General features: G+C 49.1%; 1 protein-coding gene across 2 annotated transcripts; it reads right to left on the reverse strand.

Moving 5' to 3' along the window:
- Positions 1–24,061: 24,061 nt before the first annotated feature.
- On the reverse strand, positions 24,062–69,041 carry LOC141241395 (isovaleryl-CoA dehydrogenase, mitochondrial-like). 2 transcript variants are annotated; one of them, XM_073668760.1, is made up of 4 exons: positions 68,740–69,041; positions 66,043–66,129; positions 27,749–27,821; positions 24,062–24,551 (listed from the first exon to the last, which is right to left on the reverse strand). In XM_073668760.1, exons 2-4 carry the CDS (start codon positions 66,085–66,087, stop codon positions 24,418–24,420), a joined length of 252 nt encoding a protein of 83 aa, XP_073524861.1. In that variant the 5' UTR covers positions 66,088–66,129; positions 68,740–69,041; the 3' UTR covers positions 24,062–24,417. The 2 variants fall into 2 exon arrangements, 1 of the variants encoding a protein (XP_073524861.1); XR_012306138.1 differs by lacking the exons at positions 66,043–66,129; positions 68,740–69,041 and adding an exon at positions 31,868–31,944.
- Positions 69,042–144,179: the final 75,138 nt, after the last annotated feature.

Here is a 144,179-nt window from a genome sequence, read left to right on the forward strand (position 1 = left end):
ATGAGGGGAATATCAGGGGCGTCAGCGCAGCGGTGGCGGACCGGAGTAGCATTTCATTTCCAACTACTGAATTGGGGAGATGTGACAAAAAGATTCATCATCAGTCAAGTCTTAAAAGGGTGGAAAAGAGGTCAGACAAGTCAGGAGTGCAGACATCCCGTGTCACTAAATCTGCTCTCAAAAATCATATCCCTAACACCATTAACATGCCACTCACAATTTGAAGCAACACTACTGTCTACTGCATTTGTGATCGCCTTTTTCGGGGCACTACGCATAAGCGAATTAGTCCCTCGATCCAAAATCACCACCAGTGGAGGCTTATTACACCAGGACGTAGTCATAGCCAATAATGCAATACGCCTACGCATACGCAAATCCAAAACAGACCCAACGGGCAAGGGCACTTGGGTGCTTCTAAAACCCACAAACAGTACACTGTGTCCGGTAACAATAGAAAAAACATATGCAGCCATCAGGCCACAAAGTAATTTCTTCCTATCACACATTGATGGAACGCCATTATCAAGATACCAGTTCCAATTTATATTTAATAAATGCCTAACATCAGCAGGGAACCACCCCAAAGATTACGGGACACACTCATTCCGCATAGGCACGGCCACGGAAGCAGCTAGAGCAGGACTGTCTGGAAGTGCAGAGGATAGGCAGATGGCGATCCGTGTGTTTTGCGAGATACATAAGACCGGACTTGTTATCCTAACGTGGTTTGTTTCTTTTACAGGTGACGATAAGCCAACAGTGTGGGTGATAGGACACTCGTACATATACTGGGCAGAAAAAAGGGCGACAGTCCGCCCAGGCGGGAGGAATATGGGGTTTCATGACACATATTTCAACTGGAGAGGTATTAGAGGCCTGCGATGGCCACAGGTACTAATGGAGGTAATCAACATAGGGAGAGAAGCAACAGGTCCGGTTATCTTAGTTATACACGCCGGGGGGAACGACTTCGGTCATTACAAGAGCGCATAACTAATGGCAATAATGAAGCTAGACACTGAGCGCTTCAGAGCATTTTTTAGTAAACTAACTATAATATGGTTAGAGATTGTGCCGAGAACGGTATGGCGAGGTGCGCGAGACAGTGCAGCCATCGAACGGACAAGGCGGCTAATAAATATTCGGATGGCAAAATTTGTAAAGGAAAGAGGTGGTGTAGTGATAAGACACCGAGAACTGGAAGGAGATAAAGCTGGCCTCATACGGCCCGACGGTGTTCATTTTACGGATATTGGACTGGACATATTCCTGTCAGGACTCCAGGACGGAGTGGAGCAAGCGTTAATGATGATGGGTGGGGGTCGGAGTCCTGCATACGAGTACGCAGGATCCTCCTTGGCCTGAAATAGAAAGGACATGTTGGAAAGTTACTCTTGTTGGCCAACTTGCCGGTGTGGAGACACAGGGCATGCTGCAACAAGCGGAATTATTTTTGGAAATAAAATGCCTTTCTAATGGAATGAGTTAAAGAGTTAATAAAGCTGTGACCTATCCTCACCCATCCAGTTGTAAGAGTTACATTATTGTATTGTTAAGGAAGGGGTGGCGGTAGGGGGCCTGAGCGTCGGGGTTTGGTTGGGGGTCCCCACAGTCTAATTTATTCACCTCGTATCACATCAGGTACATGTCAGGCAGGTCTTACAGATACTCAAAGATAATACATTTCTCTGGTTTGACAAATAATTTATGTTCTCCATCAAGAGGTCCCTTTTTTGGGTTATTTCTTATCATTCACTGTTTTTGCATGGATCTGGCAAAAGTCCGGACGGTACTGGATTGTTATTATATTCAGGACTTAAAGGTGTTACAAAGTTTTTTGGGTTTTGCCAGCTGCTACTGTAAGTTCATCAAAAACTTTTTGGTAGTGGCCAAACCTCTGATGAACGATTTTGCCAAATAATAAACTCTTAATTTTTTTTTTCTATTTTTCTTTCCATTCTTGTACCTAAACACAATCCAGCTAAGTTTTAAAATTGAAATGAAGCCCCTGTACCCCCCTCTCTAGGTGCTTCTGTACCAACTCCTCCCTGGTCCAGGACAGTCTCTGTATCACGGCCTCCATCAATAACCTATTGACACATGATTGTGGCAGCCCTCACGTGCTGGTATATCACGCTGCCAATAGAAATGGGAAGCGGCACAGAAATCACAAAATAAAGGCAGTGTTTGTGGTAATGCAAGAATCCAACAAGCAGAGTAGTCCACACGTCGTACAACAGCCCAACATGGATGATGAAAAGCAGTGACCAGCCCAGGGGATGGGGATGACTCGGTACCCGGGCCTTTGCCTGGCCTTGGGGATGTCGCGGTGGTCGGCTCCCGGGCCCGTACCCTGGGGTCACTCTTTAAAAGGGTGGTTGTTTGTTAATTTTATGAACGTTAATGACGCCACCTGTGGTTTCTGATGATAATCACCAGCGCTGCGGCAGTCCACTGAGGCCGGTGATAAGGTTGCTCGATGGTATAGCTCCCCACAGGCGGAGCTAGGCCTCTGGGCAGCGTATGCAAGGGGAATGCAGGACAGGCGAGACCCAGCCGGGTCAGAGCAAGAACGGGGACGGACACGGTAGTCACTTCAGTACCTTTTACTGATGGAAAGTCAGGCACATCCCGGAGCACTGTAGGGTGAAGGGTGCATATCAGGATCCTCCCCAATGAGCGGGTGTAGGGCCTCCTGTTTCTTGCCTCTGCATAGTAAGTTTCTGACCTGCCTGGAGCTAGGCCTAACTTTGTCTCTGTCCTGCGCTGGCTGACCTTGTGGTAGGGCCGTTTCTTGGAGTACACGCTCCTCAGCTTGCGGGGCCTATGTGTCTCCCGGCTCTGTTACGTATCAGCACTCTAACGATCCTGGGACCTGTAGTTCTCCAGGGATTCCGGTTATGTCTTACTGGGTCGTAGAGATCCCGCTAAGCTTCAGACCTGGTGTCCGGTAAATTCTTCGGGGTGAGCTAATTAAGCTCCTCTGCCCCCTATGTATTCACTCTCCACTCACCTTTGGTCCCGCTCGGGCCCTCACTAGGCAACACACACTGCAGCCGGGACACTGCTCTTCTTCGCCGCTCTCAGAGCGTCGGCACACTCCTAGCTCTCTATCCTGAGCTGAGTTCTAGTCTGGAATCACTCTACAGACTGTACTGAACTCTTTCTGCAGGAACTGCTAGGCTCTGGCTCGACTGCACTGAGTCCTTCTGTGTCTGAGCAGGAAACTGCTGAATCACTTTCTGGGCTGCCTGGCTCCACCTTCCCTTTATATATCCCTAACGGGCTGCCTCTGGTGGTCTGAGGTGGAAGGTGGAGGTGTGTGAATGCTTATGAGGGCGTCTTGTGGAGGAATCCATCAATGCACACTTATAGGATCTGTGATACCAAGCGCAGCTGGGCGTCACAGCAGCGAACGTCGCGTCTTCAGGCGTCTGTGTAAGAACATCACATTTTTGTTTTCCTCCCTGAATAAGCACCAAATGGAATAGCTGAATGCCAGGATACAGAGACCGGCGGGGGGCAGGGAGGCGCTGTCCGCTGGATTTTGTGCTGGTTTCACAAGCGGTCACCCTGCAGTTTTCTCTGAATTTGCTGTGGAGACTTTTCACAACACATCTAATAATTGTGAACCTTCCACCTCACATGTTTATTATCTTGTCAGCTGGGCGGAATGAAAGCCGGACAAGAATGATCCTTATTACATATAATGGCTGCACTGAGCGATGGGGAAAAGCCGCAGAGGTCTGAGAGCAGAAGGGCAGAGGGGTTTCCTCTTCCTCATAGAAGAAAGTCTACAGGGACCAGTACAGAAGCCGGTGCAGAAGGGGAGACAAGGGCTGAGCCACTTACACAGACAGAAAGCTGAGGAGAGGAGGACATGTTATTACTCCAGGATCCGCTCCATTCCTTCCCTATGTGGCATTCAAGCCCTGAGCTCGGCTTTTCTGGAGCCCCATAGAGAATGAATGGAGCTGCAGTTGATCCCTGACTTTCCACTCCTTCCCGATCAGACAATGGTTCGCAGCGGTCAGACCCCACAATCAGTAAGTGATTACCGAGCCTGTGGATAAGTGATAACTTGTTTTCTTCAGACATCCCCTTTAAGCAATGGAGCATGGCAGCAGAGAAGGTGGGAGAAGGCGCTGGTTACAGGGGAGACTTTACCTCTGGAGGCCGCATATAGGACATGTGAGGGGCGGACACTTCCCGTATTCATCATTACTGAGCCCCCGCTCTGTATGGCTCTTACCTGAGCTGCAGGAGACGCAGCAGTTACTAATCAGCCGCTCTCCGTTCACTTGCAGCCGTCCGAGCTCTGCTGTGCCTGTTAGGGGTGAAGTTCGGGTCCTAGGAGGCATCGTCTATGCAGCCTGCACAGCAGATCACAGCCCGGGCACCACGTCTCTGGGTAAATCTCCACCTTTTGAGTTACTTCTTGTGCAGCAGCCCCATGCAAGTTGCTCCGCTCTCCTCGGCCAGCTCCTGCTGAAGACTGAGCTCCTCTGCCCAATCTAGGAGCTCAATAGCCCTGATCACGTCAGTGGTAGCCCAGCACTGCTGGATCAGATTTACAAATGGCAAACTAATCAGCTCTAGGCATTTCTAATATGTGCAGAGCAGGCGACAAAAGTCTCACCGGCGTCCTCATAGACCTTTGCTCAGCCGGGGTCTAATAGGAGCAGTTAGATGGCCGTCATGGGGTCCATTGTTAGATCTCGGCTGCCATAGAAACTCATCGGCACCATGATCGCGCCTCCCTCTCCTGTCTAAAGTGCCTAAATGCTGTGGAAGCCCCCTACTGTGTCATACAGTGGATTAAATTGCCAGGGTCAGGGTTGGCTCCACTGTCGGTGGCTGAGGCAGGAGCAGGAATGTGTTATACAGCCACACTTCTGCCGCAGATCTTGTAAGAGCCCTGACAGGACCTGCCTGATGATAATGTGTCCTATAGAGCGGGTCCTGGTACCGGACTGCCCTGTACATATTCACCACTAGCTGGGAACCAGTTACTAACAAGGTCTAGTTTCAGATGTGTTTCCAGGATCTGTAGTTGTCAGCATTTTATCCTTAAGGCCAAGTTATAATATCACTGTAACACTCTCACCCTGTACCTGTATACCTGCCCTGTGTGCTGCACAAAAGTATATAACAAAGTGTGTGTGTACACAGATATCTATCTCCTGAATGGAATTACTGCTAGATCTCCTGTACATAGAAATATGAGGTTCTTAGCGCACATTTTGAGCAAATTGTGCGAGCCCATCTGCCAACGTCAAGGCGACCTCTTCAGATGGGTCCCTACACTAACACTACACTAACTTAGTAACTGGGACTAGTTTTTTTATTATTACCACCATTTTTACTATTTATTATTATTGCATTAATCCAATTAATTGTAACTGTTATAAAACTAATTAAAAAAATTAAATTCTATTTTTTTTTATTAATCTTGTGATTCTAATAATGGTATTACTAAAATCCCTATGCCTAAAGCTGTTGATCCAGAAGAAGGCAAAAACCCCAGGACACCTAACGCCAATTTGTGTCACGGGAAAAATTCCTTCTTGACCCCGGGAAAAGGCGATCAGTCCTAGGACCCTGGATCAAACCTAATAATGTTATTACAAGTTAAATATTACACTAATTATTGTACTACTGGAGTTATTTTAATTTGTTTTTATAAATCTAACTATTTGATATGGTTATTATTAACATTGTGCTATCTTATTATAGTATTACTCTTCTTTCCTATCACTACTAATACTGCCCTATACCTACAGTGTTGATCCAGAAGAAGGCAAAAAACCCAGGACACCTTCAGCCAATTTGTGTCACAGGGAAAAAATTCCTTCTTGACCCCGAGAAAAGGCGATCAGTCCTAGAACCCTGGATCAAACCTAATTATGTTACTAGTTATGTAATTACTATTACTGTACTAAATGTACTACTATAGTTGTTTTTAATATATTTTTTTTTATATATTTTGTCTTATGTCCTGCTTTCTTATTAAAGTACTACTCTAACTTTTCTATAACTATTTAATATTACTGTATTGATTAAACTACGTCTATAATTATTTTTATTTACTCTTTGTTCTTTCTATAGATATAACTAGTTTATATTTATTATTAATAATAATAATAACCCGCTATCTTATTACGGTATTATTCTTCTTTCCTATTGCTACTAATACTACCCTATTCCTAGAGTGTTGATCCAAAAGAAGGCAAAAACCTCAGGACACCTTCAGCCAATTTGTGTCACAGCGGAAAAATTCCTTCTTGACCCCGAGAAAAGGCGATCAGTCCTAGAACCCTGGATCACACTGCTATTCTACCTACTACTATTACTACTGTTATTTTATTACTTTCTTACTATTATCACTAGTATTATTACTCAAATTACACTAATACTGATATACTGCCACTATATTACTACTATCCTGCTATTATTACTTTGGTGGATTTATACTTACCAGCCGGTATTGCCGTATGATGTTATCGGCAGAGAGGTCCCAGCAGGATGGTCCACATGATGTTCCTCTTTCCTCTCAAATACCGGTTGATGTAATGGCGGACTTTGTTCTGGTTCTGCTTCTTCCTTTTTGTTGTAGGATCGATTGTTGTCTTTTCTGGCCTTTGGCCATCCCTTTCCCCCTAGGGATCTTAAGGTGCAGTTCTGTCCTCTTCGGTCTCCTCTTCGGTTTCCTCTTCAGTGGGTCTCCCCTTCGGTCTCCTCTTCGGTGGGTCTCCTCTTCGGTGGGGCTCCTCTTCGGTGGGTCTCCTCTTGGGTCTCCTCTTCGGTGGGTCTCCTCTTCGGTGGGTCTCCTCTTCGGTAGGTCTCCTCTTGGGTCTCCTCTTCGGTGGGGTCTCCTCTTCGGTGGGGTCTCCTCTTCGGTGGGTCTCCTCTTCGGTGGGGCTCCTCTTCGGTGGGTCTCCTCTTCGGTGGGTCTCCTCTTGGGTCTCCTCTTCGGTGGGTCTCCTCTTCGGTGGGTCTCCTCTTCGGTGGGCCTCCTCTTCGGTGGGTCTCCTCTTCGGTGGGCCTCCTCTTCGGTCTCCTCTTCGGTGGGTCTCCTCTTGGGTCTCCTCTTCGGTGGGGTCTCCTCTTCGGTGGGTCTCCTCTTCGGTGGGTCTCCTCTTCGGTGGGGTCTCCTCTTCGGTGGGGTCTCCTCTTCGGTGGGTCTCCTCTTGGGTCTCCTCTTCGGTGGGTCTCCTCTTGGGTCTCCTCTTCGGTGGGGTCTCCTCTTCGGTGGGGTCTCCTCTTCGGTGGGTCTCCTCTTGGGTCTCCTCTTGCACTGAAGTCTAAAATATGGTGTTAAATTGTCCTGTTCTGCCGGACGCCGGGGGAGGAGTGCGGCGACAGAGCTCCGCGCTGTCCGGCGCCATTTTGCTGAAGACACACTGTAAATGTGTCTTCAGTAAAATGGCGCCGGATAGCGCTATGCGCACGCGCCGATCCGACGTCTCACTCCGCCCCCGGTCTCCGCTGAAGAGAGGCGCCGCGGCAACGCTCTTCCCGGTCAGGTAAGTAAGTATGGCGCCGGAGATCGCAGTGTGCGTTCAGTGCCTACGCATACAGCGATCTCCGACGCCATACACCTCCTCTTACCTGTAACGGCTGGATGCGGTCTTCTGCCTGGAGCCAGACTGCGCGTCACGCATGCGCAGTCTATCGAGGCTTCGGACAGAGACCCGCATCCCCGGTTATATTATAGATATATATATATATATACACTACCGTCCAAAAGTTTGGGGTCACCCAGACAATGTTGTGTTTTCCATGAAAACTCATACTTTAATTTATCAAATGAGTTGCAAAATGATTAGAAAATATAGTCCAGACATTGACAAGGTTAGAAATAATGATTTTTATTATAAAGAATAATTTTCTCCTTCAAACTTTGCTTTCGTCACAGAATGCTCCTTTGCAGCAATTACAGCATTGCTGACCTTTGGCATTCTAGCTGTTAATTTGCTGAGGTAATCTTGAGAAATTTCCCCCCATGCTTCCTGAAGCCCCTCCACAAGTTGGATTGGCTTGATGGGCACTTTTTGCATACCATACGGTCAAACTGCTCCCACAACAGCTCAATGGGGTTGAGATCTGGTGACTGCGCTGGCCACTCCATTACAGACAGAATACCAGCTGCCTGCTTCTTCCCTGCATGCATAATTTGGAGGTGTGCTTTGGGTCATTGTCCTGTTGTAGGATGAAATTGGCTCCAATCAAGCGCTGTCCACAGGGTATGGCATGGCGTTGCAAAATGAAGTGATAGCCTTCCTTTCTCAAAATCCCATTTACCTTGTACAAATCTCCCACTTTACCAGCAACCCCAGACCATCACATTACCTCCACCATGCTTGACAGATGGCGTCAGGCACTCTTCCAGCATCTTTTCAGTAGTTCTGCTTCTCACAAATGTTCTTCTGTGTGATCCAAACACCTCAAACTTTGATTCGTCTGTCCATAAAACTTTTTTCCAATCTTCCTCTGTCCAATGTCTGTGTTCTTTTGCCCATAAAAATATTTTCCTTTTATTAGCCAGTCTCAGATATGGCTTTTTCTTTGCCACTTTGCCCTGAAGGCCAGCATCCCGGAGTGGCCTCTTCACTGTAGACGTTGACACTGGCGTTTTGCGTGTACTATTTAATGAAGCTGCCAGTTGAGGAGCTGTGAGGCGTCGATTTCTCAAACTAGAGACTCTAATGTACTTGTCTTGTTGCTCAGTTGTGCAGCGGGGCCTCACATTACTCTTTCTACTCTGGTTAGAGCCTGTTTGTGCTCTCCTCTGAAGGGAGTAGTACACACTGTTGTAGGAAATCTTCAGTTTCTTGGCAAGTTCTCGCATGGAATAGCCTTCATTTCTAAGAACAAGAATAGACTGTTGAGTTTCACATGAAAGTTCTCTTTTTCTGGCCACTTTGAGAGTTTCATAGAACAAACAAATGTAATGCTCCAGATTCTCAACTAGCTCAAAGGAAGGTCAATTTTATAGCTTCTCAAATCAGCCAAACCATTTTCAGCTGGGCTAACATACTTCTGCAAGGGTTTTCTAGGGTTTTCTAAACATCCATTAGCCTTCTTACACAGTTAGCAAACACAATGTACCATTAAAACACTGGAGTGGTGGTTGTTGGAAATGGGCCTCAATACACCTATGTAGATCTTGCAATAAAAACAAGACGTTTGCAGCTAGAATAGTCATTTACCACATTAACAATGTATAGAGTGTATTTCTGATTCATTTAATGTTAGCTTCATTGAAAAAAATGTGCTTTTCTTTCAAAAATAATGAAATTTCTAAATGACCCCAAACTTTTGAACGGTAGTGTATATATATATTTATGAACCAGATAAACCTGACCAGCACCTCCTAGTGTGAACTGGTGCCAGCTCCTCTAACTATAAAATATATTAAAAAATAATGCAGCAGCGCTCCATATGGCCAAGATATGTCTTAACAATGAAAATATTGGATCTAGACTGTTTTTTTGCTCACTAACAAGTACTTACAAAAAATAAAGGTTTTTAGCTCATAAATTGGCCAATTCATGTGTGCCCATCAACCATGGCAAGGTAACCTCCCCCTGATGGGTAACTACTCTGCCTTACATGCCACTTTCGGGCTACAAGCCTACAACTAAACGGACAATCGTCTTTTTCTGGGCTAAATACATCTACATTTAGAGGGCAAGTAGAACTGTTTATACATCACCAGCTGGTTACTGGGAGGAGTGCAGAATCAGCAAGAGGCAGTTACACCCCCTTATAACAATATGAGCCAATTTATGCGCTAAAAACCTTTGTTTTTTTGTAAGTACTTGTTCCTGAGCAAAAAACAGTCTAGATCCAATATTTTCATTGTTAAGACGTATCTTGGCCATATGGAGCCATGCTGCATTATTTTTTAATATATATATATATATATATATATATATATATATATATATATATATATATATATATATATATAACATTTTTTTTCTCTGCCGTATCTGTGCATCCTGAATGGTGGTATGTGTTAAAAGGGCCACTGAGACTCTTTCTCCTGGGCCCCACGAAAACCTGGAGCCGGCCCTGGTTGGAAAGCAATGATGGAGCGTCATGTGACACTCCCTCTCCCATCATTCCTCCTCTGCGTCTGACGCAGCGGCATGATGACGCTCCACGCTCTGTCAGACAGTGGAGCTGGCAGCTGCGGAGGTGATGACAGACGCGCTGCAGAGACTGAAGCAGCGGGGAGCGAGGAGCGGTAAGTATGTATTTATTTATAAATCAGTGTGTACTGATAATACTGGAGGACTGGGGGCTGCATTTTACCCTATGGGGGGCTGCATTATACTGTGTACAGGACCATAACGAGTGTCTTATACTTTGTGGAGGACCATGGTGAGTGCATTATACTGTGTGGAGGACCATGGCGAGTGCATTATACTGTGTGGAGGACCATGGCGAGTGCATTATACTGTGTGGAGGACCATGGCGAGTGCGTTATACTGTGTGGAGGACCATGACAAGTGCATTATACTATGTGGAGTGTGGAGAGGTGTGGGGTCATTATAATGTATATAGGCCCATTATACAGCATGGGGGGCTGTGTGGTGGTCACAGTTGGGGGATCATGCTGTGTTGGGGGTCACCATACTTTGACTTGGGAGTTGGTGGGGTACGGTAGGGGTCCAGTAGGGATCATTATACTGTGTATGTGGAGGAATTCACCATGGGGGTATCATACTGTGTTTGGGGGGCACTTTTGTTGGCATCATACTTTAAGGGGGCATGGGGCAATGAAAGAGGAATCTAGTAAGGGCACTAAAGCCCCGATGGCAGCGCTGGTCCAAGGTGTTGTTTTCAGATGAAAGTAAATTTTGCATTTCATTTGGAAATCAAGATCCAGAGTCTGGAGGAAGAGAGGAAAGTCCACAATCTCAGCTCTAACACTGACTTGTATTGTAACGTAACAGCGTCTTCCCAGCAGCAAACTCCAGACAGCGCTCAGGTCGCTTCTTTTAGTCTCTTGGCGTTTTTAGGAATTTGAAGTGGTTAAAAGACGTTCAGAAGTCGGAACATGAGCAAAGCAAGTGGCTTTACATGGAGATGAAGATGTTCTTTCTTTTGGACATTGGTTGGGAGGTTTTCCAGGCAGTTTCTGCAGAGGAATCCGCCTGAGAAGATGTTGTGTGCACAGAGCCCTCAGTTACATTTTCTGCATTGTATGGATTCCCATAGGATTGTTTTTATTTGGTAACAATATGGCGGTATTATTCAGTCTTTGGTCTTGTTATTCAGTCACAGCATAGTGGTATTATTCAGTCTATGTATGATGGTTCTCCAATCCCAGCAAGGTGGCGGTGATATGATGGGACTATATACTCATTGTATGGGTGTGTGGTGCTGTTATTAGGAAGTGATATAGCGGTATTATTCTGTCTCTGTATAGGAATAATATTTAGTCTCAGCATTTATTACTATGTGCTCCAGAAGACCAGATGATTAGGACACAATCCCCACCACTGACCACCAGGACCAGGCTGCTCGCTGGGGGGATCAGACTTCTGGAAATTGTACAACTGGTGCCAATTATTATTACATTATTATAACTAGTGATCAGTTATAGACAATAGTTTTATTATTCAGGTTCTCCTTTGTTATTACTGACTGATTAGCATTGCGCCTGACTAGACATGACCTTCCCATACGGATAATTGTTATAAATGGCCTGTAATCAGGGGGCATTTATGACCAGTGCCTGGGGCAGCATGACCTGTGAATACGGCCCTGGGGATCACTGCATTCGGAGGAATTACATAACAATATATGGATCCATTTCATCCTATTATCCCTTGTGGAAATTGCAAACTTGGGCTAACACAGTATTTCAGTGGAAAATATTTATTTTTTGTTTTCACATCTAATTGTTATAAAGTTTTGTGAATCATCTGTGGGTTAAAAATACTCAGCGCACAGCTAGAAGAATTCCTTCCGGGGTCTAGTTTCCAAAATGGCGTCACTTGTGGGTTGTTTCTGCTGTTTTGGCATGTCAGGGGGTCTTCACATGTGAGACAGCATTCACAATCTATTCCAGTCCAAAATCCAATAGCGCTCTTTCCTCTCCCAGCCCGGCCGTCTGCTCCCACTGCAGTTTTTGACCGCACAGGGGTCATCATTACGTTCGGGAGAAATTGTGTAACAAATTATGGGGTCCGTGTTCTCCTATTATCCCCTGTGAAAATTACAAATTTGGTACTAAAACAACATTACAGCCATCACTCACATTGCTGAGAGTGGCGGTTGTGAGCACGGCCTGGCACTGACTGCACTGCATAGCCGGCTGTCAGTCAGTGCCGGGGCATGCTTACAGCTGCTGCTCTCAGTCCTGTGAGCGGTGACAATAATTGCTCTGGGCCATGTCTGAATGACTGAAAGATGGCGTCTCCTAGGATAAATAAAGTTAATTTTCTCTCGGGTGCCACACTTACTGTCCAGCGGTTGGGCACCTTCCTAAAGCTATTAACCTGCAGATTAACCCTATATGTTCAGGTTTATAGCGTTATCAGACATAAAAGTTTCCCTTTAAGGAAGCATTATTTTGAGGCTGCCCCTTAGGTCGGGGGTGCAGCTCCCATCTGGTGGCAGGGATGACCCATCAGGATAAAGAAGATTTTGTGTAGCCCCTGTTCCCACAGACCATCTTGCATGCAGCTTTCTCCTTTGAAAACAATGTGAGCTACAGGAATAGACAAGTAATCTGCTTTTTAATAATGTTGTAATACAATTCTTTATTCCAATGATGAGAGCACACGTTCAGGAGTTGTGCTGTAATGCTTGTCTCCTCTTCTCCATCATCATCATCAGAGCAGGGGCGACCCCCGGGGCATAATATGCTTACTACGTCCTGTGCGGCCGGCAGATGTCCAGCCGTATGTGATGGACCCCAACCCCCAAATAAAATGAATCAGACAGAAGCACACAAAATAAATACACAAAGCATTGCAATTAGGTGTCAAATAGTCAGAATTTTATTTAAATTTACATGACACCGAAAATGGCACAACCCCCGACTCACGAAGAGTCACCCTCCAGCACTCAGGAGAGGAAAACCCCCTGTGGAGGAAACCTCTAGGGAACCATGGCTGGAGGGCTGCCCTTCCCTTGGGCTTAGAGAGTTAGTGCCGATATATAACAGGTGGAACTGCAGAGTTTTACAATTTGTACATTTATCCAGATTTACAGAGAACGACATAACAAATGTAGATGATAAATGTGATAAAGTGGATGTTGGAGAGATCCAGCTGCGATATCTTCCACCATATTGATTGCTAGAACGAATTTGGTTGATCTGATTGCGCAGGTGGATCGACCATCTCTCTGACAGGAGAATTTCACCTACAAGTGAGATCGGACAACACCTGAATCCAGGAAGGAGATCTCTGCTTATTTACTGGATATTCTATGTGTTCCCACCTTTGTCCAATGAAGGCCTGTAAAGGAGGAATATGGCAGCACAGTGTAATTGACGAGGATAACAATACAAACACACAATTCACAACAACTTTCACAATCAGCGTTTGGACAACCACGCACATGAAGACATGTGACCCACAGAATTAAGACAAGAGAAACGATAAGACAATAGACAAAAGTTCCCTCGTATTCCTAGACCTGAAGTGCTGAGATAAAGTCTATCGACACCGTCTCTTTATATCCAGAGACGTTCCCGTTCTTAAAATCAGGTATTCAGAACACCACCGTCGCGGACTCTACTAACTCCACAGTGATCGTGACGAGGTCTCGCTCAACCGCCACAGGTTTAACCCTGCGTTCACTTTTGAAACGTGGAGGTTTCAGTCACTCTGTGTTATTATAAGAAGTATACATAGAACAATACAGATTGTATTCTGTAAGACGACAAGAAATATCATCCATGGGATCAGGTGCCGTGTACCTTGGTGTTTACACAGTTATAATAACCTATCAATTGTCTTCAGTCCACAAATGACCGTCAACCGCACCTAACTGGACTCCCTTATACACTCAGGATTTTATATCTAATCCTCATACATTCACTCTAGAGATCATTCAAGGAGCCTCATGTGTCTACAGAAAACATACATTTTATGTCTTTGATTTTACGATATTAAAAGACAAATGACAATGACACGATTGACAAAAGACAAAATTCAACAAAATACCGGCATATACATAAATATATAACAACAAAATACCGGCATATACATAAATATATAACAACAAAATACCGGCATATACATATATACATAAATATATAACAACAAAATACCGGCGTATACATATATACATAAATATATAACAACAAAATACCGGCGTATACATATATACATAAATATATAACAACAAAATACCAGCGTATACATATATACATAAATATATAACAACAAAATACCGGCGTATACATATATACATAAATATATAACAACAAAATACCGGCATATACATATGTACATAAATATATAACAACAAAATACCGGCATATACATATATACATAAATATATAACAACAAAATACCGGCGTATACATATATACATAAATATATAACAACAAAATACCGGCGTATACATATATACATAAATATATAACAACAAAATACCGGCGTATACATATATACATAAATATATAACAACAAAATACCGGCGTATACATATATACATAAATATATAACAACAAAATACCGGCGTATACATAAATACATAAATATATAACAACAAAATACCGGCGTATGCATATATACATAAATATATAACAACAAAATACCGGCGTATACATATATACATAAATATATAACAACAAAATACCGGCGTATACATAAATACATAAATATATAACAACAAAATACCGGCGTATGCATATATACATAAATATATAACAACAAAATACCGGCGTATACATATATACATAAATATATAACAACAAAATACCGGCGTATACATAAATACATAAATATATAACAACAAAATACCGGCGTATACATATATACATAAATATATAACAACAAAATACCAGCGTATACATATATACATAAATATATAACAACAAAATACCGGCGTATACATATATACATAAATATATAACAACAAAATACCGGCGTATACATATATACATAAATATATAACAACAAAATACCGGCGTATACATATATACATAAATATATAACAACAAAATACCAGCGTATACATATATACATAAATATATAACAACAAAATACCGGCGTATACATAAATACATAAATATATAACAACAAAATACCGGCGTATACATATATACATAAATATATAACAACAAAATACCGGCGTATACATATATACATAAATATATAACAACAAAATACCGGCGTATACATATATACATAAATATATAACAACAAAATACCGGCGTATACATATATACATAAATATATAACAACAAAATACCAGCGTATACATATATACATAAATATATAACAACAAAATACCAGCGTATACATATATACATAAATATATAACAACAAAATACCGGCGTATACATAAATACATAAATATATAACAACAAAATACCGGCATATATATATGTTTTTCTGGGCCCCGGGCGAAAGAGTCTCAGTGGCCCCTTTAACACATACCACGATTCATGATGCAGAGATACAGCAGAGAAATATATATATATAGTACAATGCAAAGATTTCACTTCTTACATTACATGAGCGATATCTATTGTAAATTCCACAATAGCTCAGAAACCGGCGAATCGCTCCACACAGAATACTGTCCCCCATATAAGGCCCCATACGGAATACTGTCCCCCATATAAGGCCCCATACAGGATACTGGCCCCCATATAACGCTCCATACAGAATACTGGCCCCCATATAAGGCCCCATACGGAATACTGTCCCCCATATAAGGCCCCATACAGGATACTGGCCCCCATATAACGCTCCATACAGAATACTGGCCCCCATATAAGGCCCCATACGGAATACTGGCCCCCATATAACGCTCCATACAGAATACTGGCCCCCATATAAGGCCCCATACGGAATACTGGCCCCCATATAACGCTCCACACAGAATACTGGCCCCCATATAAGGCCCCATACGGAATACTGGCCCCCATATAACGCTCCATACAGAATACTGGCCCCCATATAAGGCCCCATACGGAATACTGGCCCCCATATAAGGCCCCATACGGAATACTGGCCCCCATATAAGGCTCCATACGGAATACTGGCCCCCATATAAGGCTCCATACGGAATACTGGCCCCCATATAAGGCTCCATACGGAATACTGGCCCCCATATAACGCTTCATACGGAATACTGGCCCCCATATAAGGCTCCATATGGAATACTGGCCCCCATATAAGGCTCCATACGGAATACTGGCCCCCATATAAGGCCCCATATGGAATACTGGCCCCCATATAACGCTCCATACGGAATACTGGCCCCCATATAACGCTCCATACAGAATACTGGCCGCCATAAAATGCCCCATACAGGATACTGGCCCCCATATAACGCTCCATACAGAATACTGGCGCCCATATAACGCTCCATACGGGATACTGGCCCCCATATAAGGCTCCATACGGAATACTGACCCCCATATAAGGCTCCATACGGAATACTGGCCCCCATATAAGGCTCCATACAGAATACTGGCCCCCATATAAGGCTCCATACGGAATACTGGCCCCCATATAAGGCTCCATACGGAATACTGGCCCCCATATAAGGCTCCATACGGAATACTGGCCCCCATATAAGGCTCCATACGGAATACTGGCCCCCATATAAGGCTCCATACGGAATACTGGCCCCCATATAAGGCTCCATACGGAATACTGGCCCCCATATAAGGCTCCATACAGAATACTGGCCCCCATATAACGCTCCATACGGAATACTGGCCCCCATATAACGCTCCATACGGAATACTGGCCCCCATATAACGCTTCATACGGAATACTGGCCCCCATATAACGCTCCATACAGGATACTGGTCCCCTTATAACGCTCCATACAGGATACTGGTCCCCTTATAAAGCTCCATACAGGATACGGGCCCCCATATAACGCTCCATACAGGATACTGGCCCCCATAAAACGCTCCATACAGGATACTGGTCCCCTTATAACGCTCCATACAAGATACTGACCCCCAAATAATGCTCCATGCAGGCTGTCCCCCCCCTTATAATGCTCCATGCAGGCAGTTCCCCCCACATAATGCACTATGCAGGCTGTCCCCCCCCCCCTTATAATGCCCCATGCAGGCTGTTCCCCCCCCCCTTATAATGCCCCATGCAGGCTGTCACCCCTCCTCTTTATAATGCCCCATGCAGGATGTACCCCCCTCTTTATAAGGCCCCATGCAGGATGTCACCCCCCCTCTGTATAAGGCCCCATGCAGGATGTCACCCCCTCTCTTTATAATGCCCCATGCAGGATGTCACCCCCCCCCTCTGTATAATGCCCCATGCAGGCTGTCCCCCCCTCTCTTTATAATGCCCCATGCAGGATGTCACCCCCCTCTTTATAATGCCCCATGCAGGATGTCACCCCCTCTTTATAATGCCCCATGCAGGATGTCACCCCCCCCTCTGTATAATGCCCCATGCAGGATGTCACCCCCCCCTCTGTATAATGCCCCATGCAAGATGTCACCCCCCCTCTGTATAATGCCCCATACAAGATGTCACCCCCCTCTCTTTATAATGTTCCATGCCGGATGTCACCCCCCTCTCTTTATAATGCCCCATGCAGGATGTCACCCCCCTCTTTATAATGTCCCATGCAGTATGTCACTCCCCTCTTTATAATGCCCCATGCAGGATGTCACCCCCCCTCTGTATAATGCCCCATGCAGGATGTCACCCCCCCTCTGTATAATGCCCCATGCAGGATGTCACCCCCCCTCTGTATAATGCCCCATGCAAGATGTCACCCCCCACTCTTTATAATGCCCCATGCAGGATGTCACCCCCCCCCTCTCTTTATAATGCCCCATGCAGGATGTCACCCCCCCCCCATATAATGTCCCATGCCTCAGCTCCGGACTCCAGCGTCGCCGACTTGCCGGTATATTCCCGCTCTGCGCGGCCTGTGACGGCTCAGGGGAGGGCACGGTGTAAAGACGTCACCGCACCCTCTGACCTGAGACGTCACAGAGAGCATAGAGCAGGAAGACAGCAGATCTGCGGAGGCACGGGGAGAGGTAAGTATCCGGCTGCCGGGGCGCTGAGCAAGCGGCGGAGAAGGGCGGGCGCTGGCACAGCTCTCCTCCGCCCATAGCCCGGCGGGGTGCGCGACCGCCAGTGGGCCCCTCTACCTGCTCAGGGCCCCGGCATTTGCCCGGGTGCGTCGGGTGCTGACGCCGCCCTGATGGTGACTGTGGAGCTATTTTTTTTTTTTTATATGTAAGGAGGTTTGCTATTTACCTGGAGGATGGGCACCCACCCATTTACAAGTTGGTTGTTTGCTTGTGCTGCTCTTTTTCTTTTCTTTTTTTCTATATTATATATATATATATATGTATATGTGTGTATATATATATATGTGTATATGTATATATATATGTATATATGTGTATATATATATATATATATATATATATACATACATACATACATACACACACACACACAACCATCAGTATTATTGCAAGTTAGCCCAGCGGATTATTAACAATGCCCCCTGGTCCTAGACCCTCACCATGTAGATCGTTTAATGGGCACACAGAGTTATTTATTCCTGTAGTCTTCTCACATAGACTATGGACTATTTGCAACTTCCAGGGGGTCAAACAAACCCCAATTGCAGCAATTTACAGGGGTCACAGAAACCCCAATTGCAGCAACTTACAGGGGTCACAGAAACCCCAATTGCAGCAACTTACATGGGTCACACAAACCCCAATTGCAGCAACTTACAGGGGTCAAACTTCCAGGGGTCACACAAACCCCAATTGCAGCAACTTACAGGGGTCACACAACCCCAATAGCAACAATTACAGGGGTCAAACAAACCCCAATTGCAGCAATTTCCAGGGGTCACACGAACCCCAATTGCAGCAACTTATAAATACCATTAATACTGGACTAATAATATTACCTAATTAATAATAATAATACCATTTTTCTTACCCAAATTCAGATGTGGTCGACTCTCAATTCTCCTTGGCCTCTTTTGACGCCAATTCAGGCGGAGGACTTGTTCCACAGAGGGTATTTCCATCCCTCCTCGTGCGCGGTATCAGCACTTACCTCATGTTGGAGGAGATGATGAATTCCGGCTCGAAGGACCAAGATGACAGGAGAATTTCACCTTTTACCAAGAGGATAAGACGACACCTGAATTCTGAAGTAAAACTCTGTTTACCTGTTAACAAGGAGACAAACAAGCTGAGCGGCTGTCTGACCCTAATACATTGTGATCAAGGTTATACAGACAATGCAGAATCAGATAATAGTCAGTTACAATTAATTCTTGCTGCTGACTATAGAGAACATAACTAAGGATTCAAATCTCCACTAATGGACACAGTGAATATATATATACAACATGGATGACATGATATACTCATTACAGAAATTATTATAACTCTCCCTTACAGATCCAGGTCCAAGTCACAAGAAGTTGGACACTCGGTTACAGGGGTTGTTGGTTATGGATGACCCCTAATAGGATAAATCCCCCCTCCCCATCTCCCCACAGCACCCATGAAATTCATAGGTCTATCCATGTTCACCCTGAGGAGAGGGGCTGTATGTAGAGGGTCTCTCTATCCTCTGCTGCGGACCCCCATCTATTATCTTCATACACCCTGGGGGCGTCTAAAGCGGACAACCCCTCCCCCTGCTAGAACCTCCATATTACACCCAGGTGGGTACATTACGTGGGGGGCCGCGCTCCAGGTCCTCGGTCCATCAGTAATGGCGCTGATCGTGGCAGCGCGGCCTTCTCTCACGGAATCTTCTTTATGACATGTGTTTATGACCTCATAACAGTTGTCATGGTGACTACAGGGGCTATTACTGATGCAGGGCCCCAGTATTAACCCTTTCACCACAGGCCATTCTCTTCACTGTAGCGGCCATTAATCTGCACTTGTTACCAGGCAGGCGCCTTATCATTATGGCGTCCCTTACACGGCCTGAGAATACAGGTTACAGGCTCCATGTAGAGGTGTTTAGGTGACCTGTAACGCTGAGGTCCATAGACCGGGCTTATAACCAGCACCAGGGTCGCCGGCCCACCACAAACTCCAGCACAGAACAATACGGCACTTTATCGCCCGCTCTGGAGAAACAATTACATTTTCTGAAGCTGAAGAAACTTCTGCAGATTATTGTGAGTAATTCTCATCATGTTACAGATGACAGTGACTGCAGCTGACGTTACACATCAGGATTATGGGTTGTGGACATTTATCACTTATAATCACAAGCATTTATTATGGTTTTCCAATGTGTCCGTAATAAATATCGTCTGGCCGTGATTTTTTTCATAAATCGTCTAGAAATAGTAAAAGTGCAGTTTGTCATTTGCAAACAGGTAGTAAACTATTTTTTTAATTCAATTTCATTTTATTGCATAAAGTGTTTTAGGCTGCGTGCCCACGATGCGGATTTAATGCATTTCCACCACGAAAGTGCATTAAAAACGCTTGGTAATCTGCATGTGCTGTGCACATGCTGCAGAAATTTCCGCTGCGTATTATCATTGCGGAAAAATCGACAGCACGTCCATTTCTTGTGCGTAATTGCCGCCATTGACTTGCATTGAACTGCATAACATCCGCATGTATGCATGCGAATGTTATGCGGTTCAATGCGTGGATGGTACCCGGGTCTGGAGCAGAGGAGACTCTCATCCGACCCGGGTACCATTAGTAAAAAAAAAAAGAATTAAAACGTAAAAAAAAAAAAAAACATTATACTTACCTCTTCCGCGGTGTCCTCTGTAATTGGCGTCCTGCCGTGTTCTAAAAGGACCTGCGCTGACGTCATTTAGTCATGTGATGGTCACACGACCGCTGATGTCGGCGGTTGCATGACCCGTTTTTTACATGCGGAAATGCATGCAAAAATGCTTAAAAAACGCTTCTCCCTGGCAGAAAAAAACGCATGTAAAATCTGCATGTGTTTTTTTTTCTGCCAGGGAGAGGCAGAAACGCTCAGGAAAAATCTGCATCTATTCTGCATCGTGGGCACATAGCCTAAATCTGATTTTGATGTTACATACATCTACTGGAGTACGGAGGAGTTTCTGTACAATCAGTACCCATTGATAGGCAGAAGTGCTCACGGCAGCCTGCGTTGTAGGACGCAGATCACTCAGGATCCGGTTTATGGTGAATATATAATTATTTTACATTTTTGGGCCCTATTTTTTGTGGGCGACAGTGTCAATATAACTGTAAAAGGAATCCTCAGGGGGGCATTATTAGCAGTTCAGTGGACACCTAAAGGGCATTATTACACTATAGGGACACTCAGGGTATGATAACTTTCCAATGAATCCACAGGTAGCATTCATGTTTCTAGAAGGCAATTTTACCAACTATAGGGCACAACGGGGACATGAATACTATGTGACTCACGGAGAGGAGCACGTACAGTAATAGGGAAAAATAACTGGTATCTACCACTACATGGCCGCTATAGAAGAGACCTCGGTGCAGATACCTGCGAGCTAGTGAAGGCAACAGTGAAATGGACGTACAGACCCCCAAATTCGGCATATACTGCTGTGAGGGAGGCTCCAGATGAGAAATATTAAAACAGGCTGCAAATATTGTTCCTTTGTCAGTGGCCTTTAAAAGGGTTTTTCCTCATCTTCATGGATGGGCACTGTCAGATAGTGTTGGTAAAAACAAGCACTTTTGCATTTCATTGCTTATTAAACTTTTCAGTCGTTCTTGAGTTAACGCTTTTCTTTTGTTTACAGCTTGTTGCCTTGGAGACCGACCACCGCTGTGGTCTACCTTGTGCTGAAACTGGTTAGGAAGTTGTGGTGCGCTTCAGCGTTTCGGGACAGGTTCAATACAGCGCTTACAAGCTCAATGGAAAAGAGCATGTAAGCACTGCTTATGTTCTGCTGTCCAGCAGCAGTGGTCGGTCTCCAAAGCAATGAGCTGTAACTAAAAGAATAAAGTGTTAATATTTCAAGAACGACTGACAATTTTAATAAGCAGTAAATTGCAAAAATCACTTGTATTTACAAGAACTATCCAACAATACCCATTTGGGAATAACCCTTTTAAGGCCACGACCCCACTATCAGTATTCAGTCAGTATTTTTTCTCAGGAGTGGGAGACAAAACCAGGAGTGGGTGATAAATCCAGAATTGGTGACTTGTTTCTATTATACCTTTTCTCTGATTGTTCCTCATCTGGTTTTGGCTCCCACTCCAGAGGAAAGATACTAACCGAATACTGATAGTGGGGCCGTGGCCTAAGTGTGATTTCTGCCCCTGCCGCGGTCAGTCCGTCGGGTGTCTGGCAGGTTATTCATTTACTGCATATTAAACAATTCTGTGGTGATTATTTCCCATGTTAGGAGCATATGTGCTAATGGATAGAATAACTTTCTTTTAGATTTTAATAATATGCCCATAGGGGCGATCTATTAAATGTTTTATTTAGAAATCTGTCTTGTGCTAAAACTTGCAATTGTTTCTTTTTATAAAGTGTCTGTGATTAGGCCTGAGGGGCGGCCTATACATCTGATAGACTTTCTATAATATACCAGAATTCAGCACATAAAGCAGCTCTATGGCTGCTCACAGCAGATGGAGATTTCAATTTGCTTCAAGAACGGCTAAATCTTTACCTTATTTATTACATGGTGTTCCCCTCTTCATAAATCCAGCACAAATCAGACTGGACTGTGACTCGCCTGTCTTAGGAAATTTCCCTCCTTAGTATTTATTGTGAGATGCAGCAAGAATAGAATTAAAATACAATTGAAAACAAATCCCCACCACTACCAGCAGGGGTCACTAAAGTACATTGTGACACCTGCCTGCAATCTACTAAACCTCCACCGGGGGGATATATTTCTATTATTTTACTCCTCGTATCAACTCTTTCCCCATTTATTCCATGTGTATTTTATTTAGGACTACTGCTAAAGAGAACCTGTCGCTTGCTTAAAAACAAAAAATTGAGTTATATTCTTTGTAAAAATTCCAGATCTCCCCCTGATTCTGCCACAGAAGAATCAGTGATTTTTACAAGTAATTTAACTGAAATTTTCTATAATTTTTCTTAAGAGCTTATATTTTCTTAAAGCCCTTCACATAAATCCTGTAGAAAAGCAGAGTGAAGCCGACCACATACACCACAATAAGCTAAAACCGCCACTGGTGCTGATATAGTCTAATATGTCCAAAAACTCTCATACTCTGAATGTGCAGTATTTCATCAGCACTATAGGAGCTGGAACTGACTTCCTTTCACCTCCCAGCATGCATTTCTCCTGCCATTGCCTTCACTGGACTATGCAGGATGACAGACAGGACAGGAATGAAGAGATGAAGCATCCACTTTCTGTAATGCATCTCTGCTCTTACAGGGTGGGTTACACTTAGACAACCCCTTTAAGACTTACATTGGTGACAGGTCACTAATGTATGATTGGTGGGGGTGAGACACCCGGGACTCCCACCAGTCAGCTGTTCCTGATGTCGGCGGCGTCACAAAACTGCTCAGTTATGGATCTGCACAGCGCCTGTATAGTGGCCGCGGCCGGTACTGCACATCCGCCCCCTATTCAAATCAATAGCAGGTGGAGTGCAGTGCCCGGTGGAGTGCAGTGCCCGGTCGCACCCACTGTGCAGCTCTGTAACTGATCAGTCCTGGCCGCTGACACCAGGAACAGCAGATTGGCGGGGGTGCAGAGTGTCGCACCCCCACCGATCAGACATTGATGACCTATACTAAGGATAAGTCATCAATGTTAAATGTTTAAGTCCCAGACAACTCCTTTAACAGGCTGTAGATATCACTATAGACAGCACTGGGGAAAATAATGACAGATGATTGACGTATGCTTTATTTGTTCCTGGAGCAATACACAGACTCCATAAACAGTGATCAGTGGGGGTGATCAGAGCCCCCCATCTCTTGGATATAACTATACGGTTCATGGTTTCATGTCCCCGGTATAAGAATCTTCACATTCACTTGATAAAGAGTCGGTAGACAGAGCACTGGACCGGTCCGGTCTCCTAACAGTCCAGTCTGTGCGGCCACGAGGCTCTCAGCTACGAGGTAAGTGTTTTAGGCAGTGAGTGCCCATCGCTCCTCATCCACCCGGGTGCAGAGAGATTTTTGCGGATTGAGTTCGGAGTTAGAGCCATGATCGGTGATCTCCAAGGTCGGCAGGTTACTTGTACAGAGCATTGAAGGCTCTTCCTATGACCAGTCTCCGAACCTCGGTAGTACCAGCCCCTATTTCATAAAGCTTGGCATCACGAAGGAAGCGGCCCATCGGGTAGTCGTTTATATAGCCATTGCCCCCTGTGGAGAAATAAACATTTATAAAAGAACAGTGAACATGGGGTGGTCTCAGTCTTCATGGGTAAAATTGCAAAATACGGTAAAAACTTTTCAATTTACTTCTTATTAAAAATCCTCTCAGACCTAGAGAAGAGAGATATTTTTAGGTCACCAGCCACCTCTGCCAGTCTGTCAGAGGTGGTCGGTCTCCTAGGGAAGGAGTGCTGTCCGCTCTGGATCCGGCCGGCTTCATTATGCCTCTGTCCTCTGATTCTCCAGGAGGGAAGGCTGCTTCTGATTGCAGCACTGGAGAGCGCACAGGACGGGTGGCACCTCTGGTCCGAACTGTCAATCATCAGGAGCAAGCAGGAAGCCAGAGGATGGGGAGCAGAGGACGGGAAGAACCTTTTAATGGGAATCTGTCAGCAGGATTGTCTATGTAATCTGAGATCAGAATAATGTCCGGCCAGATTCCAGCAATGTGTTACTACAGGGCTGTGTGCTGCTGTATCAATAAAATCAGTCTTAAATCAGCAGGATATTATCATTACAGCACTAGGTGTCTGATCAGCAGCTTTCTATCAATATATAGTGTACACAGGAAGGTGCCAATCAGTAGTGTGGGTGGGGTTATACACAGCTGCCAATCAGTGCTGTGGGCGGGGGTTATACACAGCTGCCAATCAGTGCTGTGGGCGGGGGTTATACACAGCTGCCAATCAGTGGTGTGGGCGGGGGTTATACACAGGAAGGTGCCAATCAGTAGTGTGGGTGGGGTTATACACAGCTGCCAATCAGTGCTGTGGGCGGGGGTTATACACAGCTGCCAATCAGTAGTGTGGGTGGGGGTTATACACAGCTGCCAATCAGTAGTGTGGGTGGGGTTATACACAGCTGCCAATCAGTGCTGTGGGCGGGGGTTATACACAGCTGCCAATCAGTGGTGTGGGCGGGGGTTATACACAGCTGCCAATCAGTGCTGTGGGCGGGGGTTATACACAGCTGCCAATCAGTGCTGTGGGCGGGGGTTATACACAGCTGCCAATCAGTGCTGTGGGCGGGGGTTATACACAGCTGCCAATCAGTGGTGTGGGCGGGGGTTATACACAGCTGCCAATCAGTGGTGTGGGCGGGGGTTATACACAGCTGCCAATCAGTGTTGTGGGCGGGGGTTATACACAGCTGCCAATCAGTGGTGTGGGCGGGGGTTATACACAGCTGCCAATCAGTGGTGTGGGCGGGGGTTATACACAGCTGCCAATCAGTGGTGTGGGCGGGGGTTATACACAGCTGCCAATCAGTGGTGTGGGCGGGGGTTATACACAGCTGCCAATCAGTGTTGTGGGCGGGGGTTATACACAGCTGCCAATCAGTGGTGTGGGCGGGGGTTATACACAGCTGCCAATCAGTGGTGTGGGCGGGGGTTATACACAGCTGCCAATCAGTGGTGTGGGCGGGGGTTATACACAGCTGCCAATCAGTGGTGTGGGCGGGGGTTATACACAGCTGCCAATCAGTGGTGTGGGCGGGGGTTATACACAGCTGCCAATCAGTAGTGTGGGCGGGGGTTATACACAGCTGCCAATCAGTGGTGTGGGCGGGGGTTATACACAGCTGCCAATCAGTGGTGTGGGCAGGGGTTATACACAGCTGCCAATCAGTGGTGTGGGCGGGGGTTATACACAGCTGCCAATCAGTGGTGTGGGCGGGGGTTATACACAGCTGCCAATCAGTGGTGTGGGCGGGGGTTATACACAGCTGCCAATCAGTGGTGTGGGCAGGGGTTATACACAGCTGCCAATCAGTGGTGTGGGCAGGGGTTATACACAGCTGCCAATCAGTGGTGTGGGCGGGGGTTATACACAGCTGCCAATCAGTAGTGTGGGTGGGGTTATACACAGTTGCCAATCAGTGGTGTGGGCGGGGGTTATACACAGCTGCCAATCAGTGGTGTGGGCGGGGGTTATACACAGCTGCCAATCAGTGGTGTGGGCGGGGGTTATACACAGCTGCCAATCAGTGGTGTGGGCGGGGGTTATACACAGCTGCCAATCAGTGGTGTGGGCGGGGATTATACACAGCTGCCAATCAGTGGTGTGGGCGGGGGTTATACACAGCTGCCAATCAGTAGTGTGGGCGGGGGTTATACACAGCTGCCAATCAGTAGTGTGGGCGGGTGTTATACACAGCTGCCAATCAGTGGTGTGGGCGGGGGTTATACACAGCTGCCAATCAGTAGTGTGGGCGGGGGTTATACACAGCTGCCAATCAGTAGTGTGGGCGGGGGTTATACACAGCTGCCAATCAGTAGTGTGGGCGGGGGTTATACACAGCTGCCAATCAGTAGTGTGGGCGGGGGTTATACACAGCTGCCAATCAGTAGTGTGGGCGGGTGTTATACACAGCTGCCAATCAGTGGTGTGGGAGGGGTTATACAGGGCTAAGCATTTAGAGCTCTGCAGCAGAGAAAACTGTTTTTGTATCAAAAATGACACATCGCTGGAATCAGGGTCTCTGCCCCTCCACCATGCTGCTCTCCGATTATATAACAAAAACCTACTTAAAGATTCCCTTAAAGTGAATACAGGCAACAATCTAAACCTGACACCTTTACTTGCACAAATCGCAACGCTTGTCAACACTGAATTCCTAAACATTGGAGATGCCTATATATGAAAACACAGCGGTGGTGGTGCGCTTGCTCCCAGAGCCATCCCAGTCTTTTCATACAGGTGAAGACACATAGGGCAAGTTTCATTTGCAGTTAAAATTTAAAGTCATTTTCTCATTTTTTTTTTTTTTTTACATCTTGGATCATTACTTGATGGGGTTTTTTTTGCACCAAAATAATTCTTCAAAATGGCGCACACAGTACAATGAATTCTTTATTTTCGTCTTTAATCTTTTTTTTTTTGTGACTTTAATGAAAAAAAAATTGGATGCTCCTCTAACACAGCGCAAAATTTTGTGCGAGAAATGTATCATATAAAATCAATTATGGAGGTTATATTTTTCGGGCACAGAGTTTGCTCAATTGATGAATCGGCTGAAAACATTAGGCAAAAAAAAAACAAAAAAAACCCCCACAGCCGTAATGGTGATCGCTTTGTGTTGTGGACTGCTGGAAACATCGAGGGCAAAACTGAAGAATAAATATGTATCAGTAGTGCTGGTGGATTTAGGTGTTGGCCAAAAGGCACAGGTTAGACTCTCCTTACCTAGACACTGAATACCATCGAGGGCCACTTGGGTAGCAGATTCAGCAGAGTAAAGGATAACGCCAGCACAATCCTGTAAGTAAATGACATGTTCCCAATTTATCACATACAATAACCAGAATTGAAGAAGAACAAAAATTCTACTTTAAAGAGGACATGTCACCAAGTCAGAAGTGACCAGTGTTTGCCCTTACTTTATTCCCGCTGCTCCCCCGAGTATTACACTTTTTCATTTTTTTAAATCCACCATACGGTTGCAGAGATATGGGCCTTTTTATTTAGTGTTGATTGTGTGTAATCTTTATAAGGGGGCGTGGCCCACAGGATAATTATGCAGAGCAGCCTAAAGACACGCCCCTGAGGATCCTGTGAGCCACGCCCCCTTTGATATAGATCATAAAATTTAGCAGTAAGTAAAAAGGCCCATATCTCTGGAACAGTATGGCAGATTTAAAAAAAAATAAAAAATCATGTTCAGGGAAGAAGTAGGAATACAATAAAAGAAAGAAAGAAAAAAAAAAGCTCCCTTTTCATCTAAAGACAGGTCAATGTTTAATAAGACCCCTCTTCGGTGGGGTCTCCTCTTCGGTGGGGTCTCCTCTTCGGTGGGGTCTCCTCTTGGGTCTCCTCTTTGGTGGGCCTCCTCTTGGGTCTCCTCTTCGGTGGGGTCTCCTCTTTGGTGGGGTCTCCTCTTTGGTGGGTCTCCTCTTCGGTGGGTCTCCTCTTGGGTCTCCTCTTCGGTGGGTCTCCTCTTCGGTGGGGTCTCCTCTTCGGTGGGGTCTCCTCTTCGGTGGGGTCTCCTCTTGGGTCTCCTCTTCGGTGGGGTCTCCTCTTCGGTGGGGTCTCCTCTTTGGTGGGTCTCCTCTTGGGTCTCCTCTTCGGTGGGTCTCCTCTTCGGTGGGGTCTCCTCTTCGGTGGGGTCTCCTCTTGGGTCTCCTCTTCGGTGGGGTCTCCTCTTCGGTGGGGTCTCCTCTTTGGTGGGTCTCCTCTTGGGTCTCCTCTTCGGTGGGTCTCCTCTTCGGTGGGGTCTCCTCTTCGGTGCCAATTCTGGTGTTCTTAACAGAAGCATACAGTCTAGATCACGTGAAGTCATTATCGGTCTTTACTCCTCTTTGGTCAGACCTCATCTGGAATACTGTGTACAGTTTTGGGCACCACATTTTAAAAAAGACATAGACAAACTGGAGCAAGTTCAGAGAAGAGCGACCAGAATGGTGACTGGTCTGCAAACCATGTCCTATGAGGAACGGTTGCAGGATTTGGGAATGTTTAGCTTGCAAAAAAGAAGACTGAGAGGAGACTTAATAGCTGTCTACAAATATGTCAAGGGCTGTCACATTGTAGAAGGATCATCTTTATTCTCATTTGCACAAGGAAAGACTAGAAGCAATGGGATGAAACTAAATGGGAGGAGACACAGATTAGATATTAGAAAAAACTTTTTGACAGTGAGGATGATCAATGAGTGGAACAGGCTGCCACGAGAGGTGGTGAGTTCCCCTTCAATGGACGTCTTCAAACAGAGGCTGGACAGACATCTGTCTGAGATGATCTAGTGAATCCTGCTTTGAGCAGGGGGTTGGACCAGATGACCCAGGAGGTCCCTTCCAACTCTACTATTCTATGATTCTATGATTCACATGCTGTTGTGCAAATGGAATAGACAATAGATGGAAATTATTGGCAATTATCAAGACACCCTCAATAAAGGAGTGGTTCTGCAGGTGGGGACCACAGACCACATCTCAGTACCAGTGCTTTCTGGCTGATGTTTTGGTCACTTTTCAATGTTGGTTGTGCTTTCACACACGTGGTAGCATGAGACGGACTCTACAACCCACAGAAGTTGCTCAGGTAGTGCAGCTCATCCAGGATGGCACATCAGTGAGAGCTGTGGCAAGAAGGTTTGCTGCATCTGTCAGCGTAGTGTCCAGAGGCTGGAGACACTACCAGGAGACAGGCCAGTACACCAGGAGACGTGGAGGGGGCCGTAGGAGGGAAACAACCCAGCAGCAGGACCGCTACCTCCGCCTTTGTGCAAGAAGCAACAGGAGGAGCACTTCCAGAGCCCTGCAAAATGACCTCCAGCAGGCCACAAATGTGCATGTGTCTGCACAAACTGTTAGAACTGACTCCATGAGGGTGGTATGAGGGCCCGACGTCCACACATGGGGGTTGTGCTCACAGCCCAACACTGTGCAGGACGCTTGGCATTTGCCACAGAACACCAGGATTGGCAAACTCGCCACTGGCTCCCTGTGCTCTTCACAGATGAAAGCAGGTTCACACTGAGCACATGTGACAGACGTGACAGAGTCTGGAGACGCCGTGGAGAGCGATCTGCTGCCTGCAACATCCTTCAGCACGACCGGTTTGGCAGTGGGTCAGTAATGGTGTGGGGTGGCATTTCTTTGAAGGGCCGCACAGTCCTCCATGTGCTCGCCAGAGGTAGCCTGACTGCCATTAGGTACCGAGATGAGATCCTCAGGCCCCTTGTGAGACAATATGCTGGTGCAGTGGGCCCTGAGTTCCTCCTAATGCAGGACATTGCAGTGTGTATTTTCTTATGTCCATGTATTTACTACTAAAAGTAATTTTTTACATTTAGATTTCATTTTTCACTGGTTATTACAGACTTATTGCTTCCCTGCACATTCAAGTTTCATGTTTTCTTTGGGCATAGATCAGCTAAAAGGCACTCAGGAAAAAAAAACAGATGAAAGATCTACAAACTCTCCCTTAAGACTGTCAGAAGGAGCTCACTGATAGATTCTCAGTTAGCTAATTTTGCAGCCAGGAATAGACAGTGCAGCACAGATGCTACAGAACGCAACATTTTTAATGAAACTCAATAACGGAAATCAATTTTAGCCCCAAATACTTGCATTAAAGTAAAAAAAACAAATGGCCGCAAAGCAGGACAACCGCTTTAACTCCTTACCAACATCTGCCGTACATGTATGGTATAAGTCAGTAGCGGGTGCATGGAGCAGAGTCAGCTCGCCCCGTACATGGCAGATAATGGCTGTGACAAACAACCAGGACCTGCCTCTAAGAGCTGCGAGTGGAGCGAAGATCTGCCCACCACTGTTAACCTGTTCAGTGCTGCTGTCAATCTCTAACAGCAGCATTAACAGCGCGCCGGCATTGGGACGCATCGTTCCATGCGCCCACCGGCGCTCCTGTGACGCGATCACAGGGCACACACGGACTGCTATGACATCCGGGGGTCTGCTGAAGCCTCCATGCCTGTCATCATAAAGCTTCATTTGGGCTGTAAAGAAGAAAGTGATTTTGCTATATGGAGCATTACTGTGGTATCGCTGTATATAGCACAAGCAATCAGATAATGTATACAAATGCAGTGAAAATTTAAAAAAAAAAAAAAAGTGTAAAATATTAAAACCCCACACGTTCAGCTCACCTCCCACTAAAAATAAAGATAATAAAAATATACACATTTGTGGTATGGTCTCTTTCAGAGAAATACAATCTATCCAAATATAAAAAACAAACGATCAGAGAACACAGAAAAAAATTCAAAAAGACAAAATTGCATTTTTTTCGTTCGCCACAATACTGCAGAAAACCCTGTAAGAAGCGATGACCATGACATATGTGTCCCAAAATGTTATCAATAAAGTCCTCTTGCCCTTCAAAAAATAAGCCCCCACACAGCTCCATCAACCCGAAAAACGAAAATGTTACGGGTCTCAGAAAAACTCTTGGAGAAGTTTGGTCTTGCTGTAATCACACTGAGGAGTAGGATCCTATTACCAGGTCATTTTCACCACACTATGTACGCCGTTAAAACCCTTCCCAGAAAAACAGGGTCAGGCTTTTTTTTTCCTCGCACTTTTACTGCACTTGGACTTTTTTCCTGTTTTCTAGTACTATGTGGTAAATGAATGGTGGGATTTATAAGTACCGCTCATCCTACAAAATAACAAGACCTCACACTATGTGGACAGACATTAAAAGTTATAGCCCTTGGAAAAAGCCAAGGAAAAAACAGAAAAAACCATCAATTGGTTCTGTTGGGAAGAGGTAAAGCTGAAGAAACACATGTAACAGCAGAATATGGAGGAAGGTGAGATATCACAGGCTGGTGGATACTACCTGCTCCATCGCTGGCAGAGTAACCCATCCCCATGGTGGCCGCTGAGATCTTCTCTTGTAGAAACGGATCCAAAATCTATAAAACATGGGGAACAGTCAGCAGAGGGTTTGGTGATTGGCTCATATTGGCGATATACCCAGGGGCATTACTGGGCACAGGGAAGATTGGGAATGAATAGGATTGGCTGTTAGATATGTGATCTCTTCAATTAAAGGGGATGTCTAGTTGGAACAAGTTCTCACTGATCTCTGGATAGGTGATGACTCTTAGATCGGTGGGTTTGGCCGCTATGACCCAATCAGCAGAACAGCACTTATAGATAGAAGTGAGCGAAGTGCAAATGTTCAGCCGCCGGTCCGTTCATTCTCTATGGGGGGCGCTGTACTCAGCTTTCTCCTGCATAGAGAATGAATGGAGCGGTGGTCCGGGGAGGTACTAGCAGGGATTAGTTGGGTTCCCAGCAGATCTAGAAGTTGTCACTTATCATGTGTTGGGGAATAATGACTTCTCCTCTGATAAATGTGCTGATTCCTGTCAGTTGTGGTCGCTGAGTGCGTGTGATGGGATGTGGCTCCGTCCGTTATATTATATCACGTCTTATACCTATAATCTCGCTGATCGCAGGTGTCTGTCTTCACACTCAGATGAGATGGAACAAACTGACGATATAGGACTTTTTTTTTTTCTTCAAATTCAAACCGAGCAATCCTATTGGCTGAGTATGAATGCAGTTACCATGGTGACAGAAGTAGCTGCAGATTTAAAGGGACAAGATACTAATATTGTACTAAAGTGTATTTTATTATATACTTCACATAACTGACTGGGTACACCTTGGTGCTGGTGGGATGGCTTTTTTTTTAATCAAACAACATGTTTACTAAGTACCCTATATTATATATATTTCCTATTGCTTTTTACTTACTTATAGCAGGGTATATGTTCATATTGTTTCTATCCTAAGTTTGTCTATTTTCTAATAAAGACATGACCAGTCCTCTTTATAATTTTATAGTGACCCCATTGAGGTCATGGACTGATATTGGGGATTGCAGAGTTGGGGCAAGGTGTTGGTGCTAAGTAAGTGACATCAAATGAAGGCTATGGTGCATATGACTCGCCCCCTGGGCCGTGGGGCACTCGGATCCGGGCAGTAGGGGAACGATGGGAGTAGTAGTGGCAACTCGGTTCCGTGGCTCAGGGTGGTCAGGCCAGTGGTAGTCCGTTATGTGCTGATGTTTATGTCCGACTACGCCACCCGTGGATTTGCGGTTATTAGGAACCGCCGCTGCATGCAGACCGCTGGGGCTGATGAGGTGTGCAGCTAGGGTAGTGTGACTCCCCACGGGAAGAGTGCGGCCCCAGGGCAGTATAGTGGATGGTGGGAGTGATGGTAGTGAGGGTCCCAGTGCTGATAGTGCTGGAGAAGCAAGGAGCACACAGACAACAGGTTGCAGTCCAGGGTCTTTACTAGAACAGGTAAATTGACCCATAAACAGTCCCGGCTAGGAGGGGGACCTGGATGTCTGAGAGTAACGGGGAAATTGGCCCTGGTCAGGGTGAGGGTGTAGGCCTACCGTGCTTTCTGCGCTCCTTCTGGCTATCTCCTCCTGATAGGGTAACAGCCCACGTTTCCGAGCTTTCCGTGTATTCTCGCCTGTATGGCCTGCGACGTGGGTTCCTTTCTGCTCCCAGCCTTGTACGGCTTTACTGGTCCCTTCGGTTGTGGCAGGGCCTCCAGGCTTCTTAGGCCAAGGAATATACAGTCCCTTGCGGACTGGTTCTCTGCTGGGGGATGTGGAATCCTTCCAGCCTCAGACACCAAAGTCTGGTAAGGTCAGTCTCTGATTTGCCAAGACAGGCTCTCTTCGCCTCTCGTCTCTGGCTGGTGGCTCTCCTACTGCCACACTTCCTCTTAGGTGCAATCAACTTTCTGTCCCTGCTCCACTCTGGGACACGTCTCAGTGCTGAGACAGGCCATCCATTCTCTCTAACCCTGCCCCCAGTACCAGCTTTTATAGGGGCAGCCAGCTCCCCCTACTGGCCTGAGACAGGAGGCATTGCATGCTAATGTTCCCCTGACTAGAGAACCTCCCCCTTGCTCTCAGACACAGCTTTAATTACACTTGTGGCATCCAGGCCAGGGTGACACACATACATAGTAAATCAGTCTTGTTGTGCCACAGAAATCCTGTTCTATAACACAAAATATCTTCATATGATGAGGAGTTGTGTTGTGTTTTTCTCCATTTACATTCTAGCGTGGTGATCACATAAAATGTAAAATTCCTATTAAATAATTACTGAATGACAGTAGCCTGTATCCCTGGAGGACAAGTCATTTACCGCTTCACCAGGTTTGATGTTCTAATGCATTTAGATGTTTCAGTATTTGTATATATCTTTTTTTTCCCCCCTTAAGGGTATTCAAGCGCAGACTGTGGCAAACTTCTTCCTCGCCTTTGAAGCACAGCTTTCAATTATTCCTATCGTAAACCAGGTAAAAAGCTTCGAGCCGAGCGTGATCAGACTCCTTCAGTCCCGCAGCAGGTAAATCTGTGAACATCGCCGGCACTCCTGCTGTTCCTAGCACCGATCCCTCTATGAGCGGCTGTGCAGTAATGAAGGCAGGATTCACCCCAAACTTGCTCGTCTTTTTTTTCGATTTCCAGTTCTGGTAATTAGTGATACACATGTGTATATCCAGTGGTCAACTCAAAACCTATGTATGGAAAATCAATTGTTTGCTGTATGCATCTCATTTGTAGGATGCACACTATTCATTTCAATATGGAGCGGAGTAGGAGGAGACTTTCATTGCTGTCGCCCTTTACTTCCTCCCTGCTGATAGGAAATGCCATGCTGTTTGCTTGTGTCCTGTGATTACAGCAGCCTGCAACAGTTTTCAGTGTGCACTCCCCGGCTCAGGCATCAAGCAGTAAATGATAACATTAAAACGCTGCTACCCCTTTGTTAGTCACTTTTTTATCTTCTTCCCCTTCTACGAATGCTATAGTCCGTTATTCTAGAACTGCTCTGAAAATGGTTCTCTGGAGTGTTGGGATTTGGGTTTAGGGTGGGTTATGGGAATTGAAGTTCAGAATGATTTGATTAAAAAAAATATGAAATTAAAATTCCTCTGTTCTTGAGAAGGTCAGGAGAAAATGAAAGGATTCATCTAGTCTGTTCAGCGCTCCCAGGAGACAGGCACCAGGCGGAGGTATTAAAAGTCTTCAGAAATTTACTTAGATAAAAATCATCATAAAAAAACGATACATAGAACAACGCGTTTCGGCTATATATTGGTACAGAATAGCCTTCCTCAGGTAAGATATTGCTTTACAGTCTGTTAGAGTTATATAGTCTATATAGGTTCACTTGAATAAATTAATTAGGTTAAATGGTCAAGACCTGGTGGTTCTTCATTAGCTTAATTGCTGCTTGGTGGTTTTCAGTATGCTTGTTTCTTTTGTTGTTACAGGTATATTTGCAGTACATGATAAAATATATGGTGAAAAACACACACACATGAAAAACATTACAAACATTGATTTGCGTGTGTACAGTAGAGATGAGCGGTGTTCTACTCGAACTGTTCGCCAATCTCAAATTCGAGCTGTTTTGGGCGGTGTTCGAGCCGTTCGGCGAACACGAACAATTTGAGAAAAATTCGGCTGTTCGAGGTTATGTTCGATAACTGTTCGTGCACCAAAATCATAACTGGATTTTTTCTCAGTAATGATGAAAATTAATGTTAATACGCAGTTTGAGTGTACAGCGGGGTGGGGGGAGGGGCAGGGGATGGATCTCTGCAGGAATAATGAAGATCTCCATTTTTTTTTCTCTTTCCCGCATTTGCAGTGGGGAGGTGCAATCTGTCAGCCTATCAGCAGCGCACACACGGAGCGAAGTGCTTTTTTTCACACAAGCAAGGGCATGTGTGATTGGCAGTGTATGTCACATGTCCTTGCCCTATAAGACCAAGCCATTTTCCCCGTCGCCACCATTTTCTCACTGCTGCAGCTGCGTGTTAGACGGCACCGCTGTTGCTGTGTGCGCTATACCTTGTTAATTTCAAGCCAATTTTCGCACAAATCTACAGATAGCTTGGGAGTAGGGAATAGTTGTGATTGCAGTCCTTTTAAGGACTAGGTTACAGCATTTCCTACGACTTTTATCAGGCAGGTCTGTGCTCTTAAATAGATAGATTGTGGGAGTAAAGACTAATTGTAATTGCAGTCCTTTTCAGGACTAGGTTACATCAGTTCCTATCAGTTTTTGCCAGGCAGGTCTGTGCCAGTGCTGTGCAAGTTTTTTTCACAGCATTTGGCTGAATCTAGCAAAGCTAATCCTTTTTGGCCTATTGCAGAGTGTGTTAGTCAGTGGAGTAGCCTATCTGTGTTGCAAGATATACCACCTGTGTATAGAATACCAATTTTTTTACTGCACCTAGTGAAGTAAAATCTTTTGGGCATAGCATCATTCTATTAGTCCATCTATACTGACCTCCATCAGGTTGCAAATTAAAAATAATTTTTATCTGCATCTACCTCTGAAAAAATATTTGGGCTTCTAGCTGTGTGTGGGACTTGTTCTATTAGTCCATCTATACTGACCTCCATCAGGTTGCAAATTGAATATAATTTTTATCTGCATCTAGCTCTGAAAAAATATTTGGGCTTCTAGCTGTGTGTGGGACTTGTTCTATTAGTCCATCTATACTGACCTCCATCAGGTTGCAAATTGAATATAATTTTTATCTGCATCTAGCTCTGAAAAAATATTTGGCCTTCTAGCAGTGTGTGGGACTTGTTCTATTAGTCCATCTATACTGACCTCCATCAGGTTGCAAATTAAAAATAATTTTTATCTGCATCTACCTCTGAAAAAATATTTGGCCTTCTAGCAGTGTGTGGGTCTCATTGTATTAGGCCATCTATACCAAGCTCCACCAGCTTTGAAATTAATAATAATTTTTAGCTGCATCTAGCCCTGAAAATAATTTTTCCCAATAGTGGTAGCAATAGAAATATGGGGCGCGCGCCTGGCTAACAAAAATATACGCTTAATAACACAAAACACCAGCCTAGCGCACTGCATTAATAAGATGGCATCATCGTCTCTCCCAGTGCTAGGCCTACTACGCAGGCTAGTATTCCTGTGCCTAAAACACAATGTATGGGTCCGCGCTAGCCACTATGTTGAGGGGTATAAAGCTGCTGCTAACGCTTTATAACAATTCAATTGGCAGATTTTCACAGAGCTCTTCCACAACGCCCACCCATCGGGCAACAGTTGCCCACCCTCCCTATGGGATCTAGTGGCGAATAGTTGATGCCATTAATCAGAGCGTCAGTTGCCCCGTCAACGTGGCAAGCATACGGTAAGGCATGGGAAGAGTGGACACGACTAGTAGCAGGCAGACGGGTTGACCAATGTGAACAAGCCAGATCACAAGTCACCATAGAATTTCTCCACCAGCTAATGATGAGGGGCATATCAGGGGCGTCAGCGCAGCGGTGGCGGACCGGAGTAGCATTTCACTTCCAACTACTGAATTGGGGAGATGTGACAAAGATTCATCATCAGACAATCCATAAAAGGGTGGAAAAGGGGTCAGCCAAGTCAGGAATGTAGACGTCCCGTCCCGTGTCACTAAAACTGATTTCTCACATCTTATCCCTAACACCATTAACATGACACTCACAATTTGAAGCAACACTAATGTCTACTGCATTTGTGATCGCCTTCTTCGGGGCGCTATGTATAAGCGAATTAGTCCCTCAATCCAAAATTACCACCAGTGGACGCTTATTACACCAGGAAGTAGTCATAGCCAATAATGCAATACGTGTACGCATACACCAATCGAAAACGGTTCCAGCGGGCAGGGGTACTTGGGTACTTCTACAACCCACAAACGGTACACTGAGTCGGGTAACAATAGTAAAAACATATCTAACCATCAGATCACAAAGTAATTTCTTCGTATCACACATTGATGGAACGCCATTATCAAGATACCTGTTCCAAGCTATATTTAATAAATGCATAACATCGGCAGGGAACTACCCCAAAGATTACGGGACACACTCATTCCGCATAGGTGCGGCCACGGAAGCAGCAAGAGCAGGACTGTCAGAAACGGAAGTTCAGAGGATAGGGAGATGGCGATCCACGTGTTTGGCGAGATACATAAGACCGGACTTGTTATCCTAACGTGGTTTGTTTCTTTTACAGGTGACGATAAGCCAACAGTGTGAGTGATAGGCCACTCGTATATATATTGGGCACAAAAAAGGGCGAAAGTCCGCCCAGGCGGGAGGAAATTAGAGTTTCATAACACATATTTCAACTGGAGAGGTATTAGAGGCCTGCTATGGCCACAGGTACTAATGGAGGTAATCAAGGTAGGGAGAGAGGCAAGAGGTCCGGTCATCTTAGTTATACAGGCCGGGGGAAACAACCTAGGTCATCACAAGAGCGCATAACTAATGGCAATAATGAAACTAGACACTGAGCGCTTCAGAGAATTTTTCACAAAATTAGCTATAGTATGGTCAGAGATTGTGCCGATAGCGGTATGGCAAGGTGCGCGAGACATCACGGCCATCGAATGGACAAGGCGGGTAATAAATATTCGGATGGCAAAATTTAGAAGAGACAGAGGCGGTGTAGTGATACGACACCGACAACTGGAAGGAGATAAAGCAGGCCTCATACGGCCCGACGGTGTTCACTTAATAGATATTGGACTGGACATATTCCTGTCAGGACTCCAGGACAGAGTGGAACAAGCGTTAAGAGTGATGGGTGGGGGTCAGAGTCCTGCATACGAGTACGCTGGATCCTCCGTGGCCTGGAAATAGAAAGGACATGTTGGAGAGTTACACTTGTTGGCCAACTTGCCGGAGTGGGGACCCAGGGCATGCTGCAACAAGCTGAATTATTTTAGAAATAAAATGCCTTTCTAATGGAATGAGTATAAAGAGTTAATAAAGCTGTGACCGATCCTCACCTATCCAGTTGTAAGAGTTACATTATTGGGTTGTCCATAAAAGGGGGGCGGTAGGGGGGCTGAGCATCTGGGTTTGGTTGGGGGTCCCCACAGTCTGCCTAGGCTAGATTAATTTAAAAATTCTTATTAGATACACAGGCGGTGCAGCTTGCTTCGCAGCTGGGCTACTATGCCCAAAGTATTGCCTAGGCTAGATACAGTTAAAAATTCTACGCTGACTAGCAGACACTGAAGATTTGGAGCAGACCTCTGAGTAAACAGCTCTTCAGACTCAACCATCTGTGTTACCCCAAGCCATAGTGTATGTAGTTTCTTACAGTTAAAAGGGGGGGTGCGACCCAACCCACCTGGAATTGACGATGCCAACGTCACGTAAGACACAGCAAGGGGACTCCCAAAATTGTGGCACAGACACCACTTAACCCTAGAACGCATACCTGTGGCCTTGCAGGCCCGCCCAGTTAATTGTTTTCTATTTTCTGCAAGATTGCTTTAGTTAGAATTTTGAAACTCTAGGTATTCTTCATGTATATAGTTGTTTGTCATTTGAGTTTGAGTTATTCCATGTTATTTGCACACGGGCCTAAAGGGCCCCAGGTATGTGAAAGTGTAGATTTTTATGGTCATGCGTTCTAGGGTTAAGTGGCATCAATTGCCCCACTGTTGCTTAAAACGGTTGGTGAGGTGATTTTACCAAATCCCCAAGCTTTTAGTCTCCCAAGGATGACACAGGGGTAGAAATGTCCTTGCGAATCCATGATTTGATCATCTTTATGAACGTGAGTCTGTCTACATTCTCAGTGGACAGCCGCGTGCGCTTATCTGTCAGCACACCACCAGCAGCGCTGAACACACGTTCAGAGAGAACGCTGGCTGCATGGCATGACAAGATCTCCAAGGCGTGAGTGGCGAGCTCCGGCGATTTTTCAAGATTGGAATACCAAAATGAGCAAGGGTCCAGTGACACAGTCATGGCTTCGATGTTCACTTGGAGATTCTCCTGTACCATCCTCTCTAGGCATTGACTATGTGTCAGACTTCTTGTCTCCTGTGGCCTTGCAAAGGATGGTCTAAAAAAGTGGTGAAACGATTCCACAAAATTGCTGTTACCAGCAGATACTGTGTTACTGTTACTGTTTGAGTGATGAAGACTCGACAGTCCCACCGTTGGCAAGTTAGAACTGTGAGATTCACTACGTGCACCACTGGTGTTTTGTGGAAAAGCACATGTAAGATTCTGCAACAGATACTCCTGCATTCGTCAATACCTTTTTATGGCAGGAATTATTTCGGCAAATATACTTTTGTACCGGGGATCTAAGAGTGTGGCAACCCAGTAGTCGGGATTACTTCGAATTCTGACAATCCGGGGGTCATGTTGCAGGTAGTGCAGCAAGAAGGCACTCATGTGTCTTGCGCATCCAGAAGGACCAAGTCCTTGTTGTGTTGGTAGCGAGGTAAGAATCATGCTTCCTTCCTCTGCCCTCTCCCTCCAACCTCGCACAACAGAAATGTGATCAAGGTCTCCCTCATCTGATGAGTCTTCCATGCCCATTGCCAGTTCGTCCTCCACTTCTTCCTCGGCTCCTGCACCTTCCTCAACAGTTTGGCTGCTACCATGCGCCCTGGTTAATCCCTCTCCCCCACCCTCCCATGCCTGCCGCCTTGGTGCTGCCAACCGTCTGGACCTTGGAGATGTTATCCCTTCCGCATACGACTCCTCCTCTACTTCCTCCACCTCCTCTTGTCCCACCACCTGACTCCGAATTCTGTTTAACATGTGCTCCAGCATGTAAATCACCGTAATAGTCATGCTGATAATGGCATCGTCAGCACTAAACATCTTCGTCGCCATTTCAAGACTGTGCAGAAGGGTGCATAGGTCCCTGATCTGAGACCACTCCTCCAGCGTGATTTGCCCCACCTCTGGATCTCGTTGGCCCAGGCTATACGTCAGAACGTATTGCACCAGGGCTTGTCGGTGCTGCCACAGTCGCTGCAACATGTGCAGAGTTGAATTCCACCGTGTCGGCACATCGCATTTCAGCCGGTGAACTGGCAGGCCCAACGACTTCTGTAGAGATGTAAGTCGTTGAACTGCGGGATGCGAACGGCGGAAGTGAGCACACAGCGACCGTGCACTCTGCAGAAGGCCATCTAGTCCGGGATAATGGGCTAAAAATTGCTGGACAACCAGGTTCAACACGTGAGCCATACAAGGCACGTGTGTGACATTGCCCCTGCGAAGGGCCGCACCCAGGTTTGCAGCATTGTCGCACATGGCCTTCCCTGGTTGCAGGTCCAGTGGAGACAACCTTTCATGAAACTGGGTCTCCAGAGCTGACCAAAACTCCTCAGCTGTGTGACTCACATTTCCCAGACATTTCAAAGTAAACACTGATGCGTTGAGCCCAGCTGCCAGCATAGTAAGGAGGTGTGCAGGATTCCTTCTGCGCAGTTAGAAAGCAGGTGGCATTACCAGACAGGCTTTGGGTGCAGGTGGAGGACCGAGAGGAGGTTGAGGAGGCAGAAGCAGTGGAGGAAGTTCGAGATAAAGAGGATTAACACACAACTCGTGGGGACGGTAAGACTTGGACAGCAGCCCCTTGTCCTGCTGTCACCATAGTTACCCAGTGCCCAGTCAGCGACATGTAACGCCCCTGTCCATGCCTTCTCGTCCAAGTGTCTGTGGTGAAGTGCACCCTGTCACACACAGAGTTTCTCAAAGAAGCGGTGATGTTGTGTGCGACATGCTAGTGGAGTGCAGGCACACCTTTCTTTGAGAAGTAGTGCCGACTGGGCATCTGGTACTGGGGCACTGTGACGGACATAAGGTCTTGAAAATCCTCTGTGTCCTCCAGGTGGAAAGGCAGCATTTCTGTAGCTAACAGCTTGCAGATGGTGAAATTCAACCTCTTAGCTTTCTCATGGCTAGGAGGAAATGGTCTTTTACTTTTCCACATCTGAGGGACCGAGGGCTGGCTGTTGTGCTTAGACGGTGTTGAGTAGGGTGTCCCCGGCAACTGCCGATCTGTGAGGAAGATGCAGGCGGACATGTTAGGTTGCCTTGATCCAAAGGTGGTGCTCTCGATGTCGGAGAGCGCTCAACACTAGCAGGTGTTTCCACTTCCCAATGAACTGACGACCTGCCAATCACACTGGCTGTTGCGGGTAAAGAGGTGGCAGGTCTGCGTCCAAAAACATGTGTGACTGCTGTCCCCCCAGTCACAGAGGATGAAGAGGCTGCGGATGCACAAGATGGGGCAGACGGTGGTTGGCCCAGCCGGCTAGGCCGCATTGTAGCACAGTGAGCTTCCCACTGCAACTTATGCTTCATATCCATGTGACGGTACATGCATGAAGTACTCAAACTATGGATTTTTTGGCCTCTACTTAGCTTTTGCTGACAAATATTACAGATAACACGAGTTGGGTCATCCTTATCGATCTGAATAAATGCCCAGGCTATGCAAGGCTTAGAGCCCATGTGACCTGAAGAGCCACTACGACTTGTGGTCAGAGGCAGAGTTGTGGTTGAGGATGCAGTTGTTGACGTGCTTCCAGTACTCCGTCTCTGTTCAGGAAGGCGCAACCTAACCTCGTCGTCAATAGCATCTGTGATGCCCCGCTGCGCTTGGTATCACAGATCCTACAAGAGTGCATTGATGGAATCCTCCACATGAGGCCCCCATAAACATTTGTAGAGCCCCGAGGGCTCGGCCGCTACAGGGGTATTGCACCTCTGCCAGAGGTGTGGTATTCCACTCCCGGGTAAGGATGGAGTGTGGACCAGGGCTCAGTTAGCTGCATGCAGCACACACACCCCATTTCCGAGGGACAGCTCAACGGTGCTCCCACTAGACATAAGTGCAGGCACGACCGACCATGTCCCTGCTGGAGTGGGGAGGGAGGGGTGGAACACCCAGTGCTGTAGGGGCAGATAGTAGGCGGTTCCTGAGTGTAGGAAGGAGCCCATTGGTTGCTGGTCACCTGGGCTCATGGCTAGAGGGAGGTATAAAAGGTGGGCACCATCTTAGTTCTGGGTCAGTTCAGCCAGAGGAGAAGACAGGGAGTAGAGGCTCTGTAGGAGCTCTACTCCAGGAGGGCCTAGTGAGAGGCCGAGGAGGAGGTGAAGGGGAGCTGAGATTCTGGCTCATCTCAGCTCCAAGAGAAAGGAACAGAAAGGAACAGAACAGGAACTGCAAAGAAGGAGAGACAGAGAAACAGAAGGGCTCAGGAACAAGAAGGTGGAAGGGACTCTAAGAACCCACGAGAATCCAGGGTGCAGGGTCAGGCAGATTAAGGGTACCGGATCCCAAGTTGGTGGAGGAGAAACAACCCTCAGCCAAAGACCGGTCGTCGTGATCATCTATTGGTGCGACACCTCATCAAACCTGCTAGGAAGGCACCATATAGGACAGCGGAGGACGGGGCCCACGTTTAACCGCACAAGTCCGCGGCAGCTGGACAAAAGTGGGTCACTGGTGAGGCAGGCCAGAGAAAGGATTAAAGGGGGTCCTGTGCCATGCTCCTGAGCTGCCTGGGAGTTGACCAAGCCCCTCACCTGGTGGACGCAGCACGGCTCGGGCGGTCACTGCTGACAGAAGTGACCCGGAACAAACGAACTGTGAGTAAAGACCCTGGACTGTAACTTGTTGTCTGTGTGCTCCTTCGCGCCTCCAGCACTATCAGCACCGGGACTCGCACTACCATCACTCCCAGCATCCACTACACTGCCCTGGGGCTGCACTCTTCCCGTGGGGAGTCACATCACCTCAGCTGCACCCATCATCAGCCCCAGCGGACTGCCTTGCAGTGGCGGTTCCTAATAACCGCAATCCACGGGTGGCGTAGTCGGACATTATCTAAAGTACAGTAGCAGACTACCATTGGTCTGACCACCCTGAGCCGCGGGACCGGGCCGCCACTACTACTCCCAGCATCTCCCTATCGCCCGGATCCGCGTGCCCCACGGCCCAGGGGGCGAGTCAGCTTTGGCGTAGTCGGCAGGATTTCGTGCCCGCTAACCACGGGTACTGCGCGCCTGAAAAGAGACTGTTTCACGGTACTAAAGATGGCGCCCGCCCCAGAAGAACGAGCGCCATAATGTGCGCGCCAAAAGACCACAGGAGGCCGCCTCCCATCGTGGGCCGGGTCCCAGAATGGCGCCAAAGAGGAAGCCCGCCCCCAACAACCATGAGCACTGCTGTGGAAATGTCCGTCAACGTGGGGGGGCTGCCCCTGAGAGTGATTGTCAGCAGAATGCCCCAGGACCACCCCCCATGGGGGCGGATAGGAAAGAAAACTGCGGGGCAGGGAGTGGTCTGGATCAGTCCAGACAGACCGCACCCGGGAATGGACGCCCTGAGCAGCACCAGCCTCCTGGCCCGAAGCCTGCTGCAGGCCGAACCGTTCTGCAGCCTAGCAGAAGTCCTGGCGCAGCTCCCCAGAGATCCGGAGCGTGCGCAAGCTGCACTGGAGGACCTAGAGCGGAGGATGGTCCGGGCGCAGCGGAGTGCACTCACCGAGTGGAGAGAGGAACTGGCCCGGCAGGCCGAGACCCACCAGCGACAGGCTTCAGCCGCACCCCGCGGTTTGCCTGCCTCGGAGGACGGCGCAGGAGGAGAGAGGACCGGAGGCGACGCCGCAGAGGGAGCCACGAGGACTGAGGCAAGTGAAGGGGACGTCACCACCCCAAGCCCAGCACCCGCAAGCCTGCCCCAGCCTCCCGTCGCAGCACCAGAGGCCCCACTCACCGCACCTGTTGCCGCGCCGCCACTGCTCCCGGCTAGGCCTCAAGCGGCGAGCGCCGCGGCCACGCCCCGCCCAGCGCCATGCCCCTTGACCCCGGGTGCCGTAAAGCAGGAAGCATCATCGGCCCGGTCGCAAGGCCTGGATCATAGAATCATAGAATGTAGAGTTGGAAGGGACCTCCTGGGTCATCTGGTCCAACCCCCTGCTCAAAGCAGGATTCACTAAATCATCTCAAACAGATGTCTGTCCAGCCTCTGTTTGAAGACGTCCATTGAAGGGGAACTCACCACCTCTCGTGGCAGCCTGTTCCACTCATTGATCACCCTCACTGTCAAAAAGTTTTTTCTAATATCTAATCTGTGTCTCCTCCCATTTAGTTTCATCCCATTGCTTCTAGTCTTTCCTTGTGCAAATGAGAATAAAGATGATCCTTCTACAATGTGACAGCCCTTGACATATTTGTAGACAGCTATTAAGTCTCCTCTCAGTCTTCTTTTTTGCAAGCTAAACATTCCCAAATCCTGCAACCGTTCCTCATAGGACATGGTTTGCAGACCAGTCACCATTCTGGTCGCTCTTCTCTGAACTTGCTCCAGTTTGTCTATGTCTTTTTTAAAATGTGGTGCCCACATTTTATGACCCGGGCGCCATCGCCAAGCCTGCGCCCCTGTCCCGGATGGGACTGCCACCTAGCGCAGCCACAAGACCCCCGGCCTGGTCGCAAGGCCGAGTGCCCCCGGGCGCTGCTCCCAGATCAGGTCCCCCCACTATACCATCGCTGGGCGTGGACCTGTTTGCCCATCACACCGGTCCGGATGGACTGCCGCTGGAGTGGCCGGCTGAAGTGACCGGCAATCATCCATGGAAGGCCCAGCCCCCGCGCGAGCCTCTGATACCGGCTCCTGAACCCGTCGAGGTCACCCTACCCCCACTAGAAGACGTCCAATTTGCGTGGGACTCCACCGGCGAGAACTTGATGGGGTTCTCTCAAGAGACCCGGACAGACGCGGTCCGTCGTCTGGAGGCCTGTCACCAGCAACTGGCGACCTTTGAGCGGGAGCAACGAGAGAGGCGCGTCAGGGAGGAACGGCTCCAAGTCCAGAGTGCTGAACAAAAGCGCAAGGCCCGCCAAGACCCCCAAGCAGCCCGTGGTCCCCGAATCACCGGGACCGTAGTCAAGTTCCACATGGAGAACGGCTGGGGCTTCATCAGGGGCCCAGAAACCGCAGGCGATGGTCTTTGTGACCCGCAGGGACGTGGAGAGTCATCTACCTGAGGGGCATCGTGGCCGTGACCTGTACCCTGGTGATGTGGTCGCCTTTACCCGCCACGTGGGTGCAAAAGGACCATACGCCCTACATGTTCATCGGCTCACCGAGGAGGAGCTACAATACCGCGGCTATGAGGAGAGCCAAGAGGACCCGGACGGGTCTGAAGAACCATATGAGGAGGAAGAAGGAGCATATGGAGGACACCGCTACTAGTAAGTAGCAAAGTACCCGTGTACATAGTTACCCGTCAGGGTATCAGAACTGTTTTTGGGACTGTTCCCGTCTTGAAAGTGTGGTCCCCGTTGGGACAAATATTGAACTGCTACCTGTGTGCCCCTCATCCCCTATCAGGCTGAGGACTGTGAGCAGCCATTCCCTTCCCAAAACTGGCCGAGGACTGAGAGCGGTCAACCCTTTGTATATAGTTGCGCTTCCTAAAGCGCCCCCTACTGGTTTTATACAAAAACCGCAACGTCTACCTCAAGATTTACTGGACTGTTGCACCTTTACCTGGTTGCAAGTTGCACCGCAGCCAAGAATCCAAGAATGTGCTTTACTTAAAAATGTGTTACATGAGAAAGTTTTATATGCTGCTAGAAAATGTTTTACATAATTTTGAGACCGTTTTATATGATAAGTGACAAAAGAGTTCCAGAGGCATTAGCAAAGTGTTTTGTGGTAGTGGCAAGAGAAGAGGAGTGTTTCCCATAAAGGGAATTGAACCATGTTACCTGTTTTCTGATGTGAAAAGTTATTGAAAAAGTTTTTGCATGTCCTGTAATTATCTGTTTTTGCTCTTTTCCAGCCCGAGGACGTGCTGTGGTTTACCGGGGGGGAATGTAGCGCCCCGAGGGCTCGGCCGCTACAGGGGTATTGCACCTCTGCCAGAGGTGTGGTATTCCACTCCCGGGTAAGGATGGAGTGTGGACCAGGGCTCAGTTAGCTGCATGCAGCACACACACCCCATTTCCGAGGGACAGCTCAACGGTGCTCCCACTAGACATAAGTGCAGGCACGACCGACCATGTCCCTGCTGGAGTGGGGAGGGAGGGGTGGAACACCCAGTACTGTAGGGGCAGATAGGGGGCGGTTCCTGAGTGTAGGAAGGAGCCCATTGGTTGCTGGTCACCTGGGCTCATGGCTAGAGGGAGGTATAAAAGGTGGGCACCATCTTAGTTCTGGGTCAGTTCAGCCAGAGGAGAAGACAGGGAGTAGAGGCTCTGTAGGAGCTCTACTCCAGGAGGGCCTAGTGAGAGGCCGAGGAGGAGGTGAAGGGGAGCTGAGATTCTGGCTCATCTCAGCTCCAAGAGAAAGGAACAGAAAGGAACAGAACAGGAACTGCAAAGAAGGAGAGACAGAGAAACAGAAGGGCTCAGGAACAAGAAGGTGGAAGGGACCCTAAGAACCCACGAGAATCCAGGGTGCAGGGTCAGGCAGATTAAGGGTACCGGATCCCAAGTTGGTGGAGGAGAAACAACCCTCAGCCAAAGACCGGTCGTCGTGATCATCTATTGGTGCGACACCTCATCAAACCTGCTAGGAAGGCACCATATAGGACAGCGGAGGACGGGGCCCACGTTTAACCGCACAAGTCCGCGGCAGCTGGACAAAAGTGGGTCACTGGTAAGGCAGGCCAGAGAAAGGATTAAAGGGGGTCCTGTGCCATGCTCCTGAGCTGCCTGGGAGTTGACCGAGCCCCTCACCTGGTGGACGCAGCACGGCTCGGGCGGTCACTGCTGACAGAAGTGACCCGGAACAAACGAACTGTGAGTAAAGACCCTGGACTGTAACTTGTTGTCTGTGTGCTCCTTCGCTCCTCCAGCACTATCAGCACCGGGACTCGCACTACCATCACTCCCACCATCCACTACACTGCCCTGGGGCTGCACTCTTCCCGTGGGGAGTCACATCACCTCAGCTGCACCCATCATCAGCCCCAGCGGACTGCCTTGCAGCGGCGGTTCCTAATAACCGCAATCCACGGGTGGCGTAGTCGGACATTATCTAAAGTACAGTAGCAGACTACCATTGGTCTGACCACCCTGAGCCGCGGGACCGGGCCGCCACTACTACTCCCAGCATCTCCCTATCGCCCGGATCCGCGTGCCCCACGGCCCAGGGGGCGAGTCACATTCACACATCTCCACCTTCCACCTCAGTCCAGCAGAGGGAGCCCGTTAGGGATATAAATAGGGAAGGTGGAGCTAGGCAGTTCAGTTCCTCTGAAGAGTTCCTGCAGTAGAGAAGCCTAAGAGAGGTCAGTCTGCAGTGGAGCTCAGTCTAGTCTAGAGAACGCAGTTAATAGTTCAGCAGTGGAGCACGAAGCTCCTGCTTGCTAGATTCAGCGAGCCCAGATAGAGCTTAAGGTGTGCCGGTGCCGTAAGATCAATGAAGCGCGGCAAGCTGCCGTTAGTGTGTATAGCCTAGTGAGGGCCCGAGTAGGCCGAAGGCGAGTGGCGAGTTAGTACATAAGGGGCAGAGGAGCTTAACCCCTTAATAACATCTGACGTACTAATACGCGTCTGTGCCCTGGGACTTAAGAGCCAGACCCGTATTAGTACGTCATCGCGATCGCGCCCGCACACAGGCTGTGCGGGCGCGATCGCCGCCGGGTGTCAGCTGATTGTCACAGCTGACACCCGGTACTATGTGCAGGGAGCGGTCACGCACCGCTCCCAGCACATTAACCCCCGCGATGCTGCGATCGAAGTCGATCGAAGTCGATCGCGGCATTGCGGGGGCAAGGGGAGGTGATCGGCGATACTCACCTCCTCTTCCGGCTTCCAGCGCAGTCTGCAAAGGTTTCCCGGGTGTTGCCATGACGACCCGATGTCGTCATGACAACATCCGGGTCACCAGAGAGCAGGAAGATTGCTTGGACATGCGCAGTGCATCTCCAAGCAATCTTCACACTGTGCACTTCTGACAGCCTTCATGGCATAGGGATGGTGCTCCATTCCTGTGCCATGCAGGCGATCAGAAAAAAAAAAGTGAAAGTCCCAGAGTGGGACAAAGTAATAAAGTGTATAAACTGTGTGAAAGTGGAAAAAAAAAAAAAAAAAAAAATGTGCAAAAATATTATAAAAAAATAAAAAAAATAATACACCAAAAATAAAAATATAATGTACCCATCAATAAATATTATTATAAAAAAAATAAAAAAAAAACAATAAAAGTACACATATTTGGTATCGCCGCGTCCGGAACAACCTGACCTATAAAACTGTCCCACTAGTTAACCCCTTCAGTGAACACGGTAAAAAAAAAAAAAAAAAAACCAAGCAAAAAACAATGCTTTATCACCATACCGCCAAACAAAAAGTGGAATAACACGCGATCAAAAAGACGCATATAAATAAAAATGATACCGCTGAAAACGTCATCTCGTCCCGCAAAAAACAAGCCGCCATATAGCTCCATCAGCCGAAAAATAAAAAAGTTATAGCTCTCAGAATAAAGCGATACTAAAAAATATTTATTTCTATAAAATAGCTTTTATTGTGTATAAGCGCCAAAACATAGAAAAATGATACAAATGTGGTACCGCTGTAAACGTACTGACCCGAAGAGTAAAGCTGCCTCATCAATTTTACCACACACGGAACAGAATAAAAAAAAAAAAAAAAAAAACAATTCCTGAATTGTTGGTTTTTGTTTATTCTGCCTCCCAAAAATCGGAATAGAAAGCGATCAAAAAATGTCACGTGCCTGAAAATGGCACCAATAACAACGTCAAGTCATCCCGCAAAAAACGAGCCGTCACATGACTGTCTGCCAAAATCTGGAAAAATTATAGCTCTCAAAATATGGCGATGCAAAAACTAGATTTTACAAAAAATGCGTCTTTTAGTGTGTGACAGCTGTCAGTCATAAAAACCCCATATGATTCTGGCATTGCTGTAATCACACCGACCCGAAGAATAAAGTCGTCTAATCACTTATACCGCACAAGGAACGGCGTCAAAAATAAACTCTTGAGTTAGGATTGGGCTAGGGTTAGGGCTGGGTTTGGGGCTAGGGTTGTGCTGGGGCTAGGGTTGTGCTGGGGCTAGGGTTGTGCTAGGGTTAGGGCTGGGGTTGTGCTAGGGTTAGGGCTGGGGTTGGGATTTTTTTCAAAAGTAAGAAAAAAAGATGACGATATGGCGACTAGTGTTGAGAGCAAGTGCTCGCTACTTGAGTTTGCATCGGGTGCTCTGGTATGCATTTAGTATCGTGGGTATTTGAGTGACATGCTCGAGTCTCTGCCCCATATGCTTCGCGGCCAAAAAACTTTACGGGGATTGTCTGCCATGCACGAGCGATCCCCGCATGTTTTTTTTTGGGTGTCTAATAACCGTGAAACATGCGGAGCAGGGACTCGAGCATGTCACTCGAGCACACGCTGTACATGGTGCATACCTGAGTACCCGATGCAAACTCAAGTAGCGAGCACTTGCGCTCAAGAATAATGAAAACTTATTCAATATGATGACCTAATGTAAACAAATAATGTGCCGTACCTCTGGGTTCAAAATGTTCACTATACACCTTAATAAAATCTTTGAGGGGTATAGTTTCCAAAATGGGGACACTTGTGGGGGAGCTCCACTGTTTAGGCACATCACGGGCTCTCCAAACGCGACATGGTGTCCGCTAACAAATTGAATGGAAAATCGGCTCAAATTGTTAGCGGACGCCATGTTGCGTTTGGAGAGCCCCTGTGTGTCCAAACATTGGAGCTCCCCCACAAGTGACCCCATTTTGGAAACTAGACCCCCCAAGGCACCTATCCAGATGCATAGTGAGCACTTAGAACCCCCAGGTGCTTCACAAATTGATTCGTAAAAATGAAAAAGTGAAAATAAAACACTTTTTCATTTTTATGAATCAATTTGTGAAGCACCTGGGGTTCCAAGTGCTCACTATGAATCTAGATAGGTGCCTTGGGGGGTCTAGTTTCCAAAATGGGGTCACTTGTGGGGGAGCTCCAATGTTTGGGCACACAGGGACTCTCTAAATGCAACATGGTATCCGCTAACAAATTGAATGGAAAATCGGCTCAAATTGTTAGCGGACACCACATTGCGTTTGGAGAGCCCCTCTGTGCCCAAACTTTGGAGCTCCCCCACAAGTGACCCCATTTTGGAAACTAGACCCCCCAAGGCACCTTTCTAGATGCATAGTGAGCACTTGGAACCCCCAGGTGCTTCACAAATTGATTCGTAAAAATGAAAAAGTGAAAAAAAAAACACTTTTTCATTTTTATGAATCAATTTGTGAAGCACCTGGGGTTCCAAGTGCTCACTATGAATCTAGATAGGTGCCTTGGGGGGTCTAGTTTCCAAAATGGGGTCACTTGTGGGGGAGCTCCAATGTTTGGGCACACAGGGACTCTCCAAATGCAACATGATATCCGCTAACAAATTGTCGGCTCAAATTGTTAGCGGATATCATGTTGCATTTGGAGAGTCCCTGTGTGCCCAAACATTGGAGCTCCTCCACAAGTGACCCCATTTTGGAAACTAGACCCCCCAAGGCACCTATCTAGATGCATAGTGAGCACTTGGAACCCCTAGGTGCTTCACAAATTAATTCGTAAAAATGAAAAAGTGTTTTTTTTTTCACTTTTTCATTATTACGAATCAATTTGTGAAGCACCTGGGGGTTCCAAGTGCTCACTATGCATCTAGAAAGGTGCCTTGGGGGGTCTAGTTTCCAAAATGGGGTCACTTGTGGGGGAGCTCCAAAGTTTGGGCACAGAGGGGCTCTCCAAACGCAATGTGGCGTCCGCTAACAATTTGAGCCGATTTTCCATTCAATTTGTTAGCGGATACCATGTTGCATTTAGAGAGTCCCTGTGTGCCCAAACATTGGAGCTCCCCCACAAGTGACCCCATTTTGGAAACTAGACCCCCCAAGGCACCTATCTAGATGCATAGTGAGCACTTGGAACCCCTAGGTGCTTCACAAATTGATTCGTAAAAATGAAAAAGTGTTTTTTTTTTCACTTTTTCATTATTACGAATCAATTTGTGAAGCACCTGGGGGTTCCAAGTGCTCACTATGCATCTAGAAAGGTGCCTTGGGGGGTCTAGTTTCCAAAATGGGGTCACTTGTGGGGGAGCTCCAAAGTTTGGGCACAGAGAAGCTCTCCAAACGCAATGTGGTGTCCGCTAACAATTTGAGCCGATTTTCCATTCAATTTGTTAGCGGACACCATGTTGCATTTAGAGAGCCGCTGTGTGCCCAAATATTGGAGCTCCCCCACAAGTGACCCCATTTTGGAAACTAGACCACCCAAGGCACCTATCTAGATGCATAGTGAGCACTTGGAACCTTCAGGTGCTTCACAAATTGATTCATACAAATGAAAAAGTGTTTTTTTTTTCAGTTTTTCATTGTTACGAATCAATTTGTGAAGCACCTGGGGGTTCCAAGTGCTCACTATGCATCTAGATAGGTGCCTTGGGGGGTCTAGTTTCCAAAATGGGGTCACTTGTGGGGGAGCTCCAATGTTTGGGCACACAGGGACTCTCTAAATGCAACATGGTGTCCTCTAACAAATTTAACGGAAAATCGGCTCAAATTGTTAGCGACACCATGTTGCGTTTGGAGAGCCGCTGTGTGCCCAAACATTGGAGCTCCCCCACAAGTGACCCCATTTTGGAAACTAGACCCCCCAAGGCACCTATCTAGATGCATTGTGAGCACTTGGAACACTCAGGTGCTTCACAAATTGATTCATAAAAATGAAAAAGTGTTTTTTTTTTTCACTTTTTCATTGTTACGAATCAATTTGTGAAGCACCTGGGGGTTCCAAGTGCTCACTATGCATCTAGAAAGGTGCCTTGGGGGGTCTAGTTTCCAAAATGGGGTCACTTGTGGGGGAGCTCCAAAGTTTGGGCACACATGGGCTCTCCAAACACAACATGGCGTCCGCTAATTATTCAAGCAAATTTTACAATCAAAAAGTCAAATGGCGCTCCTTCCCTTCCGAGCCCTGCCGTGCGCCCAAACAGTATTTTTTCCCCAAATATTGGCTATCTGCGTGCCCAGGGGAAATTGCACAACAAATTTTGGGGTCCATTTTTTCTTGTTACCCCTGTGAAAATAAAAAAAATTGGGTCTAAATTAACATTTTTGTGAAAAAAGTTAAATGTTCATTTTTTTCTTCCACATTCAAAAAATTCCTGTGAAGCACCTGAAGGGTTAATAAAGTTCTTGAATGTGGTTTTGAGCACCTTGAGGGGTGCAGTTTTTAGAATGGTGTCACTTTTGGGTATTTTCTGTCATAAAGACCTCTCAAAGTGACTTCAAATGTGATGTGGTCCCTAAAAAAATGGTTTTGTAAATTTTGTTGGAAAAATGAGAAATCGCTGGTCAACTTTTAACCCTTATAGCTCCCTAACAAAAAAAAATTTTGGTTCCAAAATTGTGCTGATGTAAAGTAGACATGTGGGAAATGTTATTTATTAACTCTTTTGTGTGACATATCGCTCTGATTTCAGGGCTTAAAAATTCAAATTTTGAAAATTGCAAAATTTTCAAAATTTTCGCCAAATTTCCGTTTTTTTCACAAATAAACGCAAGTGATATCGAAGAAATTTTTCCACAATCATGAAGTACAATATGTCACGAAAAAACAATCTCAGAATCAGGGGGATCCGTTGAAGCGTTCGAGAGTAATTACCTCATAAAGTGACAGTGGTCAGAATTGTAAAAATTGGCCCGGTCATTAACGTGCAAACCACCCGCGGGGCTTAAGGGGTTAACCAGCTCACCCCGAAGCATTTACCGGACACAGGATCCGAGCTTACCGGTATCTCTATGACCCAGTAAGGCATAACCGGAATCCCTGGAGAACTACAAGTCCCAGGATCGCTAAGGTGCTGATATGTAACAGAGCCAGGAGACGCTTAGGCCCCGCATACTGGGAGCGTGAACTCCAAGAGAAGGCCCTACCACAAGGTCAGCCAGCGCAGGACAGAGACAAAGTTAGGCCTAGCTCCAGGCAGGTCAGAAACTTACTGCGCAGAGGCAAGAAACAGGAGGCCCTACACCCGCTCATTGGGGAGGATCCTGATATGCACCCTTCACCCTACAGTGCTCCGGGATGTGCCTGAATTTCCACCAGTAAAAGGTACTGAAGTGACTACCGTGTCCGTTCCCGTTCTTGCTCTGATCCAGCTGGGTCTCGCCTGTCCTGCATTCCCCCTGCATACGCTGCCCTGAGACCTAGCTCCACCTGTGGGGAGCTATACCATCGAGCTGCCTTATCACCGGCCTCAGTGGACTGCTGCAGCGCTGGTGCTTGTCACCAGATACCACAGGTGGCGTCATGAACTCTTATAAAATTAACAATTATCCACCCTTTTAAAGAGAGACCCCAGGGTACGGGCCAGGGAGCCGACCACCGCGACATCCCCAAGGCCAGGCAAATGTCCGGGTACCGAGTCATCCCCATCCCCAGGGCTAGTCACATCCTCCTCCACCTCCTCTGCTGACCTCATCGACTGTCTGACTGTGGGTTGACAGTAAGTGGGATCTCCAACCTCGTCATCATCACCCTGTGTGTTATCACACCCGTCGCCCTCAGAGCCAACCTCTTCCTGCCCTGACCGAAAAGTCAAGTTGTCGCTCCAATCAGGTATTTGAGTCTCATCATCGTCTTCATCATTGTCTCCACCAACAGGAGTTACAGTTTGGGAACAAGGGTCTACATTATGCTCAGAACCTTCTTCATCTGGTCCTGGATCCAACTTATAAAGATTCTGGGCATCGGATCAGATCATTTCCTCATCTGGATTAACAGAAGCTCTGGAGCAGACCTCCGTTTCCCAGGCTATAGTATGAGTAAACAGCTGGGCAGACTCAGCCATCTGTGTTATCCCATACTCAGACGGGCAGCTGGAGACTTGGGAGCTGTGAGGAAGCAAGTGCGATTGGGGTGACACCTCTGAGGACTGGAGTATTTGTGATGTTGAAATTGAGGTGATGGAGAGCCCACTTGAAGGAGCACTTGATATCCGTTGAAGCACCTGCTGTTTTTGTGCCTCATCTAGAATTTGTAGCGATGGGCGTGTCCGTAAGAATGGGATCGTATCACATTGTCCACGAAAAGAAGTCGACATCTTAGTTTGGCTGGAAGATGGTCTTTCTTCTGCAGATGTTACTCCCCCCCCACCGTGGGGGGCCTCGACCCACCGGCGGACAGGCACCAGTATTGGGATAGGGGGGCTGGCCGTCAGGGTCCACCGCGGCTCTGGCACAAACCCGGCGACACGGAGGTGGCACAGGCAGGAACGGACTGGCCGTGTCGGCTTCTCACTTTTTGGATTTTAGAAGGGCATGACATGCCTATATCTGTGTCTCCCCCTCCTTTTACTCCTCCACCTCTTTTCTTTTCACATGACTATATGTACTTGTCACTTTTCCATGTGTTAGTTGTGTCTTCTGAGCAGTTTGTCAGCTTTTGGACACCTTTGAAGGTGTTTTCTATGTGTTTCTATGTGTTTTTGTTTGCCTGCCATTGGTTTTAACGGTGTTCGAAGGTGTTCGACGAACAGTTCGACGAACACACGGGTGTTCGACGAACCGAACCGAACTCGAACACTACGGGGGTGGCTCAACACTAGTGTACAGCATGAGTGGATGTATAAAAAAATGTAAATCTATGGCATTATCCACACATACAGCATATATTCAATGATCATATTAGGACTATTATATTATACTTCTTTTACTAGAAAAACTTTTCTTATGAGAGAAAACACAACACAAAAAAAAAATAATTAAAAAATAAAAAGAATAATCATATTACATTAATCTAATCATATTGTGAGTTCTATATCTTTAATTGCTGTGGGAACTTTTTAGATAAGTTAGTTTTTTCTATTGGGATTGAACTCGTGTAGTCCACACTCCAGGGTCTATTGTGTTTCTCTCATTGGTATTTACTTCTATGCTGTGGATGTCCTCATGATGCTGGCTTCACTAGTCAGGGGTTTATGGGCAAACCCAAGAATATATCATAAAAAATATCTAGCCTGGGTTACCATATATTCCATTCTTTCTATATATTTCTATTGGTCAGCATCGCTGTCCTGATCTAATTCGATGTTCTATATGTTCTCCAGTCTATCATTGAGGCCGTCCGGATGTAGAGAGCGCAATCTGTACATCCAGAAAGCCTCTTTCTTGTTCAGTAGATGGATTCTGTTTGATATATTCTGCGGAATTTCTTCGACAGGAGTCAAACTTATCTCAAAGCTCTTATTATGATTTAGTAAGAGATGTCTCGATAGGCTATGTGATAGTAGCCCAATTTTTGCATTATGTCGGTGTGCGTTTAAACGTGATCTGACCATCTGTGTCGTCCGGCCACCATATTGCATTCCGCAACTACATGTAATTACATATATAACATAGCTGCTAGTGCAAGTCAGGTGATGTTTTATGGGAAAGGTTTCTCCTGTACTATTGGAGGTGATAGATTGATGGCCATGGGTTATTGTTTGGCAGCATTGGCACTTTTTCTGGTTGCATTTAAAAGTGCCATTGAGTGTATTGGTTGTCTTTTTTATTATAGGATTAGTAGTTTTAGATTGGAGAGACGTTTGTTTTTTTCCAGAGCTTTTCACTACAGATTTTTTCAAGCGACTAGGTGCTATAATGTTTCTGAGTGTTTTACCCCTTCTAAAGGTGATGCCTGGTCTCTCTGGTAGTACATCCCGTAGAAGGGGATCTTGTCTCAGTATGTACCAGTATTTTTGTAATATTTCTCTAATTTTTTGGTTACCTTTATTACAAAGGTGAGTGTAACTTTTTTTTTTTTGTTTTTTTTTGTGTACAGTGTGAAAGGGATGAGGGGGCCACACATAAAAGGATTGTGGGGTGAGGGGACCATGTATATATCAGGATTGGGGGGTGAGGGGTACCACGCATACCAGGATTGGGGGGTGAGGGGTACCACGCATACCAGGATTGGGGGGTGAGGGGTACCACGCATACCAGGATTGGGGGGTGAGGGGTACCACGCATACCAGGATTGGGGGGGGTGAGGGGTAACACGCATACCAGGATTGGGGGGTGAGGGGACCATGCATACCAGGATTGAGGGTGAGGGGTGCCACCCATACCGGGATTGAGGGGTGCCATGCATACCGGGATTGGGGATGAGGGGTGCCACGCATACCGGGATTGGGGATGAGGGTTGCCACGCATACAAGGATTGGGGATGAGGGGTGCCACGCATGCCGGTATTGGGGGTGAGGGGTGCCACGCATGCCGGGATTGGGGATGAGTGGTGCCACGCATACCGGGATTGGGGATGAGGGGTGCCACGCATACCGGGATTGGGGATGAGGGATGGAATGCCATGCATACCGGGATGAGGGATGGGGTACCATGCATACCAGGATGAGGGATACCATACACACCAGGATAGTGATGATGGGTGCCATACATACCAGGATAGGGATGAGGGGTGCCACACATACCGGGATGAGGGGTGCCAAGCATAACGGGATTGGGGGTGAGGGGTGCCACGCATACCGGGATTGGGGGTGAGGGGTGCCACGCATACCGGGATTGGGGGTGAGGAGTGTCACGCATACCGGGATTGGGGGTGAGGAGTGCCACGCATACCGGGATTGGGGGTGAGGGGTACCACGCATAACAGGATTGGGGGGTTAGGGGTAACACGCATACCAGGATTGGGGGGTTAGGGGTAACACGCATACCAGGATTGGGGGGTTAGGGGTAACACGCATACCAGGACTGATGGTGAGGGGTGCCAAGCATACCGGGATTGGGGGTGAGGAGTGCCACGCATACCGGGATTGGGGGTGAGGGGTGCCACGCATGCCGGGATTGGGGGTGAGGGGTACCACACATACCGGGATTGGGGATGAGGGGTGCCACGCATACCGGGATTGGGGATGAGGGATGGAGTGCCATGCATACCGGGATGAGGGATGGGGCACCATGCATACCAGGATGAGGGATACCATACACACCAGGATAGTGATGAGGGGTGCCAAACATACCAGGATAGGGATGAGGGGTGCCATGCATACCGGGATGAGGGGTGCCAAGCTTAATGGGATTGGGGATGAGGGGTGCCACGCATACCGGGACTGGGGGTGAGGAGTGCCACGCATACCGGGACTGGGGGTGAGGGGTGCCACGCATACCGGGACTGGGGGTGAGGGGTGCCAGGCATACCGGGACTGGGGGTGAGGGGTGCCAGGCATACCGGGATTGGGGATGAGGGGTGCCACGCATACCGGGATTGGGGATGAGGGATGGGGTGCCATGCATACCAGGATGAGGGATACCATACACACCGGGATAGGGATGAGGGATGGGGTACCATGCATACCAGGATGAGGGATACCACACACACCAGGATAAGGATGAGGGGTGCCACGCATACCGGGATTGGGGGTGAGGGTGCCACGCATACCGGGATTGGGGGTGAGGGGTGCCACGCATACCGGGATGAGGGGTGCCATGCATACCGGGATTGGGGGTGAGGGGTGCCACGCATACCGGGATTGGGAGTGAGGGATAGGGTGCCAGGCATACCAGGATGAGGGATATCATACACACCAGGATAGGGATGAGGGGTGCCACACATACCAGGATTGGGGGTGAGGGGTGCCACGCATACCAGGATTGGGGGTGAGGGGTGCCATGCATACCAGGATTGGGGGTGAGGGGTGCCACGCATACCGGGATTGGATGGTGGGTACAGGATGGGGGCAGCACATACCAGCATGGGAGACGATATACCAATAAAAATGCTCACCACCCGGGCGTAGAACGGGTTCAATAGCTAGTATGTATATATATATATATATATATATATATATATATATATATATATATATATATATATACACACACACACACAGAGTTGAAATCAGAAGTTTCCATACACTGTATAAATAGACACATCTGCATGTTTTTCTCAATATCTGACATGAAATCAGAATAAATCTTTCCCGTTTTAGGTCAATTAGGATTACCATAATTTTTAATATTTGCTAAATGCCAGAATAATGAGAGAATGTTTTAAGGCATCATTTTTATTAGTTATTGCAAAGTCTGTAACATCTGTCCCTGCTGAAAAGACACTATGATTATCATCTTTATATATAAGTACAAAGTCAATAGGCTATAACATAATTGTGTGACAGGAGCCATGCAGTAATCATCAGTAACTGTAATAGGAGTTTTTAACCCCCTCGGTGGAGAACTTCAGTGGCCCCATATGGTGCCCCACAGCGTAATGGACCTATATGGTGAGCCACAGCGTAATGGCCCCATATGGTGAGCCACAGCGTAATGGCCACATATGGTGAGCCAAAGGCGTAATGGCCACATATGGTGAGCCAAAGGCGTAATGGCCGCATATGGTGAGCCAAAGGCGTAATGGCCCCATATAGTGCTCTACAGCGTAATGGTCCCATATATGCCCCACAGTATATGCCCTCCCCATACTTGTATAAGGCCACATCTTCGTATATGGTGTATGGTCCCCATCCTGGTTAGGTGTATATGCCCCTCCATCCATCCATTCTGGGTAGGTATATATGCCCTTCCATCCATCCATCCTGGGTAGGTGTATATGCCCCTCCATCCATCCATCCATGCTGGGTAGGTTTATATGCCCACCCATCCAGGCTAGATGTATATGCCCCTCCATCGATCCATCCATTCTGGGTAGGCGTAGATGCCCCTCCATCCATCCATCCTGGGCAGGTGTAGATGCCCCTCCATTCATCCATCCTAGGTAGGTGTAGATGCCTCTCCATCCATTCTGGGTAGGTGTATATGCCCCTCCATTCATCCTGGGTAACTGTTAATGCCCCTCCATCCATCCAGGGCAGAAGTATATGCCCCTCCATCTATCCTGGGTAGGTGTATATGCCCCTCCATTCATCCTGGATAGGTGTATGTGCCCCGTCATCCATCATGGGTAGGTGTATATGCCCCTCCATCCATCCATCCTGGGTAGGAGTATCTGCCCCTCCATCTTTCCTGGGTAGGTGTGTATGCCCCTCCATCCATCCTGGGTAGGTGTATATGCCCCTCCATCCATCCATGCATGCTGGGTAGGTTTATATGCCCCCCAATCCATCCATCCTGGGTAGATGTATAAGCCCCTCCATCGATCCATCCATTCTAGGTAGGCGTAGATGCCCCTCCATCCATCCTGGGCAGGTGTAGATGCCCCTCCATCCATCCTGGGTAGGTGTAGATGCCTCTCCATCCATTGTGGGTAGGTGTATATGCCCCTCCATTTATCCTGGGTAGGTGTTGATGCCCCTCCATCCATGCCGGGCAGAAGTATATGCCCCTCCATCCATCCATCCTGGGTAGGTGTATATGCCCCTCCATTCATCCTGGGTAGGTGTATGTGCCCCGCCATCCATCCTGGGTAGGTGTATATGCCCCTCCATCCATCCATCCTGGGTAGGAGTATCTGCCCCTCCATCTTTCCTGGGTAGGTGTGTATGCACCTCCATCCATCCATCCTGGGTAGGTGTAAATGCCCCTCCATCCATCCATGCTGGGTAGGTTTATATGCCCCCCCATCCATCCATCCTGGGTAGATGTATATGCCCCTCCATCGATCCATCCATTCTGAGTAGGCGTAGATGCCCCTCCATCCATCCATCCTGGGCAGGTGTAGATGCCCCTCCATCAATCCTGGGTAGGTGTATATGCCCCTCCATCCATCCATCCTGGGTAAATGTATATGCCCCTTCATCCATCCATCCTGGCTAGGTGTAAATGCCCATCCATCCATCCTGGGTAGTTGTAAATGCCCCTCCATCCATCCATCCTGGGTAGGTGTAAATGCCCCTCCATCCATCCATCCTGGGTAGGTGTAAATGCCCCTCCATCCATCCATCCTGGGTAGGTGTAAATGCCCCTCCATCCATCCATCCTGGGTAGGTGTAAATGCCCCTCCATCCATCCATCCTGGGTAGATGTATATGCCCCTCCATCCATCCATCCTGTGTAGATGTATATGCCCCTACATCCATCCATCCATTCTGAGTAGGCGTAGATGCCTCTCCATCCATCCATCCTGGGCAGGTGTAGATGCCCCTCCATCAATCCTGGGTAGGTGTACAGTACAGACCAAAAGTTTGGACACACCTTCTCATTTAAAGATTTTTCTGTATTTTCATGACTATGAAAATTGTACATTCATACTGAAGGCATCAAAACTATGAATTAACACATGTGGAATTATATACTTTACAAAAAAGTGTGAAACAACTGAAAATATGTCTTATATTCTAGGTTCTTCAAAGTAGCCACCTTTTGCTTTGATGACTGCTTTGCACACTCTTGGCATTCTATTGATGAGCTTCAAGAGGTAGTCACCGGAAATGGTCTTCCAACAATCTTGAAGGAGTTCCCAGAGATGCTTAGCACTTGTTGGCCCTTTTGCCTTCACTCTGCGGTCCAGCTCACCCCAAACAATCTGGATTGGGTTCAGGTCTGATGACTGTGGAGGCCAGGTCATCTGGCGTAGCACCCCATCACTCTCCTTCTTGGTCAAATAGCCCTAACACAGCCTGTTGTCCTGTTGAAAAATAAATGATGGTCCAACTAAACGCAAACCGGATGGAATAGCATGCCACTGCCAGATGCTGTGGTAGCCATGCTGGTTCAGTATGCCTTCAATTTTGAATAAATGCCCAACAGTCTCACCAGCAAAGCACCCCCACACCATCACACCTCCTCTTCCATGCTTCACGGTGGGAACCAGGCATGTAGAGTCCATCCGTTCACCTTTTCTGCGACGCACAAAGACACGGTGGTTGGAACCAAAGATCTCAAATTTGGACTCATCAGACCAAAGCACAGATTTCCACTGGTCTAATGTCCATTCCTTGTGTTCTTTAGCCCAAACAAGTCTCTTCTGCTTGTTTCCTGTCCTTAGCAGTGGTTTCCTAGCAGCTATTTTACCATGAAGGCCTGCTGCACAAAGTATCCTTTTAACAGTTGTTGAAGAGATGTGTCTGCTGCTAGAACTCTGTGTGGCATTGACCTGGTCTCTAATCTGAGCTGCTGTTAAACTGCGATTTCTGAGGCTGGTGACTGGGATAAACTTATCCTCAGAAGCAGAGGTGACTCTTGGTCTTCCTTTCCTTGGGCGGTCCTCATGTGAGCCAGTTTCTTTGTAGCGCTTGATGGTTTTTGCAACTGCACTTGGGGACACTTTCAAAGTTTGCCCAATTTTTTGGACTGACTGACCTTCAGTTCTTAAAGTAATGATGGCCACTCGTTTTTCTTTACATAGCTGCTTTTTTCTTGCCATAATACAAATTCTAACAGTCTATTCAGTAGGACTGTCAGCTGTGTATCCACCTGACTTCTGCACAACACAACTGATGGTCCCAACCCCATTTATAAGGCAGGAAATCCCACTTATTAAACCTGACAGGGCACACCTGTGAAGTGAAGACCATTTCTGGTGACTACCTCTTGAAGTTCATCAAGAGAATGCCAAGAGTGTGCAAAGCAGTCATCAAAGCAAAAGGTGGCTACTTTGAAGAACCTAGAATATAAGACATATTTTCAGTTGTTTCACACTTTTTTGTAAAGTATATAATTCCACATGTGTTAATTCATAGTTTTGATGCCTTCAGTGTGAATGTACAATTTTCATAGTCATGAAAATACAGAAAAATCTTTAAATGAGAAGGTGTGTCCAAACTTTTGGTCTATACTGTATATGCCCCTCCATCCATCCATCCTGGCTAGGTGTAAATGCCCCTCCATCCATCCATCCCTCCTGGGTAGGTGTAAATGCCCCTCCATCCATCTATCCATCCTGGGTAGGTGTAAATGCCCCTCCATCCTTCCATCCATGGTAGGTGTAAATGCCCCTCCATCCATCCATCCTGGGTAGGTGTAAATGCCCCTCCTTCCATCCATCCTGGGTAGGTGTAAATGCCCCTCCATCCATCCATCCTGGATAGGTGTATATGCCCCTCCATCCATCCTGGGTAGGAGTATCTGCCCCTCCATCTTTCCTGGGTAAGTGTATATGCCCCTCCATCCATCCTGGGTAGGTGTAAATGCCCATCCATCCATCCTGGGTAGGTGTAAATGCCTTTCCATCCATCCATCCATCCTGGGTAGGTGTAAATGCCCCTCCATCCATCCATCCTGGGTAGGTGTATATACCCTTCCATCCATCCATCCTGGGTAGGTGTATATGCCCCTCCATCCATCCATCCTGGGTAGGTGTATATACCCCTCCATCCATCCATCCTGGGTAAGTGTATATGCCCCTCCATCCATCCCGGTCAGTATATGCCCCCCTCCATCCATCCATCCTGGTGGGTATATCCCCCCCTCCATACTGGTGGGTATATGCCCCCCCTCCATCCATCCTAGTGGGTATGTGCCCCCCCCCTACATCCATCATGGTGGGTATATGCCCCCCCTCCATCCATCCTGGTGGATATATGCCCCCCCTCCATCCTGGTGGGTATATGATTCCTCCTCCATCCTGGTGGGTTTATGACTCCTCCTCCATCCTGGTGGGTTTATGACTCCTCCTCCATCCTGGTGGGTTTATGCCCCCATATATTCAATGCAAAGGAGAAAAAAAAAAAACAATAAACGCTTCTACTCACCTTCCACGTTCCCACGCAGCGCTGTGTCTGTGTTGCCTGAAGATGTCGGCAGTGATAACAGCAGAGAAGCTGAGATCACCGCACGGCGCCGCCGCAGATACTCACTCGGGGCCTCCACTCCCAGGCATTTCCTCCCCGGCAGCTCCTGTCATGGCACGCTCTGACTGAGCAGTGCGTGCGACGACAGGGGGAATGTACAGCTTACACTGCAGGCTCCACAAAGATGGCTGCAATCTCCTCCCACGGCTGCGACCTGAACAGCCAAGGGGGCGTGCCCAGGTCACAGCTAGAGGCAGGAGGAGCGGCCTCTAATGTTAGAGATGGGGTCGGTGACAGACTACTGTCTCTTATGGCCAGGGCTGCTGTAAATGAGGTGTGTAAGAGCACTTTTTACACCCCCCCCCAAATAAAAATGGCAGCCCCCAGTGGCCAATGTCAGCATAAATAACTAAAAAACTAATAAAGTCGGACATTTAATTTTGTATTAAAAATAATTGATTACATAATCAATAATTATTAATACAAAACATAAAATGGTGGCCCCTTCCCTGTAAGAATAGCACATGGCTCTTTTCACGTCTGGTTATTTCTCTAACAGGTAGAATATGCTCCGTTATAGACCGGGGACAGGTTTACAGCTCTATTTATTGTGGACGATTGATCTGTAAATCAGAACTGAGACCGGTCCGATTTTCATCCGATTTGTAGATAAAGATCATCTATTGAAGTCAATGAGTCTGTCAGAAAAATGGCCAGAACCAACCATGTTGCCTGTACTGCTTGTTTTCCAGTGTCTATAGGCCGGGCAAGCGAGGCTAGGAAACCTTTAGCTTTTTACTTTACATATAAAAAAATATGCCCCACTGAGGAGAAAAACTGCCACACTGACCAAAATCAGATGAAAATGAGAAAAAAAACACTGATTAAAACCTGACATGTGAACGGGGCCTTAGGCCTTAATCAGATGTCAGCAGGGTCGGACTGGGGCGTCTGGGGCCACAGGGGACATTGACTCTAGGGGCCACCTACAGCAATATGCAGATGTCTTTTCTCTGCTCTCCCTGTTATAGTGGAGCAGTGACTGGCGGCTCCTCACATCTACTGTGCACAGACTAGAACAGGGACGGACAATTTCTGGAGTTTGCATGAAAGAGCTTCTGTGGTTAAAACAAGTGATCACAGATTCATGGGCTACACAGGATAGGTGATCACTTATTGATTGGAAGAATGGGGAAGTTTTATCCCTGACAGGACACTTATCCCCATTTTACAATGCAGCGACAGGTGGGACGTATGACCACAGCCTCATTCGTTCTCTTGGGGGCTTCCAAAAAAGGGCTTCTTTGGTGAAAACAAGTTATCACCGATCCATGGGCTCCTCAGGATTGGTGATAACTTAATGATCGTTTGGGTCCGACCATTGGAAACTGCACTGATCAGAATTGGGAAGTTTTATCCCTGACAGGACACTTTTATCCCCATTTTAAAATGCAGCGGCAGGTGGGATGTCTGACCGCAGATTCATTCATTCTCTTTGGGGCTTCCAGAAAAAAACAAGAGCAGCGCTCGCAGCCTCTGAGGGAATGAATGGATCAGTGGTCGAGTCGCACATGAGCTCCAGTCTAATGGGGAGAAAAGCTCCACATTCTGCCGATCGGTGCAGGTCCCAGTAGTCAGACCTCCACCAATCAATAAGTTATCACTTATCCTGTGGAGAGATGATGACTTGTTTTCACCGGAGAACCCCTGTAAGTGCATCTCTGACGCTCTGCTCCAAGTATTTCATCTCTAAGGCCACAGCCCCACTATCAGTATTCAGTCAGGATTATTCTCAGGAGTGGGAGCCAAAACCAGGTGAGGAACAATCAGAGAAAGAGAATAATAGAAACAAGTCACCAATTCTGGATTTATCACCCACTCCTGCTTTTGCCTCTCACTACTGAGAAACAATACTGACCAAATACTGATAGTGAAGCCGTGGCCTCATGGAAAAAAATCTTTTCCTAGTTAATCTCAGTGAGAACAAATGACCGCCATACACAACATAATCCACTATAATAACACCAATAATACCACATACAAAAGGGACAAATATCGCCACACCATGACCAGACCACATATTACCACCACATAGTGACCAAATACTACAATACTGATCAGGAATACAAACCACAATACTAACAACACTGTCACTATACATATGAGCTCTGTATATAGTGTCAGTGTACAGGTAATACAGTGATCACCGGTGACATTATACACAGGAGCTCTGTATATAGTGTACAGGTAATACAGTGATCACCGGTGACATTATACACAGGAGCTCTGTATATAGTGTACAGGTAATACAGTGATTACCGATGACATTATACACAGGAGCTCTGTATATAGTGTATAGGTAATACACTGGTCACCAGTGACATACACAGGAGCTCTGAATATACTATATAGTGTAAGTGTACAGTAATACACTGACTCACCAGTGATGTCTCTAGGTGAAGTTCTTCATCTTCGCTTTTCTTCATCTGGCACAGTCCGCCATCACTTCTTCCAGCGAGGAATCATCTCTGCAGAAAATAACACACAGTTATCAATAACTGATCTCTTTTAGAGCACATTCCCACTTTTCCCCAGGCTTCTACACTACACCAGTTGAAGAAATAAAGCGACATAGTGGCGCCCTGCACAGTAACAGGACCCCCCTTTTGTCCCCTCTTATGGAAAACAGTTTCCTAAAAAGTAAATTATATTACAGAAGTAATAATGTCCCTAATTGGACTTTAAAGTAATAATGTTCCCCACTCGCCATCATAAACTAATAAAGTTCCTCAATCTGGCCACTAAACAGTAATAAAGTCCCTTGTCCAGCGAGGCCACCCATCTATCCATCCTGACCCCCCCCCACCCATATATCCATTCTGGTCTCCATGTGTCCAGCCTGCCCCTCCCATATATCCATCCGGGCCTCCATGTGTCCACCCTGTCCCCCCCATATATGCATCCCACCCCACCCCATATATCTATCCAGGTCCCCATGTGTCCAGCTTGCCGCCCTTCACCTCCATGTGTCCATCCAGGTCCCCAACTTGGCCACCTTCACCTCCATGTGTCTCCCCATGCGTCCAGCCAGCCCCCTCTTCAGCCCCGTGCCTCCATCCATAAGTCCCCCCATGCGTCCAGCCAGCCCCCCCTTCAGCCCCGTGCCTCCATCCATGTCCCCACGCGTCCAGCCAGCCCCCCCTTCAGCCCCATGTCTCCATCCATGTCCCCACGCGTCCAGCCAGCCCCCCCTTCAGCCCCATGTCTCCATCCATGTCCCCACGGGTCCAGCCAGCCCCCCCTTCAGCCCCATGTCTCCATCCATGGCCCCACGGGTCCAGCCAGCCCCCCCTTCAGCCCCATGTCTCCATCCATGGCCCCACGGGTCCAGCCAGCCCCCCCTTCAGCCCCATGTCTCCATCCATGGCCCCACGGGTCCAGCCAGCCCCCCCTTCAGCCCCATGTCTCCATCCATGGCCCCATGGGTCCAGCCAGCCCCCCCTTCAGCCCCATGTCTCCATCCATGGCCCCATGGGTCCAGCCAGCCCCCCCTTCAGCCCCATGTCTCCATCCATGGCCCCATGGGTCCAGCCAGCCCCCCCTTCAGCCCCATGTCTCCATCCATGGCCCCATGGGTCCAGCCAGCCCCCCCTTCAGCCCCATGTCTCCATCCATGGCCCCATGGGTCCAGCCAGCCCCCCCTTCAGCCCCATGTCTCCATCCATGGCCCCATGGGTCCAGCCAGCCCCCCCTTCAGCCCCATGTCTCCATCCATGGCCCCATGGGTCCAGCCAGCCCCCCCTTCAGCCCCATGTCTCCATCCATGGCCCCATGGGTCCAGCCAGCCCCCCCTTCAGCCCCATGTCTCCATCCATGGCCCCATGGGTCCAGCCAGCCCCCCCTTCAGCCCCATGTCTCCATCCATGTCCCCATGGGTCCAGCCAGCCCCCCCTTCAGCCCCATGTCTCCATCCATGTCCCCATGGGTCCAGCCAGCCCCCCCTTCAGCCCCATGTCTCCATCCATGTCCCCATGGGTCCAGCCAGCCCCCCCTTCAGCCCCATGTCTCCATCCATGTCCCCATGGGTCCAGCCAGCCCCCCCTTCAGCCCCATGTCTCCATCCATGTCCCCATGGGTCCAGCCAGCCCCCCCTTCAGCCCCATGTCTCCATCCATGTCCCCATGGGTCCAGCCAGCCCCCCCTTCAGCCCCATGTCTCCATCCATGTCCCCATGGGTCCAGCCAGCCCCCCCTTCAGCCCCATGTCTCCATCCATGTCCCCATGGTTCCAGCCAGCCCCCCCTTCAGCCCCATGTCTCCATCCATGTCCCCATGGGTCCAGCCAGCCCCCCCTTCAGCCCCATGTCTCCATCCATGTCCCCATGGGTCCAGCCAGCCCCCCCTTCAGCCCCATGTCTCCATCCATGTCCCCATGGGTCCAGCCAGCCCCCCCTTCAGCCCCATGTCTCCATCCATGTCCCCATGGGTCCAGCCAGCCCCCCCTTCAGCCCCATGTCTATCCCCATGGGTCCAGCCAGCCCCCCCTTCAGCCCCATGTCCACATGGGTCCAGCCAGCCCCCCCTTCAGCCCCATGTCCCCATGGGTCCAGCCAGCCCCCCCTTCAGCCCCATGTCCCCATGGGTCCAGCCAGCCCCCCCTTCAGCCCCATGTCCCCATGGGTCCAGCCAGCCTCCCCTTCAGCCCCATGTCCCCATGGGTCCAGCCAGCCCCCCCTTCAGCCCCATGTCCCCATGGGTCCAGCCAGCCCCCCCTTCAGCCCCATGTCCCCATGGGTCCAGCCAGCCCCCCCTTCAGCCCCATGTCCCCATGGGTCCAGCCAGCCCCCCCTTCAGCCCCATGTCTCCATCCATGTCCCCACGGGTGCAACCAGCCCCCCCTTCAGCCCCATGTCTCCATCCATGTCCCCACGGGTCCAACCAGCCCCCCCTTCAGCCCCATGTCTCCATCCATGTCGCCACGGGTCCAGCCAGACCCCCCCCTTTAGCCCCATGTCTCCATACATGTCCCCACGGGTCCATCCAGCCCCCCCTTCAGCCCCATGTCTCCATCCATGTCCCCATGTGACCAGCCTGCGACCCCTCCATATATGGATGATGACCAATGCTGGGAACACTCACCCAGAAAAATGTGGCTATTGCACTTGACTTGAAGTTGAAGCAGGGAGAGCTGTAGCCGGGGCCGGCAGCCTTGTTTCCAGGGTGATGGTGAGAGAGCAGAGTGCAGGTCACCGCATACTCAGCCCAGGAGCCGGCTTAAAAGGCCAAGAGAGCAGGAGAGAAGAGGGCGGTGCGCGGTGCTGGTGCGGTGTTACATACCCGGACGGGAGCCGGTGTTACAAGGCCAATTCCAAGGGAGCAGGAGCCGGGACTGGAGAGCAGAGCGCGGCGTCGGCGTATCAAAAACCGGCAGGGGAGCAGGGAGAGGAGAGCGTGACGTCAGCGTGTCACCTGACACCACACAACTGCCAGCCACCAGCGGGAAAGCAGAGCGCGGTGCGTGTCACCGCCCACCAAGAACACGTCCTCCTGTCATGTGACTATGCGCGTCACCCGCTGTCACCACTGAATAGTATGAGCGCCGCACGCGACGCTACATTTCCTTCGGCTGCGCTTTTAAAGGGCCTGCACTTTTTAAGAGCCCCCGTTACCAATTCTCTCACTCTCTCATCGGGGCCCACCGGGAATTTATCACACCAGGCCAGTCCGAACCTGCATGGGCCCATCAGGTAAAGTGATGGAATGAAGTTTTCTCTCCTCATGTTGTAAAATGACATTTTCTGCCACCTATTGATGAGAGAAAAAAAGTGATGAAGATTTACAAACTTCTAACATTAGTCAGTGAAAAACATACAGAACAAGGATGCAAATGGATCTTTTTTTGGCAATCCAATCATTTGAATGGCCAGTTTTATCTGCAAATCAGATTACAATCAAACATGTCTCAAATTTCTTTTGTGAACCATCAGCATCAGAAAAGGTTCATAGACTATAATTATTATGTTTTTATAAGCTAAGAAAAGGAACACAATGCAAACTCTAAAATCAGACATTTAAATGGATGAGTTTGGTGGGCAAACAGGGTCTGACTGGAGCACCGGGACACTGGACGATTATCCGGTGGGCCAGGGTCCTTGGCAGGACCCTGAGCAGGACGTAGAGGGGGCCCACTGGTTTCAACTGAATGTGCATCCGAGGACATTTCATTAATGATCAGTATTGTAATATTCGGTCACTATGTTGTAATATCTGGTCCGGTCATGGTGTGGTATTTATCCCTGTATGTGTTATTATTTGGTCACTATGTGGTGTGGACATGGTGTGGTGGTATTTCTCCTTTGTATGTGGAATTATTTGGTCGCTATATGTTGGTAATATCTGGTCTGGTCATGGTGTGGCGATATTTCTCCCTTTTACAGTATGAGGTATTGTTCGGTCACTATGTGGTGGTCATATGTGGTCTGCTCACGGTGTGACGGTAGTTCTCCCTTCTATGTGGAATAATTTGGTCGCTATATGCTGCTAAAATCTGGTCTGGTCATGGTGTGGCGATATTTGTCCCTTATACAATATGTGGTATTGTTCGGTCACTATGTGGTGGTCATATGTGGTCTGCTCACGGTGTGACGGTAGTTCTCCCTTCTATGTGGAATAATTTGGTCGCTATATGCTGCTAAAATCTGGTCTGATCATGGTGTGGCAATATTTGTCCCTTATACAATATGTGGTATTATTCGGTCACTATGTGGTGGTAATATGTGGTCTGGTCACGGTGTGGCTGTATTTCTCCCTTCTACGTGGGATTATTCGGTCGCTTTATGCTGGTAATATGTGGTCTGGTCACAGTGTCACTTTAGTTCTCCCTTGAATGTGGTATTATTGGTCTTGAAAAAGTGGAGTGTGTTGTGTACAGCAGTCAATTGTTCTCTCTGATATTAGGAGAATAATCTTTATTTAGATTTGTGATTAAATACTTGGAACAAGATGCACTTACAGGAATTCTACTGTGAAAACAAGTAATCACCTTTCCAAAGGATAAGTGATAAGGTATTGATTGGTGGGGGTCTGACTGCTGGGACCCACACCGATTAGTAGAATGTGGAGCTTTTCTCCCCATTAGACTGGAGCAGCATGTACGACTTCACCACTGATCCATTGATTTCCTCAATGGCTGCGAGCGCTGCTCTTGTTTTTTTCTGGAAGCCCCAAAGAGAATGAATGAATCTGCGGTCAGACATCCCACCTGCCGCTGCATTTTAAAATGGGGATAAAAGTGTCCTGTCAGGGATAAAACTTCCCAATTCTGATCAGTGCAGTTTCCAATGGTCGGACCCAAACGATCATTAAGTTATCACCAATCCTGAGGAGCCCATGGATCGGTGATAACTTGTTTTCACCAAAGAAGCCCTTTAATGCAAACTACCGTAATTGTCCATCCCAGTTGTGCTGTGCGCACAGTAGATGTGCAGGAGCCGCCTGTGTTTTACAGTCGAGGTCCCACTATAACGGGGATAACGGCTAACAGGTATCTGCATCTAGCTGTAGGGTGGGCCCCAGTCTCCCCAGTCCGACGCTGTGGGCAAATATAACCTGTCTGGGCAATTGTAGCCAATTTTGCTGCAAAAAAAGAAAAGTCTTTTTACCTTTTTAACCATAACTTTCAATGTCTTGGATAAATGTGTAACCCTTTATTAAATTCTGCCTTTATTATGGGGATCTCATGGTAGTAGAGCATACCAGAGGTTGACTATATTTTATTTTTTATTTATTTATTTTTTACAGATCCACGTAAAGAAAAAAAAGAAGAAAAGTAAAAAAAAATGGAAACCAAAAGAAAATAAACAGAACACACCTTTTTGGTAAATTTTTATACTCTGAGCAGCCCCATGATATAAGCTGGTGCAGGTCACTAATCAGACAAATCCACATGAATGAGTGTAAGAAGTGAATGCGGCACTCACCGCTATAATAAAACATTGTATTCCATCATTAATAACCATCAGCTTCTCACAGAGGGAGGTCGGCGAGTGGTAGATACACTGCATTGTGAAAGTATTTGGCCCCCTTGAACTTTTCCACCTTTTGCCACATTTCTGGCTTCAAACATAAAGATATAAAATTCACATTTTTTGGGGAAGAATCAACAAGTGGGAATGAAATTTATTGGATATTTTAAACTTAAAAATAAAAAATGAAAAGTGGGGCGTGCAATATTATTCGGCCCCTTTACTTTCAGTGCAGCAAACTCACTCCAGAAGTTCAGTGAGGATCTCTGAATGATCCAATGTTGTCCTAAATGACTGGTAACGATAACTAGAATCCACTGATCCAATGTTGTCCTAAATGACTGGTAACGATAACTAGAATCCACCTGTGTGTAATCAAGTCTCTGTATAAATGCACCTGCTCTGTGATAGTCTCAGGGTTCTGTTTCAAGTGCAGAGAGCACCATGAAGACCAAGGAACACACCAGGCAGGTCCGAGATACTGTTGTGGCGAAGTTCAAAGCCGGATTTGGATACAAAAAGATTTCCCAAGTTTTAAACATCTCAAGGAGCACTGTGCAAGCGATCATATTGAAATGGAAGGAGTATCAGACCAATGCTAATCTACCAAGACCCGGCCGTCCCTCTAAACCAGTGTTTCCCAAACTCCAGTCCTCACGGACCACCACAGGTCATGTTTTCAGGATTTCCTTAGTATTGCATAGGTGATGGAAGTATCATCAAGGCATCAGGAATTTTCTCACCTGTGCAATACTATGGAAATCCTGAAAACATGACCTGTGGGGTCTGTGAGGACTGGAGTATGGGAAACACTGCTCTAAACTTTCATCTCGAACAAGGAGAAGACTGATCAGAGATGCCGCCAAAAGGCCCATGATCACTCTGGATGAACTGCAGAGATCTAGAGCTGAGGTGGGTTAGTCTGTCCATAGGACAACAATCAGTTATACACTGCACAAATCTGGGCTTTATGGAAGAATGGCAAGAAGAAAGCCATTTCTCAAAGATATCTATAAAAAGTCTCGTTTGAAGTTTGCCACAAGCCATCTGGGAGACACACTAAACATGTGGAATAAGGTGCTCTGGTCAGATGAAACCAAAATCAAACTTTTTGGCCACAATGCAAAACGATATGTTTGGCGTAAAAGCAACACAGCTCATCACCCTCAAAACACCATCCCCACTGTCGAACATGGTGGTGGCAGCATCATGGTTTGGGCCTGCTTTTCTTCAGTAGGGACAGAGAAGATGGTTAAAATTGATGGGAAGATGGATGGAGCCAAATACAGGACCATTCTGGAAGAAAACCTGTTGGAGTCTGCAAAAGACCTGAGACTGGGACGGAGATTTATCTTCCAACAAGACAATGATCCCAAACATAAAGCAAAATCTACAATGGAATGGTTCAAAAATAAACATATCCAGGTGTTAGAATGGCCAAGTCAAAGTCCAGACCTGAATCCAAACGAGAATCTGTGGAAAGAGCTGAAAACTGCTGTTCACAAACGCCCTCCATCCAACCTCAATGAGCTCGAGCTGTTTTGCAAGGAAGTATGGGCAAGAATTTCAGCCACTCGATGTGCAAAACTGATAGAGGCATACCCCTACCACTACAAAGTATTAACTCAAGGGGGCCGAATAATATTGCACGCCCCACTTTTCAGTTTTTAATTTGTTAAAAAAGTTTAAAATAGCAAATAAATTTCATTCCACGTCACGATTGTGCCCCACTTGTTGTTGATTCTTCCCCCAAAAAATAGAATTTTATATCTTTATGTTTAAAGCCAGAAATGTGGCAAAAGGTAGAAAAGTTCAAGGGGGCCAAATCCTTTCACAATGCAGTGTATAGGCGACGGCAGTACTGTGTATCTACAGGATTCCAGGCCAGTATCTGCCACCCGCTGGATTTCCCATGTGAGAAGCTCTGGGATTTTATTACAGGGAAACTGTCATCAGGTTTTTGCTATGTAATCTAAAAGCAACAAGTCGGGGCAGAGGACCTTATCCCAGCGATGTGTCACTTGCTGGTCTGCATGATGTCATTTTGATATAATCCCTCTTTTATCTGCCGCAGATCTAGCAGTTCCCTGAATTCACAGATCATGTAGAGACCAATGCGGGAAAGTTACCCCAAATGTTCTAGAAGTCAGCACTGGATTTTCTGCTTTCAGATCACCTCACAGACCAATGTAAGTTAAGGGACAAGTTCAGATGACTGTTTATCCCACTGTTTTTTGAAAGAATTTCGCCATTAAAACTCATGCATACAGTACAAAAAGAAATAGATGCCACAACCAGGGCCGCTCCAGGATTTCATGGGCCCCGGGCAAAAGTCTCAGTGGGCCCCTTTCACACCTACCACGATTCATGATGCACAGAAATATAGGTATAGTACAATGCTAAAGATTTCACTGACTTCTCACATTACATGAGTGATATCTATTGTAAAGTCTACAACAGCTCAGAAACCGGCGAATCCTCCCAGCGCACAGTTCAGACCAGACAATATAGTCCTCTATACAGTATTATGGGCCCCACGTAGTCCTCCATATACAGTATTATGGGCCCCACGTAGTCCTCCATATACAGTATTATGGGCCCCACGTGGTCCTCCATATACAGTATTATGGACACCACGTGGTCCTCCATTTTCAGTAGTATGGGCACCACGTGGTCCTCCACATACAGTATTATGGGCACCACATGGTCCTCCATATACAGTATTATGGGCACCACGTGGTCCTCCATACAGTATTATGGGCACCACGTGGTCCTCCATATACAGTATTATGGGCACCACATGGTCCTGCATCCAGTACTATGGGCACCATATATTGCTCCATACAGAATAACGGATCGTATATAATGCTCCATACAGTATGATCCCCATATATTGCTCCATTCAGTATAATGGATCCCATATATTGCTCCATAAAGTAAAATGAGCCCCATATATTGCTCCATACATAATGGGTACCATATAATGCTCCATACAGAATAATGGAGCCCAAATATTGCTCCATACAGTATGGGCCCTATATATTGCTCCATAAATAGTGGGACCAATATATTGCTCCATAAAGAATAGGCCCCATATAATGCTCCATAGATAATGGGCCCTATATAATACTCCATACATAATGGGCCCCATATATTGTTCAATAGATAATGAGCCCCATATAATACTACATACATAATGAGCCCCATATATTGTTCAATAGATAATAAGCCCTATATAATACTCCATACATAATGGGCCCCATATATTGTTCAATAGATAATGAGCCCCATATAATACTCATAACATAAAAAAAAAAATCAAATACTCACCGCTCCTTGCTGGAAGCAGGCCTGTCTCATCAGCGTCTTCTGACTCTCTGCACTGGGACTGCTCAGCAGAGGGCGCTCTGTAGTGACGTCATTGCGCCCTCTGCCCTGAGATGTCACAGAGTAAGAAGACGCAGAAGACAGAGGAGCAGCAGAGGAACAGGGAGAGGTAAGTATTGCAAACAGTTTAAAGCACTGGGGAAGTCCCAGTGCAAGTGCCCATTCGCTGGCATCAGGCCCCGCTGACTCATGGGCCCCATAGCGCGCTGGTGTCCCAGAGGGTGAGTGGGCCCCCTGCTCGCTCAGGACCCAGGCACTTGCCCGGGTGGTGATGCCGGCCCTGGGTACAACACATACGGCACCCGTTTTTAACTGATCCGCTGCAATGATTATGTAGGAAACTGTATTCATTTACAATCATCCACAGCATGAGAGAAAACAGCTACAACATTACTGAATAAACAGAAACCCTGCAAGTATACGAAAATGATTTTATTAAAAATATTTTGCATATCAATCCAGTTTGAAAAAAAATAACTCATTAAGCATTTTTTGGAACGTAGCAGTCCACATCTGACAGACTCCTGTAACTCTGGACACAGTATAATAGTGTGGCCGCTGTTCTCTAGCAGGACCCTCTAATGATAGAAGCAGGACGGCATACTGGATCTCGCACAACGCTACCTGCACGCCATCTGATTGGCTACTGTAAGTGCTCCAGCCGTATAAAGATCACTATGTATACAATATACTCCGAAAAGATGTCAGTGATTACTGTGAAGTAAAAATATTGTGGCCCCCATTGAGCAGGAATGATTAGAGATGGACAAGCTCCAGTTGGCAGACAGTCAGTGATGGCGGAGAGCTGATCATCTTTACTCGCTGCTCATTAGGAAAGTGCTCGCTTTCTGAAACCATTTGACTCTGAACTCGGCGTCAGACGGCATTATGTAAGAGGCCAATGTCTGAGTGGTTTTTGTGTCCGTTTGTCCTTCCTCTGTTCTTTCTGCCAAAAGATCCTCACCCATAACCTAAGCATTAAAATAAAGTTGAATTGTTACTAATATTTTTTTACATTTATCACATGAATTGAATTTCATAAATTAAAAGAAAACTTTCCCTCCGATGTCCACAAAACTGAGCGCCACTACATAAGCCACAAATAGTCTCCTCTCTCTCTCCCAGTCTGTGCAGCGGACGGGAACCATTTAAATGGGTGCCGGGTCGATTTTAGATAAAGTGGGGCCCTGGGGAAAAGTTTAAAGTGGGGTCCCAAATGCTGACATACAGCACCACACAAACATTTAGCTTGTATGTACATGCGCTGAGATCAGGCCGCTAAACGAGCGCAATCCACAATACTGAAGCCGTTCGACGCTTGTTTCCCGACCTCTTTACACCAGCTGAGGAAGAATGATGGATACAGAACAATCACTAATAGATCAATCTGTCCCCATACAGCATCATGTTATCAGCAGCACATCTGCAGGTTACACCGGGCGATGTGCTGCTGAGAACAAGGATTTTTGTTCTGGCATAAACAATCCAATTACTCGATGAATAGGCAGCATTTTGCTTGTTTAGTATAATACATGCCATAGTCCTCCATATTTTATAATGTGCACCACAACCCCCCATATTGTATAATGAGGCCCATAGTCCTCCATATAGTATAATACACTCCCGATAGCCCTCCATATAGTATAATGCACTCCCCATAACCCTCTATATAGTATAATATACTCCCCATAGTCCTCCATATTGTATAATGTGCCCCACAGCCCTCCATATTGTATAATGTGGCCCATATTCCTCCAAATAGTATAATACACTCCCCATAGCTCTCTATATAGTATAATGCACCTCATAGTCCTCCATATAGTATAATGCACCTCATAGCCCTCCATATAGTATAATATACTCCACATAGTCCTTCATATAGTATAATGCACTCCCCATAGTCTTTCATATTGTATAATGTGCCCCACAGCCCTCCATATTGTATAATGTGGCCCATATTCCTCAATATAGTAAATACATTCCCCATAGCTCTCTATATAGTATAATGCACCTCATAGTCCTCCATATAGTATAGTACACTCCCCATAGCCCTCCATATAGTATAATACACTGCCCCATAGCCCTCCATATAGCATAATACACTGCCCCATAGCCCTCCATATAGTATAATACACTGCCCCATAGCCCTCCATATAGTATAATACACTGCCCCATAGCCCTCCATATAGTATAATACACTGCCCCATAGCCCTCTATATAGTATAATATACTGCCCCATAGCCCTCCATATAGTATAATACACTCCCTATAGTATAATGCACTCCCCCAAAGTCTTCAATATAGTATAATGTGCCCCACAGAGCTCCATATTGTATAATGTGACCGATATTCCTCCAAATAGTATAATACACTCCCCGTAGCCCTCCACATAGTATAATGCACCTCATAGTCCTCCATATAGTATAATGAACCTCATAGTCCGCCATATAGTATAATACACTCCCCATAGCCCTCCATATAGTATAATGCACTCCTCATAGCCCTCCATATAGTATAATGCACTTCATAGTCCTCCATATAGTATAATACACTCCCTATAGCCCTCTAAATAGTATAATGCACTCCCCATAGTCCTCCATATAGTATAATATACTCCCCATAGTCCTCCATATAGTATAATGCACTCCCAATAGTCCTCAATATAGTATAATGTGCCCCACAGCCCTCCATATTGTATAATGTGGCCCATATTCCTCAATATAGTATACTACATTCCCCATAGTCCTCCATATAGTATAATACACTTCCCATAGCCCTCCATATAGTATAATACACTCCCCATAGCCCTCCATATAGTATAATACACTCCCCATAGCCCTCCATATAGTATAATGCACCTCATTGTCCTCCATATAGTATAATTTACTCCCCATAGTCCTCCATATAATGGAATGCACCTCATAGTCCTCCATATAGTATAATGCACTCCCCATAGCCCTCCATATAGTATAATACACTCCCCATAGCCCTCCATATAGTATAATACACTCCCCATAGCCCCCCATATAGTATAATGCACCTCATAGTCCTCCATATAGTATAATACACTCCCCATAGCCCTCCATATAGTATAATGCACCTCATAGTCCTCCATATAGTATAATACACTCCCCATAGCCCTCCATATAGTATAATGCACCTCATAGTCCTCCATATAGTATAATACACTCCCCATAGCCCTCCACATAGTATAATATACTCCCCATAGTCCTCCATATAATGGAATGCACCTCATAGTCCTCCATATAGTATAATACACTCCCCATAGCCCTCCATATAGTATAATATACTTCCCATAGTCCTCCATATAATGGAATGCACCTCATAGTCCTCCATATAGTATAATGCAATCCCTATAGCCCTCCATATAGTATAATGCACTCCCTATAGCCCTCCCTATAGTATAATGCACTCCCCATAGCCCTCCCTATAGTATAATGCACTCTCCATAGTTCTTCATAGTGTATAATGCACTCCCCATAGTCCTTCATATAGTATAATGCATTCTCCTCAGTCCTTAATAGAGTATAATGCAGCCTCCCTATAGTATAATGCAGCCAAACATATAGTACATATAATATAATGAAACCCATAGTCCTCGTAATGTATAATTCGGCCCCAACCATAGAGTATAATTCAGCTACTCCATACAGTATAATGCAGCCCCCCAGTTCTGCAGTATTATGGTCACCACGTATAAAAAACAAATACATACAATACTCACCTCTCCTCGTTCTCCAGCTGCTCCATGCTCTGCAGAGCGTCTCAGCAGCTCCACTCTGCAGGCACAGTCATTCCCCCGCTACCGATACAGTTCAATGCCCAATGCGGGGGAACGAACTCACGGGCCCTATAGCGGCACGCCACGGGCTGGAGGCCCCAGGCAGATGCCTAGTCTGCCTGCCCTTACATCGGCCCTGAATGGGTGTCTCATATTGGGGACGTGTTTTTCTGCTTTTTTTCTTGCCATAGTACAAATTCTATTCAGTAGGACTATCAGCTGTGTATCCACCAGACTTCTGCACAACAAAACTGATGGTCCCAACCCCATTAATAAGGCAAGAAATCTCACTTATTAAACCTGAAGTGAAAACCATTTCCGGTGACTACCTCTTGAAGCTCATCAAGAGAATGCCAAGAGTGTGCAAAGCAGTCATCAAAGCAAAAAGTGGCTACTTTGAATAACCTAGAATATAAGACATATTTTCAGTTGTTTCACACTTTTTGTTAAGTATATAATTCCACATGTGTTAATTCATAGTTTTGATGCCTTCAGTGTGAATGTACAATTTTCATAGTCATTGAAAATACAGAAAAATCTTTAAATGAGAAGGTGTGTCCAAACTTTTGGTCTGTTACTGTATATATCCAGGATGTGTGATCAAGGGGTGCCATACATACCAGAATGGGGGATCAAGGGGTGTCATGCATACCAGGATGGGTGATCAAGGGATGCCATGCATAACAGGATGGGGGATCAAGGGGTGCCATGCATAGCAGGATGGGGGATCAAGGGGTGCCATGAAAACTAGGATGGGGATCAGGGGGTGCCATGCATACCAGGATGGTAGATCAAAGGGGTGCCATGAATACCAGGATGGGGGATCAAGGGGTGCCATGCATTCCAGGATGGGGATGAGGGCCACGTATACCAAGATGGGATGGGAGCCACATATAACCAGGAAGGAGGGACCATACATACCAGGATGGAGGATATTAACAGAATTGGGGGACATTACCCCAATACCAATGTCAGCAGCAGACTCCTATTAGACAAAGATAGCACAAGTATACAGAAAATGCAGTTTTTAAAAGGAAGGTTTTTATGATTAAGGGAAAAGGAAATCCAAACCTACAGGGCCCTGTGTGAAAAAGTGATGCACCTCCCTCCTTAAAACATAAATTAACTGTAATTTGTCACATCTTTGGGAAGCTGAGTTCAATTTCCGTAGCCCCACACAGCCCTGTTTACTCCCACACGTGTTCTCAATCAAGAAATCACTTAAATAGGACATGCCTGACAAAGTGAAGTAGAACAAAAGATCCTCTAAAGCTAGACATCATGCTGCGATCCAAAGAAATTCAGGACCAAATGAGAAACAAAGTAATTGAGATCTATCAGTCTGGAAAAAGTTCTAAAGCCATTTCTAAAGATTTGGGACTCCAGCGAACCACAGTGGGAGTCATTATCCACAATAGGCGAAAATATGGAACAATGGTGAACTTTCCTAGGTGTGGCCGGCTGATCAAAATTACCCCAAGAGCGCAGCAATGACTCATCCAAGAGGTCACAAAAGACCCCACAACAACATCCAGAGAACTGCAGGTCTCACTTGCCTCAGTTAAGGACAGTGTTCATGACTACACCATAAGAAAGAGACTGGGCAAAAATGACACGTATAGCAGAGTTCCAAGACGAAAACCACTGCTGAGCAATAAGAACAAAGGCTCATCTCAGTTTTGGCAGAAAACATCTTGATGATCGCCAAGACTTTTGGGAGAATACTCTGTGGACTGACAAGACAAAAGTTGAACTTTTTGGAAGGCGTATGTCCCATTACATCTGGCGTAGAAGTAACACTGCATTTCAAAAAAGGAACATCATACCAACAGTAAAATATGGTGGCGGTAGCTTGATGGTCTGGGACTGTTATGCTGCTTCAGGACCTGGAAGACTTGCTGTGGTAAATGGAACCATGAATTCTGCTGGTTAACCAAAAAATCCTGAAAGAGAATGTCCGGCCATCTGTTCATGACCTCAAGCTGAAGTGCACTTGGGTTATGCTGCAGGACAATGATCCAAAACACACTATTAAGTCCACCTCTGAATGGCTTAAGGAAAACAAAATTAAGACTTTGCAGTGGCTTAGTCAAAGTCCTGACCTTAAGAAAGCGGTTCATGCTTGGAAACCCTCCAATGTGGCTAAATTACAACAATTTTGCAAAGATGAGTGGGCAAAAATTCCTCCAGAGTGTTGTAAAAGACTCATTGCCAATTATCCCAAACACTTGATTGTAGTTGTTGTTGCTGAGGGTGCTTCAACCAGTTATTAGGTTTAGAGGGCAATCACTTTTTCACACAGGGCCCTGTAGGTTTGGATTTCTTTTTCCCTTAATAATTAGGATCTTCATTTAAAAACTGCATTTTGTGGTTACTTGTGTTATCTTTGTCTAATATTAAAATTTGTTTTGAGATCTGAAATATTTAAGTATGACAAACATGCAAAAGAATGAGAAATCAGGAAGGGGCAAACAACTTTTCACACATACACATATACATATATATATATTCATCCCACAATGTCCCATTCATGGTAGAAGAGAGGGATTGGTAAGATGGGACAACCATTACAAACCAGCCACCTGATCAGACGTTATTGAACACCTTTCCAGAAGCTTTAATCAATCTTATCTACTGTTATTTTCTGAAGAGAGGAAACAAATGTCCTAAAAATAAAAAAATATAAAAAAAAGTTAAAAAATAAAAATAAAAAAAAATAATCGGCTCACCTCCACTATGAGCATTTTTTGCTCTTCTAATAATCCAAGCTTTCCTAATTGTTCTTCTATTTGCTCCTGCGTCTTCATATTCCTCTCCAGCACAAATGATGCATGCTGGGGCTGTAAGAGCTGTAATAGAAGCCTAGAAGAACCATCAGAGGTCAGGCCCATCTGGTTACAGAAAGAACACAGATACACGCTGTATAAGACAATGGGATGGAAACAAGATTTATCAAACACTTTTATACTCCACTGGATAGGTCATTAATATAAGATAGGTGGGGGTCCAACCATCGGCCCCCCGATGATCAGCTGTCATCACCTCTGGCAAGATGCAGGCAATGTTCAAAGTGGAACAAAACCGCTCCGTACACTGCGGCCGCTGCCGGGTGCAGACCAGCTATTGAGGAGTACCGGAGGTGATCTGCAGCACCAGGCAGTGGCCACTGGGGTGCGCTCTGTTCACAAGTTACATCCGGCCGTTGCCAGAGCTATAAACAGCTTATTGGTGGGGAGCCAAGAGTCGGACCTACAACGATCTGATATAGACCACCTATTTTATGCATAAATCATCTGCATTAAAGTATTAGAGAACGTCTTTAAGAGCCCTGCATTTTCAGAGCCAAACTTCAGTCAACATCTAATAACCAATTCCAATGTCTTTCTTAGGACTCGTTCACACGAATGTATTTTCAGTAGGAAAGTTGTCTGTGGAACAAATGGACGGCACTCAGACCAATGGGATTCAATGGGAAAGTGCAGAGGAGTCATTTTTCTTTTTTGTCACTGATCGAATCTGTGTGTGAGCAAAAAATAAAGAAAGAAAATGGCAGCATGTCCTCGTTTCATCCGTCAGACAAGAGTCACCCATTCAAGTCTATGGGTACAGAAAAAAATCTGCTTTATACAGATACATTGCAATCCTGTAGCCCTGGAAACTGTAAATGGTTAAAAAGCCAGATTAGATCTGGACTGCACATGGACGACAAGTGAGGAAAGAATTCTCCCACTTTTCTGGATGAAACTCTGAATGATATTTTATCTGCTTGTGTGAACAGGCCCTTAGAGGTCTCGACAAGACGGAGGAGCTGATCCAGAGTGTCCAGGGAAAGCTAGCAGTCCAGGTAATGGCGGATACGGAGGCAACCATCCACATCGTGCTCCATGCCCTTCTAATCTGACCTCCGTGACAGTGATGCTCAGTGTAAAGCCTGAGCTCAGGAGATGTGGGCTCGGACCCTGTTCAGACACACTGGAACTGATCAATCTCCATTCAACATTATGAAGGTAAACCTGGAGCACTGGCCCCACTCAAATATATTGTATTATGGTCAAATCATTCCCTTTAGGAGCTGAGTGCTGTGTAATAGAGGAGGATAAGGCCCCCCGTATACAGCCATCTATTCTCTGATAGGCGAGAGGGCAGAGACGTCATCTCCTCCTTTCTGATAATGTCCCCTGTATCCTGCTGACCGTGATTGTGCCATCCCAGCAGGTGACACTAGAGCCGCTCCCCGCTCTTAGGCTATGTGCCCATGTAAAACCGTCTGCCATGCAAAGCAATGTGAATTGGGATGTGCTGTGCACATGATGCGCTAATTAGCGCGCCGAACGCAGCATGACCATTTCTACCGCGATTACGCGGCCATTGAAAAGCAGCAAACCCGCAGGTATATGTGGATTTGCTGCGTTTCAATTAAATTCAATGGCCGAGAATTTGCAGCGTAATCGGGGTGCGTGTGGTACCCAGGATGAAGAAGAGACTACAACTCCTCTTCATCCCGGCTACCAAGCGGTGAAAAAAAGAAATAAATAAGTTAAAAATAAAAAAACCTGTATACTCCCCTCTCCGGTCTGCTCCCGGCGGCGATCCTCTCTCCTCGGCGTCCAGCGGTGTACTGGCAGGACCTGCGGTGACGTCATCTAGTCAGCTGATGGTCACTCGACCGCTGACGTCAGAGGTCAGGTGATGGTCGCGTGACCATCAGCTGACTAGATGACGTCACCGCAGGTCCTGCCAGTATACCGCGGGACGCTGAAGAGAGAGAACGCCGCCGGGAGGAGACCGGAGAGGTGAGTATACAGGTTTTTTTTATTTTTAACTTCTTTTTTTTTTTACTATAGATGCAGCATTTAAAGCATCTAAGTTGGTCACACAATATAAATCCATGCCGATTGCCGGTTCCATGGATTTATATTGTGTGACCAACTTGTCAAGCACTTTCCAGGTGATGCTCAAAATCACTTGGAAAAGTGCTTGAAAAAACGCTGAAAAAATGCTGAAAAAACACTTCTCTCTGGCAGAAAAAATGCATGTAAATCTGCTACGTGGGCACATAGCCTTAGCGTGTATGTGCTGTACTTATCATTCAGGACTGTGCAAAGACCTGCCTGTGACCAAAAGAACAACAAGGCTGTGTGCACACGCTGCAGATTTGGTGCGTTTTTCAATGGAACAGGCTGCCACGAGAGGTGGTGAATTCTCCTTCAATGGAAGTCTTCAAACAGAGGCTGGACAGACATTTGTCTGAGATGCTTTAGTGAATCCTGCATTGAGCAGGGGTTGGACACTAGGACCCTGGAGGTTCCTCCAATTCTAATGCTCTAGGATTCTATGTATAAACACCAGCTGCAATCTTCCATGGAGAAGTAACTGTGGTTTCAGGAGAACTTGCAGCAGAAGGTCTGTGCCTTCCGCTAGCTCCTCCCCCTTCCGCTAGCTCCTCCCCTTCCTTCTGTAAAGAGTATTAATAGCACTAACTGTCATCTATCTCACTAATAGGAAAGTTTGTCTTCACTGAATACAGATTTTACAGATGTTACCGCGAATTGAGACTGAAAGATCAATCCAGCAGGAAAAAGAAGACTTCTCTGATAAGATTATAAAATTACTTATTTTCATGTGTAATATTAATTTACAAAACAAAAATTAAAACAACGGTTATTCTTTAACTAATAAAGCACTTAGGACACGGATTCATTAAGACTGGCCATATTCAAGCTGCTCTTGATGAGGGAGCGTGCTGGAGTCAGACGGTCCACATTCATTAAGTGGAGCATGAATTATGCACTTCTGACAAGTGGTGTGTGCACCTTGCCACAAATCTTACTCCAGTCACGGACTGGAGTAAGATTTCTGGTGTAAGGGAAGCCACAGTTCGCTATGAATTAGACAAGCTGTGGTGCCACACTTCCATCCTGCCCCAACTCTGCCCATTTTGGTGAAGCTGGGCAAAACTGACGTGAAAACACCAAACGTCACAACATTTTTGATCAACTCAACAATGTACGAGGTGTATGAAGCGGAGCCGCGCGTGTACGAGGTGTGTGGAGCGGAGCCGCGCATGTACGAGGTGTGTGGAGCGGAGCCGCGCGTGTAGGAGGTGTACGGAGCAGAGCCGCGCGTGTACTAGGTGTGCGGAGCGGAGCCGCGGGTGTACGAGGTGTGCAGAGCAGAGCCCCGCGTGTACGAGGTGTGCGGAGCGGAGCCGCGCGTGTACTAGGTGTGCGGAGCGGAGCCGCGCGTGTACGAGGTGTGCGGAGCGGAGCCGCGCGTGTACGAGGTGTGTGGAGCAGAGCCCCGCGTGTACGAGGTGTGCGGAGCGGAGCCGCGCGTGTACTAGGTGTGCGGAGCGGAGCCGCGCGTGTACGAGGTGTGCGGAGCGGAGCCGCGCGTGTACTAGGTGTGCGGAGCGGAGCCGCGGGTGTACGAGGTGTACAGAGCAAAGCCGCGCTTGTATGAGGTGTGCGGAGTGGAGTCGAGCGTGTACGAGGTGTGCGGAGCGGAGCCGCGCGTGTACGAGGTGTGCAGAGCAGAGCAGCGCATGTACGACGTGTAAGGAGCGGAGACGCGCGTGTACGAGGTGTGCGGAGCAGAGTCGCGCGTTTACGAGGTGTGCAGAGCAGCGCATGTACGACGTGTAAGGAGCGGAGACGCATGTGTACGAGGTGTGCAGAGCAGAGCCGCGAATGTACGAGGTGTACGGAGCGGAGCCGCACGTGTCCGAGGTGTGTGGAGCGGAGTGGAGCCGCACGTGTACAATGTGTACGGAGCGAGGCCGCGCAAGTACGAGGTGTACGGAGCGAAACTGCGCAAGTACGAGGTGTACGGAGCGGAGCCGCGTGTGTACGACGTGTACGGAGCAGAGCCGCGCGTGTACGAGGTGTGCGGAGAGGGGCCGCGCGTGTACGAGTTTTACGGAATGGAGACGCGCGTGTACGAGTTGTACGGAGCGGAGCCGAGCGTGTATGATGTGTGCGAAATGGAGCCGCGCGTGTACGAGGTGTATGGAGCAGAGCTGCGCATTTACGAGTGTGCGGAGCGGATCCGCGCGTGTTCAAAGTGTACAGAGAAAAGCTGCGCGTGTATGAGCTGTACGGAGCGGGCCGCACGTGTACGAGGTGTACGGAGCAGAGCAGCGCGTGTACGAGTGTGCGGAGCGGAGCCAAGCGTGTAAGAGTGTGCGGAGCCGAGCATGTATGAGGTGTGCAGAGCGGAGCCGCGCGTGTACGAGGTGTGTGGAGCGGAGACACGCGTGTACAAGGTGTGCGGAGTGGAGCTGCGCGTGTACGAGGTGTGTGGAGCGGAGCCGCGCGTGTACGAGGTGTATGGAGTGGAGACAGGTGTGTACAAGGTGTGCAGAGCAGAGCCGTACGTGTACGAGGTGTGTGGAGCAGAGCCGCGCGTGTAAGAGGTGTGCGGAGCGGAGCCGCGCGTGTACAAGGTGTGCGGAGCAGAGCCGCACATGTACGAGTGTGCGGAGCGGAGCCAATCGTGTACAAGGTGTGCGGAGTGGGGCGGATCCACACGTGTACAAAGTGTACAGAGCGGAGCCGCGCGTGTATGAGCTGTACAGAGCGGAGCCGTGCATGTACGAGGTGTGCAGAGCGGAGCTGCACGTGTAGAAAGTGTATGGAGCGGAACCATGCGTGTACAAGGTGTACGGAGCAGAGCCAATCGTGTATGAGTTGTATGGAGCGGAGCCGCATGTGTACGAGGTGTGCGGAGCGGATCCGCCCGTGTACAAAGTGTACAGAGAAAAGCCGCGCGTGTACGAGCTGTACGGAGCAGGCCGCACGTGTACGAGGTGTACGGAGCAGAGCAGCGCGTGTACGAGTGTGCGGAGCGGATCCACGCATTTACAGGGTGTACGGAGCGGAGCTTAGCGTGTACGAGGTGTGCAGAGCGGAGCCGTGCGTGTACGGGGTATGTGGAGCAGAGCCGCACAAGTACGAGGTGTGGAGAGGAGACACGCGTGTACGAGGTGTGTGGAGTACAGCCGCGCGTGTACGAAGTGTGCGGAGCGGAGTCGCGCGTGTACGAGGTGTGCAGAGCAGAGCCGCACATGTACGAGTGTGTGGAGCGGAGCCAATCGTGTACGAGGTGTGCGGAGCGGATCCGCGCGTGTACAAAGTGTATGGAGCGGAGCCGCGCGTGTACGAGGTGTGTGGAGCGGAGACACGCGTGTACAAGGTGTGCGGAGTGGAGCTGCGCGTGTACGAGGTGTGTGGAGCGGAGCCGCGCGTGTACGAGGTGTATGGAGTGGAGACAGGTGTGTACAAGGTGTGCAGAGCAGAGCCGTACGTGTACGAGGTGTGTGGAGCAGAGCCGCGCGTGTACGAGGTGTGTGGAGCAGAGCCGCGCGTGTAAGAGCTGTGCGGAGCGGAGCCGCGCGTGTACAAGGTGTGCGGAGCAGAGCCGCACATGTATGAGTGTGCGGAGCGGAGCCAATCGTGTACAAGGTGTGCGGAGTGGGGCGGATCCACACGTGTACAAAGTGTACAGAGCGGAGCCGCGCGTGTATGAGCTGTACAGAGCGGAGCCGTGCATGTACGAGGTGTGCAGAGCGGAGCTGCACGTGTAGAAAGTGTATGGAGCGGAACCATGCGTGTACAAGGTGTACGGAGCAGAGCCAATCGTGTATGAGTTGTATGGAGCGGAGCCGCATGTGTACGAGGTGTGCGGAGCGGATCCGCCCGTGTACAAAGTGTACAGAGAAAAGCCGCGCGTGTACGAGCTGTACGGAGCAGGCCGCACGTGTACGAGGTGTACGGAGCAGAGCAGCGCGTGTACGAGTGTGCGGAGCGGATCCACGCATTTACAGGGTGTACGGAGCGGAGCTTAGCGTGTACGAGGTGTGCAGAGCGGAGCCGTGCGTGTACGGGGTATGTGGAGCAGAGCCGCACAAGTACGAGGTGTGGAGAGGAGACACGCGTGTACGAGGTGTGTGGAGTACAGCCGCGCGTGTACGAAGTGTGCGGAGCGGAGTCGCGCGTGTACGAGGTGTGCAGAGCAGAGCCGCACATGTACGAGTGTGTGGAGCGGAGCCAATCGTGTACGAGGTGTGCGGAGCGGATCCGCGCGTGTACAAAGTGTATGGAGCGGAGCCGCGCGTGTATGAGTTGTATGGAGCGGAGCCGTGCATGTACGAGGTGTGCAGAGCAGAGCTGCGCGTGTACAAAGTGTATGGAGCGGAGCCGCGCGTGTACGGGGTGTGCGGAGCGGATCCGAGAGTGTACAAAGTGTACGGAGCGGAGCCGCGCGTGTGCGAGCTGTACGGAGCGGAGCCGCGCGTGTACGAGCTGTACGGAGCGGAGCGGCATGTGTACGAGCTGTACAGAGCGGAGCCGTGCATGTACGAGGTGTGCAGAGCGCAGACATGCGTGTACGAGGTGTGCAGAGCGCAGACATGCGTGTACGAGGTGTGCGGAGCGGACCCACGCGTGTACGAGGTGTGCGGAGCAGAGCCGCAAGTGTACGAGTGTGCGGAGCTTAGCCGCTCGTGTAGAAGGTGTACGGAGTGGAGCCGCGCGTGTACGAGGTGTATAGAGCGGAGACACGCGTGTATGAGGTGTGTGGAGCGGATCCGTGTGTGTACAAGGTGTACGGAGTGGAGCCGCGCGTGTACGAGCTGTACGGAGCGGAGCCGCGCGTGTACGAGCTGTACGGAGCGGAGCCGTGCGTGTACGATGTGCAGAACGGAGCTGCGCGTGTACAAAGTGTATGGAGCGGAACCGTGCGTGTACGAGATGTGCGGAGCAGAGCTGCGCATGTACGAGTGTGCGGAGTCACGCGTGTACGAGGTGTGCAAAGCGGAGTTGCGCTTGTACAAGGTGTGCGGAGCGGAGCCGCGCATGTACGAGGTGTGTGGAGCGGAGCCGTGTGTGTATGAGGTGTACACAGCATGGCAGCGCGTGTACGAGTGTGTGGAGCGGATCCGCGCATGTACGAGTGTGCGCAGCAGAGCCGCACGTGTACGAAATGTGCAGAGCGGAGCCGCGCATGTACGAGGTGTGTGGAGCGGAGACACGCATGTACGAGGTGTGTGGAGCTGAGCCGCGCGTGTACGAGGTGTGCGGAGCGGAGCCGCACGTGTACGAGTTGTGGAGCACAGCCGTGCGTGTACGAGGTGTGCAGAGCGGAGACACGCGTGTATGAGGTGTGCGGAGCAGATCCGCACGTGTACAAGGTGTACGGAGCGGAGCCGCGCATGTACGAGCTGTACAGAGCGGAGCCACGCGTGTACGAGCTGTACGGAGCGGAACCTTGCATGTACGAGGTGTGCAGAGCGGAGACACGCGTGTATGAGGTGTGCGGAGCAGATCCGCAAGTGTACAAGGTGTGCGGAGCGGAGTCACGCGTGTACGAGGTGTACGGAGCAGAGCCACACGTGTACGCGGTGTACGGAGGGGTATTGCGCGTCTATGAGGTGTACGGAGCAGAGCCGCACGTGTACGAGGTGTATAGAGCGGAGCCGCGCTTCTACGAGTTGTACGGAGTTGAGCCGCACATGTACAAGGCGTACGGAGCAGCGTCGTGTGTGTACGATGTGTGCGGAGCAGAGCCACCCATGTACGAGGTGTACAGAGCAGAGCAGCATGTGTACGAGTGTGCAGAGCTGGAGCGGATCCGTGTGTGTACAACGTGTACGGAGTGGAGCCGCGCGTGTACGAGCTGTACGGAGCAGAGCCGCGCGTGTACGAGCTGTACGGAGCGGAGCCGTGCGTGTACGATGTGCAGAACGGAGCTGCGCGTGTACAAAGTGTATGGAGCGGAACCGTGCGTGTACGAGATGTGCGGAGCAGAGCTGCGCATGTACGAGTGTGCGGAGTCACGCGTGTACGAGGTGTGCAAAGCGGAGTTGCGCGTGTACAAGGTGTGCGGAGCGGAGCCGCGCATGTACAAGGTGTGCGGAGCGGAGCCGCGCATGTACGAGGTGTGTGGAGCGGAGCCGTGTGTGTATGAGGTGTACACAGCATGGCAGCGCGTGTACGAGTGTGTGGAGCGGATCCGCGCATGTACAAAGTGTGCGCAGCAGAGCCGCGCGTGTACGAAATGTGCAGAGCGGAGCCGCGCATGTACGAGGTGTGTGGAGCGGAGACACGCGTGTACGAGGTGTGTGGAGCTGAGCCGCGCGTGTACGAGGTGTGCGGAGTGGAGCCGCACGTGTACGAGTTGTGGAGCACAGCCGTGCGTGTACGAGGTGTGCAGAGCGGAGACACGCGTGTATGAGGTGTGCGGAGCAGATCCGCACGTGTACAAGGTGTACGGAGCGGAGCCGCGCATGTACGAGCTGTACGGAGCGGAGCCACGCGTGTACGAGCTGTACGGAGCGGAACCTTGCATGTACGAGGTGTGCGGAGCGGAGCCGCGCGTGTACGAGTTGTGGAGCACAGCCGTGCGTGTACGAGGTGTGCAGAGCGGAGACACGCGTGTATGAGGTGTGCGGAGCAGATCCGCAAGTGTACAAGGTGTGCGGAGCGGAGTCACGCGTGTACGAGGTGTACGGAGCAGAGCCACACGTGTACGCGGTGTACGGAGGGGTATTGCGCGTCTATGAGGTGTACGGAGCAGAGCCGCGCGTGTACGAGGTGTATAGAGCGGAGCCGCGCTTCTACGAGTTGTACGGAGTTGAGCCGCACATGTACAAGGCGTACAGAGCAGCGTCGCGTGTGTACGATGTGTGCGGAGCAGAGCCACCCATGTACGAGGTGTACAGAGCAGAGCAGCATGTGTACGAGTGTGCAGAGCTGGAGCGGAGCCGCGTGTGTACGAGATGTACGGAGCGAAGCAACGCGTGTACGGAGCGGAGCCACATGTGTACTAGGTGTACGGAGCAGAGCCGCGCATGTACAAGGTGTGCGGAGCGGAGCCGCATGTGTACGAGGTGTACAGAGCAGAGCAGTGAGTGTACGAGTGTGCGGAGCAGATCCGCGCTTGTACTAGGTGTACAGCGCGGAGCCGCACGTGTACTAGCTGTACGGAGCATAGCTGTGCATGTACGAGGTGTACGGAGCATAGCCGCACGTGTACGAGTGTGCACAGCGGAGCCGCGCGTGTACGAGGTGTACAGAGCAGAGCAGCGTGTGTACGAGTTTGCGGAGCGGATCCACACGTGTACAAGGTGTACGGAGCGGAGCCGCGCATGTACAAGCTGTACGGAGCGGAGCCACGCGTGTACGAGCCGTACGGATCGGAGCCGCGCGTGTACGAGGTGTATGGATCAGAGCAGCGCGTGTACGAGTGTGCGGAGCGGAGCCGCACGTGTATGAGGTGTACGGAGTGGAGCCGCGAGTTTACGAGGTGTACGGAGCGGAGCCACGCATTTACGAGGTTTACAGAGCGGAGCCGCGTGTGTACGAGGTGTGCGGAGCCGCACGTGTACGACATTTAAGGAGTGGAGCCGTGCGTGTACGAGCTGTAGGGAGAGGAGCCGTGCGTGTACGAGGTGTGCAGAGCGGAGCCCAGCGTGTATGAGGTTGTGGAGCAGAGCCGCCCGTGGACGAGGTGTGCGGAGCGGAACCGTGCGTGTGCGAGGTGTACGGAGCGGAGCCACGCGTGTATGAGGTGTACGGAGCGGAGCAGCAAGTGTACGAGCTGTACGGAGCGGAACCGTGCGTGTACGAGGTGTGCGGAGCGGAGCCGCACGTGTACGAGGTGTGTGGAGCAGAGACACGCGTGTACGAGGTGTGTGGAGCAGAGCCGCACGTGTACGAGGTGTGTGGAGTGGAGTCGAGCGTGTACGATGTGTGTGGAGCTGAGCCACGCGTGTATGAGGTGTGCCGAGCGGAGCCGCGCGTGTACGAGCTGTACGAAGCAGAGTCGGGCGTGTACGATATGTGCAGAGCGGAGCCACGCGTGTATGAAGTGTACGGAGTAGAGCCGCGCTAGTACCAGTGTGCGGAGCGGATCCGCGCGTGTACAAGGTGTACGGAGCAAAGCCACGCGTTTACAAGGTGTGCGGAGCGGAGCCGCACGTGAACGACGTGCAAGGAGCAGAGCCGCGCGTGTACGAGGTGTACGGAGCGGAGCCACGCTTGTACGAGGTGTACGGAGCGGAGCCGCGCGTGTTCGAGGTGTTCAAAGCGGAGCCACGCGTGTAGGAGGTGTATGGAGCAGAGTCTCCAGTGTACGAGTGTGCGGAGCGGAGCCGCGTGTGTACGAGGTGTACAAAGCGGAGCCACGCGTGTAGGAGGTGTATGGAGCAGAGTCTCCAGTGTACGAGTGTGCGGAGCGGAGCCGCGTGTGTACGAGATGTAAGGAGCAGAGCCGCGCATGTACGAGTGTGCGGAGCGGAGCCGCGAGTGTACGAGGTGTACAGAGCAGAGTCACGCGTGTATGAGGGGTACGGAGCAGAGCTGCGCATGTACGAGGTGTACGGAGCAGAGCCACGCATGTACGAGTGTGCGGAGCGGAGCCATGCGTGTACGAGTGTGCGGAGCGGAGCTGCGAGTGTACGAGGTGTACGGAGCAGAAACGCGCGTGTACGAGGTGTACGGAGCAGAGCCGCGCGTATACGAGTGTGCGGAGTGGAGCCGCGCGTGTACGAGTGTGCGGAGCCGCGGGTGTACGAAGTGTACAGAGCAGAGCCGCGCGTGTACGAGTGTGCGGAGCGGAGCCGCGTGTGTACGAGATGTAAGGTGCAGAGCTGCGCGTGTATGAGTGTGCGGAGCGGAGCCGCGAGTGTACGAGGTGTTCGGAGCAGTCACGCATGTGTGAGGTGTACGGTGCAGAGCCGCGCGTGTACGAGGTGTACGGAACAGAGCCGCGTGTGTACGAGTGTGCGAAGCGGAGCCGCCCATGTACGAGTGTGCGGAGCGGAGCCGCGCGTGTACGAGGTGTACAGAGCAGAGCCGCACGTGTACGAGGAGTACAGAGCAGAGCAGCGAGTGTACGATGTGTAAGGAGCGGAGCCACACGTGTACGAGGTGTATGGAGCGGAGCCGCACGTGTATGAGGTGTGCAGAGCGGAGCCGCGCATGTACGAGGTGTGCAGAGCAGAGCCGCACGTGTACGCGGTGTACAAAGCAGAGCAGCGAGTGTACGACGTGTAAGGAGCGGAGCCACGCGTGTACGAGGTGTATGGAGCGAAGCCGCACGTGTATGAGGTGTGCGGAGCAGAGTCGCGCATTTACAAGGTGTGCAGAGCAGAGCAGCGCGTGTACGAGGTGTACGGAGCGGAACCGCACGTGTACGATGTGTGCGGAGCGGAGTGGAGCCGCACGTGTAAAAGGTGTACGGAGAGACGCCGCCAAGTACGAGGTGTACGGAGCAAAGCTGCGCAAGTACGAGGTGTACGGAGCGTAGACGTGCGTGTACAAGGTGTGCGGAGCAGAGCAGCGCGTGTACGAGTGTTCAGAGTGGAGCGGAGCCGCGCATGTACGAGGTGTACGGAGCGGAGCCACGCTTATATGAGGAGTACGGACCGGAGCCACGCGTTTACGAAGCGTACGGAGCAGAGCCGCGCGTGTTTGAGGTGTACAGAGCGGAGCCGCGCGTGTACGAGTGTGCGGAGCGGAGCCGCGTGTGTACGAGATGTAAGAGCAGAGCAGAGTCACGCGTGTACAAAGCAGAGCTGCACGTGTACGAGGTGTACGAAGCAGAGCCGCGCGTGTACGAGTGTGTGGAGCGGAGCCGCCCGTGTACGAGGTGTACGGAGCGGAGCCGCACATGTACGAATTGTACGGAGCTGAGCCGCGCGTGTACAAGGCGTACGGAGCGGCGTCACACGTGTACGATGTGTGCGGAGCAGAGCCGCCCGTGTACGAGATGTGCAGAGCGGAGCCGCGCATGTTCGAGGTGTACAGAGCAGAGCAGCACGTGTACGAGTGTGCCGAGCTGGAGAGGAGCCGCACGTGTACAAGGTGTACGGAGCGAGACCGCACAAGTACGAGGTGTGCGGAGCCGCCCGTGTTCGAGGTGTACAGAGCAGAGCGTGTACAAGTGTGCAGAGCTGGAGCGGAGCGTGGCGTGTACGAAATGTACAGAGTGAAGCCACGTGTACGAGGTGTACGGAGCAGAGCCGCGGGTGTACGAGTGTGCGGAGCGGATCCGCTTGTGTACAAGGAGTACGAAGCGGATTCACATGTGTACAAGGTGTACGGAGCGAAGCCACGTGTGTACGAGGTGTACGGAGCAGAGCCGCGAATGTACGAGTGTGCGGAGCGGATCATCATGTGTACAAGGTGTACGGAGTGGCGTCGCGCGTGTACGATGTGTGCGGAGCAGAGCAGCGCTTGTACGATGTGTGCGGAGCTGGAGCGGAGCCGAGCGTGTACAAGATGTATGGAGCGAAGCCACGTTGTACAGAGCGGAGCCACAAGTGTACGAGGTGTACGGAGCAGAGCCGAGCGTGTACGAGGTGTACAGAGCAGAGCAGCGCGTGTACGAGTGTGCGGAGCGGATCCGCACGTGTACAAGGTGTACGGAGCGGAGCCGCGCGTGGACGAGCTGTACGGAGAGGAGCCGAGCGTGTACGAGCTGTACGGAGCGGAGCTGAGCGTGTACGAGGTGTATGGAGTGGAGTCGCGCGTGTACGAGTGTGCGAAGCGGAGCCGCGTGTGTACGAGGTGTACAGAGTAGTTTGCACGAGTTGTACGGAGCGGAGTTGAGCTTGAATGATGTGTGCGGAGCGGAGTCGCGTGTGTACGAGGTGTATGGAGCAGAGCCGCGCAATTACGAGTCTGCGGAGCGAAGCTGCGCGTGTACGAGGTGTGCGGAGCCACGCGTGTACGAGGTGTACAGAGCAGAGCAGTGCATGTACGAGGTGTACGGAGCGGAGCCGCATGTGTACTAGGTGTACAGAGTGGAGCCGCACATGTACGAGTTGTATGGAGCTGAGTCGCGCGTGTACGATGTGTGCGGAGCAGAGCCGCGCGTGTACGATGTGTGCAGAGCAGAGCCACGCGTGTACGATGTGTGCAGAGCAGAGCCACGCGTGTACAAGATGTGCAGAGCGGAGCCGCGGGTGTACGAAGTGTACTGAGCAGAGCAGCGCGTGTACGAGTGTGCGGAGCTGGAGCGGAGCCGCGCGTGTACGAGATGTACGGTGCGGAGCCACGCGTGTACAAGGTGTGCGGAGGAGAGCCGCATGTGTACGAGGTGTACAGAGCAGAGCAGCGCGTGTACGAGTGTGCAGAGCGGAGTTGCACGTGTACGAGGTGTAAGGAGGTGTGCGGAGCCACGCGCGTACGAAGTGTACGGAGCAGAGCCACGCGAGTACGAGTGTGCAGAGCCGCGTGTGTACGAGGTGTGAGGAGCGGAGCCGCGCGTGTACGACGTGTAAGGAGCGAAACCGCGCGTGTACGACGTGTATGGAACGGAGCCATGCGTGTACGAGGTGTGCGGAGCGGATCCACGCGTGTACAAGGTGTACGGAGCGGAGCCGCGCGTGTATGAGGTGTGCGGAGCGGAGCCACGCGTGGACGAGGTGTACGGAGCAGAGCCGCGTGTGTACGATGTGTGCGGAGCGGAGCCACGCGTGTACGAGGTGTACGGAGCGGAGCCGCACGTGTACGAGGTGTGCGGAGCAGAGTCGCGCGTATACGAGGTGTGCAGAGCGTAGCTGTGCGTTACGAGGCTTGTGGAGCGGAAACACGCATGTACGAGTTGTACGGAGCGGAGCTGCGCGTGTATGAGGTGTGCGGAGCGGATCCGTGCGTGTACAAAGTGTACGGAGCGGAGCCGCGCGTGTACGAGCAGTACCAGAGCGGAGCCGCGCGTGTACGAGCTGTATGGAGTGGAGCCGCGCGTGTACAAGCTGTACGGAGCAGAGCCGTGCATGTACGAGGTATGCAGAGCGGAGCTGCGCGTGTACAAAGTGTATGGAGCGGAACCATACGTGTACGAGGTGTGCGGAGCAGAGCCGCACGTGTACGAGTGTGCGGAGTGGAGCCACTCATGTACGGAGCATAGCCGCGCGTGTACGAGGTGTATGGAGCAGAGACACGCGTGTATGAGGTGTGCGGAGCGGAGCGGATCCATGCGTGTACAAGGTGTACGGAGCGGAGCCGCGCGTGTACGAGTTGTACGGAACGGAGCCTGCGTGTACGAGCTGTACGGAGCGGAGCCGTGCATGTACGAGGTGTGCAGAGCGGAGCTGCGCGTGTACAAAGTGTATGGAGCGGAGCCGTGCACGTACGAGCTGTACGGAGTGGAGGAGTGCGTGTACGAGGTGTGCAGAGCGGAGCTGCGCGTGTACAAAGTGTATGGAGCGGAGCCGTGCACGTACGAGCTGTACGGAGTGGAGCAGTGCGTGTACGAGGTGTGCAGAGCGGAGCCGCGTGTGTACGAGGTGTGTGGAGCAGAGCCGCACGTGTACGAGGTGTCTCTGCATACAGCTGAATTTTACCACCACAAAAGGACTAGGTGGACTCTGGCTAGCAACAGAAAAAAAATTATATTTTTTTTACTGTGCATACAAATCAATTTCACCCCCAAAAACTGATAAGGTGGGCTACTATACCTTGCGCTATCACACTGGCAAATTATAAAAATATATTTTTGTGTTCTGCACTCAGCTCTGTATAACAGCTGAATTTCAATCCCACAAAATGAAAAGGTGTGCTAGTCTTTATTAAAGCCATAAAAAATAAATAAAAAGTTGAATAAAATGTAACACTAAAGCCAAGTTCACACAACATGAAGACTGCATTTTTTTATGCAGGTGTCCGCACCATACAACAAAATAACAATCTTATTATTGTGTGTTTGCTGAGTTTCTTTTGAGTTTTCCCCCTTAAAATGTGTTTTGGTGAAGCTGTGAATCTACATTTTTAATACTACAGAAAAACTTAGATTTTTGAGCTTAAAAATGTTGTTTTTTTTTACAGGCTCCACAGAGGCTTATATATATATATAATAAAATGCATGAAATCCGCACAGTTCAGCAGCGTCTTTAGACTCACTGCAGGCGTAGATTTCATTAAATCACATCCACTGCACTTGCACATTTAGGCCGTGTTCAGATGTAGCATAAGTGCTGTGTTTTTTCAGCTGCTTTTTTGGAACAGTCATTTTGCAGCATTTAAATGGCCAAGAAAAGTGAATGTGATTTCATGAAAACGGCTCTGTGGTCTAAAGACGCTGCTGATCTGTACGGTTATGGTTTATTTTACGTCTGGAGGCTTCTATGTGGAGCCTAAAAAGAGAGAAAACGCATGTAAAAAGACTGCAGTTACCTTAAGTGCAGAATCAAAGCCATTCTGTATTATAACAAAAAATGAACAATGCGGCTTCACATCTGCACCAAAAAACATCAAATAAGGGGGAAAAGGCATAAAAAATACAGCAAGTACGCAATAATCAGAAGATTGTTATTGTGTAGTTTGGTGTGGACATCTGCAGAAAACAAAAAAAAAAATACAGTATTTATTCAACATGTGAACACGGCCTTGCAGACACAAAAAAGCCAATGTCAAATAGTGAAGCTACATAAAGATGAGAAAGTGGAATGGACAGAAAATAAATCCATAGATCCCAAGTGAAAGAAGCACGACGCACAGATGACACCATGCCAGCTTCATCAAAAGTCACGCCGGATGAGGTAAGGTTAGTAGTGATGCATGAGCGTGTTCTCTTAACCCTCTCACAGAGCACGCTCAGGTGCTGCCTGAGTATTTTCGGCATCTATGCTCGAGCCGCCGCGGCTGCATGTGTCGCGGCTGTTAGACAGCTGTGACACATGCAGGGATTGCATGTTTGTTAGGCAATCCCTGCATGTGTCACAGCTGTCTAACAGCCCCAGCGGCCCGAGCATAGATACCGAGCACGCCGAAAATACTCGGGCAGCAACCGAGCGTGCACGGTGAAAGGGTAAACCGAGCATGCTCGTGCAACACTATAGGTAAGGGATTCGTGGCCTCCTGTCCAGCGTCCCAAGAATTGATCCTCTCAGCTCTAGTTCCAACTGTCCCGGATACGGTGAACAGCCCCGTATAAATAAACTAGCTACTGTGAGCGAAATACGCTCTCTTCTATGCCTTCCGAACTCCAAATTAATAAGATTTGTTTTACGAGCGCTCGGGAAATCAATACAGCACAGCCTTGTATGGTGTACTAGAAAAGACTTCTGCTTTATTAGCACATGTGGCACTTTAAATAGGGTCAGCGACAAAGGAATGTTTCCCTCTGACCTATGAACCAATAGTAACCTTAAGGGAGTGAATAGTAATGTGAAACCTCACTGCCCATCAGTGTTACCTGATGACCATTACATAAGAGTGAAAACAAAATGGATACCACAGAGAAACAAGATGGATTCTTTTCTCTCACACTACTGAATCCATTCTACACCCGGGTGGCGAGCATCTTTATTGGTATATGGTCTTCCATGCTGGTATGTGCTGCCCCCCTCCTGGTATTTGTGCTGCCCCCATCATCCTATACTGGGATGCATGGCACCTCTCACCCCAATTCTGGTATGCGTGGCCCCCCTCATCCCCCAATGCTGGTATGTGTGGCCCCCTCATCCCCCAATCCTGGTATGCATGGTACCCCTCATCCCCCAATCCTGGTATGCGTGGCCCCCCTCATTGCCCAATGCTGGTATGCGTGGCACCCCTCATCCCCAATCCTGGTATGCATGGCACCCCTCATCCCCCAATCCTGGTATGTATGGCATCCCTCATCCTCTAATCCTGGTATGCATAGGGCCCCTCATCCCCCAATCCTGGTATGGATGGGGCCCCTCACCCCCCAATCCTGGTATGTATGGCATCCCTCATCCCCCAATCCTGGTATGCATGGCGTCCCTCATCCCCCAATCCTGGTATGCATGGCGTCCCTCATCCCCCAATCCTGGTATGCATGGCGTCCCTCATCCCCCAATCCTGGTATGCATGGCGTCCCTCATCCCCCAATCCTGGTATGCATGGCGTCCCTCATCCCCCAATCCTGGTATGCATGGCGTCCCTCACCCCCCAATCCTGGTATGCATGGCGTCCCTCACCCCCCAATCCTGGTATGTGTGGCCCCCTCATCTCTTTCACGCTGCACACACATACAAAAAAATAAACACTTATACTCACCTTTTTTACCTGTGCTCCAGCGCTGCTGTGTCCTGCTCTGCCGGAGGAGGAGTGCAGCGCCGGAGTACGTGCGTGCCCATACCGCGCTGTCCGGCGCCACTTTGCTGAAGAGACACTGCAAATGTGTCTTCAGTAAAATGGCGCCGGATAGCGCTATGCACATGAGCTGATCCGACGCCTCACTCCTGCCCCGGTCTCCGGCGAGAAGAGAAGCGCCACTGCAACGCTCCTCCCGGTCAAGTAAGTATATAAGTATGGCGCCGGAGAACGCGGTATGTGTTCAGTGTCTCGGCATACCGCGATCTCCGGCGCCATACACTCCTCTTACCTGTAACAGCTCCATGCGTTCTTCTGTCTAGAGCCAGACTGCGCGTCACACATGCGCAGTCTATCGAGGCTTCAGACAGAGGGACGCTTAGCTGATTATATTATAGATATAATTATAACACTGTTTATCAATGTACTATATTTTGTTGCTGTGGTGCTCTTTCAGTCATATTTTGATTTCTTTTTTTTATCTGCAGCATGTGGTCTGAAGAGCGGCAGGCACTATCTAGTACCGTCCTCCCGTGCGGTCTGAAGAGCGGCAGGCACTATCTAGTACCGTCCTCCCGTGTGCTCTGAGGCACGGCAGGCACTATCTAGTACCGTCCTCCCGTGTGGTCTGAGGCACGGCAGGCACTATCTAGTACCGTCCTCCCGTGCGGTCTGAGGCACGGCAGGCACAATCTAGTACCGTCCTCCCGTGTGGTCTGAAGAACGGCAGGCACAATCTAGTACAGTCCTCCCGTGCGGTCTGAGGCACGGCAGGCACAATCTAGTACCGTCCTCTCATGTGGTCTGAAGAGCGGCAGGCACAATCTAGTACCGTCCTCCCGTGTGGTCTGGGGCACGGCAGGCACAATCTAGTACCGTCCTCTCCTGTGGTCTGAGGCACGGCAGGCACAATCTAGTACAGTCCTCCCGTGTGGTCTGAGGCACGGCAGGCACAATCTAGTACAGTCCTCCCGTGTGGTCTGAGGCACGGCAGGCACTATCTAGTACCGTGCTCCCGTGTGGTCTGAGGCACGGCAGGCACAATCTAGTACCGTCCACTCGTGTGGTCTGAAGCACGGCAGGCACTATCTAGTACCGTCCACTCGTGTGGTCTGAGGCACGGCAGGCACTATCTAGTACCGTCCTCCCGTGCGGTCTGAGGCACGGCAGGCACAATCTAGTACCGTCCTCCCGTGTGGTCTGAAGAACGGCAGGCACAATCTAGTACAGTCCTCCCGTGCGGTCTGAGGCACGGCAGGCACAATCTAGTACCGTCCTCTCATGTGGTCTGAAGAGCGGCAGGCACAATCTAGTACCGTCCTCCCGTGTGGTCTGGGGCACGGCAGGCACAATCTAGTACCGTCCTCTCCTGTGGTCTGAGGCACGGCAGGCACAATCTAGTACAGTCCTCCCGTGTGGTCTGAGGCACGGCAGGCACAATCTAGTACAGTCCTCCCGTGTGGTCTGAGGCACGGCAGGCACTATCTAGTACCGTGCTCCCGTGTGGTCTGAGGCACGGCAGGCACAATCTAGTACCGTCCACTCGTGTGGTCTGAAGCACGGCAGGCACTATCTAGTACCGTCCACTCGTGTGGTCTGAGGCACGGCAGGCACTATCTAGTACCGTCCTCCCGTGCGGTCTGAGGCACGGCAGGCACAATCTAGTACAGTCCTCCCGTGTGGTCTGAGGCACGGCAGGCACAATCTAGTACAGTCCTCCCGTGTGGTCTGAGGCACGGCAGGCACAATCTAGTACAGTCCTCCCGTGTGGTCTGAGGCACGGCAGGCACAATCTAGTACCGTCCACTCGTGTGGTCTGAAGCACGGCAGGCACTATCTAGTACAGTCCTCCCGTGTGGTCTGAAGAGCAGCAGGCACTATCTAGTACCGTCCTCTCGTGTGGTCTGAGGCACGGCAGGCACTATCTAGTACCGTCCTCCCGTGTGGTCTGAAGCACGGCAGGCACAATCTAGTACCGTCCTCTCGTGTGGTCTGAAGCACGGCAGGCACAATCTAGTACAGTCCTCCCGTGTGGTCTGAAGAGCGGCAGGCACTATCTAGTACCGTCCTCTCGTGTGGTCTGAAGCACGGCAGGCACTATCTAGTACAGTCCCTCCCGTGTGGTCTGAAGAGCGGCAGGCACTATCTAGTACCGTCCACTCGTGTGGTCTGAGGCACGGCAGGCACTATCTAGTACCGTCCTCCCGTGTGGTCTGAGGCACGGCAGGCACTATCTAGTACCGTCCGACTTCTTTACAGCATTCTAGGTCATACAGGTGGTGGTCGTACTTTATATGGGGAAAAACAGGTGACAGGTTCCCTTAAGGCTGTGTGCCCACGATGCATTTTTTAAGCAAAAACGCTGCAGAAACGCTTAAAAAACACATGGTAGAAGGCCTGCCATGTTCCCCAATGATAATCCGCATGTGCTGTGCACATGCTGCGGAAATTTCCTCTGCGGATCATCATTGCGGAAAAAAACACAGCACTACCAATTATTTTGCGGAAGTGCTGCGTTTTCGCCGCCACTTACTTGCATTAGATCGTATGGATTACGCATCACTGTATATGTAGATGCGCATTCCATGCGTTCTAGTGTGCGGATGGTACCCAGGTCTAGAGGAGAGGAGACTCCTCCGGACCAGGGTACCATAGAAAACTGCAAAGAAAAAAAAAAGAATAAAATAAAAAATAAATATATACTTACCTTCTGGCGGCCCCCCGCTGCACTCCTCCTCTCATGCCGGCAGTTCGCGATGTACTGAAGGACCTGTGCTGACATTATAGTCATGTGACAGGTCACGCGACGCTGACGTCGGCAGGTCCTTCAGTGTATCGCTGCTGGCAAGGGAGAACGGAGGGAAAGCAGGACACCGGGGGCCATCAGAGGGTAAGTATATATTTATTTTTTTAACATTCTTTCGGTCACACTATATAAATCAGTGCCGGTTGCATGGATTTATTTAGTGTGACCAAGTTGTCAAACACTTTCCAAGTGATGCTAAAATCGCTTGGAAAGCGCTTGACAACCCGCATGCGGAAATGCAAGTGAAGAACGCTTCACTTCCGCTTGTCCCTGGCAGCAAAACGCATGTACAATCCGCATTGTGATGCAGCAGGCATCCCTTTAATGGTTCAGTGTGTGTTTTGACGGACCACGTACCTCCCTCAGCTGACTGGTCACATGACTGTGACATCACACAGGTCCTTTTGCACAACAGAAGGTCTGGACATGTGACTGTGAGATAAGCACAGGTCCTGTGGCTGTTTCTAAAGGATATAAAAACCCTGGTAATTTGAGACAGAAGTATGCAGGGGTGCAAGGGGTGTGATAGGCGTGAGGCCTGAGGCCTGTTACCTGTGTGTGTGGCACCGTGTGAGGCCTGATGAAGCTTGGTGGACTCCTGGAGGGTGAAGCCTGGATCCTTGTGTGTGTAAGTGATGCCAGTAAGCCTTGGAGAGCCACAGGTTTTGGAGGATAAGCGTCCTGGAGGGCAGAGCCTGGATCTGTGTGTGAGAGATGCCAGTGGCCTTGGACGGGATAAGGGCTGGAGACCACGTGTGGTAAGCTGTAGAGCCACAGTGGTGGCGGAACCAAATGGACTGAAGCAGCTAAAACCTGACAAAGGTAATACACTTTGTTATATGGACATTGCTATAGTATTACCTTGCTGAAGGCTGTATCTGAAGCCAAGTGGGCCTGTCTGCCACTTGAGCTCGTGGACATTATATGTGTGAACTGCGGTTTATGAAGTATAATAAACTGCTGAAGTGTGAAAACCAGAAAGACATTGCTGGTGTGCATTAATTGACGCGCTGCAGCGAGTATTCCCCAGGATGATGACTAGCGCTGCCTTACAGCATGCACGATCTGCATGGACAATCCGCATGCTCGATCCGCATGGACAATCCGCATGCGTTTTTTTCTGCCAGGGAGTTGCAGAAACTCTCAGGATAAAATCCTGAGCATTTCTGCATCGTGGGCACACAGCCTAAAGCAGGTTTTCATCTATGCAGCTTGTACAAGTGAACTTCATTGTTTGAAAAGTGGGTTACCTGTCTAAGCCATGTTATTATAGTACCTTTTATATGGTTTACACAGGTGCATCATGGGCTTTTCCTGCCCTAAGAGTAAAATGAAAGGCTAAAATACAATGTGGAAACTTAATCAGAGAAATGTTTTATTTACATTCAGAACAGGTTTAAAAGAAACAAAATAACCATTACCACAGAAATCTCAAACGTTTAATTGTAGAAATATTATAGAAATAACATTTTACCATTATGTATAGAAATAATTCTAATTTTATAAAAGTGCATTCATGGGAGGATTGTGGGTAAGGTCTTTGGCTTTGCCCCGACCCCTCGGCCTGCCTCCGGTGTCTGATGTCTCAGCGTCCTGGAACTGAGATCATGATGCCTGCTTTGGATAGCAAATCAATAGCCTTGAAAAACCCAGGAATAAGGGAAGGGGGTCTTTAGGGAAATTGGTCTCGAAAACAAGGCAGCGTGGAAAAATCTATTTTGTGGCTGTAGTCGACAACGTCTCAGACCCAAGAGTTGTTGACTACCGAGAGCCTCTCATCCTGGAACCAAAGGAGACGGCCGCCCACCCTGAGAAACATCCCAGGTGGGAATCTTCTAGATCCGGGCCTGGCAGACCAGCGCTGGTGGGTTCGTTGATGCCAGGAGGGGGCTAGCCTAAAGGAAGGTCTCTTCTTTTCCTGGTGGGCCGGAGTGTTGTCCTTTTGGTTGCTTTTCTACACTGAAAATTTCCGAAAGGACCAAAACTGGACTGTGCGTCTCTTGGGAGGAGGGCATTTGGCCCTCTGTTGCAGAAACAAAATACTCTTACCCCCCATGGCATTAGAGATCATCTTATCTAGCTCTTCGAAAAGGCAGGAGCCCTGGAAGGTGAGGCTGATGGACTTTTTGGAAGCTGAATACAAGTTCCATGATTTCAGCTATGAGGCCATGGGGATGGTGATGTTGCCGGCTGCCAGGGCTGAATAGGGGGCTGCAGGGGGGCGGGCACACTCTCCTTATGGGGTCTCTGGGGGGATATAATGTTTGCAGGGGGCCATCTGCTGGGACGCCCCCCCCCCCCACAAGCGTGCATCATCCGTCCGTCCCCCACAAGCGTGCATCATCCGCCCGTCCCCCACAAGCGTGCATCATCCGCCCGTCCCCCACAAGCGTGCATCGTCCGCCCCCCCCACACAAGCGTGCATCGTCCGCCCCCCCCACACAAGCGTGCATCGTCCGCCCCCCCCACACAAGCGTGCATCGTCCGCCCCCCCCACACAAGCGTGCATCGTCCGCCCCCCCCACACAAGCGTGCATCGTCCGCCCCCCCCCCACAAGCGTGCATCGTCCGCCCCCCCCCACAAGCGTGCATCGTCCGCCCCCCCCCACAAGCGTGCATCGTCCGCCCCCCCCACAAGCGTGCATCGTCCGCCCCCCCCCACAAGCGTGCATCGTCCGCCCCCCCCACAAGCGTGCATCGTCCGCCCCCCCCACAAGCGTGCATCGTCCGCCCCCCCCACAAGCGTGCATCGTCCGCCCCCCCCCACAAGCGTGCATCGTCCGCCCCCCCCCCACAAGCGTGCATCGTCCGCCCCCCCCCCACAAGCGTGCATCGTCCGCCCCCCCCCACAAGCGTGCATCGTCTGCCCCCCCACAAGCGTGCATCGTCTGCCCCCCCACAAGCGTGCATCGTCTGCCCCCCCACAAGCGTGCATCGTCTGCCCCCCCACAAGCGTGCATCGTCTGCCCCCCCACAAGCGTGCATCGTCTGCCCCCCCACAACCGTGCATCATCCAGCCCGCAGCATCCCCCCCAGAATACCTCCAGAGCCCGCAGCATGCCCTCAGTATCCCCACAGAGCACCCAGAGCCCGCAGAATGCACCCAGAGCCCCCACAAGCCTGCAGCATCCCTCCAGAGCAACCACCAGCCCGCAGCATACCCCCACCAGAGCCATAGACATGCCACCACAGCCCGCAGCATCCCCACAGAGCCCCCACATGCGTGCATCATCAGCCCCCCCAGAGCCCCCACGAGCAAGCAGCATGCCCCCAGCGTCCCCACAAACCCGCAGCATTCCTCCAGAGCCACCACCAGCCCGCAGCATGCCCACACAGCCCCCACCAGAGCAATAGACATGCCACCACAGCCCGCAGCATGCCCCCAGCATCCCCACCAGCATCCCTCCAGAGCCACCACCAGCCCGTAGCATGCCCATAGAGCCCCACCATGCCCTCAGCATCCCCACCAGCCCGCAGCATCCCCCCAGAGCCACCACGAGCCCGCAGCATCCCCCCAGAGCCACCACGAGCCCGCAGCATCCCTCCAGAGCCCCCACCAGCCCGCAGCATGCCTAGACAGCCCCCACTAGAGCAATAGACATGCCACCACAGCCCGCAGCATGCCCCCAGCATCCCCACCAGCCCGCAGCATCCCCCCAGAGCCACCACGAGCCAGCAGCATCCCTCCAGAGCCACCACCAGCCCGCAGCATGCCCCCACAAGCCCGCAGCATTCCTCCAGAGCCACCACCAGCCCGTAGCATGCCCACGGAGCTCCCAGAGCCCCCACACGCGTGCATCATCCCCCCCCCCAGAGCCCCCACACGCGTGCATCATCCGCCCCACCCCCCAAGCGTGCATCATCCGCCCCACCCCCCAAGCGTGCATCATCCGCCCCCCCAAGCGTGCATCATCCGCCCCCCCCAAGCGTGCATCATCCGCCCCCCCCAAGCGTGCATCATCCGCCCCCCCCAAGCGTGCATCATCCGCCCCCCCCAAGCGTGCATCATCCGCCCCCCCCAAGCGTGCATCATCCGCCCCCCCAAGTGTGCATCATCCGCCCCCCCCAAGCGTGCATCATCCGCCCCCCCAAGTGTGCATCATCCGCCCCCCCCCACAAGCGTGCATCATCCGCCCCCCCCCCACAAGCGTGCATCATCCGCCCCCCCCACAAGCGTGCATCATCCGCCCCCCCCCACAAGCGTGCATCATCCGCCCCCCCCACAAGCGTGCATCACCAAGCCCGCAGCATCCCCCCCAGAATACCTCCAGAGCCCGCAGCATGCACCCAGAGCCCCCACAAGCCTGCAGCTTCCCTCCAGAGCAACCACCAGCCCGCAGCATGCCCCCACCAGAGCCATAGACATGCCACCACAGCCCGCAGCATCCCCCCAGAGCCCCCACAAGCGTGCATCATCCCCCCAGAGCCCCCACAAGCGTGCATCATCCGCCCCCCCCACAAGCGTGCATCATCCGCCCCCCCCCACAAGCGTGCATCATCCGCCCCCCCCACAAGCGTGCATCATCCGCCCCCCCCCACAAGCGTGCATCATCCGCCCCCCCCCACAAGCGTGCATCACCAAGCCCGCAGCATCCCCCCCCAGAATACCTCCAGAGCCCGCAGCATGCCCTCAGCATCCCCACAGAGCACTCAGAGCCCGCAGCATGCACCCAGGGCCCCCACAAGCCTGCAGCATCCCTCCAGAGCAACCACCAGCCCGCAGCATGCCCCCACCAGAGCCATAGACATGCCACCACAGCCCGCAGCATCCCCACAGAGCCCCCACACGCGTGCATCATCCGACCCCCCCCCCCAGAGCCCCCACACGGGTGCATCATCCCCCCCCCCCCGCAGATTACCTCCAGAGCCCGCAACATGCTCCCACAGAACCCGCACCAGCCCCATAGAGCACCCACGAGCCCGCAGCATGCCCCCAGAGCCACAAGCCCACAGCATGCCCCCACCATCCCCCACAGAGCCACCACGAGCCCGCAGCATCCCTCCAGAGCCCCCACCAGCCAGCAGCATGCCCGCAGCATCCCTCCAGAGCCCCCACAAGCCCGCAGCATCCCTCCAGAGCCACCACCAGCCCGCAGCATCCCTCCAGAGCCACCACCAGCCCGTAGCATGCCCATAGAGCCCCCACCATGCCCTCAGCATCCCCACGAGCCCGCAGCATCCCCCCAGAGCCACCACGAGCCCGCAGCATCCCTCCAGAGCCCCCACCAGCCCGCAGCATGCCTAGACAGCCCCCACTAGCGCAATAGACATGCCACCACAGCCCGCAGCATGCCCCCAGCATCCCCGCCAGCCCGCAGCATCCCCCCAGAGCCACCACCAGCCCGAAGCATTCCTCCAGAGCCACCACCAGCCCGTAGCATGCCCACGAAGCTCCCAGAGCCCCCACACGCGTGCATCATCCCCCCCCCCAGAGCCCCCACACGCGTGCATCATCCGCCCCACCCCCCAAGCGTGCATCATCCGCCCCACCCCCCAAGCGTGCATCATCCGCCCCCCCAAGCGTGCATCATCCGCCCCCCCAAGCGTGCATCATCCGCCCCCCCCAAGCGTGCATCATCCGCCCCCCCCAAGCGTGCATCATCCGCCCCCCCCAAGCGTGCATCATCCGCCCCCCCCAAGCGTGCATAATCTGCCCCCCCCAAGCGTGCATAATCCGCCCCCCCAAGCGTGCATAATCCGCCCCCCCCAAGCGTGCATCATCCGCCCCCCCCACAAGCGTGCATCATCCGCCCCCCCCCACAAGCGTGCATCACCCGCCCCCCCCACAAGCGTGCATCACCCCGCCCCCCCCCACAAGCGTGCATCACCCGCCCCCCCCCACAAGCGTGCATCACCCGCCCCCCCCCACAAGCGTGCATCATCCGCCCCCCCCACAAGCGTGCATCATCCGCCCCCCCCCACAAGCGTGCATCATCCGCCCCCCCCACAAGCGTGCATCATCCGCCCCCCCCCACAAGCGTGCATCATCCACCCCCCCCACAAGCGTGCATCACCAAGCCCGCAGCATCCCCCCAGAATACCTCCAGAGCCCGCAGCATGCACCCAGAGCCCCCACAAGCCTGCAGCTTCCCTCCATAGCAACCACCAGCCCGCAGCATGCCCCCACCAGAGCCATAGACATGCCACCACAGCCCGCAGCATCCCCCCCAGAGCCCTCACAAGCGTGCATCATCCGCCCCAGAGCCCTCACAAGCGTGCATCATCCGCCCCAGAGCCCCCACAAGCGTGCATCATCCGCCCCAGAGCCCCCACAAGCGTGCATCATCCGCCCCCCCCCCCACAAGCGTGCATCATCCGCCCCCCCCCACAAGCGTGCATCATCCGCCCCCCCCACAAGCGTGCATCATCCGCCCCCCCCACAAGCGTGCATCACCAAGCCCGCAGCATCCCCCCCCAGAATACCTCCAGAGCCCGCAGCATGCCCTCAGCATCCCCACAGAGCACTCAGAGCCCGCAGCATGCACCCAGGGCCCCCACAAGCCTGCAGCATCCCTCCAGAGCAACCACCAGCCCGCAGCATGCCCCCACCAGAGCCATAGACATGCCACCACGGCCCGCAGCATCCCCACACGCGTGCATCATCCGACCCTCCCCCCCAGAGCCCCCACACGGGTGCATCATCCCCCCCCCCCCCCGCAGATTACCTCCAGAGCCCGCAACATGCTCCCACAGAACCCGCACCAGCCCCATAGAGCACCCACGAGCCCGCAGCATGCCCCCAGAGCCACAAGCCCACAGCATGCCCGCAGCATCCCTCCAGAGCCCCCACAAGTCCGCAGCATGCCCCCAACATCCCTCCAGAGCCACCACCAGCCCGCAGCATCCCTCCAGAGCCACCACCAGCCCGCAGCATCCCTCCAGAGCCACCACCAGCCCGCAGCATGCCCACAGAGCCCCCACCAGAGCCATAGACATGCCACCACAGCCCGTAGCATCCCCACAGAGCTCCCAGAGTCCCCACACGCGTGCATCATCAGCCCCCACCAGCCCACAGCATGCCCCCACCATCCCCCACAGACCCGCAGCATCCCTCCAGAGCCACCACCAGCTCGTAGCATGCCCACAGAGCCCCCACCAGAGCCATAGACATAGACATGCCACCACAGCCGGCAGCATCCCCACAGAGCTCCCAGAGCCCCCACACGCGTGCATCATCATCAATCATCAATCATCATCATCCCAGACCACCCAAAGCCCGCAGCACCCCCCCAGAGCCCAGCACTGACCTCCTCCTGAAGCTTCACCGTATCACTTTCTGCATGAATCTATGGCGTCTGGTGCTAAACTAGAACACGCCCATAATGCAGTCAGGACACGCCCACGGAAATGACGTCATACCTGGAAGGAGCCCATACATTCTAGCGTTTACCAGGGAGGAGGCTGCAGAGCGAGTGGTTGGTGGTGAGGCTGCTGAGTATTGGGGAGACATGGCGGATGACTGCGCACCCCACACTGAGCTCCCGGGGGGCAGTCTCGGTCCGGGGGGGGCGCACCCTGGCTTCCTGTGGATGTGGTTAGTCCCCTGCAGCAATGGTCGGTGACGGGTCAGAGCCGGTGATTACAGGGAGCCGCAGCCTCTCACCTGTAAGCAGTTGGACTATAAACCAGGTTTCCAGTCACTGACAGTATGGCTGGAGCTCTGCCCATTATGCACTGTTAGAACTTGGCGATGTCTGCCATGTTTGGAGGTTCCTGGATTCTGTATTTTTCTGCACAGGGTTTGTCCATGAGAAAAAGGAACACAGAGCGCCAGTCCTGGCCACAGGTTGTGTCTGGTACTACAGCTCCGGTCTAGTGACGTGACAGGTGCTGAGCTGTAATGCCACACACAGCCTGTGCCCAGGGGTGGCGCTGTAATACAACAGCTCTGACTTTCTACTCTGGGACAACTTCTGTAAGGCTGAATTCACACATCTGTGCTCCACGGACCGAGCTCAGATCTGACAACCGCTGGGTCACCAGTGCTGATCTGTGATTACCTCCTAGGAATAGATGAGGCACTGATCAGGTCCGGAGAGCTGGGCCGGGTCCTCGGATCCCACCACGGATGTGTGAATTCCTCCTTAAGTTAATATCTTAGTGTTAGAGTTCTCCTTTAGAATTTGTGTTCACATGAGAGTAATTTATTATAGTTTATTGTGTAACTTTCGAAAAACGTATCGATTACTAATCCTGAGTTACAGCCAGTGATAGTCTAGAGCTGCGTTCAGAGATCTGCAGGCTTCTGAGCTGAAATCTCCCAGCAGTCCTTGCTGCGATCACTATTGTTAGCGTTGCAATGTTAAGGCTGGTGCAGATAGCAGTGTTTTCGGTCGGAGTGCGATCTGACAAAACATTGAATCGCACTGTGACCAGTGTTTGTCCAAGGAGAAAAATCGGACATGTGCACGGCCCGATAGACAGTCTGTCCGAGGACAAAAATCACTATGCTTGAGTTTCATCTAATATTCGGATCACGCTCTGCCATGCAAGTTAATGAGTCCTTGGAAAAGATCGCACTGCACTCAGATGACATCTGAGTGCAGTCCCATTTTTCACGGATTGACGTAACGAAGAAGATGGAGTTTTTTTTTTACCTATGTCTTGTATCTTGTTTTGTGTCACTTTATGTACAAATCCTGACTGACGATGGACAATTTTTGTCTAATCAGTGCTAGGAGCTCACTACATACATTTCTGTTTGTCCACCCGCTTTTTGAGGAGTGACCACAATCGAATTGAGATCTGGAGAGTTTACTGGCCATGAACCCAAAATGTTAATGTTACCCAGACACTTAGTTGTCACTTTTGCCTTGTGACATATTCTCCGTCATGCTCATATATGCATTGTTAATCACCAAAAATGCTCCTGCAGTGTTCTTAGGTATAATTGTGAGTGAGCCCACTCCCTTTTGATGATGGATAGCTCCACACATGACTCGTCTCGGGTGCTTTACTGTTGGCATAACACAGGACTCAAAGTAGCACTCAGCTTTTCTTCTCCGGACATTCATTCTTCCATATGTCCCTAACAGTTTGCAGGGGGCCTTCATCAGGGAAATAACTTTACCCCAGTCCTCTGTAATCCAATCACTGTAGTTTACTGCATTTTATAATCCTGTTCTTCATCTTTTTCATGGAGAAAAGTGGTTTCTTTGCTGCCCTACTTGACACCAGCACAGCCTCCAAAATCCTTCTCCTCACGGTGTGTACAGATGCACTGACGCCTGCCTGCTGCCATTCTTGAGCAAGCTCTGCACTGGTGTTGAACCAATTCCATAGCTGAATCCTATGTAGGAAGTGATACAGGGACTTGCTGGACTTTCTTCGGAGTCCTGAAGTCTTCACAGCAAATTAACCTCCCCCTATTAAGTTATTATTTATTATAGTGCCATTTATTACATGGCGCTTTACATGTGAAAAGGGATATACATAGCAAAAAACAAGTACAATAATCTTGAACAAAAACGAATCACCGACTGGTACAGGAGGAGCGAGGACCCTGCCCGCGAGGGCTTACAGTCTTCAATGAATGGGTGAGGATACAGTAGGTGAGGGTAGAGCTGGTCGTGCAGTGGTATGATGGATCGGTGGTTACTGCAGATTGTAGGCTTGTCAGAAGAGGTGGATCTTCAGCTTCCTTTTGAAGGTTTCCACGGTTGGCAACAGTCTGATATATTGGGGTAGAGTTGTAGAGTAGGGGGATGCATGGGAGAAATCTTATGTGCAATTGTGGGAAGAGGAGATAAGAGGGGAGTAGAGAAGGAGATCTTGTGAGGATCGGAGGTTGAGTGCAGGTATGTAGCGGGACACTAAGTCACAGTTATATGGAGGAGACAGGTTGTGGATGGCTTGGTATGTCATGGTTAGGGTTTTCAACTGGAGTCTCTGGATAATGGGGAGCCAGCGAAGGGATTGACAGAGGGGAGAGGCCAGGGAATAGCGGGGGGGACAGGTGGATTAGTCGGGCAGCAGAGTACAGTTATCTAACAGGAGAAAACAAACTCCTTTGCCATGCTTGCCGATGGGGTGTGGGAAAGGTGGAATCCAACGTATGAAAGTGCAGCTGGAGACGCCATGTCAGAGGGGGTGAGTCAGGTACCATTGATGCCAAGGAAGGAAAGTTTGTTAGTAATGAAAAGGTCATGGATGTAGGAAAGTTTGTTGCAGATGGAGAGAGCGTTCCATAGAGCTCCTGTTAGTGGGATTGGGGAAGCGGGGGATGGGCAATGGGTATAGGGTTAGGAAGGTTGTGGAAATTTGATAGATTGTGGATGAGAGGTAGAAGTGACTGTGGGGATGTGGTGAGGAGGGCCATGATTTGGAGAGATATCGCCAGCAGTGAGGAGCAGCAGGAGAGAGCGTGAGGTGGCTGTCTGTGTTTGGAGACAGAGGATTGTATGTTGAGGAACAGATCTGAGGAGGAGGTGAGATGGAGGGAGAGATGACCAGTTCATTACTAGGTGTAGGGATGAGAAGGGTTAGTAGAACGTGTAGGACTATAGGGGTGAGAGTAAAAACAAAGAGAAACATTTTTTACTCTGGCTGTGCAGTTACCTTCAGTTATCTTCTGGTTCAATTCTGGTCTAACTCAGTGCAACACAATGTAAGGTGGCTGCCAGACAGGTCGTGGACTGGAGGTATGTGTCCCCGAAGTACCAAACTTCGGTGATGTAGGACATGGAGAAGCAGGCTTCAGAACACATAGTGCTGGGAGGGAGTTAATGGGCCCGGATTAAAGGGCCGGGTTTCAAGAGCAGCTGAAAGAGTTGGGGGGGAAAACAGCTGCTCACTTACCTCCAGTCCAGGTCTTGGAAGGCCTGATTTAAGACAGCTGTGCCTGTCTCAGTGGTGCTGTGTGTTGTGCAAGGTGAGCAAACCTTGCATGTGCTGCTCAGTCTGCTGGAGGCCGAGAAAAGCACTACATTTAAACGGCTGATGACGTGCTGTATGGACTGGTTATTTTTAGTTTTGTTCTGTTATAGCAGTGTTTCCCAAACCCCATCCTCACGGACCCCCATAGGTCATGTTTTCAGAATCTCCTTAGTATTACACAGGTGAGAGAATTCCTGATGCCTTGATGATACTTCAATCATCTGTGTAATACTAAGGAAATCCTGAAAATATGACCTGTGGGGTCTGTGAGGATGGGGTTTGGGAAACACTGCGTTATACCTTTTGTGTATCTATTGTATGGTGGCAGAAGGTGCCAAGCCCCCCCTGCTTTGGGCAGAGGGGGGGGTGTGTAAGGTTGCTGCCGGACAGGTCGTGGACGGGAGGTATGTGTCCCCGAAGTGCCAAGCTTTGGTGATGTAGGACCCGGAGAAGCAGGCTCCAGCACACATAGTGTAGGGAGTTAGTGGGCCCGGATTGAAGGGCCGAGTTTTACGAGCAGCTGAAAGAGCTGTTATATTTTGTTTTCCTGGTTGGTTTATGGACATTTAATAAACCACCAGTTTGTTTTGGAACCTGCGGACTGCATACCTGTGTGAACCTGCGCCTACCCAAGAGCTGATCCGTCACAGCACGTATATGATGCACCGCAGACTAAATTCTTAATGATCCGATAAATGGTTGATCTAGGGGCAATCTTACAAGCAGCAATGTCCTTGCCTGCAAAGCAATGATGACTGCACATGTTTCCTTGAAGGTAATCAGAAGACCATGATTTGAAGCACCAGCCTGCTCTTGTAATTCAGTAAGCATGACTGTGGAAATGGGGGTTTTGTGGTTAAGTAATTTCCTTGGGAAAAAATTAATATGCATTTTTTTTTTTTAACAATTCATCTGATCATTCTTCATAACAATCTACAGTTAATGCAAATTGACACTATAAAAACTGAAGCAGCAAACTTTATGAAAGCCAGAATGTGTTTCAGTCTCCAAACTTGACGACTGTGTATTATTGTGTTACCTCTTTTGTATATTATTGTCACCTCTTATCTTGTGTGTCGCTTCTCTTTTCAGTTTGTTAGCCACATGCTGCCAGGCGAAAACTTGTGGGCACAATCATGCGGCTGGTGATTCTTGATGACTATGCCCTGGCCAGCGAATGGGCAGCAAAATACATAAGTAATCGCATTGCCCAGTTCAATCCTGGACCTGACAATTACTTCACACTTGGGCTACCCACAGGTAATGTGCCTTTTATCTATCTTTATCCAGTTTTCCACGAGTTGGTTCAAGCATTTTAGTTGTGGATTGAACTATTTTTGCACATGTAAATTACGAGAAGTCCTCAGGAGTAAGTCAGATGTGTACGGCAAAGCTTCATAGAGGAGGGAGACTCCAAGTTCACTGCTGAACATCTGCTCTCTCCATGTTTCGTTGCGATCTACCAGTGTATCCGTAAGATTTGGCCATTCTCTACTGTTATATGCAAGAGTGTGCCAATTTTCCAAAGGAACAAGGAGATTGAGTAGCTCAACAGCCTTTTGCCACTGACCGGCAAACAAATTTGGAGAAAATAATTGGACAAAGCCTGAAGGACGCTGTAATGCAGGGCTGTGTTCTGGGGGATCGATGAAGACCTAAGAAGCATGATCTGTGCTGAACAGTATGGATGGTAATCCAAAGCCTCCATAACCAAGCTTGGCGTGGAAGGCACTCGGGAAATAGGAGTGTGAGTTGGGGGTCTCCCAGTGGTAATACAGTTGGAATCACTGCCTTATTAATACAATGGGGAACTGTTTTGATTTCAATTAACATTAAAGGGGTTGTCCGTACCCTACACTGATTTAATCCTAAATCTCTATTTAATTTAATAATCTACCGTATTTTTCGGACTATAAGACGCACTTTTTTTCCTCCAAAATTTTGGAGGAAAATGGGGGATGCGTCTTATAGTCCGAATGGGGTGTGTGTGTATATCTATTGAACCCGTTCTACGCCCGGGTGGCGAGCATTTTTATTGGTATATGGTCTCCCATGTTAGTATGTGCTGCCCCCCTCCTGGTATTTGTGCTGCCCCCGCCATCCTATCCTGGAATGCGTGGCTCCCCTCATCCCCAATCCCGGTATGCGTGGCTTCCCTAATCCCCCCCCACTATACACACATCCCCAAAAAAATAAACAGTTATACTCACCTTTCTTCTCTGTACTCCAGCGCTGCAGCGTCCTGTTCTGCCGGAGGCCGGGGGAGGAGTGCGGCGACAGAGCACAGCGCCGACCGGCGCCAATTTGCTGAAGACACACTGTAAATGTGTCTTCATAAAAATGGCGCCGGATAGCGCTATGCGCACGCGCCGATCCAACGTCTCACTCTGCCCCCGGTCTCCGCTGAAGAGAGGCGCCGCGGCAACGCTCTTCCCGGTCAGGTAAGTATGGCGCCGGAGATCGCAGTGTGCGTTCAGTGCCTACACACAACCGCGATCTCTGACGCCATACACCTCTTACCTGTAACGGCTGGATGCGGTCTTCTGTCTGGAGCCAGACTGCGCGTCACGCATGCGCAGTCTATCGAGGCTTTGGACCGAGACCCGCATCCCCGGTTATATTATAGATTGTGGGGTGTGAGGGGAGTGGTAGCTGTGGAGGAGCGGGGCACAGGAGGCAGCGGTGCACCCTACACTGTCCCTGCTGCTAAAGAAAATGAATATTCACTGCTCCTTAATAGCAGCACACAGTGTAGCCGCGCTGCGGCTCCTGCTGCTGCCGGAATCGCCTGTGCCCGCTGTTAAAGGGCATGAATATTCAACCTCTCTCCACGCTCATGGGCGTGGGGAGGGGGTGAATATTCATGCCTTTTAATAAGCGGGCACACGCTATAGCCCGGCAGCAGCAGGAGCCGCAGCGCGGCCAAGCTGTGTGCCGGCTATGAAGGAGAGAAGTCACTGCTCCCCGCGCACACAGACCCGGCGTGGGGAGCAGTGACTTCCGGCAGCTGATCTCTCCATGTGAGCCGCACATGGCAGTGACGTGCGGCTCACATGGAGAGATCAGTGCGGGCAGACATGAGGAGAGAGAAGAAAGGTGAGTATAAGTGTTTATTTTTTTTTTTTTTTATGTGCAGCCTGATGGGGATTAGGGGGACCATGCATATTAGGGTATGGATGAGGGGGCCATACATACCAGGATGGGGATGAGGGGTGCCGTGCGTACCTGGACGGGGATGATGGCCACGTATAAAAGGAAGGGGGTTGGGCATATATACCAGGATAGGGGATATTGTCAGAATTGGGTATTACCCCTATACCAGAAGACCCCCTCCCCCTTAAAAGTGCATCATGAACAATTTTTTGCTTAATTTTTATTTTTTTTTTCCCTCCTCTAAAACCTAGGTGCGTCTTATGGTCCGGTGCGTCTTATAGTCCGAAAAATACGGTAATTGCTTTTCTAATATACTTTAATTAAAAGTTAATCTAAATTTATCTAACTGGGGTGTGTTTGTATGTGTGTATACATTTGTTTTTTTTTACCAACTTCCTGTTTGATAACATTTAGTTTGAAAATCCCCAGTGCATCCTGGGATATGAAGACGGACGTGATCAGGGAGCAGAGGCTGCGGTCCCTGCTGCTGCCTCTTTCCCCACCCTGAATGAAGCGTCATCAGTGATGCCTGTTTCAGGGGCTGGGCTAGTCCCTGATACTCTGCGCATGTGTCGGTTGTCAATTCTAACTCTCAGTTGCTCAGCAGGATCTTGTCACTGTGCAATATTCTTTTTAATGCGCAGCGTCAGGGATTCCTCAGAGACGACACCGGGGAGATCACGCAATATCTCACCCTGCCATCACTGTGTCATGGATTTCGTCTGGAATCGCGAGCACACGATCCAGATTACTCAACAGTTCAGCAGTTTTTGGGGATTGCGAATCTCAAGAATGCTACCTCCCGGAAGCTAAAATACGATAAATGAGGGGCCCGGTGAAGAAAGCCATAGCAAATTCGGTCATGTCCCTTGGAGGTGCAATGTACCTGTTGGGTACCCTGATATCGTGGGTTCTGTGAGCACAATACCATTCCAGCGTTTTACAGTGGGATCTGCTACATAATGAAGTTTCTCTTAAGGCACTTGGAAAGGAAGTTGTCCTTATCACCCCGGTCAGTAAAATCTTTATAGAGGTTAGGCTCATCCTGCCACCAATCTCGAGGGGTTCCCTGGGTACTTGGGGTCACTAGCACAATTACCACAGATACGAGTCCCAGAGGGTGGGGAGCCCAGGGGACCTGGTCAGATATCGAAAAGGGTCTCTCCTCCAATGCAAAAGAACTTGTCGGTCCGAGCTCTCCTGTGCCTGTTAGGGGTGAAGATCGGGTCCTAGGAGGCATCGTCTATGCAGCCTGCACAGCAGATCACAGCCCGGGCACCACGTCTCCGGGTAAATCTCCACCTTTTGAGTTACTTCTTGTGCAGCAGCCCCATGCAAGTTGCTCCGCTCTCCTCGGCCAGCTCCTGCTGAAGACTGAGCTCCTCTGCCCAATCTAGGAGCTCAATAGCCCTGATCACGTCAGTGGTAGCCCAGCGCTGCTGGATCAGATTTACAAATGGCAAACTAATCAGCCCTAGGCATTTCTAATATGTGCAGAGCAGGCGACATAAGTCTGACCGGTGTCCTCATAGACCTTTCCTCAGCCGGGGTCTAATAGGAGCAGTAAGATGGCCGTCATGGGGTCCATTGTTAGATCTCGGCTGCCATAGAAACTCATCAGCACCATGATCGCACCTCCCTCTCCTGTCTAAAGTGCCTAAATGCTGTGGAAGCCCCCTACTGTGTCATACAGTGGATTAAGCTGCCAGGATCCGGGTTGGCTCCACTGTCGGTGGCTGAGGCAGGAGCAGGACTGTTATACAGCCACACTTCTGCCGCCGATCTTGCAAGAACCCTGACAGGACCTGCCTGATGATAATGTGTCCTATAGAGCGGGTCCTGGTACCGGACTGCCCTGTACATATTCACCACTAGCTGGGAACCAGTTACTTACAAGGTCTAGTTTCGGATGTGTTTCCAGGATCTGTAGTTATCAGCATTTTATCCTTTAGGCCGAGTTATAATATCACTGTAACACTCTCGCCCTGTACCTGTATCCCTGCCCTGTGTGCTGCACAAAATTATATAACAAAGTGTGTGTGTGTGTACACAGATATCTATCTCCTGAATGGAATTACTGCTAGATCTCCTGTACATAGAAATATGAGGTTCTTAGCGCACATTTTGAGCAAATTGTGCGAGCCCATCTGCCAACGTCAAGGCGACCTCTTCAGATGGGTCCCTACACTAACACTACACTAACTTAGGAACTGGGGCTAGTTTTTTGTATTATTATTATTACCACCATTTTTACTACTTATTATTATTGCAATAATGCAATTAATTGTAACTGTTATAACACTAATTAAAAAAATTTAATTCAATTTTTTTTTATTATACTTGTGATTCTAATAATGGTATTACTAAAATCCCTTTGCCTAAAGCTGTTGATCCAGAAGTAGACAAAAACCCCAGGACACCTAACGCCAATATGTTTCCTAGGGGAAAAAATTCCTTCTTGACCTATGGAAAAGGCGATCAGTCCTAGGACCCTGGATCAAACCTAATAATATTATTACAAGTTATATAATATTACGCTAATTATTGTACTACTGGAGTTATTTTAATTTTGTTTTTATAAATCTAACTATTTGAGATGGTTATACTTAACATTGTGCTATCTTATTACAGTATTATTCTTCTTTCCTATCACTACTAATACTGCCCTATACCTACAGTGTTGATCCAGAAGAAGGCAAAAAACCCAGGACACCTTCAGCCAATTTGTGTTACAGGGGAAAAAGTCCTTCTTGACCCCGAGAAAAGACGATCAGTCCTAGAACCCTGGATCAAACCTAATTATGTTACTAGTTATGTAATTACTATTACTGTACTAAATGTACTTCTACAGTTTTTAATATAATTTTTTTTATATATTTTGTCTTATGTCCTGCTTTCTTATTAAAGTACTACTCTAATTTTTCTATAACTATTTAATATTACAGTATTGATTGAACTACGTCTATAATTATTTTTATTTACTCTTTGTTCTTTCTATAGATATAACTAGTTTATATTTATTATTAATAATAATAACCTGCTATCTTATTACGGTATTATTCTTCTTTCCTATTACTACTAATACTACCCTATACCTACAGTGTTGATCCAAAAGAAGGCAAAAACCTCAGGACACCTTCAGTCAATTTGTGTCACAGCGGAAAAATTCCTTCTTGACCCCGAGAAAAGGCGATCAGTCCTAGAACCCTGGATCACACTGTTATTCTACCTACTACTATTACTACTGTTATTTTATTACTTTCTTACTATTATCACTAGTAGTATTACTCAAATTACACTAATACTGATATACTACCTCTAGATTACTACTATCCTGCTATTATTACTTTGGTGGATTTCTACTTACCAGCCGGTATTGCCGTATGATGATATCGGCAGAGAGGTCCCAGCAGGATGGTCCACATGGTGTTCCTCTTTCCTCTCAAATACCTTTTTGATGTAATGGCAGATGTTGTTCTGCTTCTTCCTTTATGTTGTAGGATCGATTGTTGTGTCCTCTTCTGTCCTCTTCTGTCCTCTTCTGTCCTCTTCTGTCCTCTTCTGTCCTCTTCTGTCCTCTTCTGTCCTCTTCTGTCCTCTTCTGTCCTCTTCTGTCCTCTTCTGTCCTCTTCTGTCCTCTTCTGTCCTCTTCTGTCCTCTTCTGTCCTCTTCTGTCCTCTTCTGTCCTCTTCTGTCCTCTTCTGTCCTCTTCTGTCCTCTTCTGTCCTCTTCTGTCCTCTTCTGTCCTCTTCTGTCCTCTTCTGTCCTCTTCTGTCCTCTTCTGTCCTCTTCTGTCCTCTTCTGTCCTCTTCTGTCCTCTTCTGTCCTCTTCTGTCCTCTTCTGTCCTCTTCTGTCCTCTTCTGTCCTCTTCTGTCCTCTTCTGTCCTCTTCTGTCCTCTTCTGTCCTCTTCTGTCCTCTTCTGTCCTCTTCTGTCCTCTTCTGTCCTCTTCTGTCCTCTTCTGTCCTCTTCTGTCCTCTTCTGTCCTCTTCTGTCCTCTTCTGTCCTCTTCTGTCCTCTTCTGTCCTCTTCTGTCCTCTTCTGTCCTCTTCTGTCCTCTTCTGTCCTCTTCTGTCCTCTTCTGTCCTCTTCTGTCCTCTTCTGTCCTCTTCTGTCCTCTTCTGTCCTCTTCTGTCCTCTTCTGTCCTCTTCTGTCCTCTTCTGTCCTCTTCTGTCCTCTTCTGTCCTCTTCTGTCCTCTTCTGTCCTCTTCTGTCCTCTTCTGTCCTCTTCTGTCCTCTTCTGTCCTCTTCTGTCCTCTTCTGTCCTCTTCTGTCCTCTTCTGTCCTCTTCTGTCCTCTTCTGTCCTCTTCTGTCCTCTTCTGTCCTCTTCTGTCCTCTTCTGTCCTCTTCTGTCCTCTTCTGTCCTCTTCTGTCCTCTTCTGTCCTCTTCTGTCCTCTTCTGTCCTCTTCTGTCCTCTTCTGTCCTCTTCTGTCCTCTTCTGTCCTCTTCTGTCCTCTTCTGTCCTCTTCTGTCCTCTTCTGTCCTCTTCTGTCCTCTTCTGTCCTCTTCTGTCCTCTTCTGTCCTCTTCTGTCCTCTTCTGTCCTCTTCTGTCCTCTTCTGTCCTCTTCTGTCCTCTTCTGTCCTCTTCTGTCCTCTTCTGTCCTCTTCTGTCCTCTTCTGTCCTCTTCTGTCCTCTTCTGTCCTCTTCTGTCCTCTTCTGTCCTCTTCTGTCCTCTTCTGTCCTCTTCTGTCCTCTTCTGTCCTCTTCTGTCCTCTTCTGTCCTCTTCTGTCCTCTTCTGTCCTCTTCTGTCCTCTTCTGTCCTCTTCTGTCCTCTTCTGTCCTCTTCTGTCCTCTTCTGTCCTCTTCTGTCCTCTTCTGTCCTCTTCTGTCCTCTTCTGTCCTCTTCTGTCCTCTTCTGTCCTCTTCTGTCCTCTTCTGTCCTCTTCTGTCCTCTTCTGTCCTCTTCTGTCCTCTTCTGTCCTCTTCTGTCCTCTTCTGTCCTCTTCTGTCCTCTTCTGTCCTCTTCTGTCCTCTTCTGTCCTCTTCTGTCCTCTTCTGTCCTCTTCTGTCCTCTTCTGTCCTCTTCTGTCCTCTTCTGTCCTCTTCTGTCCTCTTCTGTCCTCTTCTGTCCTCTTCTGTCCTCTTCTGTCCTCTTCTGTCCTCTTCTGTCCTCTTCTGTCCTCTTCTGTCCTCTTCTGTCCTCTTCTGTCCTCTTCTGTCCTCTTCTGTCCTCTTCTGTCCTCTTCTGTCCTCTTCTGTCCTCTTCTGTCCTCTTCTGTCCTCTTCTGTCCTCTTCTGTCCTCTTCTGTCCTCTTCTGTCCTCTTCTGTCCTCTTCTGTCCTCTTCTGTCCTCTTCTGTCCTCTTCTGTCCTCTTCTGTCCTCTTCTGTCCTCTTCTGTCCTCTTCTGTCCTCTTCTGTCCTCTTCTGTCCTCTTCTGTCCTCTTCTGTCCTCTTCTGTCCTCTTCTGTCCTCTTCTGTCCTCTTCTGTCCTCTTCTGTCCTCTTCTGTCCTCTTCTGTCCTCTTCTGTCCTCTTCTGTCCTCTTCTGTCCTCTTCTGTCCTCTTCTGTCCTCTTCTGTCCTCTTCTGTCCTCTTCTGTCCTCTTCTGTCCTCTTCTGTCCTCTTCTGTCCTCTTCTGTCCTCTTCTGTCCTCTTCTGTCCTCTTCTGTCCTCTTCTGTCCTCTTCTGTCCTCTTCTGTCCTCTTCTGTCCTCTTCTGTCCTCTTCTGTCCTCTTCTGTCCTCTTCTGTCCTCTTCTGTCCTCTTCTGTCCTCTTCTGTCCTCTTCTGTCCTCTTCTGTCCTCTTCTGTCCTCTTCTGTCCTCTTCTGTCCTCTTCTGTCCTCTTCTGTCCTCTTCTGTCCTCTTCTGTCCTCTTCTGTCCTCTTCTGTCCTCTTCTGTCCTCTTCTGTCCTCTTCTGTCCTCTTCTGTCCTCTTCTGTCCTCTTCTGTCCTCTTCTGTCCTCTTCTGTCCTCTTCTGTCCTCTTCTGTCCTCTTCTGTCCTCTTCTGTCCTCTTCTGTCCTCTTCTGTCCTCTTCTGTCCTCTTCTGTCCTCTTCTGTCCTCTTCTGTCCTCTTCTGTCCTCTTCTGTCCTCTTCTGTCCTCTTCTGTCCTCTTCTGTCCTCTTCTGTCCTCTTCTGTCCTCTTCTGTCCTCTTCTGTCCTCTTCTGTCCTCTTCTGTCCTCTTCTGTCCTCTTCTGTCCTCTTCTGTCCTCTTCTGTCCTCTTCTGTCCTCTTCTGTCCTCTTCTGTCCTCTTCTGTCCTCTTCTGTCCTCTTCTGTCCTCTTCTGTCCTCTTCTGTCCTCTTCTGTCCTCTTCTGTCCTCTTCTGTCCTCTTCTGTCCTCTTCTGTCCTCTTCTGTCCTCTTCTCAGGAAACGCAACCCTCAACTGACAGAGCGCCATTACTGACCTCATCCCGCTAAGTAAAAGTGTTTTTCCTGTTTTACACAGAATGCAGACTACCATGCAGCAACCTATACTCCCGAGGGGCCGCAGGAAACTGGAGTGAATAATGTCCCCCTCTTCCTTTGGATTACGCTTATGCCGTGTTCTCACTGGTGCTATTGGCTTCCATTGGAGATTTAAGCTTTTTGGTATTTTTGATGCTGTATAGTTAGTCACAGTTACCTGAGACGTAATAAATAGCATTAAAGCTGCAGTAATTTTTTTATGTACACTGCTCAAAAAATAAAGGGAACACTTAAACAACAGAATATAACTCCAAGTAAATCAAACTTCTCTGAAATCAAACTGTCCACTTAGGAAACAACACTGATTGACGATCAATTTCACATGCTGTTGTGCAAATGGAATAGACAATAGATGGAAATTATTGGCAATTATCAAGACACCCTCAGTAAAGGAGTAGTTCTGCGGGTGGGGACCACAGACCACATCTCAGTACCAGTGCTTTCTGGCTGATGTTTTGGTCACTTTTGAATGTTGGTTGTGCTTTCACACTCGTGGTAGTATGGGACGGACTCTACAACCCACAGAAGATGCTCAGGTAGTGCAGCTCATCCAGGATGGCTCATCAGTGAGAGCTGTGGCAACGAGGTTTGCTGTGTCTCAGCGTAGTGTTCAGAGGCTGGAGACGCTACCAGGAGACATGGAGGGGGGCCGTAGGAGGGCAACAACCCAGCAGCAGGACCGCTACCTCCGCCTTTGTGCAAGGAGGAACAGGAGGAGCACTGCCAGAGCCCTGCAAAATGACCTCCAGCAGGCCACAAATGATCCTCCTTAAGACTGTCAGAAGGAGCTCACTGATAGATTCTCAGTTAGCTAATTTTGCAGCCAGGAATAGACAGTGCAGCACAGATGCTACAGAAGGCAACATTTTTAATGAAACTCAATGACAGAAATCAATTTTAGCCCCAAATACTTGCATTAAAGTAAAAAAAACAAATGACCCCAAATCTGGACAACCGCTTTAACTCCTTACCAACATCTGCCGTTCGTGTATGGTATAAGTCAGTAGCGGGTGTATGGAGCAGAGTCAGCTCGCCCCGTACATGGCAGATAATGGCTGTGACAAACAACCAGGACCTGCCTCTAAGAGCTGCGAGTGGAGCGAAGATCTGCTCACCACTGTTAACCTGTTCAGTGCTGCTGTCAATCACTAACAGCAGCATTAACAGCGCGCCGGCATTGGGATGCATCGTTCCATGTGCCCACCGGCGCTCCTGTGACGCGATCACAGGGCGCAGATGGACTGCTATGACATCCGGGGCTCTGCTGAAGCCTCCGTGCCTGTCATCATAAAGCTTCATTTGGGCTGTAAAGAAGACCGTGATTTTGCTATATGGAGCATTACTGTGGTATCGCTGTATATAGCACAAGCAATCAGATAATGTATACAAATGCAGTGAAAATTTAAAAAAAAAAAAAAAAAGTTTAAAATATTAAAACCCCACACGTTCAGCTCACCTCCCACTAAAAATAAAGATAATAAAAATATACACATTTGTGGTATGGTCTCTTTCAGAGAAATACAATCTATCCAAATATAAAAAACAAACGATCAGTGAACACAGAAAAAAATTCAAAAAGCCCAAATTACATTTTTTTCGTTCGCCACAATACTACAGAAAACCCTGTAAGAAGCGATGACCATGTCATATGTGTCCCAAAATGTTATCAATAAAGTCCTCTTGCCCTTCAAAAAATAAGCCCCCACACAGCTCCATCAACCCGAAAAACGAAAATGTTACGGGTCTCAGAAAAAATGGTGACGCCATAAAAAAAAGTTTTTTTCTTTTGCCAAAACTATTGGAGAAGTTTGGTCATGCTGTAATCACACTGAGGAGTAGGATCCTATTACCAGGTCATTTTTACCACACTATGTACGCCGTTAAAACCCTTCCCAGAAAAACAGTGTCGGGCTTTTTTTTCCTCGCACTTTTACTGCACTTGGAATTTTTTCCCCGTTTTCTAGTACTATGTGGTAAATGAATGGTGGGATTTATAAGTACAGCTCGTCCTGCAAAATAACAAGACCTCACACTATGTGGACAGACATGAAAAAGTTATAGCCCTTGGAAAAAGCGAAGGAAAAAACAGAAAAAAACATCAGTTGGTTCTGTTGGGAAGGGGTAAAGCTGAAGAAACGCATGTAACAGCAGAATATGGAGGAAGGTGAGATATCACCGGCTGGTGGATACTACCTGCTCCATCGCTGGCAGAGTAACCCATCCCCATGGTGGCCGCTGATATCTTCTCTTGTAGAAACGGATCCAAAATCTATAAAACATGGGGAACAGTCAGCAGAGGGTTTGGTGATTGGCTCATATTGGCGATATACCCAGGGGCATTACTGGGCACAGGGAAGATTGGGAATGAATAGGATTGGCTGTTAGATATGTGATCTCTGCAATTAAAGGGGATGTCTAGTTGGAACAAGTTCTCACTGATCTCTGGATAGGTGATGACTCTTAGATCGGTGGGTTTGGCCGCTATGACCCAATCAGCAGAACAGCACTTATAGATAGAAGTGAGCGAAGTGCAAATGTTCAACCGCCGGTCCGTTCATTCTCTATGGGGGGCGCTGTACTCAGCTTTCTCCTGCATAGAGAATGAATGGAGCGGTGGTCCGGGGAGGTACTAGCAGGGATTAGTTGGGTTCCCAGCAGATCTAGAAGTTGTCACTTATCATGTGTTGGGGAATAATGACTTCTCCTCTGATAAATGTGCTGATTCCTGTCAGTTGTGGTCGCTGAGTGCGTGTGATGGGATGTGGCTCCGTCCGTTATATTATATCACGTCTTATACCTATAATCTCGCTGATCGCAGGTGTCTGTCTTCACACTCAGATGAGATGGAACAAACTGACCATATAGAACTTTTTTTTTCTTCTTCAAATTCAAACCGAGCAATCCTATTGGCTGAGTATGAATGCAGTTACCATGGTGACAGAAGTAGCTGCACATTTAAAGGGACAAGATACTAATATTGTACTAAAGTGTATTTTATTATATACTTCACATAACTGACTGGGTACACCTTGGTGCTGGTGGGATGGCTTTTTTTTTTAATCAAAAACCATGTTTACTAAGTACCCTATATTATATATATTTCCTATTGCTTTTTACTTACTTATAGCAGGGTATATGTTCATATTGTTTCTATCCTAAGTTTGTCTATTTTCTAATAGATGGTGGCAAACTTCTTCCTCGCCTTTGAAGCACAGCTTTCAATTATTCCTATCGGAAACAAGGTAAAAAGCTTCGAGCTGAGCGCGATCAGACTCCTTCAGTCCCGCAGCAGGTAAATCTGTGAACATCGCCGGCACTCCTGCTGTTCCTAGTACCGATCCCTCTGAGCGGCTGTACAGTAATGAAGGCTGGATTCACCCCAAACTTGCTCGTCTTTTTTTTCGATTTCCAGTTCTGGTAATTAGTGATACACATGTGTATATCCAGTGGTCAACTCAAAACCTATGTATGGAAAATCAATTGTTTGCTGTATGCATCTCATTTGTAGGATGCACACTATTCATTTCAATATGGAGCGGAGTAGGAGGAGACTTTCATTACTGTTCCCTTTACTTCCTCCCTGCTGATAGGAAATGCCATGCTGTTTGCTTGTGTCCTGTGATTACAGCAGCCTGCAACAGTTTTCAGCGTGCACTCCCCGGCTCAGGCATCAAGCAGTAAATGATAACATTAAAACGCTGCTACCCCTTTGTTAGTCACTTTTTTATCTTCTTCCCCTTCTACGAATGCTATAGTCCGTTATTCTAGAACTGCTCTGAAAATGGTTCTCTCTGGAGTGTTGGGATTTGGGTTTAGGGTGGGTTATGGGAATTGAAGTTCAGATACTTTGTTCATATTTTTACTATGGAATTACTATGTCATGTATGTTATTTGAAAGATGGAATATTTGTAGTTGGAGTTTTTCAATAAAAATTATTTGATTAAAAATAAATATGAAATTAAAATTCCTCTGTTCTTGAGAAAGCATAGGATTTTTACTAAGAGGTAAATTGCACGTTCCTTGTTTTCCGGGCACTTTACATTTTTGCTAGTTTTGTGCGATTACACAATCCCTTTTATAGGCCAGTGCCAGTTGTACATCTCTCCCTAAACTCTTGTTCACACTATATTTTAAGCCAGTTTTATTATATGGTTTGTAGATGTTGTCCAGCTTTGATAAATAATTAGTATTTATACTTTGCTTTTAGATAGACTTGAAGAATGCAGATCCGGAAAGGGTGGAGAAACAAATTGAGAAGATGTTTGACGTTCCCGCTAGTGACTGTATCCGGGTACGATGCGCTCCAGATCAAAATCATTCCTGTAGGCAAATTTAACTCCGCTGTCTGTACCTTGTCTTTTTATTTTTTTCTACAAAATGTGGCTGGAAAAGGGGCAATGTAGCGAGGAATTTACATCAATTTTTGTGTTAAAAAAAAGCAAAAAACTTTTGTGACGCATCATTTTTGCGCAAAAATGTGCAGCTTCCTATTTTACAGCACTCTTACAACTTTTAGAAATTGGGCTTGGTAAGCCACACAGGTCTAAGAACGACCCATTGGGGTTTTAGGTGTTAAAAAAATGATCATATGAAAGATTTTGTGATCTGCGGTTACGTGATTGTAATAACAACATTAAAGCCCCATTCAGATGTACAGGTTTTATCTATGAGAAACTGAGCAGAACGATATATAGGTTTGTGGGAGAAGATTCAGTATAAATTGTAATTTATTCATTAGATTTGAGAGTCCTCAGTGGTTGATACCTTTAATGGCTAACTGAAAAGATGGTAACAAATTGCAAGCTTTCCAGACTACTCTGGCTTCTTCATCAGGCAGACCTGAGACCTGAGTAGTCTGGAAAGCCTGCAATTTGTTACCTTTTAATGGCTAACGGAAAAGATGGTATCAACCACTGAGGACTCTCAAATCTAAATACTCTTCTATCTACTGGCTAATACGGTACAAAGATAGATATTTTTCCTGTATCAATTTATTCAGTGGAATCCTGCTGTTTGTACAGATGAGTCCAGTGGGCGGTCCTACTAGTGATTGACAGCTATCTTTGCCTGCATGGTCATACAGGGAACTGTCAATCACTTAGTAGGACCGCCCACTGGACTAGTGTACATACGGCAGGACTTTTCACTGCATATAATGCCAGTTTTGCTGACTCTCTTCCCACAGATATGTCTATCAGTCTGATCAACTTCTCTGCTCTACAACACCCCCCTACAGATCTTATACCATTTCAACATGACAGGTTCCTTTAATCACCTGCAGATGACATAAGTAGCCATGTTCTGTGTGGCTTACGGAGGGGCTTGATTGCTTGTCAGCTTCAAACAGGTTTCATTTCTTCTGATTCGTTGTAGCCGCGTTCTAAACTGTATTAAGAAATTCATTTCTCTGTTTATTTCTATTAGATGTCGGGGAAGCTTGGAACAAATGTGGAAAGTGTTCTTCAAGAAGTTGTCAGGAGGCTTCCACCGTGAGTACGGACTAATGCGGCTCTATCCATCTTCTCTTTATTAAAGGGAACCTGTCACCTTGGAAAATGCTATGTACCTGCAGGTATAGGGTTAATCTGCAGATAAATATTGTTACAATGCTGCCCGGCCGCCTTATTGATAGTGTAGGTACCGGGAGAAAATTTACTTCTTTCCTCCCTGCAGCCGCCGGCCTTCACTCATCGTTGTGCACGGAGCGGCTACAGTCTTGGATCACAGCACCGCTCGCTATATCAGGGGCGACGGCTGTAAACCCGGCCCGGATTTTGATTGACAGCTTGCTCTGCACAGATGCGCTGCAGAACCACTTAGAATCTGAGTGAAGGAGTAGTATGTTCACAGATAGAGAATATGGCTCATCCACGTGCAGATCTGCTCCACGTCCGATTACTTATTTGTGGGAGAAACCCTAGTGGCAGCCTCATATTTCTGACATGGATCCTCTAGCACTATTTGTGAAACTGCGGCTCCCAGCATAACTTGATGAGAGACCATCAGTCTGCTGGGACCTGTAGTTTCACTACAGCAGGAGTGTCACAAGCTGCGGACCTCTGCTCACTCCAGCACTGGTCGGCATTTTCAGCACGTGAACGTACGCTATGCTTTCTGGAGACACAAGGTGTAGCGCTGGCGTCCCTGCCCTCTGCTAGGCAGGGACGCTGCTCCCCTCACCGCTCTGCTCCGTGCCCGGCGTCCTCTCTCCGCTCTGCTGTCAGCGCGCGCTCCTTCCCGGCGTCCTCCTCCCGCTCTGCTCTCAGCGCGCGCTCCTTCCCGGCCCCTGTGCTTAGGGCGCGCGCGCGCGCGCTCCCCTCCTCTTAAAGGGGCCGCGCGCGCCGTCCTAAGGAGTCCCCGGCCAATGGCCGGAGGACTTCATCATATATAAGGCACCTCCTCCAAAATGGAGGTGCCCGAGCTATGTTGTTTGCACCTGTGTCTCACCTGTGCTTCAGCCCTCAGGTCCCGTTGCCAGTTTCCTGCCAGTTTCCTGCCAGTTTCCTGCCAGTTTCCTGCCAGTTTCCTGCCAGTTTCCTGCCAGTTACCTGCCAGTTACCTGCCTGATTCCTGCCTGAATACTTGTTACCTGTCTGCCAGTCTGAGGTCCGACGGTCTGCCTTACTACTCCTGTCAGTCTGTCTAAAGGACCAGCCTGCCCGCTCACCTGGGAGCGCACATCAGCTACCTGCCTGCTTGCCTGAGGTCCGACGGTCTGCCTTACTACTCCGGTCAGTCTGTCTATGGACCAGCTTGCCCGCTCACCTGGGAGCGCTTCTCCGTTACCTGCCTGCTTGCCAGCCCGGAGGCTCCGTTGTCATGTGCTGTGACCACCAGCTATCTCAGAGACTCTTGCCCGCTCACCTGGGAGCGCATCTCCGTTACCTGCCTGCTTGCCAGCCCGGAGGTCCCGTTGTCACGTGCGGTGACCACCAGCTATTCCAGTGACTCTTGCCCGCTCACCTGGGAGCGCTTCTCCGTTACCTACCTGCCTGCCAGCCCGGAGGCTCCGCCGTCACGTGCCGTGACCACCTGCTATTCCAGAGACTCTCGCTTGCTCACCTGGGAGCACACATCTACCATCTGCCTGCTAGCCTACCCGGAGGCTCTGCCATCACAGGTCGTACCTACCCCTTACCCAGAGACTGCCCTGATCACTTGCCGTAACTCCCTGTCCGTTCACCCAGAGACTGCCACCCGCTCCCTTACAAGGGCCGCCCCCTTGTATAGTAGCTCAGAGGTTCCGCCTCCCGGACCCGTTACAGTTTGCTCGGGCCATGGAACCCGGTGGCACCCAAGCTCCCTCGCTCTCGGACCTCTGTCTTGAACTGTCCCGTCAGAGGTCCCAACAGGAGGCCATCCTGGGTCACCTGCGGAATGTTAATACTCGCCTGAACACTCTGTCTGATCCACCAACAACCTCCGCCAGTGCCATATCTTGCAATCCGGCAGCTCCGCTGCCCACTAATACCATGGTATCCTACCCCGGACCCCGGCTTTCTGCACCTCCTCGCTTCGGAGGCGACTCCGTCCAGGCTCGGGGCTTCTTAAATCAGTGCACCCTGCATTTTGAACTTTTGTCCTACTAGTTTAACTCCGACCGGGCCAAAATTGCCTTCATCATGTCCCATCTCACCGGGGAGGCCCTGGCCTGGCTGAATCCTCTATGGGAGAGAGGAGACCCCCTGGTGTCCAACTTGCCTGCTTTTCTCACGGCTTTCCGGAAAGTCTTCGACGAACCCGGACGGAAGACCTCATCTGCATCATCGTTGCTACGCCTCCGTCAGGGGAGTCTCACCGTGGGCCAATATGCCATACGGTTCCGTACCCTTGCCTCGGAGCTGGCCTGGGATAACGACGCTCTGGTTTCCGTCTTCTGGGAGGGTCTGTCCGGCCGTATTAAAGATGAACTTGCCGGTCGGGACATTCCTACCACTCTCGATGACTTAATAACTCTTGCCACCCGGATTGACCTACGGTTCCAGGAGCGTGCCAAAGAGGTCACCCGTGAGAGAAGGATTCCACGTTTAGCTCCTACTTTCCAGAAACCCGTCATTCCCTCCATCTCTCCCCAGGTACACTCTCCTGAGCCTATGCAGGTCGACCAGACCAAGATGGTCAAAACCCGTCAGGACTCACGCCGTGCCGAGGGGAGCTGCTTCTACTGTGGCAGTAAGGAGCACCGGATCCGTGCCTGCCCGGAGAGGTCGGGAAACGCCTGTGTCTAGGTTCGCTCAGAGAGGTCCACCTAGACAAGAATAAATCCTCTCCATCCCTGCTGTTGTCAGTTTCGATCATCTACGGGGAGAACCGTTATTTCGAACTAGCCCAACTTGACTCTGGAGCAGCCGGGAACCTTATTTCACAGTCCCTGGTTGAGAAATACCGCATCCCCACCAAACCTCTGGCTGTACCCTTGTCTGTCGCTGCCGTGGATGGGGGCCTCTTACCTCGCCCCATTCAACTCATCACCGAATCCATTACCCTGCAGGTGGGAATGCTGCATTCTGAAAGTATCTCCTTTCATGTTCTGCCTGGACTCTCTCACGCCCTCTTGCTAGGTCTGCCCTGGCTCCAGAGACATGCACCCGTGCTAGACTGGCAAACCGGAGAGGTCCTTCGCTGGGGACAAGACTGTCATAAAACCTGCCTGGTTCCCGTCCATCCCGTCCGTCCCTCTCCTACCCCAGCTAATCTACCTGGACTTCCGATTCCTTATTGGTCTTATGCAGATGTCTTTAATAAAAAGGAGGCAGAGACATTACCACCACATAGACCATACGACTGTCCCATCGATCTGCTACCCGGTACTACTCCTCCCCGTGGGCGTATCTATCCTTTATCCGCTGCTGAGACCCGGTCAATGTCCGAATATATTGAGGAGAATCTGGCCAGAGGATTCATCCGGAAATCTACCTCTCCGGCGGGAGCAGGCTTCTTTTTCGTCAAAAAGAAGGACGGCTCTCTCCGTCCCTGTATAGACTATAGAGGCCTAAACCTGATCACGGTGAAGAATAAGTACCCCCTTCCGCTCATTCCAGAATTATTTGATCGTCTGAGGGGGGCTAGGATCTTCACCAAACTGGACCTTCGTGGGGCGTACAACCTGGTTCGTATTCGTCAGGGGGATGAATGGAAGACGGCATTCAACACCCGGGACGGCCACTATGAATACCTGGTAATGCCCTTTGGTCTCTGTAACGCTCCTGCCGTCTTTCAAGAGTTGGTCAATGACATCTTCCGGGACCTTCTCTACTCCTGCGTAGTGGTGTACCTGGACGACATCTTGGTCTTCTCTCCGGATCTCCAGACTCACCGGAGGGACGTTCGTCAGGTCCTGCTCAGGCTAAGGCAGAACCATCTCTACGCTAAATTTGAGAAGTGCCTCTTTGAGCAGACCTCGCTTCCGTTTCTGGGCTACATTATCTCTCAGACCGGCCTACAAATGGATCCTGAGAAACTGTCTGCCATCGAGAAATGGCCCCGACCGGAGGGGTTGAAGGCCATTCAGCGATTCCTGGGCTTCGCCAACTATTACCGCCTCTTCATACCACACTTCTCTTCCCGGACGGCCCCAATTTCTGCGCTCACCCGTAAAGGTACTAATCCCAAAGAGTGGCCACCCGAAGCAGAGGAGGCCTTTCTTTCCCTTAAACAGGCCTTCTCTTCCGCCCCGGTGCTGCATCGCCCAGATGGCAACAAGCAGTTCTTCCTGGAAGTTGACGCCTCCTCCTCTGGAGCCGGAGCGGTACTTACTCAAAAATCATCTTCCGGGAGGATGGTAACTTGTGGCTTCTTCTCTAAACTCTTCTCCTCCTCTGAGCGCAACTATTCCATAGGAGACCGAGAGTTATTGGCCATCAAACTGGCATTGGAGGAGTGGCGTTACCTGCTCGAGGGGGCTCTTCACCCGGTAATAATTTACACTGACCACAAGAACTTGGCTTACCTCCAGCATGCCCAGAGACTTAACCCGCGCCAAGCCCGGTGGTCCTTGTTTTTTGCTCGTTTTGATTTTGTCCTTCATTTTCGCCCGGCTGACAAAAACGTCAAGGCGGACGCCTTGTCTCGATCCTTTCTGGTGTCTGATCTCGAGGAGGATCCGAAACATATCATCGATCCCGCCAGAGTAATGCAGGTGGCTCCCGTGAGTCTAAATCGTCTTCCTCCTGGTAAGACGTTCGTACCAGTACCTGATCGGGAGAAGATCCTACACTGGGGTCATTCGTCTAAACTAGCTGGCCACGCCGGTCAGAAAAAGACCCTCCAGCTTATTACCCGGCACTACTGGTGGCCTAACCTGCACAAGGATGTAATAGACTTTGTTTCTGCCTGTGTGTCCTGCGCCCGCAACAAAGTTCCGAGACACCTGCCGGCCGGCCGCCTCCTACCTCTGCCAGTACCTGCTGCCCCCTGGCAGCATATAGCGATGGACTTCATTACTGATCTGCCCGTCTCTGCCGGTTGTACGGTCATTTGGGTGGTCGCTGACCGCTTCTCCAAGATGGCTCACTTCATTCCACTGCCAGGTCTTCCGTCTGCACCCGAGCTGGCTAAAGACTTTATCCGCCACATCTTCCGTCTTCATGGCCTGCCCCGTCACATCGTGTCGGATCGTGGGGTACAGTTCACTTCCCGTTTCTGGAGAGCCACTTGTAAATTGCTGGACGTCACCCTGGACTTCTCCTCCGCTTACCACCCACAGTCTAATGGTCAAGTGGAGCGGATCAATCAGAACCTGACCAGTTACCTTCGGCACTTCGTTAATGCCCACCATTCTGACTGGGTGGATCTCCTGCCATGGGCCGAATTCTCGTACAACAATCACGAGAGCGAGTCTTCCTCCAAATCCCCGTTTTTTGTAGTCTACGGTCAGCATCCTCGGATCCCGTTTCCCGTCTCCACCTCGGCGGACAATCCGGCTGCGGAATCTCTTGTTAACAAATTTTCCTCCATATGGGAGAGTACCCGGTCCGCACTCCTTCTGTCATCTGAGCGTATGAAAAGACACGCTGACAAAAAACGTCTGGACCCTCCTCAATTCCGCCCTGGGGATAAAGTCTGGCTCTCGTCCAAATATGTCCGGCTCAAGATCCCTTCCTATAAGTTAGGGCCTCGGTTCATCGGCCCACTGGAGGTCATCAGTCAGATCAACCCGGTGGCCTATAAATTGAAACTCCCGGCCAACTTACGGATCCCTAACTCCTTCCATGTATCTCTCCTCAAACCTGTGGTACTTAACTCTTTTTCCAAGTCTACAGGTACGCCTCCTGCTCCGGTTTCTGCTGAGGACGAGTTTGAGGTAGAGAACATTCTTGCCACCAAAAGGGTAAGAGGAAAGACCTTTTTTCTGGTAGATTGGAAGGGGTTTGGTCCTGAGGAGAGAACGTGGGAGCCCCGGGAGAACATCCATGCCCCTCTCATCCTAGCTAAATTTCTGTCTGGCCTAAAAAAGGGGGGGCCTAAAGGGGGGGGTACTGTAGCGCTGGCGTCCCTGCCCTCTGCTAGGCAGGGACGCTGCTCCCCTCACCGCTCTGCTCCGTGCCCGGCGTCCTCTCTCCGCTCTGCTGTCAGCGCGCGCTCCTTCCCGGCGTCCTCCTCCCGCTCTGCTCTCAGCGCGCGCTCCTTCCCGGCCCCTGTGCTTAGGGCGCGCGCTCCCCTCCTCTTAAAGGGGCCGCGCGCGCCGTCCTAAGGAGTCCCCGGCCAATGGCCGGAGGACTTCATCATATATAAGGCACCTCCTCCAAAATGGAGGTGCCCGAGCTATGTTGTTTGCACCTGTGTCTCACCTGTGCTTCAGCCCTCAGGTCCCGTTGCCAGTTTCCTGCCAGTTACCTGCCAGTTACCTGCCTGATTCCTGCCTGAATACTTGTTACCTGTCTGCCAGTCTGAGGTCCGACGGTCTGCCTTACTACTCCTGTCAGTCTGTCTAAAGGACCAGCCTGCCCGCTCACCTGGGAGCGCATATCAGCTACCTGCCTGCTTGCCTGAGGTCCGACGGTCTGCCTTACTACTCCGGTCAGTCTGTCTATGGACCAGCTTGCCCGCTCACCTGGGAGCGCTTCTCCGTTACCTGCCTGCTTGCCAGCCCGGAGGCTCCGTTGTCACGTGCTGTGACCACCAGCTATCTCAGAGACTCTTGCCCGCTCACCTGGGAGCGCATCTCCGTTACCTGCCTGCTTGCCAGCCCGGAGGTCCCGTTGTCACGTGCGGTGACCACCAGCTATTCCAGTGACTCTTGCCCGCTCACCTGGGAGCGCTTCTCCGTTACCTACCTGCCTGCCAGCCCGGAGGCTCCGCCGTCACGTGCCGTGACCACCTGCTATTCCAGAGACTCTCACTTGCTCACCTGGGAGCACACATCTACCATCTGCCTGCTAGCCTACCCGGAGGTTCAGCCATCACAGGTCGTACCTACCCCTTACCCAGAGACTGCCCTGATCACTTGCCGTAACTCCCTGTCCGTTCACCCAGAGACTGCCACCCGCTCCCTTACAAGGGCCGCCCCCTTGTATAGTAGCTCAGAGGTTCCGCCTCCCGGACCCGTTACACAAGGGTGTAGATAATTTTATCAAACCCTTGACTGTAAGTTTGCTGAACCCTAAGTGGATTATATTGTTCCCACAGTTTCAGTTTTGGACCATTTAAGGGGAATTTAAAGGGTTCTGGCCACTGATTTTCCTTAAAGGGGATCAGTATCCCTGTATGTCTTTGTATATACTTGATAAAGACCTATAACAGGTCGAAACGTTATGTGATGGCGAAATAAACTTTGTCTTTGGAATTCATCACTCTGGACTGAACGCAGTTTACTTACCTTTATCCCCCTTAACAGGATGTCTTATTTTTGTGTTTTAGTCCCAAGATTGAAAAGGCAGCCCTCTTAAAGCCCTGCTGTTTGACTCAACGTTTGATCACTACAGAGGCGTCGTAGCAGCATCGCCCTGTGTGGAGGTGACGTGTGTAAAGGCAATAAAATCGTGTCTGCTCACTCTGGCAAGTGCTATGAAGTCAATGAGGTTGGCATACTGACCCCAGAGGAAGTGCCAGCCGAAAAACTAAGTTTTTTTTAATAATTTTATTAGCCTTTCCCTCTGTCTTCACCAATCAGCCCTCTGTATTGATGATCAGATCAAAGATGTAGACAGGGATTGTCTCACGCTGCATCTCCTTCCTGATTGTATCACTGAGAAGACAGAAGCTGCCCCATCCCATTCTCCAAGAAATGCAGAACCCAATGCATCTGCTGTCCGTGATCCGCTTATTGTCAGAGGACATCATTAGGGACTGCATTTTCTCATTGCTTAAGAAATTGTTGGGGGATCCTGCTAATTGCCGGTTGCATGGATTTATATAGTGTGACCAAGTTGTCAAGCACTTTTCCAAGTGATGCTAAAATCGCCTGGAAGCGCTTGACAACCCGCATGCGAAATCACATGTGCAAAACTCGTGACAAACGCTTGTCCCTGGCTGAAAAAAAGGCATGTAAAATCCGCATGCCAGGGAGATACAGAAACGTTCAGGAAAAACCGGAGCATTTCTGCATCGTGGGCACATAGCCTTAGGGGCCGCTGTGCAGGCAAAGACAACATCCCCCTCTTTCTGAGAATCAGTGGGGCTTGAAGGGGTACGGCTCCCCATCAGTTATAAAGCCATGTCATGTCATCAATCATATGAGTGTTATGTGGCAATGGCATTGTCTTGACAGCCAAGGATCCTACTGAAGGCCTCCATGTCTTCCATGATTGTACAACTATGAAGCCCGTCCCATAACTGGGATTAATATCAGATTGGTCATTTTACTCTACACTGTAGCGGTAAAGCCATTGGATGTTTTCGGTGACCTGAGCCTGCAAAGTTAAATTCTCCCGTTACATCATTTTTGGCTTCACCACATCTGTTCGTGTTAAAACTAAAAAAAATATCTTCTAGAAATCCTATCGAGTGGATGATGGAATGAAAAAGAAAAAAAAGATGAAGCGGCAGAATCTCTGGAGTTTATTTTGTTCACTTTGCCTCACCAAGAAAAGTAATAAAAAGATCAGAAAATATTTATAAAAACTACAGCTCTAACTGCAAAAAAAGCCCAGATACAACGAATCTACTGGGAAAAAAAGCCCAGATACAACGAATCTACTGGGAAAAAAAGCCCAGATACAACGAATCTACTGGGAAAAAAAGCCCAGATACAACGAATCTACTGGAAAAAAGCCCAGATACAACGAATCTACTGGGAAAAAAGCCCAGATACAACGAATCTACTGGGAAAAAAGCCCAGATACAACGAATCTACTGGAAAAAAGCCCAGATACAACGAATCTACTGGAAAAAAAGCCCAGATACAACGAATCTACTGGAAAAAAAGCCCAGATACAACGAATCTACTGGAAAAAAAGCCCAGATACAACGAATCTACTGGAAAAAAGCCCAGATACAACGAATCTACTGGAAAAAAAGCCCAGATACAACGAATCTACTGGAAAAAAAGCCCAGATACAACGAATCTACTGGAAAAAAAGCCCAGATACAACGAATCTACTGGAAAAAAAGCCCAGATACAACGAATCTACTGGAAAAAAGCCCAGATACAACGAATCTACTGGAAAAAAAGCCCAGATACAACGAATCTACTGGGAAAAAGCCCAGATACAACGAATCTACTGGAAAAAAAGCCCAGATACAACGAATCTACTGGGAAAAAGCCCAGATACAACGAATCTACTGGAAAAAAAGCCCAGATACAACGAATCTACTGGGAAAAAAGCCCAGATACAACGAATCTACTGGGAAAAAAGCCCAGATACAACGAATCTACTGGGAAAAAAGCCCAGATACAACGAATCTACTGGGAAAAAAGCCCAGATACAACGAATCTACTGGGAAAAAAGCCCAGATACAACGAATCTACGGGAAAAAAAGCCCAGATACAACGAATCTACTGGGAAAAAAAGCCCAGATACAACGAATCTACTGGGAAAAAAAGCCCAGATACAACGAATCTACTGGGAAAAAAAGCCCAGATACAACGAATCTACTGGGAAAAAAGCCCAGATACAACGAATCTACTGAAAAAAAGCCCAGATACAACGAATCTACTGGGAAAAAAAGCCCAGATACAACGAATCTACTGGGAAAAAAAGCCCAGATACAACGAATCTACTGGGAAAAAAAGCCCAGATACAACGAATCTACTGGGAAAAAAAGCCCAGATACAACGAATCTACTGGGAGAAAAGCCCAGATACAACGAATCTACTGGGAGAAAAGCCCAGATACAACGAATCTACTGGGAGAAAAGCCCAGATACAACGAATCTACTGGAAAAAAGCCCAGATACAACGAATCTACTGGAAAAAGCCCAGATACAACAAATCTACTGGAAAAAAAACCCAGATACAACAAATCTACTGGAAAAAAGCCCAGATACAACGAATCTACTGGGAAAAAAGCCCAGATACAACGAATCTACTGGGAAAAAAGCCCAGATACAACGAATCTACTGGAAAAAAGCCCAGATACAACGAATCTACTGGGAAAAAAGCCCAGATACAACGAATCTACTGGAAAAAAAGTTTTATAGCTTTTAGAAGGCAAGGATAAAAAACAATTGTAAAAGTGAAGATTATTCCACATGCACTTTGTCACCCAAGGATCTGCATAAACTGCAGCCGGCCATCTCAGCACCACTTCTTTTGTTTCTTCTTTTTCCTTATTGCTTTCTGTGTCTTTTTAAAAGGGTTTTTCCATCATTTTTTTAAAGTAATTTTTTCCGATATCTAAAGCATTTAAAATTGTGTACGACCCTGTGCAGGATATAATAGAGCGACATTTTAGCACACTAGGAATATTCTTATAGTGCCACTAGATGGCGCTCTAATCCTGCATGCAGTACTGATGCTCCTCGGTGCTGCTTTCTATGAATATACATGTGTGTTTGGTGCCCAGGAGAGTGCAGAGCTGAAAGGGGAATCTGTTATTAAAGCAAATAAAATGTCAATATTGTGTTATGGAAAGTTCTGCAAATTAAAATACAATTTTGTGTTTTTATTGCCATTCAATACAAATCTGTTGTGGCCGTATGATGGTTCTCAGCTTGTTACAGTGCGATTAGCAGAGCTCTCTGATGTGGTATTTAGGCTCTGGGAAGTTATAACATATATGTTGATAGATCCAAAATAGTTTTACATCCAAAATTCAGTGCTGACTAATGTCACAGCATTTCTGACTTAAATGAATGTAACTAGATGAAATACTATTTTTGCTGCATGCAGCCACCACCAGGGGGAGCTGTTGACATGTGATTATGTACAGCTAGTATTGGACCCACCCGCAGCAGTAGAAGTCTGTCTCCAGTGAGCGCCCTCTAGTGCCAGCTGTATGTAGCTGTAGTGAACTCATGCAGTGCTGGGTCTCAGAGCCGTTGCTACCTTCTTTTATAGCTGATTTGTACCTGATATTCAATGTAGAATTTGATGAATCTGCACTAATTGTGAATATATATTACTCTCATTGTTTCGTAGATATGCTGGGCAAGTAGGTTATCTAATCGCTGGGATGAAGGACGCACAGGAAGCACAAATAGGAGACACTCTGCATTTACTGAAGCAGCCAGTGGCTCTGCCCGGCTTTAAGCCTGCGAAACCCATGGTGTTTGCAGGTGAGTTGAACCCTAATACAAATTAAATGGTCCCTGTACTTGATCTCATTCAATAGATAATGTGCAAAATCCCTTTATAAAGTTCAATTAAGTTGGAGTTACTTTTCAGGGGTTAGATAGCCTAAAAGTGTCGGCCGGTAGGGTCTCCCTTCTGTCTAAGTGTAATTTGTCTCTAGCAGCAGAAACCCCCCTATATGGATTACCGGAAGTGGGCTTGGCCTTCGTCTCTCTGCTCCTGCCTGTCAAACTGTATATGCAGGCATAACAGAGATGCAGCCTTTCAGTTACTTGTAGGCATCTCATTAAGCAATGGCGGAAGCAATACGTGCTGAGTAATGAGAGAAGGGATGTCCCAGGACCTATAGTGCTGACAGAATGCTGATAAAGAGCAATCGTCCACTCCAAAAGAGTGGATGGCAAGTTACAGAGCATGTGTATTGGTACTGTTCCAGGACATACTGTTTTATCTACAGTCCATTTAGAATCAAAACTCTGTTCTACATAATATTGCACATGGAACAGAGTATTATGCCATGTAACTGCAACACGCATCGAAGTCAAAATCTCAGCTGAATTACACCTATAGCCCCCTCAGACTATGCAAAACACCAATTGAGCTTTAACAACTTCAGCTCAAGTGCTCAAAAACTGTGTAACGGGGTCGGAAAGCTATTGTACAGTATACAGTATATATTTTATTAGCGTAATATTAAAACCTGTATTACAAGAGCACTTAGTTCAAGATTCAGCCTCCAGATGGCGTGACATCAGAGATTAGACACATCTGCAAGAGCGTCCTCAACAATGAATATATAGTCAATCACAGGGACTAGACGTGTAATGTATTAGTACAACAGTATAACGAGTGTTGTGTAGAGATGAGCGAACCCGAACTGTAAAGTTTGGGGTTCATACCGGACACCTAGTGTCCAATGCTGAACTCCGAACACTGACAAGTCTGTTTTAAGAGTGAGAGACCTCCTAGCCCTTACTACAACCATTTTACAGCATCAAAGTTTGTGTCTGCATTGACTTCTATGGGGTTTGGGTTCAAGTTCTGGTACCCGAACCAAACTTTGGACTAAAGTTTGGTCGAAACCGAACATCCACGGGGTTCGCTCATCTCTAGTGTAGTGTAAATTCTACATATTTTGCGCCTGAGTACCAGTATTGAGGAGAGCCTTACCCATTATGTGCCTGCCACTCTCCTAAACACGCGTTTCACTTTTTTAGCTTCTTCAGAGGGACACAGAGTATACCAAACACTGCCCCCCAGGCACCAGATGTAACCCACTGTATCCATTCCTTTAAGGCTAAAGTTACAGCTATAGAATAGATTGACCTTGACAATTCAAGTGCTTTCTTGTGGGAAGTATGTGCACCTCCCGATCATTTCAGTGGAGAGCGACCATTCCCAGCCACCTCTATTGAGAATCCATGACAGACACAGGAGCTGTACCCTCGCCTGTCACACTTTAGTAATCCTACTAATTCCTTGTAACGGCCAGGAACGCCTCCATGATTGGATTAGGAACGGTGATCACAGAGTAGATAAATGCCAGAGAACCTTTATTCTGCAGCCGCATTTTTCGTCCCATTAGACTCGGCCTATTTTACAGAAGCCGAGATAATTGAGGAGAGATGTAAGGAAGGAACCTCACGATCCTCCAGGACTAGTCAGCTCAGAGCCGTGACGTGTGGACAAGGTTTTTCTACATTGTGGGGAATTTAGGGAGCGCTGCAGCAAGGGGGTTGGTAATGACACGCCACCGTGACACATAATGCATGGACTGTCTCCTCTCATTTGTTCTTTGAAGCTTGTTTTTCTCGTGAGTGATGCTCGACGCATGAGAAAAGCCCAAACAATTAACATCAAATGGGTTTTCTGCGATTTGTAAAATCCTGTGCCCCGCTGATCCCCCGCTGCGGCTCCCCATAGGTGGATTATAATGAGGGCAATCCGGGCTACCGCCCGGGGACTCCGGTCTCTATGGCCGGATTGCCCTCATTATATGTGCAGCCCCGCGGCACATACCGGCAGACAGTGGCAGGGGGGGGCCCCGGACCACTCCCCCAGCAGCGGTGCAGAACCGCTGCTTCTTCGGCCGGGCCAGCACTGCAGCAGTTAACTTCCCTCTGCTGGCCCTGTGCACGGCCGTGTCTCCTAGCTGTGACGTCACGCAGTGCACGCCCGGCCTGCACTGCTACTTACCACCGGAGAGGAGCAGGAGCCAGGAGGACTGGAGCCGAGCCGGGGGATGGTGAGTGTGTGTGTGTGTGTGTGTGTGTGTGAGTCTGTCTGTGTGTATGTGTATGTATGTATGTGTGTGCAGGCAGATATCATTGTGTGATGTCGGTTTATATGTATTTTTGTGTTTCAAATGTGTTTATGCGTGTATGTATATGTCTGTATATGTTTGTGTGTGTGCGTGACTGCGTGCGGCCTCCTGCTGAGTATAGATGGCGCCATGTGGCCTCCTGCTGTCTCTGGGGGGGGGCGCCGTGCTGCCTCATGCTGTGTATAGATGGCTCCGTGCGGCCTTCCGCTGTGTATAGATGGCACCGTGTGGCCTCCTGCTGTCTCTGGGAGGGGGCGCCGTGCGGCCTCCCGCTATGTATAGATGGCTCCATGCGGCCTCCTGCTGTGTATAGGTGGCGCCGTGCGGCCTCCCGCTGTGTATAGATGGCACCGTGCGGCCTCCCGCTGTGTATAGATGGCACCGTGCGGCTTCCCGCTGTGTATAGATGGCTACGTGCGGCTTCCCGCTGTGTATAGATGGCTACGTGCGGCCTCCTGCCGTGTATAGATGGCTCTGTGCTGCCTCACGCTGTGTATAGATGGCTCCGTGCTGCTTCACGCTGTGTATAGATGGCTCCGTGCTGCCTCACGCTGTGTATAGATGGCTCCGTGCGGCCTCCCGCTGTGTATAGATGGCACCGTGTGGCCTCCCGCTGTGTATAGATGGCACCGTGTGGCCTCCCGCTGTGTATAGATGGCACCGTGCGGCTCCCTGCTGTGTATAGATGGCACCGTGTGGCTCCCTGCTGTGTATAGATGGCACCGTGCGGCCTCCTGCTGTGTATAGATGGCACCGTGCGGCATCCTGCTGTGTATAGATGGCACCGTGCGGCCTCCTGCTGTGTATAGATGGCACCGTGCGGCCTCCTGCTGTGTATAGATGGCACTGTGCGGCTCCCTGCTGTGTATAGATGGCACTGTGCGGCTCCCTGCTGTGTATAGATAGCTTCGTGCGGCCTCCCGCTGTGTATAGATGGCTACGTGCGGCCTCCCGCTGTGTATAGATGGCTACGTGCGGCCTCCCACTGTGTATAGATGGCACTGTGCGGCTCCCTGCTGTGTATAGATAGCTACGTGCGGCCTCCCGCTGTGTATAGATGGCTACGTGTGGCCTCCCGCTGTGTATAGATGGCTACATGCAGCCTCCCGTTGTGTATAAATAGCTACGTGTGGCCTCCCGCTGTGTATAGATGGCTACGTGCGGCCTCCTGCCGTGTATACATGGCTACGTGTGGCCTCCCGCTGTGTATAGATGGCTACGTGCGGCCTCCTGCTGTGTATAGATGGCTACGTGCGGCCTCCCGCTGTGTATAGATGGCGCAGTGCGGCCTCCCGCTGTGTATAAATGGTGCAGTGCGGCCTCCTGCTGTGTATAGATGGTTACGTGTGCTCAATATTGAGTCATAAAATTACCTGCTAGGGACATGCGGATGTGAAGCGTTCTTCACATGCATTTCCGCATGCGGGTTGACAAGCGCTTTCCAAGCGATTTTAGCATCACTTGGAAAGTACTTGACAACTTGGTCACACTATATAAATCCATGCAACCGGCATGGATTTATATAGTGTGACCGTAAAAGAATGGTAAAAAATAAATATATAATTACCTTCTGATGGCCTGCCGACGTCAGCGGTCGCGTGACCCGTCACATGACTAAATGACGTCACGGCAGGTCCTTTTCAGACCATCGTGAGCTGCCGGCAAGCCAGGACGCATCGGATAAAGACACCGGGGGCCATCAGAAGGTAAGTATAATATTTTATATTTTATTTTATTCTTTTTTTACAGGTTCTATGGTACCCGGGTCCGGAGGACAGTCTCCTCTTCTCCAAACCCGGGTACCATCCGCACATTGAAGCGCATGGATTCTGCATGTACAGATCCAGTGATGCGGATTCCATGTGTTCTAATGCAAGTCAATGGCGGCGAAAGCGCCACGCTTCCGCAAAATAATTGTTATTGCTGTGGATTTTTCCGCAATGATAATCCGCAGCGGAAATTTCCGCAGCATGTGCACAGCACATGCGGATTATCATTGGGGAACATGGCAGACCTTCTACCAAGCATTTTTTAAGCGTTTCTGCAGCGGAATTGCCGCTGCGGAAAAGCTTAAAAAACGCGTAGTGGGCACACAGCATAAAAAAAATTATTATAATTAATATTGTGCCAAATTAATTTCACGTGAACTATCACATGATCTATCACAGGGGATCATGTGACATGTCATACATACAGGTATATGTGCATGTGTGTGTGTGTGTGGGGGTGGTGTGGGGGGGGGGGGGAGGGCCGTGCCTTCTAAACTGCCCGGGGCCCTTGCTACTCTTAATCCACCCCTGTGGCTCCCCCACACCCACCACCATGCGGCCATACAATAATATAGTATTCGGACTATAAGACGCACCCCCCACTTTCCTCCAAAATTTTGGAGGAAAAAAGTGCATCTTATAGTCCGAAATATACGGTAATTATTAAGAATAGGAGATTTTTTATTTTTTTTTTAAATGTAGGAACGATTCAATTATTCCCAAGATCTCACCCCATGGATGGATCCTTTGTATTTGCAATTGGTGGAGGAAGGGCATTGCTAACAATAGGAATTCCAGAGAATGGAGGACTTAACTACAACTCCCAGTATGTCCTTAGCAATGGTAAGGAGATACTGGGAGTTGTTACCAGTCATCATCAGACTGTGGACCATATAGGAACCAATGTACTGATTAGATGCAAGCAGGGGATTAAACGTTTAAAAAGTAACTTACATTTTGGGATATATATTACATGATTTAGGTCCTATAATTTTGAGCAGATTAGTGCGAATCTGAGACCCTGATCACTCAGAAGATCTCTTAGAAGTGAAGAGGTGAGGAGACATGACTATGACTTTCTGCTGCATTTGCTCCGCTCAGTGTACTCTCCTATCTACTGAGCTGCGCTCTTCTAGGAGGTCTTGTAAGCAAAGGAGCAAAGGATTGGGGTCCCCACAAATCTGCTCAGAATTAATGACCCTAAACCACATTAAAAACATCCCAAAAGTTGATTTACTCTTTAAGGTTAATTTACTTACACACACACACACAGTGTATACGGCGTACGC

The sequence above is a fragment of the Phyllobates terribilis genome, unplaced genomic scaffold, assembly GCF_046119375.1.
Source record: "Phyllobates terribilis strain yellow unplaced genomic scaffold, ASM4611937v1 Scaffold_1012__1_contigs__length_473940, whole genome shotgun sequence".
Classification (NCBI taxonomy): Eukaryota; Metazoa; Chordata; class Amphibia; order Anura; family Dendrobatidae; genus Phyllobates; species Phyllobates terribilis.

Coding starts and splice junctions, on each gene's coding strand:
- LOC141241395 (XM_073668760.1), bottom strand. CDS start 66,087: ATGAAGAAAAGCGAAGATGAAGAACTTCACCTAGAGACATCACTG. Junction 27,822..66,042: donor TTCACCTAGAGACATCACTG/GTGAGTCAGTGT, acceptor ATTTACTTACAG/GATTGTGCTGGCGTTATCCT. Junction 24,552..27,748: donor CGATGGTATTCAGTGTCTAG/GTAAGGAGAGTC, acceptor ATTTCTCCACAG/GGGGCAATGGCTATATAAAC.